Below are 143,424 nucleotides of genomic sequence, written 5' to 3'. Positions count from 1 at the left end.
TCAATTGTGGGAAATATATATAAAATTTACTGTCTTACCAGTTTTTTCCATGCAATTCGAAAGAAAAGTTTATTACTTTTTATTAGTGGTGTTTATGCCCATAGTAAAAGAACCTGCTTGCAGTGCCGGAGACCTGGGTTCGATCCCTGGGTTGGGAAGATCCCCTGGAGAAGGGAATGGCTACCCACTCCAGTATTCTTGCCTGGAGAATTTCATAGACTGAGAAGCCTGGCGAGCTACAGTCTATGGCGTGCTAAGAGTTGGACATGACTGAGCTACGAACACTAACACTTATGCCCACTTACTATAGCATAACATTTATTTTATTTATTTTGCCATGAAAAAAAATTTATACTGGAGTATAGTTGATTTACAATGTTCCGTTAGTTTCAAGTGTAAAGTGATTCAGTTATACATACACATATATCTATTCTTTTGGGAGATTCTATTTCCCATATGGGTTATTACAGAGTATTGAGCAGAGTTTCCTGTGCTATACAGGACACTGTGCTATAATCCTTGTTGATTATCTATTTTATATATAATAGTGTGTATATGTTAATCCCAACTTTTCATGTTTTCAGTTTAATAGAATTAAGAATGTTCACATGGTTATGCAACCAATCTCCAGAACTCTTTACATTTTTCAAAACGGCAGCTTTATACTCATTAAACATCAATGCCCATTCCTTCTCCTACAGCCCCTGGCACCACTGTTCTGCCTTCCTTCTCTATAAATTCAGTTACTCTGGGTACCTCATGTAAGTGGAATCATACAGTATTTTCTCTTTTGTGACTGGTTTATTTCACTTAGCATAATGGCTTAGCTTATTCATGTTGTATCATGGATCTTCCTCCTTTTAAAGGCTGAATAATATTCCATTGTATTTGTAGACCACATTTTGTTCATTTATTCAGCTGTTGATGAACATTTGGATTGCTTCCATCTTTTGTCTACTGTGAATAATGCTGCTATGAACATGAATGTACAAATATCCCCTTTAGACTGCTTTCAGTTCTTTTGGATGTATATTCAAAAGTGACATTTTTGGATCATGACATGCTTGACATGCTTTGTCACTCAGTTGTGACCAGCTTTGCAACCCCATGGACTATAGCCTACCAGGCTCCTCTGTCCATGGGATTCTCCCCAAAAGAGTCCTGGAGTGGGTAGCCCTTCCCTTCTCTGGAGGATCTTTCCAACCCAGGGATCAGACCCGGGTCTCTTGATTTTCAGGCAAAATCTTTTACTGTCTGAACCACCAGGGAAGCTCTTGGATTGTATTGTTATTCAATTTTAGTTCTTTTGAGGAGTTGCCATAGTGTTTCCTTAGTGGCTGCCCCAATTTGCGTTCTTTCCAACAATGCACGTAAGTTCCAATTTCTCCACATCCTGGCCAACACTTTTTCTTTTCTTCTTCTTTTTAAAAAACTAGTCACCCTAATGGTGTGAGGTGATGGCTCATGGTAGTTTTGATTTGTAATTCTCTAATGATTAATGACATTGAACATCTTTTCATGTACTTCTTGGCCGTTTATATATTCCAGGAAAAATGTCTACTTAGGTTCTTGATACACTATTAATTGGGTTGTATTTTTGTTGGGTTGTTTTTTGCTATTCCTGAGTTGTAAGAGTTTTTTATGTTTCTAAATATTTACTCCTGGTTAGATATGTGAATTGCATGTGTTTTCTTCCATTCTATAGGTTGCCTTCTCATTTTGTTAATTATGTCCTTTGATGCATAGATGTTTTTAATTTTGATGTATTACAATCAATCTATTTTAACTTTTGTTGCCTGTGTTTTTGGTTTCATATCCAAGAAATCATTGCTAAATCAATGCTTGAAACATTCTTCTATGCTTTCTTCCAAGTTTCATTTAGGTTTTTGATCTAATTTATATTTATTTTTTGTATATGATATAATGGAAGAGTCCAACTTATTGTTTTACATGTGGATATCCGGTTTTCCCAACACCATTTGTTGAAGACTGTCCTTCTTCCATTGAATAGTCTTAGAATCTTTGTCTCATATCATTTTACCATATATGTGAGGGTTTTTTTCTGGCTTCTCTATTCTATTTCAGTGGTCTGTATGTTTGTTTTTAAGCCAGCATCATACTATTTTGATTTCTGTAGCTGTGAGATTTCATTTCAGTTCAGTTCAGTTCAGTCGCTCAGTCATGTCTGACTCTTTGCGACCCCATGAATCGCAGCACACCAGGCCTCCCTGTCCATCACCAACTCCTGGAGTTCATTTAGACTCATGTCCATCAAGTCAGTGATGCCATCCAGCCATCTCATCCTCTGTCATCCCCTTCTCCTCCTTCCCCCAATCCCTCCCAGCATCAGAGTCTTTTCCAATGAGTCAACTCTTCACATGAGGTGGCCAAAGTACTGGAGTTTCAGCTTTAGCATCAGTCCTTCCAAAGAAATCCCAGGGCTGATCTCCTTCAGAAATATGAAATCCACAACTTGCGCTTCTCTTTCATGATTGCTTTGGATGTTTGGGTTCCTTGAGACTCTATGTGAACTTTAGGATGGATTTTTCTATTTCTACTAAGATGTCTGTGAGATTCCATTAGGGATTGAATAAATCTCTAGATTGGTATGGATGGTATTGACATTGTAACAATATTAAGTTTTCCAATCCATGAACATGAAATGTCTTTCAATTTATTTGTTCTTCTTTAATTTTTTCAGCAATGCTTTGTAGTTTTCAACGTACAAGTCTTTTGCCTCCTTGATGAAAATTTATTCCTAGGTATTTTATTCTTTTTGATGCTATTAAACATGGAATTGTTCTTAAAATTTCCTTTGGAAATTTAGTGTATGAAATGCAACTGGCTTTTGCCTGTTGATTTTGACTCCTGCAGCTTTGCTGAATGTATTTATTAGTTTTAACAGCTTTGTGTGTGAGTGGGTATGTAATCTTTAGAATTTCCAACATAGAAGATTGTGTTGTCTTTGAACAGGTATAGTTTTATTTCTTCTTTTCTAATTTGGGAGCCTTTTAATTCTTTTTCTTGCTCATACCAGGTACTCTATCCTGAGAGGTGCTTTGTCCCATTTTCACTGATGGTCATCGAGGCCTTATGAACAACCTGGAGGAGAGAGAGGACAGAGGCTTGTCTGAGGCAGAGACAGGCTTCACCACTCCTCACCCAGACCTGGGAGCAAAGCTCAGTTTGGTGAGAGCTGTCCTGGGACTCAAGGAAGTGCTCTCTCCAGAGCATTTTATTTTTATTTTTTTATTTATTATTATTATTATTTTTACTTTACAATATTGTATTGGTTTTTGCCACACATCAACATGAATCCACCACGGGTGTACACGTGTTCCCAATCCCGAACCCTCCTCCTTCCACCTCCCTCCCCACACCATCCCTCCGGGTCATCCCAGTGCAGCAGCCCCAAGCATCCTGCACCCTGCATCGAACCTAGATTCGTTTCTTATACGATATTATACATGTTTCAATGCCATTCTCCCAAATCATCCCAGAGCATTTTAAATAGAGAACCACAAGACTCACCACTGCATCACCATGGTGTACTGGAATGAACACAACTTTCCATCTCAAGGATCTGGGTTCGAATCCAGTTTTCCCTGCTAACTAACACTGTCACTTCAAGGAGGAGGCTATTCTTGAAACCTCAGTTTTCTAAACACAAAACTCAGCGCTATGGGATAGTATGACCCAGGCCACTATGGTGCTTCCTGTGAGGACGTTCACTCAGTGTAGCGCTTAACAAATGTGTGTACATGTCTGGGAGGTACGCACACGTGTGTGTGTGTGTGAATAAGGACATCAAAATTAAGATCTTCATCTGGCGATTATAAGACTCCATCAACAGGTCACACCTACTTATTCAACACCATCCCACACTCCTCTTCTGAACCCTTCTCTCTCCAGAGGACTGGTTCCCTTCTCCGTCCTTGAACACCACACTCATGCCTCTCTCATGATGTGTCCTGCCCTTCCCCATCCCTGCCTACCCCTCCCTGCAAAGGACGCACAAGGCATGCTCCCAAGGCCTCTGTCTGACCCACGAGGGCACCCGCCTCTTCCTCACCAGCCTCCTCAGTGTCCCAGGGAAGCAGCCCACCACCTTGGGAGAGAGAAGGTTTTCTTGCACTCTATCCCCTTGGCTCCTCTCTTATTTGTAGAACCAGGTTCTAAGCTCCTTGAGGACCAGGACATTGGTGGGGACTTTCACATGCCTAATCCCCACCCAGGCACTCTGTGCACAGTCGCTGAACTGCAGCTGTTTCCTTATGTGCTAAGTCACTTCAGTCATGTCTGACTCTTTGTGACCCTACAGACTGTAGCCCTCCAGGTTCCTCTGTCCATGGGATCTCGAGGTAAGGATACTGCAGTGGGTTGCCATGCCCTTCTCCAGGGGATCTTCCCAACCCAGGGATCAAGCCCACGTCTCTTACATCTACTGCACTGGCACGTGGGTTCTTTACCACTAGTGCCCCCTGGGAGCCCAGTTGCTGTTTCCTTGGGCACCTGTCTCAGTCAGTTCAGTTGCTCAGTCGTGTCTGACTCTTTGCAACCCCATGAATCCCAGCACACCAGACCTCCCTGTCCATCACCAACTTCCAGAGCCTACTCAAACTCATGTCCATTGTGTCCGTGATGCCATCCAACCATCTCATCCTCTGTTGTCCCTTTCTCCTCCGGCCCCCAATCCCTCCCAGCATCAGGGTCTTTTCCAATGAGTCAACTCTTTGCATGAGGTGGCCAAAGTATTGGAGTTTCAGCTTCAGCATCAGTCCTTCCAAAGAACACCCAGGCCTGATCTCCTTTCAGATGGACTGGTTGGATCTCCTTGCAGTCCAAGGGACTCTCAAGAGTCTTTTCCAACACCACAGTTCAAAAGCATCAATTATTCAGCTCTCAGCTTTCTTCATAGTCCAACTTTCACATCCCTACATGACCACAGGAAAAACCATAGCCTTGACTAGACGGGCCTTTGTTGGCAAAGTAATGTCTCTGCTTTTCAATATGCTATCTAGGTTGGTCATAACTTTCCTTCCAAGGAGTAAGCATCTCTTAATTTCATGGCTGCAATCACCATCTGTAGTGATTTTGGAACCCTCAAAAATAAAGTCTGCCATTGTTTCCACTGTTTCTCCATTTATTTCCCATGAAGTGCTGAGATCAGATGCCATGATCTTCATTTTCTGAATGTTGAGCTTTAAGCCAACTTTTTCACTCTCCTCTTTCACTTTCACCAAGAGGCTTTTTAGTTCCTCTTCACTTTCTGCCATAAGGGTGGTGTCATCTGCATATCTGAGGTTATTGACATTTCTCCTGGCAATCTTGATTCCAGCTTGTGCTTCTTCCAGCCCAGCATTTCTCATGATGTACTCTGCATAGAAGTTAAATAAGCAGGGTGACAACAGACAGCCTTGACATACTCCTTTTCCTATTTGAAACCAGTCTGTTGTTCCATGTCCAGTTCTAACTGTTGCTTCCTGACCTGCATATGGGTTTCTCAAGAGGCAGGTCAGGCAGACTGGTATTCCCTTCTCTTGAAGAATTTTCTTTCAGATCTCTTTTCAGAATCACAGTTTATTGTGATCCACACAGTCAAAGGCTTTGGCATACTCAATAAAGCAGAAATAGATGTTTTTTTCTGGAATTCTCTTGCTTCTTCCATGATCCAGCGGGTGTTGACAATTTGATCTCTGGTTCCTCTGCCTTTTCTAAAACCAACTTGAACATCAGGAAGTTCATGGTTCATGTATTGCTGAAGCCTGGCTTGGAGAATTTTGAGCATTACTTTACTAGCATGTGAGATGAGTGCAATTGTGCAGTAGTTTGAGCATTCTTTGGCATTGCCTTTCTTTGGGATTGGAATGAAAATGGACCTTTTCCAGTCTTGTGGCCACTGCTGAGTTTTTCAAATGTGCTGGCATATTGAGTGCAGCACTTTCACAGCATCATCTTTCAAGATTTGAAATAGCTCAACTGGAATTCCATCACCTCCACTAGCTTTGTTTGTAGTGATGCTTTCTATGGCCCACGTGACTTCACATTCCAGGATCACACCATTGTGATTATCTGGGTCGTGAAGCTCTTTTTTGTACAGTTCTTCTGTGTATTCTTGACACCTCTTCTTAATATCTTCTGCTTCTGTTAGGTCCATACCATTTCTGTCCTTCATCGAGCCCATCTTTGCATGAAATGTTCCCTTAGTATCTCTAATTTTCTTGAAGAGATCTCTAGTCTTTCCCATTCTGTTGTTTGCCTCTATTTCTTTGCATTGGTCGCTGAAGAAGGTTTCCTTATCTCTTCTTGCTATTCTTTGAACTCTGCATTCAGATGCTTATATCTTTCCTTTTCTCCTTTGCTTTTCACTTTTATTCTTTTCACAGCTATTTGTAAGGCCTCCTCAGACACCCATTTTGCTTTTTGCATTTCTTTTCCATGGGGGTGGCCTTGATCCCTGTCTCCTGTACAATGTCACGAACCTCCCTCCATAGTTCAGCGTTAGGTACCTTCTTAAGCTTTGAGCCTATGCCATTCAGGATATGTGTGTGAGTATCATCTTTGTTTCATAGGAAGACATCACAAAGGCTATCTGATGCTTGCTGGGGAGAAGATGATGTCATTGGACTGACAGGCCAGTTTATGGAACAGGTTGAAGGTGAATTTAGAGAAGTGGGGGACATTGTAAGTATTAGGACTCAATTGACACATGGTGCCAGGGACCCGACTGCACAGACCTGCCAGCAGGAAGAGGCCCCACGTGAAAGAGAATGCCTTTGTCCTTCAGGACAGACAAGGGTACCTTGCCTGGGTCAGACCATACAATTAGTCCCTTGGCCACTGACTGATGCCAGGTCAAAGAAACCATAGTTCATCGAGCATCTGTGTGCCAAGCACTCTCCTACATCAGCATCATTGAAAGACTCAGAACAATAGCAGAGACTATGGCAGTTGTGTGTTAGTCACTCAGTTGTGTCCCACTCTGCAGCCCCATGGACTATAGCCTGCCAGGTTCCCCTGTCCATGGAATTCTCCAGGCAAGAATACTGGAGTGGGTAGCCATTCCCTTCTCCAGGGGATCTTTCTCACCCAGAGATCGAACCCTGGTCTCTTAAATGGCAGGCAGATTCTTTACAGTCTGAGCCACCAGGGAAACCCTTACCACATGCCAAGTTCCATTCTAAGTCCTTCACTGTCTTATCTCACCATGCTCTGGGAACATCCTTATGTTGTAGGTCATGAGACAACCCTGGGCTTACAGATGAGAAGACGGGGCTTCTAGAGGTTAAGTCACTTGTCCAAGGTTCCAGATGAGTAGCAGGATCAGAATCACACCTCCAGGTCTTCTGGGTCCACACTCTTGATGACTCTGTTAACATCCACAATGACCCCGAAGTGTAAGTGCTACAGCCCCAGTTTTCAAAGAGGAAACTGGGGCTCAGGAAGTGGATGAATACTCAGGAAGCAGGCCAATCAGGCTCAAGGATGATTGGATCTGGAGCAGCCCTAGGAGGACTTCCACTGAACCCTGGTTTTTAATGGACAGGGAGGTTGCTTCTCAGAGTGGGAGGGATCTTGCCAAATGACACACAGCCAGAACACAGAGCAGTGGTGAGGAATCCGTCTTCCCTGATTCCAGCCCAGATTCTCCCAAACTCCACACACTTCCTCCATCTCCCATTTTTCTTGCAACTCTTACAGCCATCACTTTATAAGCCCCTAGAGTATGGAGCGGATGGTCCTCAGATTCTAAAATGTTCTAGGCCAGGAGAAGGCTGTTGAAATAGATCACATGAGAATCCTCAACCATGTGGCACTCACTGACATTAATTTTGTCTCAAGTTTTGTTATCTTCATTTTACAGGATGTGAAAAGTGAGGTTCAGAGACGGTCATTAATGTGCTCAGGGTTACACAGTTGGTCAAGAAGAGGTGAGACAGACAGATCTCTGTATTTCTGGTCTGGGGCTCTGTGTATAAGGGGCTGTTCATGTGATAACTGCCTCCTGAAGGGGGAGCTTGGCTGCTTCTAAGGGCTGGGGCCACAGGGAGTTAGGGGTCTCCAGCTCAGTACTAGTTATGAGTTGGAAAATTCTAGGCTGTGAAGCACTATCCTGTGCATTGTTTGGTGTTTAGCAGCATCCTGGATAAAACTAGATCCCAGTAACCCCTCCCCAGCCCCCAGGTGTGACAATCGAAAATCGTCCAGGCATTGCCCAGGGTCCCATGGGGTCAGAGTGCCCCTGCGGGGCTCCGCTGTGCAGGGAGGGAGGGCTTGGAGCACAAGACCCACTTGGAAGGCCTCCTTCATCCTGGTTGAAGAGACTTTTCTCATTTCAGAATGGGCTTGGGCCAAGCGATTCCCAACTGAATTTGCTCACTGGGGCCAAAGTGTTTAATGGACTCAGTTAGTTTGGGGTGTCTGATTCTTCTTCAGTTCAGTTCAGTTCAGTTGCTCAGTCATGTCCAACTGTTTGTGACCCCATGAACTGCAGCACACCAGGCCTCCCTGTCCATCACCAACTACCAGAGTTTACCCAAACCCATGTCCATTGAATCGGTGATGCTATCCAACCATCTTATCCTCTGTCGTCCCCTTCTCCTCCTGCCTTCAATCTTTTCCAGCATCAGGGTCTTTTCAAATGAGTCAGCTCTTTGCATCAGGTGGCCAAAGTACTGGAGTTTCAGCTTTAGCATCAGTCCTACCAATGAATATTCAGGACTGGTTTCCTTTAGGATGGACTGGTTGGATCTCCTTGCAGTCCAAGGGATTCTTAAGAGTCTTCTCCAATACCACAGTTCAAAAGGATCAATTCTTCAGCACTCAGCTTTCTTTATAGTCCAACTCTCACATCCATACATGACCACTGGTAAAACCATAACCTTGACTAGACGGACCTTTGTTGTCAAAGTAATGTCTCTGCTTTTCAATATGCTGTCTAGTTTGGTCATAACTTTCCTTCCAAGGAGTAAGCGTCTTTTAATTTCATGGCTGTAATCACGATTGGGGAACTTGTCAAGGGATCCCAGGTTTTGTTGCAACAGGTTTGAGAGACCATACAAAAATCTCTTTATCTGTCACCTTTGGAGCTCAGATGCCTCTGTGTTCCTTGGGCTTCCAGGAGCCTGATGATCACGACCTTTAAGACTTACTGACAACAGCCCCTGAGGGTCAAGGCTGCTCAAACTAAACACTCACATGCAACCACAGCCCCCAGAGAGAAGGCTTTCCTGAGCTTCCTGGGGGTAGGGGGTGGTGGGTTTTGCAAACTAAAGCTTTTAGGATCAACAAGAGGCAAGCAGATAGAAGACAGGCCCTTGAACCCAGATAAGAAAGGGGAGGAGGTGACAGAAAAGCTAGCAGGGTTATCTGAGGAGTTAATGAATACACCTCAGCCTTTCAGAGGAGGTGTTCCAAGAGTGAGATCAAGGCCAGGGTCCATGCAGCAGGAGGTGGGGACCGGGGAGCAGAGGGGGAGACCTTGGGCTGTCCTCTGAAAATCTGGGGGACAGGCTATCAAGGGGGAAAGGGGATGAAAGGGGATCGCCTTTCTCCAGTGAGATAGCTGGGTTAAAGGGGAGCGTGAAATCTACAAGGCGAAGTCCAGAACTCTGGCTCTGGCTGGAGTTTAAACGAACAAGGTAAGGAAGAAGGATCTTCTCAAAAAATAAAAAATAAAACACAAAGAAAAAGAAAATAATGTTATCTATCTCAGAACACAAATGAAAACAAACAAACAAACAAAGAAAAAAGGAAAATTTCCTGAGACAGAAAAGCATTTTAGAGAACTTGGCTTGGGAATTGGGGCCTCTCCAAGGGGCCTCGTGCCCGCCTTCTGCAGGGGAGACACGCCGGTGAAGACCACTGAGACTACGGGGTTCTGTCCAAGTCTGGGGCGTGCGGGAGAAGGAGAACTGTAACTCTGAAACAGTCCTCCCCATCAGCCTGGTTATTACAGGGGCCTCCTGTGTGCTGGGACCCTTTTTTATTTTTCAGTTAAATATTCAGCTATATTTTTAAGTTGTTTGTGGCTACATTTTTTGCCTTTAACCATTTTATTACATTTACTTCCTCTACCTCGACTTTATTGAGATATAAACGACTTACAATATTACAGAAGTTTAAAGTGTACAATGATATTTGGAATTAACGTATACACACTTATTGTTGCTCTCGTTCAGTCACTAAGTTGTGTCCGACTCTTTTGAGACCCCATGGACAGGAGCCTGCCAGGCTCTTCTATCCATGGGATTTCCCAGGCAAGAATACTGGAGTGGGTTGCCATTTCCTTCTCCATGGGATCTTCCCCACCCAGGGATTGAACCTGTGTCTCCTGCTTGGCAGGCAGATTCTTTACCAGTGAGCCACCTGGGAGGCCCAACACATATACACAACTATATATAAGAAACCGAGTTCCCTGGTGGCTCAGTGGTAAAGAATCTGCGTACCAATGCAGGAGACAAGACTCAGGTGCCACGGGTTCGACCCTGGGTCAGCAAGTTCCTTTGGAGAAGGAAAGGACAACCCACTCCAGTATCCTTGCCTGGAGAATCCCGTGGACAGAGGAGCCTGGTGGGCTACAGTCCCTAGGGTCACAAAGAGTCACATACAATCAAATTGACTTAACACAGCACACGTATATAAAATAGATAATCAACAAAACCCTACAGTATAGCACAGAGAACTCAGTTCAATATTCTGTAATAACCTACATAGGAAAAGACTCTGAAAACCATGTCAATCCATCCTCCCCACCGACCATGCTGGGCAGAACTGCAAAGCCTCGACTGCCTGCTTTCAAATGCTGACCCTGGCAAATCGAAGTCAAACCTGTCCGTGCCTCAGTTTTCTCCTCTGTCAAGGTGGCCCAGCTTCACTCACTGTGTCAGCTCAGGATGGGCTGATGGAGAGCTACTCACGCAGGAAATGGAAATCCTCTCTTTCTCTGGGAGGCTTGCTGAGCTGGACTCGCCCCATAGACTGTCCCATGCTGGCACATACCCTTGCCTACTAATAGGGCAGTCTCACTGACTTTTTAAAGAATATTTATTTATGTTTAATTGATTGATGATTGCTTTACAACATTGGTTTGATTTTTGTAATACATCAACATGAATTACCCATAGGTGCTTGCTCCTTGAAAGAAAAACTATGACCAACCTAGACAGCATATTAAAAAGCAGAGACATTGCCAACAAAGGTCCATGTACTCAAAGCTATGGTTTTCCCAGTAGTCGTGTATGGATGTGAGAGTTGGACTATAAAGAAAGCTGAGCACGGAAGAACTGATGCTTTTGAACTGCGGTGTTGGAGGAGACTCCTGAGAGTAACTTGGACTCAAGGAGATCAAACCAGTCAATCCTAAAGGATATCAGTCCTGAATATTCATTGGAAAGACTGATGCTGAAGCTAAAACTCCAGTCTTTGGCCACCTGATTTGAAGAACTGACTCCTTGGAAAAAACCTTGATGTTGGGAAAGATTGAAGGCAGGAGGAGAAGTGGATGGCAAAGGATGAGTTGGTTGGATGGCATCACCAACTTGAAGGACATGAGTTTGAGCAAACTTCGGGAGTTGGTGATGGACAGGGAAGCCTGGCGTGCTGCAGTTCATGGGGTCACAAAGAGTCAGACACAACTGAGTGACTGAACTGAACCGAACCATAGGTGTACACATGTTCCCTCCTTCTTAAATCTCCCTCCCACCTCCTGCCCATTCCCACCCTCTAGGTTATTACAGAGCCCCGGTGTGACTTTTTTTGTTTGAACTGGATCCCCAATCCCATTCCCCATCCCTGAGATTAGGGGTTGGTTTCCCATGGCCACAACCCCTATCCTTAGGTGACCTAGGGGGTTTTTCAAATGTCGCCTTATTAATATAACAAAAAACACCTTTCTGGCGCTTATCAGTTAGGAAAATCCAAGGGTTTTAGGATCTCTGTGCAGAACTGGCATGAAGATGAAATACACATATTTATTTGTATTAATCATAATGTCACAACCTCATTCATCACCCATTATCCACAGCCACAGACCAGCATGTTTTGAAGGTGAGATCTGGGTCTCCTCCTATCCCAGGGAGCACAGATATCCAGAAAAGATTTGCTTGCTCTTGTATAGCTCATGCCCACCCCATGGGCTTGTGGAGAGGATCAGGAGATCTCCTGGAATGGAACTCAACATGTAATCAGTATTCTCCATTTCTAGACTAGCACACATGTGTGAGAAGCCAGATGCGTCTTTTTCATCTTCACTTTATGAATGAGGCTCAGATGACCCCACCAGTGGTGGCAGAGCCGGCACTTAACCTTAAAGGCTCATGTATTTATGATGAAAATCTAATGGGTATATATACTTTATTTTCCCCTGCCACTGATGGGGAGGTGTCAGTGTTCCTTCCACTTGGCTCTGTCTGAGCCCATGCTTGTGTCTTTCCCTCCCATCCATCTCAGGGCAGAGCTGAGTCCCTGTCTAGAACCCCCAGCAGCTGTGTTTCAGCTGGTGCTAGGGCAGTGAGCTGGACCCCGCCTAGACTGGCAGGTTGGAATTCTTCCTAAGGTCTGAGATGCACTGGGGAATAGTCGGCATTAGGGCAGCCCCAGCTGAAGAGAGAGGGACCTGCCTTCAGGCCTGTGCTGGGCAGGTCTTCCAACCCGCTGGATTGCGTTTCCCCATGTATACCTTGGGGATAACAAGTCCCAGCTGCGTCCTTCAAGGACCAATTTTGAGGGTCAGACTAGGTGGTGATTACATCTAAAAACTCTAAAGAATAGGCAATGCTGAGGCGTACGACTATCCTGCTTGGCTTGTGGCACACTATTGTCCCCCTTGTGACAAGGTTGCCCTGACCTTTGGCCTTGTGGGGGTGCCCCTACCCCTGCCCCCAGGGAGTGGACCCTGTTGGTTCCCATATGCACCAGTGAAATCTGCTCTGGGGTTTTAAGCTAGTTTGAACTGGGTCTCTGTCAACCAGAGTCCAGACTTATGTAACGACGGGCCACTTTTTTGTGAAATGATTGTATCTTAGGTGAATTCCCTGGACTCTCAGGAACTCCAAGTGGCCTATACTCCCCCAGAATGTCAGTGTTGGGAAGCATGCCACATTGCTTGCTCAAGGCTGTGAGCTCTTTAACCTTGGGTGGGAGGAATTCCAACAGATCCCGGCGCTCTTTTCCTTGCAGAGGCATCCTACTCGAGTGCCGTGGGCCCCAGCACTCCTCAGGGCTTGAGGAGAAATTTAGCACAACATTCAGAAAACTAGGATCATGGCATCCGGTCCCATCACTTCATGGCAAATAGATGAGGAAACAGTAGAAACAGTGGCTGACTTTATTTTTCTGGGCTCCAAAATCACTGCAGATGGTGATTGCAGCCATGAAATTAAAAGATGCTTACTCCTTGGAAAGAAAGTTATAACCAACTTAGACAGTATATTAAAAAGCAGAGACATTACTTTGACAACAAAGGTCCGTCTAGTCAAGGCTACGGTTTTTCCAGTGGTCATGTATGGATGTGAGACTTGGACTATAAAGAAAGCTGAGTGCTGAAGAAGTGATGCTTTTGAACTGTGGTGTTGGAGAAGACCCTTGAGAGTCCCTTGGACAGCAAGGAGATCCAACCAGTCCATCCTAAAGGAGATCAGCCCTGGGTGTTCATTGGAGGACTGATGTTGAAGCTGAAACTCCAGTACTTTGGCCACCTGATGCAAAGAGCTGACTCATTGGAAAAGACCCTAATGCTGGGAGGAATTGGGGGCAGGAGGAGAAGGGGATGACAGAGGATGAGACGGTTGGATGGCATCACTGACACGATGGACATGAGTTTTAGCAAACTCTGGGAGATAGTGGAGGACAGGGAGGCCTGGTGTGCTGCAGTCCATGGGGTTGCAGAGTCAGGCAGGACTGAGTGACTGAACAAGTTGTGTGTAGTCCGTCTGGTGTGATGGGGTGGGGTTTGGAGGAATAAGGAGAGCCTCTAAAGCCAACTTTGCCACTTGCCATGACCTTGAAAGAGATGACGAGCCTCTGAGTCTCAGTTTCTTCATCTGCACAAAGTGCCACACAGAAGAGCAGAGCAACTCCACTCTCACCATCACAGGGCTGCCATGAGGATTCAACAAGGACATGTTTGCACGGCTCCTCCCAGGGAGCCGGGCTTAGAGAAGGAGTTCAGAGAGTCAGCAAACCTTGTCCCTTCTACCCGCGCCCTCCTCTGTTGCCTTTAAAAAGCTGTTTTAGCACTCTGATGTGAACCTCACAGCAACTCAAGATATGTTTTGAGGAGGATATTGCAGATCAGAGAGGTCTGATGACTTTGCTAAAATCACACAGTCGGGAAATGGCAGAGTCTAGATTTGATCCAAGTTCTTTAGACCCTCAGGTCTGGCCTCATTCTGGGTGCTGGGCAATAGTTGTGTCCTTAATGGAATCTGTAGAAGTTGGAAGTCTCTAGGCAGAGAAAACTCAAGAGATGTGAGGCTTATTTGGGAAATGGTCTGATCTTCATCCATTATCTTCAGTTCTATGAAACTGCACAGATGTGGCCCTTGAATGGTATACATTTGACTTGAATGGTATACATTTGATGTGACTCAAGCCTGTTCTTTAGCTGTGCACTCATCCCAGTGAGAAGCTAGACAGTGATCATGGATTTGTGTAGGATGGGGCCGTACTTCTCCGGGACAAGTGTATTCCCGTGAGAGTTTGGGGAGCTGGCTCCTTCAGGCTGGGGTCCAGCCAGGCCTTCTGACTGCAGCAGCCCTCCTGTAGGGCCTTGGAGGGTGGGAAGGAGCCATGTGGCCCTCAATGAAAGGGACATCCTTTAACTGTGGCCTGGGAGCTGTGGTTTCCAGCCAGAGACCACAGGAAGGGTCCTGGAGTAGGAACACAGGAGCCAGACAAGTGAAATATGGCCCCTGACACAGCTTAGCTAAGGGGGGGCTGGGGCAGGAGGGCTGGGGGTTGACAGTCTGCTGTACTTCCCCTCCTGTGACTTTGGAATCACTGTCAGGACTTTCCAGAGCCATCCAGGGCACCTCGGCCACGTGATTAGGGAATACAAGAAGGCATAGGGTAAGTGGTCTTGTGGGGAGGAGGCTGACATCCTGGGGGAGTTTGAACAAGTGATATAGACCGGGACCTTTTCTTCATGGGGAAGATGAGACCTGCCTCTAGGAATGGCATGTTTGAGGGTCCTGGCACAGAGACGGAGTGACAAGGACCAAAATATGTGTTCCCAGTCCAGCCTCATGGGAAAGGGCCCCTGCAAACACCAACCAGAGCCTTTGGCAGGAGAGACCTGTGAGCGGTCAGTGTCCAAGCCTGGCTCAGGGACAAGGAGAGGACCCAATTCCTATCTCTGCTGCTGGAGACACTGCAGCCCAGTGTCCCCGTGTGAGCTGAAGGCTCTGGAAGCAGTGGCAGCCTGCAGCTGAGGGGTTCTAAGTGGGGGCCACAGTGAGACCAGTGGGAATGGGGCTGAGCAGGAGGACCCGGTGGATGCTGGGTGGAGGTGGGGGCCACAGGCTGGATTCCGAGCCTGTGGGGTTTCCCCCTGGGGACCCCAGAGGAGACCAGAAAGCCTGGAGCTTTTCCGTAGTGACTGGGGAGAGGCAGGAAGCTGTGGGATTCAGCTGACCTTTCAGCCTGGCCGAGCACAGGGTTGAGCAGCGTAAACGCTAAGGCATCTTAATGCAGTGGACACATGAAGGAGGGCCATGGCCCGGATTCCACACACATCCTGGGGATGCAAAGATAGACTCAGATGCAAGAGGACAAAGGGTTGACACGCCACACGCAAGCTCGGGCTAGGTCAGTCATCCTTTAATGCCATGGAGGGAAGGAGGGGACCTGGCCTGGGAGGGGAAAGCTGAACCCCGAGAGGCAGTTAGGCTTGGGTGGGATTCACCACCTTTCCCACGAAGAGGGGAGACTTGGTGTTTCTGTCATAGAGGATGCAGAGGAAGGGTCTGTTGAACTCGACGTCTGGGGGAAGGGACATGGGGATAGCTTCCAGAAATGTGGACCCGGCAGCTTCTGTCCCTTTCTCGTCGATGGTCAGCACAGCCTTGTGGAGCGCCTGGAAGGGGGAAAGCAACGAGGCTGCGTGTGAGTGGAGACAGGCCCCCACCCAGGCCTGGGAGCCAGGCGGGGAGGAGCGCCTTGCCCAGGGTGGGGCACGTGCTGGCCTCTCTCTTGGCCTCCTGTCCTTCCCCATCGCTGTCTACCTGGCCCTGCAGGGGACACACAAGGGGTGCTTGCAAGGTCTCTGTCTGATCCATGAGGGTACCCCAGCCTCTTCCTCACCAGCCTTCCTGAGAAACAGCCCATCACCTCGGGGGAGAGAGGATTTTCCTGCCCTCTGTCTCCTTGGCTCCCTCTCATTTCTGGAACCAGATACGAAGCTCCTTGGGGAGCAGGACTTTGAGGGGTGCTTCCATGTACCTTGTCCCCACCCAAGTACTCCGTTCACAAACAGTCACTGAACCGCAGCTGTTTTCTTGGCCACCTGTAATTCCCCTGAATAAACGGCATCTTTGGTTGAAATCACTCAGACTCGGTGATTTGCCAGTAGTTCCCGGAGTCTCAGATGCAGGGGCCAAAGAGTCTTGGCAATCCCCGAGCCTAAGTCTCTCTCTGTAAGTAGGAGGTTATAGGGACCCAAAAAAGGGAAGTCCCCCGCCAAGGATGAGACAGAGAGTAAGTGACACAACCTCGAGCCGAGCACGTGAGGCCACCTCCTCCCCTCCGTCAGCTGACCACACTGCTGTCGTGGTGGAGCGATGGCATTCCTCAGGGGCCTCAGTCTGCAGGCATGCCTGCGTCTTTCTGCCCCTTCCTCAGCCTCGCCCCAGAGCTGCGTCCCCGCATGCATTCTGACCTACAGACGTCAGGGACACACTCACCTTGGACACCTTCAGAGGCTGTTCCTCGGTGATCCCTGAGAGGTCAGCCCTGTTGCTGAAGACCGTGTTGATGCCCAGTTCACCCAGGACAGTTTTCAGATTGTACGTTTCAGAAATGGACAGTTTGGGCAAATGTAAATTGGCAGAACTGTCATAAAAAAAAAAAAAAGTCACAGAGTCAAAAGTGCTTCCTTTTCTGGTTGTTCTTTCCAGTTGGCGGCCTCTCCGCCTGCTCTCACACTTTGGCTTATTCCACTTTTAGTTTCTCTACGCCCAGGGTCAGAGGATATTAGAATCAGAGTGATCCTCTTGTCCTGCAGAGCCTCTCAAGGGCCACCTCCTCTGAGAAGGCCTCCCGGACGATCCAGGGTGTCCTCTGGAAGGACTGTACTCTGCTTCCCTGTAGGGTTTGGTCGCGCCCCCTAGACTGGGACTCCTCCAGGGCCATGATCCCAGGGGACTGTGGGGTGTGGTGGCAGGTCCTGAGTGACATCTTTTGAGGGTGTGAGGAGTACTTCTCTGTATTTTCATCTTTGTTTTATGTTATACATGATAAAATTGCTCATCCGGGCCTGGGCATATTTACAAACACAGAGACAGGTACTGATATGGAGGGCATGATGGGGACCTGGTTGAACCACACTCATCTAATGACAGAGGAATCAGAACCAGCCTCAAACAGGTCCTGGAGTTTCTTGCTCTGGGCGTTGGTTTTTCAGCCTCTCCAAGCATTTCTTCCCCCTCCCCCACCCCCATCCTGCCGTGGACTTTTTAGCCTGTAATCCACACTCTATCCTGTAATCTACATTCAACTGCCACCTTTGCCAGGAAGCCCATCCTCTTCTTTCTGGGTTTGCCAACAACATGTGTTGACATTGTTCTCCCTGTGCACCAGGAAGGGGCAGTGTCCAGGCTGGGGAGGAAGTCCTCAAGGACAGAACTTTCACTCCTCACCCCTGGGCACCAGCCCTCTCCTAAAGTCTGCCTGGTACCATGTGCATGCATTCTGGTGAAGCAGACGCACAGCGGTCATGGCTGTGGTCGGTGGGTCTATCCCCCCACCCTCTGACCAGACCAGATGTGGCAGCTCCCGGGTCGGTCTGTTTGGGAGGTCACCTTGCATATTTCTTTTCCAGGAACTTGGCGAGGAGTTCATTGTTGAGCTTGTCTTCCAGCTGCTGCAGTTTCCCCAGGTCGGGCAGGATGAAGCAGGCAGTGACGTTGCCCACGTAGTCCAACAGCAGCACCCAGCTGGCGAGCTTGTCGCAATAGTGGAGGTCAAACATGCCCAGGCGGTTCATCATGGGCACCTTCACGGTGGTTTGCTCATTCACGTGGAAGTCCCTCTCCGTGGTGTGCTCCATCTCGAAGGGCTTCTCCCATTTTCCTGGAGAGAAGAGATAGCAGACGTCAGCCAAGGGTGGGAGAAGGTTTAATAACAGTGGGAGAATAAAGGAGCCTTGAGCCTCCTGGTGAGGTGCTTCTCTCTGAGCCTGATTTGCGTGTGTGCTCGTGTCCAACTCTATGCGACCCCATGGACTGTAGCCCACCAGGCTCTTCTGTCGATAGGATTCCCTAGGCAAGAATACTAGAGGGCTTTGCCATTTCCTACTTCAGGGGAGCTTCCTGACCCAGGGATCAAACCCACATCTCCTGGGCTCCTGTGCTCCTGCATTGGAAGGTGGATTCTTTACCGCTGAGCCACCTGGGAAGCCCCAAACCTCAGTTTTACCATCTGTAAAATGGGTCTAAAGTGAACCAGCAGTCTACAGAAAAGACTATGGGGGAGAATAATGCAAGGCTGGTATAGGATCCAGAATTTCAATTTCGTGGAGGCTCATGTGGTAGAGGAAGCATTTGAATCTTGGTCTTCCTGACTCCAAAAGTGTCACTACTTCCTCTGCGCTGCAGTTGTCGGAAGTGTGGTTCGGGGTTTGTTTTCCTGACTCTATTTTGGGAGGCACTGCATATCATACACCTCTTGCTGGTGGGAATTTGAAGTGCATGTTAGGTCATTTAGGGCTCTGAAAAGTCCTGCAGAGATGAAGGTACTTTGTTTAATCCATAATTCCCTAACCCTATTTGATCACAGGAAGTTTTAGTGGTCGTGTGTGGAAAATTGAATAACACATGCAGAGATGCACGGCTATATCCCATTCTGTGCTGCCAGGAAAGTTAAGAACTGAGTGTTTGAGAATATTTTGGGGGTGTTTCTGTGCAAAAAAGCTCAGACTGGTTATGCAACCTTACCTTTAAAGGATATGTAATTCACCAGAGCAAAAACTGTGTCTTGGTCAAGATCCTTTACCAAATCCACAATTTTTCCATGGCTTCCTTTCTCTACATAATCATTGATCTTCTTCTTGGCCTCCTCAGCATCCCTGAAGTTGATGGAGAAGGCTTCAGAGTGATACAGATTCTTGACATCCTCCAAAAATGTATCCACTAGTTTTGCACTCTCACTGATGAACAGACCATTGCCAGTGGTCAGTTGCAGCTGGTGGTTTGGCTGGTTGAGGGTGTGGAGAAGATGCTGAAAGCCTTTGTGGATCTCAGCCTCTGCTAGCTCAGTGAGGTTGAAACCCAGGCCCTCCAGGATCTCAGTGTGAGTGTCGCCCTTGGCTCCCAGGGAAAGCATCGCAAAGGCTGAAGCGATGCTCACTGGGGAGAAGAAGATGTTGCTGGTGTTGGACTGATGGGCCAACTGGTGGTATATGCTGAAGGCAAAGTTGGCCAGGTTGGGGGCAATCTTGTGGCAGGCTGCTTCCTGGTGGGATGTATCATCTGTCTCTTGGACAGCGTGTCCTTGGAGATCATCAGCCAGGGAGATGGGGGCCAGGCAGCACAGGGCTGCCAGCAGCAGAAGGCCCCGCATGATGGAGGGTGCCATTATCCTGCAAGAGAGAGAAGGGTACCATGCCTAGGTCAGACCATACAGTGAGTTCCTTGGCCACTGACTGATGCCAGCTCAAAGCAACCAGTTTATCGAGGATCTATATATATGCCAAACACTCTTCTATGTCGGCATCATTGAAAGACTCAGAACAATGGCAGGGATTTGATGGCACTTATTGCATGCCAAATTCCATCCTCAGCTCTTCATTGTCTTATCTCACCCTGTTCCGGTAACAGTCCTCTGACCTAGGTCATGCGACACTCCTGGGCTTACAGATGAGGCCAGTCTCCTGGAGGTTAAGTCACTTGTCCAGGGTTCCAGGACAGACAAGTAGCAGAATCAGAATCACACTCCCAGGTCGCCTGGGTCTGGAGTGGGCTCTGCTAATATCCACAATGACCCCAAGGTGTAAGTGCCGCTGGCCTTATTTTGGGAAGAGGAAACTGAGGGAGAGGAAGTGGTTAATGACCCAGGAGGTGGGCCGAATTGGACTCAGGGATGATTGGATCTGGAACGGCCCTAGGAGGACTTCCACTCAAATCTGTTACCTAATGGATAGAGGGGTGACAGCCCAGAGTGGGAGGGATCTTGCTTCAATGACACACAGCAGGAACACAGAGGAGCTGTGAGGAAACCCAGCTGGGGCGGGGGCCTGTACCCCAACACTCACAATGAACCTCAGCCCCTGGAGATGTTCCTGAGCTGGAGGGCTGCCCTCACAGTGAGTCTGTGGCCTCAGTCACAGGACTGTGCTGACGGTCAGCTTAGCTACCCACCCTGCTTGCCTCCTCTGTCCCAGCTCTGTGCTCAGCACGCTTGTGGGTGATGAAGGTCCTGGCTCCTCCAGCCAAGTGGAATTTGTCTTTGTGTGTCGGGGGTGGGGTGGGTGGGTAAGAGCTGGAAAAGCATCTTTTCCTTTTCAGACAGACTTGGCTTCTAATCTAGGTCTCTGTCACCACCTGCTGTGTGACCTTGGATGAGTTGCTTAGTTTCTCTGGTCCTCACTTTGTCACAGGCAGAAAGTCAGATTTGGGGGATCTTTGAAAGTAAGACCTTCACTAAGTCTAGCCTCCCCACCTTACGTTGAAAGCCCCTGAGAGAGCAGATGGCCTTGAAGGAGAGGCTGGTAGATGGGCAAGCAGAAGCCCTCAGAGGATGACTGGGAGGAAGACGAGCTCCATGGCTGGTCGGGGGGGGACAACAGGGAATGGCAAGGCCTGTGGCTGGCCCAGCAAGTCAGGCTCCATCTAGTGATCGTCAAAGTCAGTGTCTCCTGCAGCAACACAGGACCAGCTCTGCCCCCCAGAGCTCCCTCCGCTCCGCACAGACCCCTGCCTTGGGCCACCAGGCCGAGGTCTCCTGAGTACCACGTGCTCTCTTCCCAGATAAAGGAACTGAGGTTCAAGCAGAGGAGAGGGTGTGCCTGCAACCACAGAGCTGGCTATTGATACTAGTCACACAACTAAAGCCATCATTTTAATAAAATACAAAGACAAAGGAGCTCTTGAACTTGGCATATGAAGACCTGAGGTGAAAAAGTTGTAAACAAAGAATGCTGGGTTTTACTTACCTCCTTGGACTTAAAGTTTCTTTCCAATAAACAACAAGATGAAGCGCAAAACTGGTTTCTTTCCATTACCTTTTTTTTTTTTTTTTCTGGACTTCAGGCCTCTAAATAACCCAAATAGAGGAGACCACAGATTATGTAATACCTGTTTATATTTTTCATAAACTAGCCAGTGGTTTTAGAGCTGAAGATGGTGCTGAGATTAATTCTGTATATTTCCATCGCCCTTGGGTTTCTCGCTACCTCCCCGCTGGATTTTGGTGTGGTCCTTCATGGTTGATGGAAATTCCCCATCTTGGCGAGGCTCAGAGATGATGAGGGATTTGAACTCTGCACGGTGGGGACACTACATATGACAATTGGCCTCAGAGTCAGAGGCTGAGGCTTCTCGTCCGCACAGAGCTGCCTCTGTCCGCTTGGCCTTGGGTAAGCATTTACTTGTTTGGGGGCCTCACTCTGCCCAGCTGTATAAACTGAGGTTAAGGGAAACCTAAATGAGGTCCCTGTGTACCAATGCTGGGAATTTTAATTAGAGGGGTATCTGGGTTTGGTGGAACAAGATGGACTGAAGCTTCCCATGGGGTCACAGGGTGAGTGAGGTGCCGTCCTGCCAAGAGGGATGTTGGCCTTAAGAAGGTAACAAGGCTGGTGTGGGGCTGAGGGGAAGAGGGGCTACAGCTGGGGTGAGCACCTCCCTGCCCCCACCCCATCCTTCTGCCTTGGGGTTACATCACCTCCTCTGGCTTCCTCCTCTTACAGTAAACGGCCTGAGGCCAGGAAGGGGTCAGAGCCCTGGCAAGGCTACGCAGTGAGTCAGGGACAAAGCTGGCTGGAGCAGGGCTTGGTTTCCCCACCTCTCGAACTACAGATGGGACAGTGTGCCCCCAGATCAATTCAATGGGTGTCAGAGTTAGGTCACCAACACTCTGACATCAGTCTTGAGACTCTATTGGCTCCCTTTTGCCTCCCAGTCTGTTCCTTAGAACTTCGGGTGCCCAAGACCTCTCTCTCCTCTCCCTTCTAACAAAGGCAGTCCCTTCCCCCAAGCCCCCAATCCTAGTGCTGGGGAGCCAACCAGAGATGCGAGAGGAAACGGTGAAGCGCCCAGAGGTGCAGGGATCAAACTTCAAATCAGTAGAATGAAGATGTCACAGTGACACTTGCGGAGTCTGGGGTAGGTCGGGGCCAGTGAATGAGCTGTCCCTTTGCCTTATCTCATGCCCTTTCTTTCCCCCAGGATATAAGACGAGTGACCAAGAGAGACCCAGTGGGATCCAGGGAAGTGACTGTGACCTAAGGTCACAACCTACTGACACCTGGGTAAGCCCAGGGTGACTCAGCCCCACCACTTACAGGTAAGTGGCCTTGGGCAAGTGATTGCTCTTGGAGCCTCGCCTCCCTGTAAGTGGAGAAAAGAATCTCTTGCAAGGCAGGTGTGAGGGACGGATAAGGTGATGAGTGAGTGAGCCTCTAGCAGGTGTGGAAGCCCTACCTGTGCACAGAGAGGGTTCAAGGTAGAGAACTGGCAGATTTCTTCCGGGCCAGTCAGCCGCACTGCTCAGGGCCAGAGAGGGGAACCCTGCTCTGCAGAGAATGGCCTCTGAGTTTAGAAAATGTTCAGTTCAATTCTCCAGATCTTTATTCATTGACCATTAGCTGCCAAACCCTATTCTTAGCAAACGTCAGCATGAGCATCCTCCTCCTCTTCGTGAACCGCAGGCATCCACCCACTGTCTCATCTTCCCTCAGAGCTTACCCTGAGAGGTGGGAGTTATTATTGGCCCCATTTTGTAGATGGAGACAGCAAGGAGATCGAACCAGTCTGTCCTAAAGGAAATCAGTCCTGAATATTCATTGGAAGGACTGCTGCTGAAGCTGAAGTTCCAATACTTTGGTCACCTGATGCAAAGAGCTGACTCACTGGGAAAGACCCTGATGCTGAAAGATTGAGGCTAGGAGGAGACAGGGGCGACAGAGGCGGAAATGATTGGATGGCATCACCAACTCAATGGCCATGAGTTTGAGGAAGGTCCAGGAGATGGTGAAGGACAGGGAAGCCTGGGGTGCTGCAGCTTACAGAATCACAAAGAACTGGACATGCCTGAGCAACTGAACAACAACATAGATGGAGAAATCGAGGGCTGTAGAAGTTAGATAAATGACTGAAAATCACAGAACTGAACTGGTGGCTTACAGAGCTAGTGTTTTGTGTGTGCAGCATGTGGGATCTTAGTTCCCTGACCAAGAATCAAACTTGTGCTTCCTGCAGTGGAAGTGAGGAGTCTTAATCACTGAACCACAAGGGAAGTTTCTACAGAACCGAATTTAATCCTGGGTGTTTTGATCCCTGAATTTTGCATTTAGCCCTTCTCCGTGTACAAAGCTGAAGGCAGAGGCCTCAGAACAGAAAACCTCAGGGGTGACCTGGCTGAACAAAGAAGGACAGCGTCATTTTGTGGCTAAGATTGGAGGCTATGAGGCCAGAATGCCCACGCTCAATTTGCTATCAGTTCTGTGACCTTGGACTAATTACTCAACCTCTCTGAACCTCAGTTTCCCAGTGATGATATGGGTGTACTTCCCCTAAAAGACTATTATGCAAATGAAATAGGTGCAAAGTGCCAAGAAATGCCTGGCACACTGTCAGTTCTCAGAAGCATCAGTTGTTATCGACACTGTGGCTCTTTCAGGATCCTCTAAAAGAGTCTGGTTGCCTTGGCTTGGGTCATATTTGTATTCCATCTCCAAACACCAGTGATGGAAAAATCATATCCTTCCTAAAGTCCAGAGATCAAAGGCAGTGGGAGTGGGGTAGGGCAGGAGGGCCAAAGTTATCTATGCTTTGCCCAAAAGGGCAGAGAGGATGAGCGACTGTCCAAGGTCATCCAGCATCAGAGGTGACTCAAAGCCAACCCAGGCTTCCCATTCCTCAGCTGGTGCCTGAGACCAAAGGGATGATTTTGCAATGGGCATGAGGGGAGAAGCAGGGATTCTGGAGGGGATTCAGCCTAAGCTTGAATCCTAGATGGTGTAAGTGGGGGCAAAGGATGAACCTCCCTGTCCCAGAAGTCTTCATCTGTCAAATGGGAACGCCACGGTAACTACCTCAGAGGATTGCCATGAGGCTTAAATAGAGGCTGCCTGTGCAGAGTGGGGGCTCAGGAATATAGCTCAACGCTCACCCCCCAGGACAGTGCCCTCCCCAGCTCCCCATCTTCTGCGGCACACAAGGATGGCCAGGGGCCCACTGTGCACAGGGGGGCCTGCTTTGGTAACTCCAGGCTGAGACCTGGTGCGGTTCTGTTCTGGGCACTGCTGCAGACAATGGAAGCATGATGAACAGCTGAAACTCAGAGCTTCTGGTCCTACCTGGCTTCCCTACCAGGTTGCTCTGTGAGCCTGGGCTACTCACTGTCCCTCCCTGAGCCTTATTGTTCTCATCTGTAGAAGCGAGAAAAGATACACACCCGAGCAAATGCAGAGGCGGCGAGACCTACAGAAGACCACCGACGGGAAAGATACAGGAGCTGTGCCAGCAGAAACATACTCCCTCCTAGGTCGCTGGATGCCGAAGCCAGCCCCCACCCCCTCACTTTCACTTCAGCTCGCAGAGGGCCACTTTAGCCACTGGGAGGAATTGGGGAGGCTCTGGATAGGCTTGGGAAGCAGGAAAGGACCCCTAGGGCTGCTGTTACTATGACAACAGATGGCCCGGCCCCAGCCTGCTCCATCCTCCTTGCATCCCCAAGGCTTGCCTGGGGAGCGCAGGGTCCTGGAGGCCCCTGGCCAGTGGAAGGCATACTTACGATTCACTGTCCCAGATCAGGGCTGGTGACTGAGGCCGAGGAGACAGAGCCCTGTCCTTGCCCGTATTTAACCACTGGACCCAGAAGGGCGAAGGGGGAGGCTGCTGGTAAACATTAACCAAGGTCACCCCAGTTATCAGAGAAACAAACAAGGACTAAGTCCATCGGCCGGACACTGAACTGCCTGCTCACGTTGTCCAGCGGTGCTCCTTCTGGGCGGCATGCAGCCCTGTGCTCCATACCCCGAGAAAGTCTTTGTGCCCAGCTCATAAACCACAGCATCCTGCATCCAAGCTGGGGTGGCACTGATGCCGACATTCTGGAGATGGCATGATTTTGCTGGCCTGCAATCCACTGGGGAGCTCTCAGTTGCTGCTTAATCAATAGCAATAGCTACCATTGATGGAGCTTGAAATGCCCCATGCCCACTGCTGGGACTTCCCTGGTAGTCCAGTGGTTAAGAATTTGCCTGCCAGTGCAGGGGAAATAGGTTCGATCCCTGGTCAGGAGAGATTCCGTATGCTGTGGGGCAACTAAGCCCATACAGCGACTGCTGGAGCCTGTGCCCTAGAGACCGTGGCCCATAACCCCGAAGCCACTGAGATGGGAAGGCCGTGCACCGCAACGAGAGTCGCCCCTTTGCCACAGCTAGAGGAAGCAGAGACAAAGAGCCAGCGCAGCCAAAAAAAAAAATTAAAAAACAAACAAACAAAAAAAGGGCCCACTGCTGAAGATGCAAGGGGTAGAGAATGTTATGAGCTCAGCTGGCAGATAGAGAAGCTGGTCATCTACCTAAAGTCACCAAGCAGACACAAAACCACTCTCACCTTCCCTGGAAAGAAAATGGGTCCTGACTGCAGTTGACACAGCTACCTAAGGCTGATACGGGTGGCGTGGGCACAGGCCCGGGGTCAGAGAGGAAATCTACAGAGAGTTGTATGGCCTCAGGCAAGCTGGTCCATCTTTCTGAAACATGGGGTAGTTTCATTTGCATCCTAAGGCTTTGGAGGTCCCACTTCCAGCTCATTGTCAGGGATATGGAAATCACTTATGTAAAGCACCGGGCACACACTAGGCTCTTGATTTTGATCTGCACAGCCCTCTGCTCACACCTGCTCACCAAGCTTCTCCAGGTGGGAGGAGGTGCAATTCCTGGCCAGCCTCAGGCCTGTTTCTGTTTCCGCTGGATCTGGTTTCCGGCCAGCTAACTCGACCCACAGGCTGCCTGAATTTTCCTGGGACCTGTGGCTCCACCCAGGAGCTACGGCCGGCTTTTGGGGGCCCTGGTGGTGGCCAGGGTGGTAGTGTGGGATTGAGGCCAGTGGGGCCCTACTGGGGTGGTGCATGTGGTGTGATGCCAGCCGCCTTGGGCTTTTCAGTGGGTTAGAGTCCATTTAGAAGCCTGAGGCAGTTGGCATCACACTGTGTGCACCACCCTACACGCCCTTGGCATGCCATGTACACTCTGTATTTGTTGAGCCAGTGGACAAGTGTGTCTTTGTCCTCCGCTCATCCCCTGGCCCCAGCTATGGGACTGTGCCTGGCGAATAGCCTGTAGGTTCCTCTAGCACACAGATTTAGACCAGGGAACCCAGCATCCCCACTTACTGGCTGTGAGATCTCAGGTGAGTCATTTAATCGCTTCATGCCTCAGTTTCCCCATCTGTAAAATGGGGATGTGACAGTTCGTACCTCGCTGCGCTGCTGCGAGGATTAAATGCAGCAGTTTCAGAGCTCAGAGCCCAGTGTTGGGGGCACATGGTAAGCCCTGTGCCCGTGGGTCTCCCTGCTGTGATTCTAGGTGGGTGGTCTGGGGATGAGGGGAGCGTTCCAGGAGCTTCCCTCCAGGCTTCCCTTACTCAGTCCTCTCAGTGTCCCTGTGAGGGGAGTGTGTACCACCCCCCGCCCCATATAGGAGCAGAAACGAGTTCAGGGAGAGAAGGACTCTCCGCTCCCATCTCTCCGGACTCTCCGATTCCACAAGCTAGCTTCAGAACACTGACTTTCTCCTGAGCTGGCTGAAGGGGTTTCTTACCCAGGGCTCTGCATCTACCTGTAGCTTGAAGACCTAGGGTGTGATGAAACAAGGCTTGCCCTCCGTACCTCCTGGACATTTGTTCCCCTCCCCGTGCCTCAGTTTCCCCATCTGTAAAATGGCCTCCCTCCACGCCTGACTGCACCTCTCAGCTCTCGCACTGAGTGGGTGTAGGCAAGTGTCCAGGCTGTTGCCACGCTTAGTGCCTCTCAGCCTGGTGGTCTGGGGCAGGTAGGAAGGTGCCCCCCCAACCCCCTTACCTTCAATGCCAGGTTCTTGTGGCAGAAGGAACTCCTCCTCCACTGGAGCTCCTGGAGGCAGTGTGTGCCCTGAGCGCGGCGCCCAGGCTCTGCCAGCGCAGGAGGAAGGAGCTTCTGGGTGGTTCAGGCAGCAGGTCTGGGAGGGGTGGGGACCCTGGGCAGGAAGCCGCCTTGCACAAAGCTGCCAGGAGTCAGGCAGATGCCAGAAAGCCCTTCCCAGCCCAGGAGGTAGTCCTGTGTGTCACCTGTTGTCCCTGCTGTGTCTGGCTGTGTGACCCAGGATGAATCACCCCGTGCCTTTGAGCTTCTGTAAGCGGGCTGGTAGCACCTGGCAGAGCAGATTAAAGGGCATGACAGGTGTCTCCTTTTGGCCCAGAGCCGGGCACCAACGTTTTGGCAGGTTTTCAGGGCCACCTGTGGAGGGAGGCAGCCTAAGCCACCTCTGAAATGCACAAGGGGAGCCCCACAGAGACTGAGATGGGCTGTGTTTATTGGGGAGGGTGTGTTACAGAGGCTGGCTGCAGGAAGAAGGGATGTAAGACATCAGGGGGGACTGGGGCACTTGGAGGAGGAGTGAAGAAAGGGCATGAGGCAGGGCCTGGGAGAAAGTGAGGGGCTCTGGGTTGGGACCTGTTCCTTTTGAGTCCAGGGCTCCACGCTCAGCCCTTCCTCATCTCCCCATCCTCCCACTGCCCACTTCTGTAGTATTTCACGCTGCAGAGAGCTCCTCTGGATGTGCATCCTGGGAAGGAGGGGTGGGACGATCTGGGAAAATGGGCAAGCACAGAATGCCTGGGGTGGGTCCACCCAGGGGCCATTCTCCAATCACAAATCAGAAGCCAAGCTGAAGAAAGTTCTGTCCACTTGGTTACTTCTGGAACTGTTGATTGTTGTATCCAGACTCACTCTCTGGGAGTGAGTGTATCCTAGAAAGATGCTGTGGGCTGGCTGTGAATTGGCGGTGTCTGGGGAGACCCTGTCCCCCCATAATCCTGCCTAAATACGGGAGAGGGATGGAAATAAAGATGCCAGGGAAGTGTGCAGTCTGCAGCAGGAAGGGAGTGAGGGGAGGAGTATAGATCAAGTAGATGAAGGACCAGAGGCCCTGCTTGGTCCAGAGAGTGAGCGAGCACTTCAGGGTTGCTACATGTGTTGGCAGTTTCCCAGAGAGTGTGGGACCTAGCCTACACTGACTGCCCCAGGCACACACACAGACACGTCATTGTACCCCCAATACTCACTATGGGAGCCTCCTTCCAGGCACCAGCTCCCTTCTTCAGGGGGCATTGTGGCTTAGTGGCTCAGGGATGGGCTGGGGGGCTGAGCACCTGGATTTAAGCCTTCACTCCACCACTCTCTGATGAGATCTTAGCTAATTAACCTCTCTGCACCCCCATTTCCTCTTCTGTGAGTTGGGGAATAAGAATGACCACTTCTACCAGGACTGGGAAGAGCCAGTGTGATGGTAACACACAAGACCGAGGGCAGTCTCAGGCACAGATGGGCCCTAAGTCAATGCGAAACACATTTTATCTTTGATACTCTGAGCCCGGGAAAACTTTCAGATGAATCCCAGGATCTGAGCAGGAGAAAGATTTGGGGGGAGGGGCTAGGGTATTTGCCCAGGGACACCTCTTCAGATTCAAGCTTCTGACTAAAGGCCACCAATCCCCTCTCCTGGGGGCTGGGCTCATTTTGCTTCCTTAGGTCAGAGGGCCATGGGCAATTACATCTTTCTGAGCACCCGCGAGGGACCGAGGACCAAGTTGGGTGAGGGCTGGTTGGAGGCAGGGGAACCTGAACTTAGAGGAGGAACTCATTTCAGCTCTCTGAGCCTCAGTTTCCTCCTCTGTTAAATGGGCATACTTAGAATCTCTCTTGTTCACATGATTGTCATGAGGCTGAAATGTAGGGAAGCTGATAGGGTGTTTGACAGGCCTGCTCTATTAGCATGCCTGGCACCATGTCCGTCTTCTCATAGCTCATTTACATTAGTAGGGTTAGTTGTGTGGTCCAGGGTTTTGATTCCAGGAGATGGACCGAGTTTGCATCATCGGGATGAGTTCACTTCATCCTGGCATCTTGCCACTCTACCAGCTTGCAACACCCTTGCAGACCTTCTTTCCTTCTGTGCCCAACCTCCATGGGTACTTCCTGTGCGTGCGGTTCAATTCTTGCTTTTTCTGGAACTATCTGACTTATTCACAGCTTTTCATTTCACTCTCCATTCTTACCTGGAGAAAAAGAAGGCAACTCTTTGCATTGTAAGTGACAATACAGTTACTATTAATAGAAAGAATACAACACCCAGCTGTTGCTCCATCCCCTACTTGTTAAAATGAATAAAAGGAATGTTTTTATTGTCACTATTTTTTATACACTTTATTTTAACTTTATCCTTTTTGAATGTTTGGCCATTATGGACTTTCACCTTTTATGAGGCTCAACCCCTGTCCTGTTTAATAAGTATTTCCTTGTGGATGTTCACATTTTGGGAATAAGGAATCCCTTTCATTTATCTCTCTTCTCCTTTCTGCAACCCTGGCTGACATCTTGGAAAGCACATGCTTGTTTTTTGGCAGTGACAACATGCCCCAGGCCCATCTTCTTTCTCTTCTTCCCCAAGATGTGGTATCAGCAACCCTCTCTGGGTGAGGAAGAGAGTGGGGGTTGGCAAAGGTCCTCCTGGGCACCACAGGGAAGGCCGGATGTGCAGGAGGCTGAGAAGGACTTTGGGACTTGTTTTTCAGAAGTATAAGCCCCGCGTGGGTGTCTCAGATAACAGAGAGCAATAGGGCTCTTTCAGCTTGCCCAACACAGACCTTGGGTTGCGGTGGTTCGATTTACCTTGTTGCTTTCTATCCTGTTGACTTTAGACATTTCTGTTTGCTTGAGTCCCTTGCTGCCTTCATTTTACAATGCAACCTCCCAAACCAGCTCCAACGTGTGATCTTTCAACACTTGCATCACATCACAGCCGATCCTTCGTGAGCACGTACTACCCCCAGGCTCTGTGTCAGTCCCGTGCATTGGGTACCAGTGATGTCCTCTCAGTACAGATGAGGAAACCGAGGCACAGCTATGACGAAGCAGACGGTGGGGCCCCTCTGCCACCCCCTCTTCTATTCCTCCCTTCTTCCCTCTACTTACAGTCAGCTTCTGTGGTCCTCTTCCTTCATTTCCTCCCCGATTCATGCACTTGCTCATTTATTCATTCATTCTCTACATATTATCATCACCTTTTGGCTCAGAGTTGGCAACGGTGAAAAGATGTGGTCTCAGTTGCTCAGAAACTCACAGCCCAGTGGGAACCCAAACCTCAAGGGCCAAAGCCCTTTAAGTCGTCCCATTGAGGGAGAGATGGAGAGGGGATGGGTTTAAGAGATAAGCAGGACGCAGGAGCAATGCTGGACGCAGAGCTGACATCAGGTGTAAATACCAGGAGGCGCTGGGACAGACCCCAGGGTTCCCTGGAAGCCCTGTTGGAATCATATGTCCTGACTTTCTGTTCAGTTCTCTTTCTGCCAACCCTCCCCTCCCTCTACGGAGAGTCTTTCCCTTTCTCCATGAAAAGAAGGAGCAAAGAGTCCAAAGACAGACCCACTCCCTGCTGGCAGGGCCCTGCAGACAGGGGCATTTCACAGCCTGTCTCCTTTTCCTCTCTTTCTACCCCATCTCCACTCTGCGGCTCAGGCTCCCATCACCTCACCCATGCCTCTCCTCCTCCCGTGTCCTAGTCAGGTAGCTGAGACCCCTCCCCAGAGGCTTTCCTTCCCCAGAAGTCCTCTCCAGTAGGGGCAGTTTATTTTCATACACACCTGCCACATGAGAAGTCCAATTCTCCCGGCCCCAGCCCTGCCTCCAAACCTCTCTTCCCCCAACAATCATGTAGCCACCTCCCCGCACAGTCCTGCCTTCTCCCAGCTTCATCACTGACACCCACAGGCCCAGGGATCATATCCTACATCCTAGGGGAAGGGTGTCTGGGCCCAGCCTGGGCTCTTCTGCTGATCACCATCCTTGTGGATGGCTGTCTGAGCCTCCGGCCCCTTGCTTCCTGTCCTTCTCTGCTCCTGTGACCTCTTTAGCTTCTCTCCACCCACACATGACCCGCTTTGTTCGATGTCAAGTTGGAGGCCTCTTCGGTCAGCTCTTCATCTGCAGCCCCTTCTTGGTTGCCCCCTCGCCTCTGCCCCTCTGTCCCTGACCCTCATGGGACTACCAGTGTGGACATGTGGAGATGGTATGGTGTCATCTACTTAAACCTCATGGTCCATCTGGTCCATCTCTTTGGTCCATTTCTGTCCATACCTTTGTGAGCAAGAGAGGAATGTCCCCAGAGGCGCCCATGTCCTAATCTCCAGGACCTGTGAATGTGTCATTTTCCATGGCAAAAAGGGACATTGCAGACGTGATTAAGATTAAGGATCTTGGGATAGAAATTATCCTGGGTTATCCGGGTGAGCCTAATATAACTACAAATGTCCCTATAAAAGAGGGACAGGAGGGTTGGAGTCAGAGAAGGAGACGATAGAAACAGAGGTTAGATTGACACGAGGAAGGGGCTGCAGATCCAGAGATGCAGGCGCCCTCTAGAAGCTGGAGAAAGCAAGGGAAAGCACTTACATCCAGTCTCCAGAAGGAATTGAATTTCGCTCTGCTTCCACTTTGCTAGTGGTGACGAATCTGCCAGCCCATGCAGGAGATGCAAGAGATTCAGGTCTGATCCCTGGGTTGGAAAGTTTCCCTGGAAGAGGAAATGTCAACCCTTCGGAGTATTCTACTCTGTAAAATCCCTTGGACAGAGGAGTCTGGTGGGCTACAGTCCGTGGTGTTCCAGAATCAGACACGACTGACATGCACAGAGACCACCTTGATTTCAGATAAAATTTTTAAACAAATTCTATAGTTTTTAATATTTTGGCTGCACTGGATCTCCAACGCAGCGAGCAGGCTTCTCTTGTTGTGGAACACCAGTTCAGTTGCCCCATGGCACGTGGCATCTTAGTTCCCAGACCAGGTATCGGACCTCTGCATTGGAAGGTGATTCTTAACTGCTGGACAACCAGGGAAGTCCTTTGATTTTAGATTTCTCACCCCCAGGACTGTGAGATAATAAATTTGTGCTGTTTTGGGAAGTAAGTTACAGTAACTTTGTTACAGCAGCAACAGGAAACTCGTACAATCTTCAAATTCCTTTGTTTTCTTTTGTGCCGCCCAGCACCCTCCATCTATCTAGTCACCCTCTGTCCCTCGCACCATCCATAGTCCTGGGGTTCACTCCTGGAGCCCCAACACTGGCTTCTTGTTGCTGTAGTTCCTGCAGCCCGGCCCATCTCATTCCCTGGGGCTCATCCCAGCATCCCCTTCACAGGGGACAAACGATAGCCCACAGGCCCATCCAGCCTGCTCTCGCTTTTGTATGGCCAGTAAGCCAAGAGGGCTTCTGCATGTTTAAATGATTGAGAAGAAAATGAAAGAATTGTGTAACATTTTGTAACACACACAAAAATGATATGCAAGTCAGTCCTCAGCATCCACATACAATGTTCTGCGGGGACACAGCCACGCTTGTCTGTTCATTGTCCAACACAGCTTTCATGCTCCAGGTGCAGAGTTGAATGGCTGTGGCAGAGACCGGATGGCCTTCAAAGCCTGAGTATTTACTATCTGGCTTTCCCAAAACAAACGCGTTGACCCCTGACTGAGGGCCCAGTCACATCCACACCTCCATATCATCATCACTTTGTCCCTGGCCGGGCATTGCCTCCCAGGCTGCCAGCCTTTGTCAGGCTGCTCTCCATCCTGTGAGGGAAGCACCTTTGTCTTCCTCCTCATGTGTCTAACACAGCCTTCCGGAACAGACTCATCCATGAGCTTTCCTGATACCCCACCCCCATACCCCAGCATCCCTACTGGCTGCTGCTTCCACGGCACTTTGTCCACCTCCTTTACAACAGTTATCTTAGTAGCTGATGCTTCTTGAGCATATCATGCATGCCAGACAGGATCCTAAGTATTTCAGAGTGAGCTCTTCTTCTCCTCACGTTATGCCTATGAGGTGGGTATTTTGTTATCCCCATTCTCCCAATGAGGAAACTGAGGCTCATCGATGTCAAGCAACTGGCCCCAGGTCACAGAGCCAGGAGACAGCAGAGGAGGGATTTGACTCAAGCTGTGTGACCACAGGGCAAGGAACAACTCTCATACTCAGCTCTACCACCAGACTGCGGTTACCAGAGGCCAGGACCCTGTGCTTTCAGCCTCTCTGACTCTGAGTTGGACCCCAAACAGGTGCTCACAGGGTGCTTGATGAGCTGAGCTAAATGAAAGAGAGTCGAAATGGAGCCTTAAAAAAAAATCAGATGGTTAAGGTGCTTTGCCAGGGTCCAAGTGTGGAAACCTTTAGGATGCTAAACATTTGCATGGGGCATGCAACTTCATAGACTAAAGAACAAACAGTTGCTCTAGCTAATCAAGCCCAGCCAGAAGTCATCATCTGAACAATCTCCCACGGGCCCCCTCCATGGGAAGGCCAAGGGGAGAGGGCTGGCTTGTTGTTCCTTACAGCCTGGACCAAGAGCCTGGTGGCTCTGCTCGCTGTGCCTGGCCTCCCCCCACCACCCAGGGCTACTTCCCCATCTGCCTCTTCCTCTGTCCTGCAAGGAAAGGGGAACAGTTCATGAGAGCACAGCACAGCAGGGGCTGAGCTATAATGGTGAAATGCCACCGAGGGAAGGGGGTTGCATCATGCCCTCTGTCCCCTTCTTCTGCTCTCTCTGGGGCTCAGCCTGGTTAGTGTGAGGACCCTTCTCCTTGGCCCCACTGCCCAGGAGCTGACCCTGTTGTCCACCTCCAGGTATGTACCCTCACACACCCCCTCCCCTCCAGCTACATCCCCCTCCAACCTCCAGCTCCTCACAACATAAGCCCAGAGAAAAAAAACTCCCCATCCTCTGCTTGGCTGTTGGGAGCCAGCACTGTGAACAGATTCTCATCTTCCCAACAGCTCTGCAACAAAGATCGTGTCATATCTACCCCGCAGGTGAGGCTCAGAGAGAATAAACAGAATGAATCTATAAAAATCATTTTACAGAATTGAATGAATTATCGCTCTTGAATCCTCTTCTCGGTTGCTACCACCTTGATATCACTTCCTTTTCTTATTTTCATGAGTCTATTATTACCAAGATGTTATTTACACGTGGTAAAAAAGTAATCCTGAATGTACAGTTCAATACGTGTTCACATTTGTGCACGTCTATGTAACCTCCACTCTGACTGACATGTTAAAGAATAGATCCTTCAATCCAGGAAGTTTCTTTCCATCCATCACCCAATCCTCCCTGCCGGCAGCTTCTGTTTGGGCGTTGGTCTCCATCGACGAGTCTTGCCTCTTCCAGAAGGGCATGTACATGGGAGAATACATTCTGGACATTTGTTGTGTCTTTGGTTCAACAGCGTGTTTTTGAAATTCATCGAAGACACTGCTTCTTTCAGCAATTTTGCCCGTGTTTCTTGCAGAGTACAATTGGATCTTAAGGACGGACCACAATCAGTGTATCTATTGAGAATGTCTGGGCAGTTTCTAATGCTGACTATTAGGAATCAAGCTCCTATGTGCCTTCACAGGCAAGTCTTGTGTGACCGTGTTTTCATTTCACTTGGGTGGAATGCCTAGTGATAGGATCTCCTACATGGAACTTTATAAGGGGCTGCTCTCTCTCTGCTCCACCTTCCCCTTCCTGATGTCCTAAAGGCTTCTGGGATTGGAGCATAGAAGCAGTCTAAATTCCAGACCTGTCTTCAGGAGCTGAGAACCTGGATCCAGTGGCTTAGTCTTCTCTGGGGAGTAGGAATGAGTATGATCATTTTACCATCATGGGGTTCTAAGGGAGGATTGATTCCGTGAGATACTGATCATGAAAAGTCTGGCTCAAAAAATATGATTTCCCTGTTTTTGGTCATCCTTGGGGCTGTGTGGCGGTGATTTTAACAGTAGGCAACTACAAATGAAATAATTCAGTCAAATGAGCAAAACCCAATATTGCCCCTAGGAAGTAGGTGAAATCAATACTTTCCATTCTAGTTACACAGATTTTGAGGCCTTGTATTCAACCATCCACCTTACAGAGGGTTGAGCAAGTAAGGTAAACACAGCTAGGTCAACAGCTGCCTCCTGGAAAGAGGGTCTGTGCAGAGCAAACAGTGGGGACGTGTGTTTTCCTTCCTCTGTCCTTGTCCTCCACCTCTGGCCTCTCCGGGGTACAAGGGAAGCAGGTGGGGGAAGCTCTGTAAGTGACTGGGCTTCATGTATTAGAAGTTGAGTGGATGGGACTCAGGACGACGTGGCCTCCTCTTGTAGGTTGGAGCCTCAGGCTCACCAGGGAGGCTAGGGTGGTTCAAGTGGTCCAAGGCGAACATTTTGTGCACACACACACACACACACGCAGACATAGTATCCCCCCACATGACACTTGGGGCTCCCCTTTCTTGTATGCAGAGTTCTGGAAAAATGGTGGTCCCAACCCTGTCTGGATCAGTGTGGAGTTTGGCAAGAAGGTAGGATCTGGGACAGTCAGAGTTGGCTTCAGTTCACTGTGGACAAGTTACTTAACCCCTCAAGTCTTCACTGTCCTTATCTGTAAATGCAGATTTTGGTTCCAGGGTCCTAGGTGACTGTTAAGGTAAGTAAATCATTGAATATATGGAAAGGACTGGCATGTCATGGACTCAGTAGAAATTGATTCCCCTTCTCTACCCTCTTCCCTCTTGGTCTTTTGTTTCAGTTTGAACATGAAGAAGTAAGAGACCAACGTCATTCGAAATACAATGTAGAGGGTAAGAACCAATATATGTAGAAACTAAAGAATATGCATAGAGGGCTCCGGAAGGAAACAGACTTGGAATTATCTGGAATAATGCACTAACCAGCTGGGTGACTTTAACTTCCTTCTGCATATTTTTGTGTGTTGATATTTTCACAAGGAAGTGTTGCTCCTGTAGAAACATACATCTTCAATTCCTTTTAACTGATCAACCGAATAGAAGGACGCTGTACTCACATAGATGACAGTTTCTTGCAGTCTCTCTGACAGAGAAGATTGCCTTAGGATGTCTCTTTTAACCTCTTTGGATTTCCTCCAAACACCCTCCCTTTGGACATCTGCCTGATGGAGTGAAAAGGCTTCTATATGAAGCCAATTCTAGACAGCTGTTAGTAACTGTGAGACTTTATGAAAATTAATCTCTGTAAGCCCAGCAATGAAAGAGAGATTGTGCCTACTTTAGAGTATTTGAAGGCTTCCCTGGTGGCTCAGATGGTAAAGAATCTGCCAGCAATGCAGGCGACCCGTGTTCGATCCCTGGGTCAGGAAGATCCCCTGGAGAAGGAAATGGCAACCTTCTCCAACATTCTTGCCTGGAGAATTCCATGGATCAAGGAGCCTGGCAGGCTACAGTCCAAGGAGTTGCAAAGAGTCAGACATGACTGAACGGCTATCACTCACTCACTCACTAGAGCGTCTGGAGGAGGCCTGAACTCGATGATGGTGTACAGTCCAAGCGTCTAGAAGCTCCTAACGAGTGCAGTGGCAGTTTCCTCCCCTATGATGTGTAGATCAGTCTTCATGGATATTGCCTCTGGTAGCCTCACGACAGCCCTGTGAGATAGTCCCTGCCTGTTATCATCTCGCTCGACAGATGAGCAACCGAAACTCAGATAATTCAAGGGACTTGCCCAGTTCTGTCCCGGAACACCAGCAGCGTTCCTCCTTCTATGTATGTCATAACATGTATATTATGCACGCTATGACTGTGTCACATTTTGGCTTTGACCCTGGTGCCTGGAGAGGTTGTAAGGTCTGAGTTTGCCATTCACTTGTCCTCTTGCAGTTCACACCACATATGTTCCCTCTAATCAGAGACTAGAGACCTCCTTCGGCAGGACTCCCCATGGCTGGATTTCCAGATTATTCTGTTAACCTCATTAATAAGGAAAGACTCTGGGAAATCCAGTGTTTCTGCATGTAAAGAACATCTTCTAGATGCAAAATCAGCACCCATCAAGGGACCCTTGTTCAGGCTGTTTGTCATAATATTCAATTGTGTTGGTCATCTGGTCAGCTAGGCAGGTTAGACCTGTTCTCTTGAACAGCTGAGGGCAGCCATGACTCGTGACTACATATGTGACAAAGGTTTGAATACGTTTCACAGGCTGATGTGTTTTTATCAGTAAAATCAAAAAGTGGTACCTAAAACAGGCTTCTTCATATTTTTATAAATTTTATACATGTATGGCTGCTCTGATGCTTTCTTTGCCTTAATGAAACAAAAAGAGATGTTTTAAAGAGGAGGAGATAAAAATATTAATAAAATTTTACAATATTTTTTCTGTATCTTAATAGCTCCCCTGGATCCATTTAGGCACCCAGGGATTAGGCAAGGAAAGCAATGTAAGGCTGCAGAAGTCCAGAGCTGGGGCATCAAACAGTAGGTGACCATCGCTGGAAATCCACATGGAGAGTAACATGAGAATGCAAAATGTGAGTTTAATAAGCTCTATTTGCTCAAAAATGCTCAGACACAGCTTAAACTCAAATTATAACATTGGTCAAAATTATTGGGAATATAGATTTGAGAGTCTAAATTATTTTCCAGAAATGTGAGTTGGCCCACCTAAGCCTGACCATTAGTTTTCCTTGCAATTGGGACACTGCCATTTCCCATAGTAGGGCACAGAGCCCGAGCTGCCAGAATGGCTTTGTTACTTGCCCTTGTGGGCCAGTTTGCCTGGAATATTCTTCCCTTGAGTGTCCTCAATGGTTCTGCACTGCACTGAGATCTTGTCTTAAATGGGCCTTCACAGAGAGTGCTTTCTTTGGCCACCCATTGGAAACATAAGTCCTCCTGATTACAACACAATGTCCTTGACTTGCTTTGATGGTCTTTATGGCACTTATCACTGCCTGACACTATATAGTATATCTATATTTACATTATGCATCTTATTTGTCAATTGTAATAATCTGTTGATTGTTTATGTCTTTCTCTTACTGGGCTATAAGTCTTCTATGAACGTGATACATTGTTTCTCCCATTGCTGCATCCTCCAGAAGAATAACTAGTACATTGTAGGACTTCAAAAAATATTTATTGCATGATTGTATAAGTGGACTTAAACTCTAAAATGCTGATATAATCAGGCATAATAATTTCCATTACAGCGTAACCCCCATGAAAGCAAGAACCATGTCTGGTTTGTTCTATCCTGAGTCTTCAACCAGGATCACTAGCTGTTGTATCAACTTTCAAATCCCAGGGGCTTAGCACAACAGTATTAGAGACCCTTCTCCGTATCACTGTTGTTGTTCAGTCACTACATCATGTCCAACTCTTTGGGACCCCATGGAGTGCAGCATGCCAAGCTTCCCTGTCCTTCACTTCTCCTGGAGTTTGCTCAAACTCATGACCATTGAGTTGGTGATGCCATCCAACCATCTCTTTCTCTATCACCCTTTTCTTTTGCCCTTTCTCACCATCAGGATCTTTTCCAATGAATCAACTCTTTGCATCAGGTTGTTGAAGTATTGGAGCTTCAGCTTCAGCATCATATTTGTCCTTCCAGTGAATATCCAGGGTTCATTTCCTTTGGGATCAACTGGCTTGGTCTCCTTACTGTCCAAGGGACTCTCAAGAGTCTTCTTCAGACCCCAATTTGAAGGCATCATTTCTCCAGTACCACAATTCTTCAGCACTCAGCCTTCTTTATGGCCCATCTCTCACATCTGTACACAACTGCTGGAAAACCATAGATTTGACTATATGGACTTTTGTTTCCAAAGTGATGTCTCTGCTTTCTAATACATTGTCCAGTTTGGTCATAGCTTTTCTTCTAAGTATCAAGTACCTTTTAATTTTGTGGCTGCAGTCACCATCTACAGTGATTTTGGAGCCCCTCAATATAAAATCTGCCACTGTTCCCACTTTTTCCCCATCTATTTTCTATGAAGTGAAGGGACCAGAAGCCATGATCTTAGTTTTTTGAATGTTGACTTTTAAGCCAACTAGTCTTTTTCACCTTCATCAAGAGGCTCTTTAGTTTCTCCTCACTTTCTTCCATTAGAGTGGTATCATCTGCATGTCTGAAATTATTGATATTTCTCCCAGCAATCTTAATTCCAGTTTGTGAGTCATCCAGCTTGGCACTTTGCAAAATGTACTCTGCTGCTGCTGCTGCTGCTGCGTCGCTTCAGTCGTGTCTGACTCTGTGAGATCCCATAGACAGCAGCCCACTAGGCTCCTCTGTCCCTGGGATTCTCCAAGCAAGAATACTGGAGTGGGTTGCCATTTCCTTCTCCAATGTATGAAAGTGAAAAGTGAAAGTGAAGTCACTCAGTCATGCCCAACTCTTAGCAACCCCGTGGACTGCAGCCTACCAGGCTCCTCTGTCCATGGGATTTTCCAGGCAAGAGTACTGGAGTGGGTTGCCATTGTCTTCTCCAATGTACTCTGCATATAAGTTAAATAAGCAGGGTGACAATATACGACCTTGATGTACTCCTTTGTTCCATGTCTGATTCTAACTGTTGCTTCTTGTCCTACATACATGTTTCTCAGGAGACACGTAAGGTGGTCTGGTGTTCCTATCTCTAAGAAATCTCCACTGTTTGTTGTGATCCACACAGTCAAAGGCTTTTGCATATCACTGAAACAGAAGTAGATGTTTTTTTCTGGAATTCCCTTGTTTTTTCTATGATTCAATGGATATTGGCAATTTGAACCCTGGTTCTTCTGCCTTCTCTAAATCTAGCTTGTACGTCTGGAAGTTCTCAGTTCACATACTAGTGAAGCCTGTCTTGAAGGATTTTGAGCATTAACTTGATAGCATATGAAATGAGCTCAATTGTGTGGTAGTTTGAACATTCTTTGGCATTGCCTTTCTTTGGGATTGGAATGAAAACTGACTTTTTCCAGTCCTGTGGCCACTGTTGAGATTTCTAAATTTGCTGGCATATTGAGTGTAGCAATTTAGCAGCATCATCTTTTAGAATCTGAAATAGCTCAATTGGATTTCCATCACCTCCATTAGCTTTGTTGGCAGTAATGCTTCCTAAGGCCTACCTGACTTCACACTCTAGAATGTCTGGCTCTAGGTGAATGACTGCACCATCGTGGTTATCCAGGTCATTAAGACCTTTTTGTATGGTTCTTCTGTGTATTCTTGCCATCTCTTTTTAATCTCTTCTGCTTCTCCATATCATAGTTACACTTTCAGGAACATATGGCCTCCTAGGGGCAGGGAAAGAATGAGTAGGCACACTGGCTCTTGACTGCATTGAAGCCACATACTTCATTTTTCTTGCTACCACATATGGTGGTTGCATGACCCTCACCTTACTGCAAGGGAAGCTGGGAAATGAAGAGGAAGATGTAAGGACTTGGGAGTGCCTGGCCACATCCAGCCTCTAGTTCAGTGCCTGGCACACCTATCACAGCCTTTGGAGAAATAATGGCAACCCACTCCAGTATTCTTGCCTGGAGAATCCCAGGGACGGGGGAGCCTGGTGGGCTGCCGTCTCTGGGGTCGCACAGAGTCGGACACGACTGAAGCGACTTAGCAGCAGCAGCAGCATAATCTCTAAATTTCATGCATAAACTCTTCTGAAATTGTGGCTGGTTTTCTACCCAACACTTTGGTCATTCTTGAGGATTTGTGATTCTCCTGAGCTCAGGAGAGTTCTGTAAAAGGTCTCCAGGTATACTTTTCTAAGTCATGATTGCAGATTTCCTGTGAGTTCCTGCATGCCTGAACTCATGAACAAATCAATGGAAAGTGCTCTTGGTATTTTCCTCGGCAACTTTAAGTTCAGTGTATTAAACTATCACACTAGGACAGAACTATACACTTGGGAGTCATTAGGACTCTAATAGGTTGGATCTCTTAGAGCCCTGGAACAACAAAACCTTTAATCTGAGGATGTCACAGACCCGAACTGAGCAGCATTTACAAGACTGGGCCATTTTATGTGCAAAGAACCCGAAGAGACATTTTTCCAAAGAAGACATACAGATGGCCAACAGGTGCATGAAAAGATGCTCAGCATCACTAATCATCAGGGAATGCAAATCAAAACAACAATGAAATATCACCTCACACCTCTTAAATGGCTATCATCAAAAAGACAAACGATAATCTTGGTGAAGGTATGGAGAAAAGGGAACCCTTGGGCACCCTTGCTGGGAATGTAAATTGGTGCAGTCGTTATGGAAAACCATATGGAGATTCCTCCAAAAACTAAAAACACGATCCAGCAATTCCACTTTTGAGTGCATTTCCAAGGAAATGAAATCAGTATCTCAAAAAGGTATCTGAGTTCTTATGTTCATTGCAACATTACACACAACAGCCAAGATAATTTAACAACCTAAGTGGCTGTCAAGAGATAAATGATAAAGAAAATGGGATATATATGTTTACATAGACAAACCTGTAACCAACTTATACGAGAGAGAAATTTTGTCATTAAGTCACTGCAACTGTGGAGGTTGTCTGTTGCTGAAGCATAACCTGATTAATCCTGACTAGAATGGTACGGCATTGATATTTCGCGGGAGCCACCTCACGCTTTGCTGACAAAGGTCCGTCTCTTCAAAGCTATGGTTTTTCCAGTAGTCATGCTTGGATGTGAGAGCTGGACCATAAAGAAAGCTGAGCCCTGAAGAATTGATTCTTTTGAACTGTGGTGTTGGAGAAGACTCTTGAGAGTCCCTTGAGGTGCAAGGAGATCCAACCAGTCCATCCTAAAGGAAATCAGGCCTGAATATTCATTGGAAGGACTGATGCTGGAGCTGAAACTCCGATACGTTGGCCACCTGATGAGAAGAACTGACTCATTGGAAAAGTCCCTGATGCTGGGAAAGATTGAAGGCAGGAGGAGAAGGGGATGATAGAGGATGAGATGGTGGGATGGCAGCACCAATTCAATGGACATGAGTTTGAGCAAGCTCTGGCTGTTGGTGATGGACAAGGAAACCTGGCGTGCTGCAGTCCATGAGGTTGCAAAGAGTCAGATACTACTGAGCAACTGAACTGAACTGAACCTCATGCTGCAGCTTGGTTCTTCTTGTCACTATAGAACTCTTGTCAGAAAAAAATGTCATTTTAATTAAAATAATAAATTTCTTATTTACCTGGAAGTTGTCAGGTTTGTTGCTTTGTTTTCAGAAAACCAAAAATAAGAATAAGGATTCCTTATGTTAGATGTAAGACTAGACCCTAAGCCTTATTAGTCCGTTCATGGAAAATGAATTCAACTTTTACATTTTAAGATAAAACTTTTCACAAGTATTTACTCACAGGTGAGATGGTTCTACTTTCCTGTATGATGGCTTATTAGGTAATGAATTCTCTGCTATAGAATCTGGCATTGGGTGGCCTCTATAAAAGCTGTAAAGGATCTATTTTAATGATTCCCCAAGTGAATCATTGCATTGTGTGAACAAATATTTGGGAACATGTAGTGTTAGGTGATGAAACTGGCAACGTGAAGAGAGGGCTGGCTGAAATATCAAATGATTGATTCCTGATTTATGCTTACCTGTTGATCTTGCATCAGACTCCCTGACAACTCTTCTTTCTTTCTGTCTTCCCTATTTCTGTGAACAATGCCACTGACATTCATCAGCTCACCCCTATGAGGTTCTTACGTGTAAGTTATAGTTTATAATCATCTGCCCAAGTAAACTCTTACAAAACGCTCTAAGATATATAAATGCTATTTCTCCATCAAACTGACATCTTCAACAGGACATCTGCTTGTGAATGGCTCTCCGGCAGCCATGACACTCGGCTGAATCTGCCTGAAGGTATGAGCCTCCCAGTTGCAGCCTGGGCTGTGGCGGTGAAGTAACTCAGTTCTTTATGAGCACAGAAAACACATGGCTGGAACTGAGTTGCACTGACTGATAAACGCTATGTGCTCAGTTATGTCCGATTCTTTGCGACCCTGTAGACTGTCACCCCCAGGGGATTTCTCAGGCAAGAATACTACATCAGGTTGCCATCTCTGACTCCAGGGGATCTTCCTGATCTAGGGGTCGAACCCACATTTCCTTTGTCTCCTGCATTGGCAGACAGATTCTTTACCAGCGCGCCATGTGCTAACTAAATTAACTTGACTGATGAATAGCCAAGGCAGATTTCTTAAGGTCAGCCAGCAAAATCTGTATCTCAAACACAAAGAGAGGCTTGAAGGGTATTGAGGTGCTTAGATCCCAGCAGCCCGGGACCTTACTCAATGACTCTGGGCAACAATTGTCATGTAAGAAACAGCAAATTGTATTTGGCTCCAAGCCCTGCCCTGAGAAATGGCTGAAACTCCAAAGATCCCCTACTGTGGCTGACCTTCTCTCTTTCCCTTGGCAGTGAGATGGCCAACTGACGTGTTGTCCTGTAGGCTATTAACCCCCCAGTGGGAATCAAAGCCTTTCTTCTCTGCTATAATTCATAGTGATGCCTCTTTGTCGCCCTCTCACGCTCCACTCTAATGGGACCTCTTCTGCTTTTCCTCCTCTAGAAGAGGTCATGCCAGCTTCTGAAATCTGAGTAATTTCATTCCATGTTGTTTTATGTATAACCTGAGTTCAGGGATAAGATGTGCTACCAACTCCTTGGCAGATTACTGTCACTTGCCCCAACTTCTGCAGTGGCCTTGGATCTCTGTCCTATGTGTTTGCACCCAGAGTCCCTGAATGCCCACCCCTTCCCTATGGGATGATATTGGTCCCCTACTGAGCTGAGCAGGTTCACTCTATCTGCAAGGGGCCTCCAATTCCTAGGGGAACAATGGCCAGAAGAGATCAGGTCGAAATTGCTCAAAACTTTCCCCCTGTGCCTGGTGTGTGGATTGGGCCCCAACTCCACCTCCCACCACCCCACAGAGAGAACGGAGGTTCCCTATGTCTCATATCACAAGCCACATTATCAGTATATATGGGAAACGGTGACTTCTGGGACCTGCTTATTCACCTTTGTGCACCCCGGGGTGCCCACCACAGGGTTTGGCAAGACGATATTGTGCTTATTAGCCAAGGGGCATGATCATGTGAAGAGGAAAACATCAATGGTGCAGGGGTAAGAAGAGAGCATTGCTGGAGCACGGTCCTGGAGTTGGTGAAGGAGGTGGGTCTGGTACATAACCAGAGGCGTTGGCCTGGGCTGGGAGCATGGATGCTTCATCCATAGTATAACGAGAAGGAAGGGTTTAAGGGTGTATGTGCAAGAAAGTAGAAGAATGTTGAGCTGGAATCTCATAGATGTCCTCTTCTGAAGACAATTTTCTCAGTGCAGCAAGGAATAAAGTCATCCACTGAGAACCAGAATGGGAAGATGGTTTTAGAAGTCTTAGGAGAGAGGACAAAGTATGAAAGAGTCATGGGAAAATGGGTAATCTTGACTTAGAGATATATAGGACAATTTCTGAGTACTGTTAAGGGTCCCTTGTGCTTAGAGGAGGCTTTCCAGGTGGCACTAGTGATAAAAGAATCTGCCTCCAATGCAGAAGGGGACGACAGAGGATGAGATGGTTGGATGGCATCACTGACTCAATGGACGTGAGTTTGAACAAGCTCTGGGAGTGATGATGGAGAGGGAAGCCTGGCAGGCTGCAGTCCATGGGGTTACAAAGAGTCAGACATGACTGAGTGACTGAACTCACCGACCAAGGAGACCAGGAGACCAGGAGACCAGGTTCGATTCCTGGGTGGGGAAGATCCCCTTGAGGAGGGCATGGCAACCCACTCTAGTATTCTTGCCTGGAGAATCCCATGGACAGAGGAGCCTGGTGGGCTACAGTCCATAGCGTCTTAAAGAGTTGGGTGTGAATGAAGCAGCTTAGCAAGCACACACAAGCTTATAGTTAGTATAAAGTTGAAGTATGCCCAGTTACTACAGTCGTGTTTTTCTCCACCTCTTGCCATTGTACAGCTGCACACGTGGAACAGATGATGAGCAGGGTTTTATCAGGGTTTGGTTTTGCCAGTAGAATGACAGGAGAAAGGATGTGAGTTGAGTGATTATAACGACCATCACAGTCATTGGTAAATATGAGATCAAGGGTGTGACCATGGGAGAGAGTGTCTTAGAAGAGAGGAAACAGCACTGGAAGAGAGAAGGTCCAAGGATTGGAAAGTTCTGATGATGAAGATATTAAAAGTGTCAAGAATTTAAAAAGGAGGATTGTTGGAGTGGCAAAGAACTGGTAGCTAAAAATCTTTAGGAAAGATAAACAAGGGACTTCCCAGGTAGTCTAGTGGCTAAGACTTTGTGCTCCCAATGCAGGGGGCCAAGGTTCAATTCCTGGTCAGGGAATGGAGATCCCTTATGCCACATGGCATGGTGAAAAAATTAAAAAAAAAAAAAGATACAGAATTGTAAAGTAAAATAAAAAATAAATCAATAAATAAAATTTTAAAATAAATAAAAAATAAAGATGAAAAGAGAATAAAAAAGAGAAACAGAAAAGATAAACGTTATGTCATGAAGGACATTAACAAGGGGCTAAAATGGACAATGAGGTTATGTATAAGAACCCACTTTTGGTCAGGTGGTCAGGGAAATCAGTTATGAAGCAGTGAAGTCAAGTCAATGCTACTGGGATAAAGACTGAAGGGAAAACATGTGGGCAAATGGCACAGTAGCAAGTGTAAAGGCCCTGAGGCAGGAAAGAACTTATTCCAGGACCTCTTTATGTGGCTGGAACATATTCAACAATTGCAAATGGGTACATGGTGGGACATACTTGTTAGAGGACAAGCAGAGGATAACAGTACACATTACGAACTCCATACTTGAGTATGGATTTCTCTAAAACAAAAAGCTCACAAAGCACTGGGCCTTCTTTTTCATGGTAGGTGGTTCTTGTGCTCAGTTCAGTTCAGTCGCTCAGTCGTGTCTGACTCTTTGCGACCCCGTGGACTGTAGCCCGCCAGGCTCCTCTGTCCACGGGATTCCCCAGGCAAGAATACTGGAGTGGGTTGCCATTTCTTCCTCCAGGGAATCTTCCCAACCAGGGATTGAACCACCTCTCCCGCACTGCAGGCTGATTATCGCTTGAGCCACCTGGGAAGAATGGTAGGTGGTTCAGGATGCAGCGACTTGTCTTTTTCCCTGAAGATGATGTCTTGACATGGCCCAGACCACGGGATACTCAGAAGCTCCTGTGAGGTGGCTGGCCTCTAGTATGTGCATGGATTTACTAGGGCAGTTAAAATGCTTGTTATTTCCGGCTCATCAGATGCAATCAGCATAGTGTAAGCCGTGTTATAAATCAGAGTGATTATGTTTATAATAGTTCAGAGTCATTCTCTGGCATCCATTTGACTTTTGCATAGGCCAGACAGTGGAGAAAAGGGGTCTGGAATCAGAAAACAAGCATCCCAGTTGAGTTTTGACACTAGTTCTGTGGGTAACCTTAGCAGAGTGCTTTCCCAGACAGGACTCCGGGGCAGAATCGGTTGAGTCTATACAGGTTATTCCAGTTTTGCCTATGTGGAAGAGCATGCCCTGCTGGAGGGATGAGGGAAGCAGAGAGTAAATAATGCAGACTTGGCTGAGCAGGGCTCACCGGTGACTCAGCCAGTAAAGAACCTGACTGCTAATGCAGGAGACACAGGAGACATGGGTTTGATTCCTCGGTTGGGGGATGATCCCCTGGAGACAGAAATGGCAACCCGCTTCAGTATTCTTGCCTGGAACATTCCGTGGACAGAGGAGCCTGGCAGACTATAAAAGTCCACAGGGTCACAGAGTCAGACACGACCGAGCCTGCATGCACGTGTGGTTGGGCAGGGACCGAGGTGTCTGTGTAAGACAGGGCAGGGGTCTGGCAGCCACTCTGCACAAACCTGGTCACCATATTCTGAATCCTGTCCTTTATCAGGTGAGTCCCTTTATTCGGTCCCGTCCCTTTTCCCCAGCTCCCTGCAGACCTGCAGGGTTCCCTGCCCTCTCCTGCCACAGACCTGTTCTCTGGAGGAGTTCTGATCATGCAACACGTGGGAGAAAAAGCTGCTAAGGCTGCCTGTCCTGCTTCCCCAGTGGTGGTACCTCAGGCATCAGTGATAAGCTGGCAGGAAGATTTTGAACAAAAAATGGTTGACTTGCTCCCATGCATTCACTCACTCACTTGAGTATGGTAGTATGTGGTCAAGGACCCCTAAACAAAATCTGGTGCACTGTTTTGTCTCCTCTGCCCAGAGAAATACATGTACAGACGTGCACAGGAGGGTCCAGATGCCAGCCAGTTGCTGCTGTCCCCTGAGGGCTGGGAACGGCTGTCAATACAAAGGCTCTAATTTTGTGAGATGAGCACACACCCTAAGAGTAAAAGCAGCTTTTAGCTTGCTTATGCCTCTGGATTCTCAGTGTCTTATCTCTCTGTCTCAGTAATTAATTCTGCTTTTTCATCTCTTTGATGCTTTTAAGAATTCTATTTAAATGCAGGTTTTCTGATTATTATCAGCAACAGAGTTGATTTAATTAAACAAGCTAGCCATTACCTAGAAACGGGTCTTTATTTAGTTTTATTAGTTGTCTTTTCATCAGTAAATGCCTGTGTTTTTCCTTACTCACCAGCTGTGGGAAAGCAGAAATCTGTTCTTGTAGTTCTCAACCCTATTAAAGCACCCAGCAAAGGGTCCTTTTACTAAAGCTCTCTCTCTCTGGTGGCCCTAAAGCAAATAGAGCCCACGTGTGTGTATGTGTGTGTTTGTGTGTGTGTGTGTGTGTGTGTTTTGCTCTCTGCAGTTCTAAAATAAACTTTTAATTTTCAAATAATTTTAGATTTACAGAAAAGTTACAAAGATTGAGTTCCCAATTATTCAGTTTCTTCTATTGATAAATCTTTACATAGCGTACACTTGTCACACTAAGACACAGACATTGTTATGTTACTGTAAACTAAACTCTAGACTTGATTCAGATTTCCAGTTCTTTAAAAAAAATTAGTTGCTAGTATTCAAAATCAAGAGATTTTTTATTTTTGCTTAGAAAATTAGAAGATCTGGCAACAGGGATATATTCCTCCCTGGCAACATTCAGTTCAGTTCAGTTCAGTCGCTCAGTCGTGTCTGACTCTCTGCAAACGCATGAACTGCAGCACGCCAGGCCTCTCTATTCATCACCAACTGCCGGACTCTACCCAAACCCATGTCCATTGAGTCGGTGATGCCATCCAACCATCTCATCCTCTGTCATCCCCTTCTCCTCCTGCCCTCAATCTTGCCCAGCATCAGTCTTTTCAAATGAGTCAGCTCTTTGCATCAGGTGGCCAAAGTATTGGCGTTTCAGCTTCAACATCAGTCCTTCAATGAATACCCAGGACTGATCTCCTTTAGGATGAACTGGTTGGATCTCCTTGCAGTCCAACGGACTCTCAAGAGTCCTCTCCAACACCACAGTTCAAAAGCATCAGTTCTTCGGTGTTCAGCTTTCTTTATAGTCCAACTCTCACATCCATGCATGATTACTGGAAAAATTGTAGCCTTGACTAGACGGACCTTTGTTGGCCAAGTAATGTCTCTGCTTTTTAATATGCTATCTAGGTTGGCCATAATTTCCTTCCAAGGAGTAAGAGTCTTTTAATTTCATGGCTGCAGTCACCATCTGCACTGATTCTGGACCCCCCAAAAATAAAGTCAGCCACTGTTTCTACTGTTTCCCCATCTATTTGCCATGAAGTGATGGGACCAGATCAGATGACCATTATATCTACTACTGTGGGCAGGAATCCCTTAGAAGCAATGGAGTAGCCATCATGGTCAACAAAAGAGTCCAAAATGCAATACTTGGATGCAATCTCAAAAATGACAGAATGATCTCTGTTTCCAAGGCAAACCATTCAATATCACGGTAATCCAAGCCTATGCCCTAACCAGTAACACTGAAGAAGCTGAAATTGGACCATTCTGTGAAGACCTACAAGATCTTTTAGAACTAACACCTAAAAAGATGTCCTTTTCATTATAGGGGACTGGAATGCAAAAGTAGGAAATCAAGAAACACCTGGAGTAACAGGCAATATTGCCATGGAGTACAGAATGAAGCAGGGCAAAGGCTAAAAGAGTTTTGCCAAGAGAATGCACTGATCATAGCAAACACCTTCTTCCAACAACACAAGAGAAGACTCTACACATGGACATCACCAGATGGTTAACACCGAAGTCAGATTGATTATATTCTTTGCCCAAAGATGGAGAAGCTCTATACAGTCAGCAAAAATAAGACTGGGAACTGACTATGGCTCAGATCATGAACTCACTGTTGCCAAAATCAGAGTTAAATTGAAGAAAGTAGGGAAAACAACTAGACCATTCAGGTATGCCTAAATCAAATCCCTTATGATTATACAGTGGAAGTGAGAAATAGATTGATTTAAGGGACTAGATCTGATAGATAGAGTGCCTCATGAACTATGGATGGAGCTTCGTGACATTGTACAGGAGACAGGGATCAAGACCATCCCCATGGAAAAGAAATGCAAAAAAGCAAAATGGCTGTCTGAGGAGGCCTTACAAATAGCTGTGAAAAGAAGATAAGTGAAAAGCAAAAGAGAAAAGGAAAGATAGAAGCATCTGAATGCAGAGTTCAAAGAATAGCAAGAAGAGATAAGGAAGCCTTCCTCAGCGATCAATGCAAAGAAATAGAGGAAAAGAACAGAATGGGAAAGACTAGAGATCTCTTCAAGAAATTAGAGATACCAAGGGAACATTTCATGCAAAGATGGGCTCGATAAAGGACAGAAATGGTATGGACCTAACAGAAGCAGAAGATATTGAGAAGAAGTGGTAAGATACACAGGAGAACTGTACAAAAAAGAGCTTCATGACCCAGATAATCAGGATGGTGTGATCACTCACCTAGAGCCAGACATCCTGGAATGTGAAGTCAAGTGGGCCTTAGAAAGCATCACTACGAATAAAGCTAGTGGAGGTGATGGAATTCCAGTTGAGCTATTTCAAATCCTAAAAGATGATGCTGTGAAAGTGCTGCACTCAATATGTCAGCAAATTTGGAAAACTCGGCAGTGGCCATAGGACTGGAAAAGATCAGATTTCATTCCAGTCCCAAAGAAAGGGAATGCCAAAGAGTGGTCAAACTACCACACAATTGCACTCATCTCACATGCTAGTAAAGTAATGCTCAAAATTCTCCAAGCCAGGCTTCACCAATACATGAACCGTGAACTTCCAGATGTTCAAGCTGGTTTTAGAAAAGGCAGAGGAACTAGAGATCAAATTGCCAAAAAAGCAAGAGCATTCCAGAAAAACATCTATTTCTGCTTTATTGACTATGCCAAAGCCTTTGACTGTGTGGATCACAATAAACTGTGGAAAATTCTGAAAGAGGTGGGAATACGAGACCACATAACCTGCCTCTTGAGAAACCTATATGCAGGTCAGGAAGCAGCAGTTAGAACTGGACATGGAACAACAGACTTGTTCCAAATAGGGAAAGGAGTACGTCAAGGCTGTATATTGTCACCCTGCTTATTTAACTTATATGCAGAGTACATCACGAGAAACTCTGGGCTGGAAGAAGCACAAGCTAGAATCAAGATTGCTGGGAGAAATATCAATAAACTCAGATATGCAGATGACACCACCCTTATGGCAGAAAGTGAAAGAGGAGCTAAAAAGCCTCTTGATGAAAGGGAAAGAAGAGAGTGAAAAAGTTGACTTAAAGCTCAACATTCAGAAAACGAAGATCATGGCACCTGGTCCCATCATTTCATGGGAAATAGATGGGGAAACAATGGAAACAGTGGCTGACTTTATTTTTCTGGGTTCCAAAATCACTGCAGATGGTGATTCCAGCCATGAAAATGAAAGATGCTTACTCCTTGGAAGGAAAGTTATGACCAACCTAGATAACATATTAAAAAGCAGAGACATTACTTTGCCGACAAAGGTCTGTTTAGTCAAGGCTATGGTTTTTCCAGTGGTCAAGTATGGATGTGAGAGTTGGACTATAAAGAAAGCTGAGCACCAAAGAATTGATGCTTTTGAACTGTGGTGTTGGAGAAGACTCTTGAGAGTCCCTTGGACTGCAAGGAGATCCAACCAGTCCATTCTAAAGGAGATCAGTCCTTGGGTGTTCATTGGAAGGACTGATGCTAAAGCTGAAGCTCCAATACTAACCCTAACCCTGATGCTGGGAGGGATTGGGGGCAGAAGGAGAAGGGGATGATAGAGGATGGAGATGCTGGATGGCATCACTGACTTGATGGACATGAAAGTGAAAGTGAAGTCACTCAGTCGTGTCTGACTCTTTGCGACCCCATGGGCTGTAGCCTACCAGGTTCCTCTGTCCATGGGATTTTCCAGGCAATAGTACTGGAGTGGATTGCCATTTCCTTCTCCAGGGGATCTTCCCAACCCAGGGATCGAACCCGGGTCTCCTGCATTGTAGACAGACGCTTTACTGTCTGAGCCACCAGGGAGTTTGATAAACATATGGAGTTGGTGATGGACAGGGAGGTCTGGTGTGCTGCAGTTCATGGGGTCACAAAGAGTCAGACACGACTGTGCGACTGAACTGAACTGAACTGATGGGACCAGATGCCATGATCTTAGTTTTTTGAATGTTGAGCTTTAAGCCAACTTTTTCACTCTCCTCTTTCACTTTCATCAAGAGGCTTTTTAAAGCTCCTCCTCACTTTCTGCCATAAGGGTGGTGTCATCTGCATATCTGAGGTTATTGATATTTCTCCCGGCATTCTTGATTCCAGCTTGTGCTTCTTCCAGCCCAGCGTTTCTCATGATGTACTCTGCATAGAAGTTAAATGAGCAGGGTAACAATATACAGCCTTGATGTGCTCCTTTCCCTATCTGGAACTAGTCTGTTGTTCTATGTCCAGTTCTAACTGTTGCTTCCTGACCTGCATATAGGTTTCTCAAGAGGCAGGTCAGGTGGTCTGGTATTCCCATCTTTTTCAGAATTTCCACAGTTTATTGTGATCCACACAGCCAAAGGCTTTGGCATAGTCAATAAAGCAGAAATAGACTGGCTAAGGCCAATAACAGCAACAACAAACAACATAAAAATAATTAGAATTGATTATGCACATTCTGGAGAAGGAAATGGCAACCCACTCCAGTATTTTTGGCTGGAAAATCCCAAGGGCAGAGGAGCCTGGCGGGCTACAGTCCATGGGGTCCCAAAGAGTAGGACACGACTGAGCGACTTTACCACCACCACCAGCACCAAGCAGTTGTTACGTGCTAAGCACTGTTCTGCGTTACATGTAGTAACGCATTTCATCCTCATTACAAATCTGTCGGCGATTCCTGGCATCATCCCTGTTTTACAGAAGAAACCGAGGCAGTGAGAGGTCAGGAGGCATGTCACCCGGCTGGGCTGTGGGTGAGCAGGTCTCAGGGCCAGCTGCCTTGTGTTCCCAACCACCACAGGGACCGCCTCCTGTCCGTTTTGGGCTATTGTCCTCCATCTGACTTTTTTTTTTTTTTTACTCATTTACATTCTTTCCAGGTCTCAGTAGATTTCAAAACATGTGCTTTTTTGGCAATTGTCCCAGGCAGCCCTTCTCAGTTTATAAACCCAGACCTTCACAGTTCATAAAGCACACGGATGGCAGTGACCTCATCAGGTCTCTAGAAGTGAGGCTACTCTGCCCCTGAGGTAGGTGGCTCCCTCTTGGCCCAGGGGTAGGATGTGGAAAAGCAGAGATACTGAAACAGTTACTGCTGGAGCTTTGGAGGTGCTGCAAAAGTCATGCTCCCTCCACCTCGTCAGGGTCAGGATGCTGGGCATCTCCCTGATGCCGACTGGCCAGCCTCTCCTCTGAGAGAATCTTCAGTGGCCCCTACCAGAGGAGAACCAGGTGCACCCAGTCACAGGAAGTGTGCCTTCTCGCCAGATGACCTCCAGGCTGAACAAGGTGACCCCTGCCCACTAGATAGAAATCCATCTGACCCTATTGCTCCTCTATTCTTGGAACCACACAAGTCACCTGGTCAATGCCAGCAATAGCTCATGGAGGTTCACACCAGCTCACAGAGGTTCACACCAGCTCATGGAGGTTCACACCAGCTCATGGAGGTTCATACTGGCTCACTGAGGTTCACACCAGCTCATGGAGGTTCACACCAGCTCACGGAGGTTCACACTGGCTCACGGAGGTTCACACCGGCTCACGGAGGTTCACACCAGCTCACAGATGTTCACACCAGCCCAAGGTCGAGCTTCATCCCCTGATGTGCCCACTGGGTACATCATTTCAGACCTCTGGGCCCAGAACTGCTCTAGGAAAAAAGAGGATTTCAAACAGCTCCATGTGGATTCTTATTAATCTACTCTCAAATTGTGAGTGCAGAACAGAGGTAAGAGACATGTGAGAGAGCCAAGAAGACACTTTTTGGATGAACTTAAATTGTGTCTGGTTTTCCTGGTGGCTTGGCGGTAAAGAATCCGCCTGCCAGTACAGGAGAGGTGGGTTTGATCCCTGGGTCAGGAAGATCCCCTGGAGGAGGGCAAGAACAACCCACTTCAGTATTCTTGCTTGGAGAATCCCATGGACAGAGGAGCCTGGTGGGCTACAGTCCATGGGGTTGAAAAGAATCGGGCATGACTGCAGGGACTTAGCAGGCAAACTGTATCACATGCTACATATGAATCCTGGGTTTTCTGTCCTTGCTGTGTCCTTTTGTTGTAAAGACACTGGGAACTGACCATTTCTGGTAGCGTTTATTTATGGCTTTCCTACGAGGCAGATAGAAGTGGCTAGTAAATATTCTAATTTTTCTCAAGTGGACACTAAAGTTCCCTTTGTATGGTCACTCAGTCGTGGATTGGCTGAAAGGGATGCTTGGTGCTGAAACCACCAGACGCATCCTCCTGGTGTAGCTCTTTGCTTTTCCTGTGTCTCTGAGGCCTGTTTTTGGTCTCCTTCAAAGCAGCTATTATGAGTTCTTTCTGAAGGCCATCTGTTCTGCCTGTTCTGTTAGAAATGTGCTTGCTTGTGGTTATCCACCTATTTCTTCCTATCTAGGTTATATGGAAAAATTGGTACTAGAATTGGAAGAAGGAGATTGGAAAGTTCTGGAGCAAAAAATAGAAACTGTACCAAGAACTGGGAGGGCTGTTCAGGACAATCGGTCACACATAATTCTAGGGTGTGGCATGAGTCCAAGAGAGTGTGGTAAGAGGTTCAAAGGAAACGCTCAAGAGCATGGGCTCAGGCCTTCGTTACAAAGCTGGTGGTGCAACTGGAGGTCTCCTCTGGCTTGTGAGATAAAGTGGGCAGAAAACCACCATATAATGAAAACAACTATGAATAGAGGCACAGCAGAAGGGAATGTGGCAGGAGAAAAAGGAGACAGACAGAATGGTGTCTCTTGTGGTCTGACAGCCAATGATTTCCACCACGCTGATAATCTTGGCTATGGTTATCACTTCCCTTCCAGGTTCTAAATAAATGTTTAAAAGGCCTTGAATTCTTTAAGCACTTCCCTGGAAGCTCAGTTGGTAAAGAATCTGCCTGCAAGGCAGGAGACCCCGGTTCAATTCCTGGGTAGGGTAGATACCCTGGAGAAGGGATAGGCTACCTACTCCAATATTCTTGGGATTCCCTGGTGGCTCAGATGGTACAGAATCTGCCTGCAATGCATGAGATCTGGGTTGGATCCCTGGGTTGGGAAGACCCCATGGAGGAGAGCATGGCAACCTAATCCAGTATGCTTGCCAGGAGAACCTCCATGGACAGAAGGGCCTGGTGGGGTACAGTTTTAAATAAACGTTTAAAAGATCTTGAATTCTTCTCTGAGAATGCAGGATGACTAGGAATTGTATTTGCCAACCTGGTCAGATTTGGCATCTATAACTTTATGCCTTGAGGTGATGAGGTCTTTGGCAAGAAGACATCCATGGGGATCCAGTGAGGGGTTGGTATGGATTGCTCTAGCTCTAGAGGAAAGAAACAAAGAGGTAAATCTGACACCAGCCTTATCAAGACTAGCCCTGGTGCTCTGTATATGTGCTTAGTTGTGTCAGACTCTGACCCCACGGACTGTAGCCCACCAGGCACCTCGGTCCACAGGATTCTCCATGACGAGACTATTGGAGTGGGTAGCCATTCCATTCTCCAGGGGATCTTTCTGACCCAGGGATTGAACCTGGTCTCCTGCACTGCAGGCAGATTCTTCACTGTCTAAGCCACCAGGGAAGCTCAACCTCGATGCTTTATCAAGCACAGTTCAGGTCTTCTAGAAGAACCCCTTCTTCGCATTTGCATGGCTGGGCACCACTCAGAGCTATTAATACCTGGGTCAGAGATTCTCCAACTCTGTCATCAGACTCCCCCAAGCCGAAGAGAGTGGACGTAGTTCTCTGGGGTCTGAGCAGGTGGACTCCTTTGAAAACTTGGCAAACTTTACTTTTTGCTCCATAATACATGTGTTTGTTTTGACATGGAAACAATGCTTTAATCAGTCACTATTGAGTAAATGGAGGGGCTAGTTATCTCAAGAGTGGTTTTGGACTCGGTGCACACTGTGGCCACAAGCCAAGCTCACTGGTTTTTCTGTTAAGGTGCTCTCTCTCTCTCTCCACCCACCCCTCTTTCCAGAGAAGAGGTTACTCTCTTGGTTACTACCGCAGAGAACTGCTGGATAAAAGGGGGGTGCGGTAGCAGTTTTCCTGAATTCCTGGGTTTGAATTTTCTCCCAAAGATATTCTTAACTGTGAAACTGTCCTCATTAAAACCCTAGTACAACTTCTGTCTACTTGGTGCAAACAAGTGGGGTACAAATGCCCACCTCCAACCTCGGGGCTGTCATGTGGTCCCTCCTGCTGACCTTCCCCTCCTGTGCTCCGAAACAGCTTGTTGAAGCTCCAGCATCTCAGTGTGCTCTCACCCTGTCTGCTTGGTCTTAGTGGTCAAGGTCACCCACTACTTCCCTGAGACACCTGAGTTGATGAGATAGGCTCCATCTCATTTTCTGTTCTCTTTCTTCCTTTTATTAAAATTGAAGTATGGTGGCTCAGGGAGTAAGGAATCTGCCTGCAGTTCAGACCTGGGTTCGATCCCTGGGTCAGGAATATCCACTGGAGAAGCACATAGTGACCCACTTCAATATCCTTGCCTGGAAAATCCCATGGATAGAGAAGTCTGGTGGGCTACAGTTGCAAGGAGTTGAACGTGACTGGGCTACTAACACTTTACTTTCCATAGCCAATTTAAAATGTTTTGCTTATTTCTGCTATACAGTAAAGCAATTCAGTTGTGTGTGTGTGTATATATATATATATATACACACATTCTTTCTAATATTTTTCCATTATTGTTTATCACAGGATATTGAACACAGTTTATTCTTGTTCTTCCTGACTTCACTGTATTCTTCCTCCTCCTTCTCTCCAGTTATGCCCACTATTCCCTCTGGAACCTTGAATACCATCCCTCTGGGCCTTGTTCCTTCAGCTTTCCTATCTCTTGTTTGTTTCACTTTTGCATCTGTACTTGCCCATGTGTTTTGTTTCATTAAAGAAACATCTGTTTCAAGCTGCCATGTGAAGAATAAAAACTCTGATGCCGAGCCTAGTAGGAGGCCCCTTGCACAGCACAAGACCTTATCTCTGTCATCCACCTGAGTGACAACTTTATAAAGTACCACATGTTAATTCACTCATTTCATTTTTGAACACCTCCTGAGGGCCCACCATGTCTTACTTTCTGGAGCTACAGAAATCAGCAATACAGATGTCTTTCCTACCCAGGTGGAGCTTAGAGTCTACAGGGAGACAGATTAGAAAAAAACTGATCAATACATGATCATAAGCCACTGTGATAAGTGCAATGAAAGAAAATAATGTGGAATGTTCTAAGGGTTTAATAGGATGTAATTCAGATTTTGAGGGGCCCGCCAAAGACATTCTTTGTAATAAAACAGATTCTACCTGGGCCAGTTGGAAATCCCAACTCTAATGTAAACCATGATAATATAATGAACAAGGGCAAAATTATCTCACTAAAAGCGAATTTTATGATTATGAGCTATTTTAATACGATTTCTACTTATCCACCAGTTGTAGGAGTGTGTATCTGAAGAGTTGTTAAAGACTTTTTAAAAACTTAATTGGTTAGTTTTGGCTGTGCTGGATCTCCACTGCTGCTCAGGCTTGTTCTCTACTTGGGGTAAGCAGGGACTACTCTCTAGCTGCAGTGCACAGCCTTCTTGCTTTGGATTTGCTTGTGCAGAGCACGGGATCTAGGTACATGGGCTTCAGTAATTGTGGTCCATGGGCTCAGCGGTTGCGGTTTCCGGACTCTAGAGCACGAGGTCAGTAGTTTGTGGTACACGGGCCTAGTTGCTTTGAGGCATGTGGGATCTTCTTGCACCAGGGACCTAATCTGTGTCTCCTGCATTGGCAAACAGATTCTTTATCACTGAGCCGCCAGGGAAGCCCAACTGTTGCTAAAGATTTATAATCACTGTGGTCATAGTTCTTTAAATGATTAGTATATATTCAAAATTTGGAGAATGTATAGATACTATGATTGGAATGGTTATAAGTAGTTACATTAAATGTTGTAAGAATAACACTATTAACTATACCTCAATTCTTAGTTGTATGTCAACTGTATTTAACATGCGATTTGGGTGCATTTGTATCTTGGAATAAAATGAAGAGATATTAGACTTGCTGTAGGTATATTTCCCATACCCTGCCAGGACCAAAGTGAAAGTCGCTCAGTTGTGTCCGATTCTTTGTGACCCCATAGACTGTACAGCCCATGGAATTCTCCAGGCTAGAATACTGGAATGGGTAAGCCTTTCCCTTCTCCAGGGGATCTTCCCAACCCAGGGATTGAACCTTCTGGCAGAAGGCAGAAACCCAAAACTCATCGTAGACGCCTGACTATCCCCACTGTTAGCTTGTCAAGTCTTTGCAATTCTCAATGCTCTTTCTAGTTTATCTTCTCCTTTGCATTCTTGCTATTTTATTTTATTTTTTCCAGTGCTACTTTTATTTTCTGAAGGTAGACTGTTCAACCTAATGACAATCCAGGCTGAACCTTGCAATGTACAAGCAAGTCACAGTTCACTTCAAACCAAAACAAATGCTCGATCTTCTGTTTCTGCCAAAATCATATGAAAATATTTGTAAAAATTAACTCGGATTTATCTGTGGCCAGTGAAGGACCCACAGAACGTTGTCTTACAGCATTCTGTGCAAAGTCTTTGTTTGTTCCTTCTTTGCTTTCGGATTCCTCTTCTGAAACATCTACATCAGCCTCTTGTTCTTCCTCCACTTTTTTCAAAGGTTGGGAAGATTCTGGTAGTAATTTTCTGGAAGAGTATGGCTGAGGTCTGCGCCTTTTTGAAGGACACAGGCAATCTGCCACAAATATCATGAAAAGTCCTAATAACAGTCCTGAAAGCAGAGTTGCTACAGCAAACACTGTCTATGATCCCCAAATCGGTAATCCAAGGTCTTCAATAAAATAGTTATGGCAAGTTCTGATCCACATAGAGAGCTGCAAGAGTGCTGACATACTACTCATCAAAATAGAACCTGGACCAAACCATTATGAAACGGGTTCAATACTTTTCCACTCTTTGTCACTTATAAAGTTTATGAAGTCCTTCTTAGTTCTTGGACCCTGATATCGCCTAAATTCACCATCTTTACAGTGATAAATAGTAGGAAGAGCAGTTATGATAAATCGTCCACTTGGTCCCGGCTGCTCTATCACATCAACTTTTGCAACATTAACCTCAAGATCTTCTCCCCACTCAGCAAAACTTTCCCATTCTGGTTGAAGATTCTGACAAGCAGGACACCATGGAGCATAAAATTCTATCATCCACTCTCCTTCCAGCAACTCTCTCCAGTTCTCGTCCGTGATGATGCGCACATTGCTCCGCCTCCCGTGGGCCCAGGGAGCTCCCCAAAGCAACAGCAGCAGCACTGCCACCGGGATCCGGAGACTCCAGGAGGGCGCCAAGTCGGCCGTTTCGCCCACCCACAACAAGCAAGGCGGCCCCACCTCCGCGCAGCAGCTCCTCACTTCTGCCCGCGTCCGCTGATGAGCGCGGCAGGGCTCGCGCCGCGCGCGCCCTGAGGACGCGCAAGGCGCACAACGAAGCTGAGTCCTAGTGGGTTGGTTGAGGAAAGTATTCTTGCTGTTTTAATCTCTCACCAAGTTTCATGTGGATGGTGACAAAAGTTTTCCAATAGAGATCACAGATCAACACAGGAACTCCTCTCAGGCAGTCTGGAGTTCAAGTCTCAGCTCCAAACACTAACAAACTCAGTTATCTTGTTGACTTTTGAAATGTCTCCAGACCTCATTTTTCAACTTGGGACAATGAGATAACAATAATATAATATGTACCTCTTAGGGCTGTGTGAGGATTAACCAAGAGATCAGGCAGGTAAAATGTCTAGCAGGGACCAAGTTGTCAACTCTTAACCCATGGCATGCATTGTCAAAGCTATGGTTTTTCCAGTAGTCATGTACGCTTGTGAGAGTTGGACCATAAAGAAGGCTGAGCACCAAAAAATTGGTGCTTTCAAATTGTGGTGCTGGAGAAGACTCTTGAGAGTCCCTCGGACACCAAGGAGATCAAACCAGTCAATCCTAAAGGAAATAAACCCTGAATATTCATTGGAAGTACTGATGCTGGAGCTGAAACTCCAATATTTTGGCCACCTGATATGAAGAGCTGACTCATTGGAAAAGACCCAATTGGAAAAGATGATGGGAAACATTGAAGGCAAAAGGAGAAGGGAGTGGCACAGGATGAGATGGTTAGACACTGTCACTGACTCAGTGCATATGAATTTGAGCAAACTCTAGGAGGTAGTGAAGGACAGGGAAGCCTGGTATGCTGCAGTCCATGGGGTCACAAAGAGTCAGACATGGCTTAGCGACAATAAAAAAACACATGGTAACTATGGTGGTTGTAGTCTCCCTGCCTGCCACTTAGCCCTCCTTTCAATCCACCCCTCACCCTGAGGGCAGAGATCTTTCTAAAATGAGTATTGCTCGTTTGCCACCACTACCATCGCCTCCACCACTAGAAATCTCCAATAATTTCATTTCATCAAAAGAATCAAGTCCAAAATTCTCAGCGTCAGCAGCTTTGTTGGCAAGATTTCTGGTTCTGACCATGATGGTCGGAACTGGAATTCTGTTTACATTTCTGCCCATAACAAAAGCATGATAAACATTTATTTAGGGGGAAAAAAGCAACTAATCACTGCAGGGTTACAATCCTTATAACCCTAAGAGATGGGAGGCATATGATATGGGTCCACACTCCAGTTTTCTCCCCAAGGCTATTTTCTAAATTATTATGCAGCAAAATAGAGCCCAAGGAGAGAAGGTTTCACTCCGTGGGGAATACAGAAGTTTGGATTAAGGATTTTAAAGGTGACTGAGACTTTTGGCTCAGAGTTAATATGGTATGAATCCACACAAAAATGTAGAAATTTTGAACTTGAATAAATCCATTTCCCCTCATCTTCATTCAAATCACATTTATAGTCATTGTGATGTAGTCATTTTATGTCTTTCATTATATTCTACCTACATTTAACCCCCACAAGAAAATGTTAGAATTTTAGCTTTAAATAAGCAGAGCCATTTTGAAGAAATTAAAAGGAAAAAGTAAGTTTTTATGCTACCCATTGATTTACAAGTTCAGAAGATTTGTTCCTAAGGATCTGATTTCCCTCAGGTATCAGCCTGGAGAATTTCTTGTAGTTTCTGGTAAGACTTCCCTGGTGGCTCAGACGGTAATGAGTCTGTCTACAATGCAGGAGACCTGAGTCCTGCAGGATCCCCTGGAGAAGGAAATGGCAATCCACTCCAGGACTATTGCCTTTAAAATCCCGTGGACAGAGGAGCCTGGTAGGCTACAGTCCATGGGGTCACAAAGAGTCGGACACGACTGAGCGACTTCACTTCACTTCTGGTAGCAAAGAACTCTTTTAGTTTTTCTTTATCTGAAAATGTCATCACTTTGCCTTTATTCTTGAAGGATATTTTCTCTCTATAATTCGGAGTTGACAATCCTTTTCTTTTTTTTTAAGATTTTTTTTTTAATCCTTTTCTTTTAAAAGGCTGTTTTGAAATCCTTTCCCCTGTCATCTTGCCTCTGGTTCTGATGAGATGCCTGTGAACATTCATACCGTGATGATGTATCATTTCATCTCTGGCTGCTTTCAAGGGTTTCTAGTTTTGGTTTTCAGCAGTAGGGCTGTCATCTGCCCAGGCACGATTTGCTTATTTTTCATTCTTGCTTATTCCATTTGAACTTCACTGAGATTCTTGAATCTGTACTGTCATGACTTCCACCAAATTTTGAAAACTGGGCCATTACGTATTTTCTGTTCTATTCTCTCTGTTTCTCATGCTTCTGGTACTCCAGGTTTTGATATCTTAAATATTTTAACACTGTAATGAAAGTTCTTGAGATTCTGATATTTTTTTAAGTCTCTTTTCTTTCTCTTCATCAGATTGGATAATTTCTATTGATTTATTTTCATGTTATACATGGCTTATTCCTCTGTCATTTTCATTAGACTCTTAAGGTCATTTGGTGAATTTTTATTTTTATTTTAGATAGTGCATTTTTCAGTACTAAAATTTTCATTTGGTTATTTTTTAATGCTTTTTTCTTTCCTGAAATTTTTTATTTTTTCATTTGTTGTGAGAAAATTGTCATTTTCCTCAGGGAGCATCATTATACTAGCTACTTTAAAGTCATTGGCTCTTTGAATGTTGAGTAATTTTGGATTACATCAAGATTGTATCTTGAACCTTGTGTATATTATGTGTGTAAAGATGTTAGATTTTATCATATTTCACTGAGAAGTGTGATTTTTTTTCTTAGTAGGCAATTAACTTGGTCAGACCTATGACAACATAGGTGAACGGCACATATGTAGAAAGAAGCTTGATACAAAAGGTTATGCACTGTGTTATTTCATTTATGCAAAGTTCAAATACTAATATGTGCTAATGTGTGCTAATGTCTAATATGTGCTGTTAGAAGTCAGGGTGCCTGTTACCTTTGAGGGAGAATTAATTATTTGAATTCACAGTGGGGTGGGGTGGGAGTTTCTGGAGGGCTGGTCATTTTTTTTTTTTAATTTTAATTTTTACTTTATTTTGCTTTACAGTACTGTATTGGTTTTCCCATACATTGACATGAATCCACCACGGGTGTACATGAGTTCCCAATCCTGAACCCCCCTCCCACCTCCCACCCCATATCATCTCTCTGGATCATCCCTGTGCACCAGCCCCAAGCATCCTGTATCCTGTATTGAACATAGACTGGTGACTCGTTTCTTACTTGATAGTATACATGTTTCAATGCCATTCTTCCAATTCATCCCACCCTCTCCCTCTCCCACAGAGTCTAAAAGTCCATTCTATACATCTGTGTCTCTTTTGCTGTCTCACATAGAGGGTTATCATTACCATCTTTCTAAATTCCATATATATGCGTTAGTATACTGTATTGGTGTTTTTCTTTCTGGCTTACTTCACTCTGTATAATCAGCTCCAGTTTCATCCATCTCATTAGAACTGATTCAAATGTATTCTTTTTGATGGCTGAGTAATACTCCATTGTGTATATGTACCACAGCTTTCTTATCCATTCATCTGCTGATGGACATCTAGGTTGTTTCCATGTCCTGGCTATTATAAACAGTGTTGCGATGAACATTGGGGTACATGTGTCTCTTTCAATTCTGGTTTCCTTGGTGTGTATGCCCAGCAGTGGAATTGCTGGGTCATAAGGCAGTTCTATTTGCAATTTTTAAAGGGATCTCCACACTGTTCTCCATAGTGGCTGTACTAGTTTGCATTCCCACCAACAGTGTAAGAGGGTTCCCTTTTCTCCACACCCTCTCCAACATTTATTGCTTGTAGACTTTTGGATGGCTGCCATTCTGACTGGTTTGATATGGTACCTCATTATGGTTTTGATTTGCATTTCTCTGATAATGAGTGATTGATGTTGAGCATCTTTTCATGAGTTTCTGGAGGGCTGGTCATATTGTTTTTTTAAAAAACAATTTTATTGAGGTATAATGGACATATACCAGCTGTATATCTTGAGAGTGTACACTTTGGTAAGTTTTGATATATGTATACACTCATTAAATCATAACCACAGTCAATAATATGAATATGAACATAACACTCACCCCTCACATGTCCTGGTATAACCCACTTCCATCCCTGTCTTCTACATGCCCAGGAAATAACTGATCTGCTCTGTCACTACAGATTACTTTGCATCTTTTAGGATTTTTATAAGTGGAATTTGTACATGATATACTTTTTTGGTCTGATTTCTTTCGTTCAGCATCTGTGTATCTTCTTCAGTGAAATACCTGTTCAAATTCTTTTGCCCATATTTTTAATTGATATTTTTGTTTTGTTTTCTCATTATTTGATATTGAGAGTTCTTATATATTCAGGAGAAAAGTCCTTTATAGATAAATGGTTTGTGAATATTTTCTGCAAATAGTGTCTTATCTTTTCATTCTGTTAACAGTTTAGAGAAGTCCTTAATTTTGATGAACTTCCATTGACTTTATTCTCTTTTGGATTGTGCTTTTGTGTCATATCAAAGAAATTTTACTTAATTCAATGCTACAAAAATTTTCTATGTTTTCTCTTAGAATTTGGTGATTTAAAGTTTTAGATTTACTTTTATATATATTTTGAGTTGACTTTGTATGAAGTGTAGATCTAGAGCAAAGGTTGTTTTTTTTTCCCTGTCAAACTGTTTTGGCAGCATTCATTGAAAAAAATACTTGCCCATTGAATGGCCATTTGTGACTTTGTAAAAAATCAATTGAGCATTTATTTATGGGTCTATTTCTATACTTTCTATCCTGCTCCTTTGATCTATTTGTTTATATTTGTGCTCTGTGCTTATGCAACACAGACTTTATAATAAGTCTTGAAATCAGGTAATATAAGTGCTCCAACTTTGTTCTGTTTTTCAGAGTTGTTTTATCCAACTTCCTATGCTTTTCTGTACAAATTTTAGAATAAGCTTTTCAATTTATTCATTAAAGCACAATGACTTTTTTTTTTTTTTTTGCAACTGCATTGATTCTCTACACCAGTTTGGTGGAATTGACATCATAAGAATGTTGAGTCTTCTGATATATACAGTCTCTTGTGTGATAAAAGGAAGAGAATGACATGAAAAGACGTGAATCAGAGTATGGGTTCCCTGAATGGCCTCGAGCATGTCACTTCCCCATTCAGAGCCTGTTTCCTTTTCAGTAACTGAGGGAGAAGAATGCTCTGTGTGACCAAGGCAGATAATGATAGAACAGCTGGCAGTGTTTCAAGGATAACAAGGCACTTTTTACACACTGAGTGCTATTGTCATACACCTTGTGGGTTTGTCAAAGAAATGTCCAGCACAGTAGGCATGAGACTATTTGGGTATATTTTATCCTTTCCCATCGTTATAATCACAGCAGCTGTTGTCATCATGCAGTTCCAAGCCTTCTAGGTGGATTTCCGTGTACTCGCAAAGTCAGCCATCAGCCTTATTTTGTGATCGTCTTAGTTTGATGTCCATTAAAAGGCGTTCACAGCCTCTGCTCTCTCATTTGAAATGCTCACTGTATTTCCAGTCTAATTCACGAGTCAGTTTTCTTCTACATGCTGCCTACTTTTCTGGCTGCTTTTGTGGACTTTCATTTTTATTTTCTCCCTACTTTCCTGGTCATCTCTTACTAACCTGATGTTTCATGTTTACCTGCCATGTGAGCTGGTCTCAATGCTAGTTCTCTCTTTAACACCCTGGGTTATGTGCCCCCTAGAGGCTGTCGGGACCAGTGGTTCTTGGAATGGGGCTTCTGGGTACTACCTGTGACCAGGCGCTGAAGAGTCCTCACACTTATCTCCGGCGTCCGTGGATTTTCTCTTCTGTGCACCTCAGCCCTCACCAGCAGCAGCTGTGACACCCGCCTGCTGCAGGCACTGACTTAGGAAGGTCTGGTAGCATTTTCACTCCTCTCTCTACCACTCCTGAGCTTAGGACTCAGATTCCACATGGGCCAAGACTCATTCCTATTTATTCTACTTGCATCGAATGGAATTCTGTTATAATAGGATTTATATTTGCCATTGGTGATGGACAGGGAGACCTGGCGTGCTGCAGTTCATGGGGTTGCAAAGAGTCGGACACGACTGAGTGACTGAACTAAACTGAACTGAACTGATGGGCTTTCTATTTTTTTCTATTTGACAGCCCTTTTTCTCTCCTTTCTTGTCCCACATAGGATTGATATTTTTATTATTTCACTTTTCCCTGCTCGATGGGAAGATAACTTAGTGCTAACTTTATAAAGTACAGCAAAGAAGGCTTTGGTTTTATCCAAGTACAACGCTGACTGGTACTTTGACCCTCCTCCCTGGTATTAGATGAGGATATTAGAACATCTTCATTTCATAGACTTCTCTCCTGACACACAAGCTGTTGTTGTTGTTGCTGTACCCTTAAGATTTCTTATAAATATTGTACAATGACACTTCATATTTTCTAATTCCCTGTGACCTTTAAGAGGACTATTTTAATCTTCAGAAACATAGTTGGTTGATGGCTTTTGTTTAGTAATTCCAGACTTTTTTCCTTGTCTGTTATTTAATTCTGTTCATGTTGTACTATCTCTTCATATTTCAGATCAGTTATCTTGGATAGCGTGTGTACACTGCATTTGAAAATTATTTGCAGGAATAACCTAGGATAATGGTATCTTCCTCCAGATAGGATTTTGTTTTGTTTTGTTTTGACGAGGTGCCCAGAATTTGATCCAGATGTAATTTCAAGAGCTAAGTTGCATTAAGGTTGATCCCAGATCACTGGTACTTATGCTCCTGCTGAGGTGGTCAAAAATGCTGCTCAGAAAACTTTCAGGCCTCTCTTTGAAATCAGAAGCCTCATCTGTTTCAGCAAACGTTGTCTTGTTAATGGTGGCCCCAGCTTACCTTTCAGGATGATCCTCTTTTTTTCTGGAACTGGGCTCAATAAGCCTCATGATCCTGTTAGCTTTTTTGATATTTCAAGGGAAAATTTTGAAAAATCCTTAATCCAGATATTTTAATTGTCCTTAGCGAGAGGATTGGTTCAAAGTACTTCATTATTAGTGAAGAAAGAAGATCTACTTTGTTTACTTTTCACATGCCATTTTTTATTTATAAATATTTATTTATTTGGCTGCCCTAGGTCTTAGTTGTGGCACGTGGGATCCAGTTCCCTGACCAGGGATGGAACCCAAGCCTCCTGCATTGGGTGTGCAGAGTCTTAGCCACTGGACCACCAGGGAAGTCCCTGCTATTTTGTTTTTAACCAAATTGTTAACACTGATTGTTCCATGGACCATGGGACTCCAGGGGAGAGTTTTGCTTCTTATGTTGTATACCATTTGTGTATTTCTTTTCTAATTAAAAAATGTAATTCCAGAAAAGAAAGAGAAAATACATGCAAAAGGGCTAGTACAATACGGGTGTGTTATCCTTGCTCAGAGTGTGGTCTTTCCCTCTGCTGACTTCCTCTTCTTGTTCCCCCGCTACGCGCCCCCCCACCCCCAACCCCCACCAACAAGGCCAACCCTCTGCCTCTCCTCGGCTCGCTGTCCTGGAGCAGTGACTTCCTGCTCTGTCACAGGAGCCCCACTCCTGCTCCCCTGCCCCCAAGTCTGCAGGCGGGGCTCAGAGCTCTCCTCAGCAGAGACTGAAGGAATTCTTATGTCCCTGGAAAGACCGAGATGTCCTGGCAACGTCAAAAGGTGCTGCTCTAACCACCTCAGGGAGATGAGGCCCCATAGCTCTAAAGAGTCAACTCTTGGGCCCTCTGGTAACCCTGGAGCTGACTGGATCTGGAATTTGTTGCGCACATGCGTGCCTGGTGGTGTTCAGCTCTTTGGGACCCTGTGGATGGTAGCACCCTAGGCTCCTCTGTCCATGGGATTTCCCAGGCAAAAATACTGGGGTAGGTTGCCATTTCCTCCTCCAGGAGATCTTCCTGACCCGGGGGTTGAACCCAATTCTCTGGTGTCTGGTGCACTGCAGGTGGGTTCTTTTATTTCCTGAGCCACTGGGGCTTCTCCAAATCTGGAATAAATCACACCAAAGGCATGTTGATTTTACTGACTCTTGGCCGCGTGTTTCTAGAATAGGATTTAGCAAATACCACTCATTTGTAATCTTCCTGTAAGAGTGACAGTGGCAAGACTTGAAAAATCTGATGGTCTTTATTTCTGAAAGACTCATAGGATCAACCACTTAAGCACAAGTTCTTTGACTTTCCGTGGAAGGGATATCAGGGGTTGTCCTAGTCTGTCAAAATCCAACCTATTTCCAGTGCCTTTGTGAGAAAATGCCTGTCTTCCCCTTGGTGTCTAGTAGCATCTGCACTGATTTTCCATTCAATTTCAAGTTCTACCCTATTTGATACTTGTTTTCCTGTTGAAAATGGTCTCAAACCTAGTGTGAAAGCCAGGAGTGAAAAGGTCACAGATGACAGATAAGGGAACACAGGTGCTTCTGTGATTTCCTCCGCCAAGTAAGGGTGTGTTTCTGGCTTACTTCTTTGGAGAAGCAGCAACTTTCAAGTAATGTTTCTCACTCAACTGGAGCAGAGTTTACTTTTATTTAACTAACTTATGGAACTATCCTCAGTATTTTGTAACAATCTATAAAAGAAAAGAATCTGAAACATAATATATACATATATATATGTATACATATGGGCTTTCTAGGTGGCTTGGTGGTGAAGAATCTGCCTGCTAATGCAGGAGACACAGGAGACGTGGGTTCAATCTCTGGGTCAGGAAAATCCCCTGGAGGAGGAAATGGCAACCCACTCCAGTATTCTTCCCTGGGAAATCCCATGGACAGAAGAACCTGGCAGGTTACAGTCCATAGGGTCACAAAGAGTTGGATACAACATGAGTGACTGAACACACGCATGTATTATATGTAACTGAATCACTTTGCTGTACACCTGAAACTAACATAACACTGTAAATCAACTATACTCCAATTTAAAAAAAGCCAACAGTCTTAACACTTAGGTAGCACTGTGTGCCAGACACTTTTAAACTGCATTATTCCCTCACTGAGGGAGCAGTGATTTGTTGGTGAAGTTGAGACAAAAGACCAGGACACAATTGTCTCCTTTTGCTGAAAGCAAAATGGAGTAGATGACAGAAGTTTTGCAGGTCAAGGTGCTGACTCAGGAATCAAGGCCATGGAGAACAAATCACATGGCTGGTGCCTTTAGGGTGGTTGAAAGACTCTGAACTAAGAACTAACCTGATGTGGACAGGGAATGCTTGCAGAGCTGTGTCAACTTCGCACATCAAGATTTGGGCAGGATCCTAGGAATGGTTCTGTCAGAGCCTAGAAGAGCCTCCAGTCCAGCTCAGAGACCCGGTCATGCTGTCCAAGGCACCTAGGATCTAAGAAAGCAGAAGGAACTGGTGAGAGGTGAATAGCCTTCTGGAAAACCCAGTTTCAGCCTTAGATCAGCAGGACCAAAGCTATTTTGGAGTACACATATTAGCAACATTATTTCAGGACCTCTTTTCCCAAATTCTGTGAGTCAAAATAAGATCCCAGGACATTGTCTCTTATACTTTCCTGACACTAACTTAATATAAAACCCAGTATCTGGGAATAAAGCATAACATTCAAACAAAAGGAAAATACCTTAATTTATATGCAGTATCAAACTCTTTATAAATTATAAGTAATTAATTTTATCTGAGAGTCTGGAGTCAATGAGCAACTTTCCTTTACCCCTGGGTCTGATAAGGGGCCAGCCAACTACAGTGTGGAAAGAAGGATGGGAAATGCCCAGAGAAAAAGAAGCAGTGACTTCACTATCTATTAGTACATTGATGCAAGTAACTGACTGGTGAATCTACCAGCCATGTTCACCAGTGTTCCAGAAACAGCCTCAGTACTGCTGACCTTCTCTGACTGTCCAGCACACAGAAAGTCTGCTTTTTCCTCTTGTCTGTGAATCTTGTCTCAAGAAAGACAGACCAGCTGGGTTTTAGGCCTCATCAAATGTCATCTTAGATTATATTCTGAAAGCAAATAGACACTGCTGGTGGGTTCTCAGCAGACGGAGGGACAGTCATGAGTCCTTGGAAAGGGATGTTATTTTGGTTGGTTGGCAGATTTTTGCTTTAGGTTTGGTTTTAACAGTTGAGCCTGTCTATATGTTCTGCTTTGCTAGGGCTGCCATAAGAAAATATCACAGAATGGGGGGTTTAAACATGGAGACTTATTTTTCATGATTCTGGAGGCTGGGAGTCCAGGATCAAGGTGCCAGCAGGTTGGTTTTCTCTGAGGCCTGTGTCCTTGGCTTGCAGACGGCTGCTTTCTCCTCGCTTTCTCACCTGGCCTTTCCTCCAAGCACATGTATCTCTGGTATCTCTCCATGTGTTCAGATTTACTCTTCCTATAGGGACACCAGTCACATTGGATTAAGGTCCACCTTAAGGGCCTTATTTTAATTTAACTACCTCTTCCAAGGCCCTAAATACATTCAAGGGATTAGAGCCAAATAGATTCAAGGGATTAGATCTGATAGACAGACTGCCTGAAGAACCATGGATGGAGATTTGTGACATTGATTAGGAGGGAGTGATGAAGACCATCTCCAAGAAAAAGAAAGGCAAAAAGGCACAGCAGTTGTCTGATGAGGCCTTACAAATAGCTATGAAAAGAAGAGAAGCTAAAGGCAAAGGAGAAAAAGAAAGATATACCCATTTGAATGTAGAGTTCCAAAGAATAACAAGGAAAAATAAGAAAGCCTTCCTCAGCGATCAATGCAAAGAAATAGAGAAAACAACAGAATGGGAAAGACTAGAGATCTCTTCAAGAAAATTAGAGACACCAAGGGAACATTTCATGCAAAGATGGGCTCGATAAAGGACAGAAATGGTCTGGATCTAACAGAAGCAGAAGATATTAAGAAGAGGTGGCGAGGATACACAGAAGAACTATGCAAAAAAGTTCTTCACAACCCAGATAATCACAATGGTGTGATCACTTACCTAGAGCCAGACATCCTGGAATGAAGTCAAGTGGGCCTCAGGAAGCATCACTACTACGAACAAAGCTAGTGGAGGTGATGGAATTCCAGTTGAACTATTTCAAATCCTGAAAGATGATGCTGTGAAAGTGCTGCACTCAATATGCCAGCTAATCTGGAAAGCTCAGCAGTGGCCATAGGACTGGAAAAGGTCAGATCTCATTCCAATCCCAAAGAAAGACAATGCCAAAGAATGCTCAAACTACCACACAATTGCACTCATCTCCCACACTAGTAAACTAATGCTCAAAATTCTCCAAGCCAGGCTTCAGCAGTACATGATCTGTGAACTTCCAGATGTTCAAGCTGGATTTAGAAAAAGCAGAGGAACCAGAGATAAAATTGCTAACATCCGCTGGATCATGGAAAAAGCAAGAGAGTTCCAGAAAAACATCTATTTCTGCTTTATTGACTATGCCAAAGCCTTTGACTGTGGGGATCACAATAAACTGTGGAAAATTCTGAAAGAGATGGGAATACCAGGCCACCTGACCTGCCTCTTGAGAAACCTATATGCAGGTCAAGAAGCAACAGTTAGAACTGGACATGGAACAACAGACTGGTTCCAAATAGGAAAAGGAGTACATCAAGGCTGTATATTGTCACCCTGCTTATTTAGCTTCTATGCAGAGTACATCATGAGAAACACCAGGCTGGATGAAGCACAAGCTAGAATCAAGATTGCTGGGAGAAGTATCAATAACCTCAGATATGCAGATGACACCACTCTTATGGCAGAAAGCGAAAAAGAATCAAAGAGCCTCTTCATGAAAGTGAAAGAGGAAAGTGAAAAAGTTGTCTTACAACTCAACATTCAGAAAATTAAGATCATGGCATCCTGTTCTATCACTTCATGGCAGATAAATGGGAAAACAATGGAAACAGTGAGAGACTTTATTTTTGGGGGCTCCAAAGTCACTGCAGATGGTGACTGCAGCCATGAAATGAAGAGACACTTGGTCCTTGGAAGGAAAGTTATGACCAACCTAGACAGCATATTAAAAAGCAGAGACGTTACTTTGACAACAAAGGTCTGTCTAGTCAAGGCTATGGTTTTTACAGTGGTCATGTATGGATGTGAGAATTGGACTATAAAGAAAGCTGAGCACTGAAGAATTAATGCTTTTGAACTGTGGTGTTGGAGAAGACTCTTGAGAGTTCCTTGGACAGCAAGGAGATCCAACCAGTCCATCCTAAAGGAAATCAGTCCTGAGTATTCATTGGAAGGATTGATGCTCAAGCTGAAACTCCAATACTTTGGCCACCTGATGTGAAGAACTGACTTGTTTGAAAAGACCCTGATGCTGGGAAAGATTGAAGGCGGAAGGAGAAGGGACGACAGAGGATGAGATGGTTGGATGGCATCACCGACGTGACAGACATGAGTTTGAGTAGGCTCCTGGAGTTGGTGATGGATAGGGAAGCCTGGAGAGCTGCAGTCCATGGGGTCGCAAAGAGTTGGACACAACTGAGTGACTGAACTGAACTGAACTGAAGGCCCTATCCATGAGAACAGTCCTATTCTCAGGTACTGGGTGTTAAGATTTCATCAACACTTTCATTTCACAAAAGGGAGATGATCATTGCAACCATGTCAGAAATTTCTGTGGGGATAAATGAGAATGCATGCCAACTGTGACAAATTTCTTGACACAGGCCTAGCACTCAAAGGAACTCATTTTTTAAGATTGTTAATAACATGAACACATTATTATCCTCATTTAATACACAGGAAAACTGTGGTTCAGAAACTTTAAGTATTAAGTAACTTTCCAAAGTCACCTAGTAAAGAGTGGATGTGGGATTTCAGCCTATATATAGTTGTTTTCTGCTACCACTTTATGCCATTTCTTGTTCTTTGTAGCTAATGTATAAGCTCTGATAGAAGTTTAGATTAGAATAAAAAGTTTGTGAGGGAAGTTGGGAAGGGCAGGTAGAAGGTTGTCTTGGAGGCTTATGGAAAATGTGTGACCATCAGTTTCAAACAGGTAGAAAGAGGACTCAGGGAATAAAGTTGTGCAAAGACTTCTATGGAAAACGAATGAAAGAACAATAAAGCTCTGGAATTAACAAAAACACCATAAGCCATTGTTTGGGCTGCCATTTATAACGCAGAAAGGGAAAAATGGAAGCAATATACCTCCTAGAAATTTTAATGGTTTTCAGAGTTACTTTTAACTATTCGCCAAATTCTTAGAACTGGAGGAAAAAGCTATTAGATTTTTTGCTCTTTATACAGTTTGCACAATCCACAGGAGATTTTGCATTTCTTTTTTCCACTCTGGCCTGATGGAAATAATAATTCTCTTTGTAAAGGATTCTCCTAAGCACCTCTGGTTGAGAGTAAAAGAAACACAAAATGAAAAGCAAAATGAGTACAAAACCCTTTCTGCAGAGTTGGGAAACAGCAGGCAGACACACACTGAGAACATTAGTATGCCAGTCGTCGATGTCTACTCACAGGCATTATTGTCCCCAAGACACTTTCTGTGGGTTGAGATCTCACTGTTAGTTTGGGGCAGTGCAAGAGCCAAGACAGAGTCTGAAAGCCTCCTGTTCTTGGTCAGGGACCCTGCAGACCACTTAAAAACAACAACAACAACAACAAACTTTGCATCAATGCAGCATGTGGGTGGAAATGTCATTAGCTGGTCCAAGACACAGCCTAGGCACAGGAGAGGCTGGGCAGCAAAGTGGAGCACAGACGAGCTTCCTCCATCTAGAAGAGAAGGCAGTTCTCTTAGGTTGAGTATGGGGGCTTAGAGGTTACTAGAATTCCTGTGATAGAAAATAAAAAGAAACTTCTAACCAGGACTGTTTTGTGCCCCCAAATCACACTTGTCTATAGAAGCAGATGGATCAAGGTCTCTAGAGCCAAAGACTTGGAAGAGTAAAGATCCAAATTTAGAGGCCTTTCCACCCAAGTTCTCTTTTGGCTGAGGGTAAGTGCTAACTGTTGCCCCATCCTATTTGCAGATCCAAATTTCAAAATTCTCTCTTCTACATCTGTCCTGAGTAGCATAAACCACTTTGAGGAAACAAAATAATCATTCTGAGCAAATGACCTGTGTTACAGAGTTGGGAAAGCCAAGAGAAAAAAACACACAAAAATAATAAGACATGATTAATACATCCAAATATTCATTAAATTGGCCAGTTGAGTCAATAGTTCTCATATATAAAGTACAAAAGGCAGCCAGCAAATGGAAGGAAAGAGCTTATCTACAAGAACAACAAGACATGTAATACTCTTGTGAATGATATTAGCAAGAGAGGTAAAGGAACTTTAGGAAAAAAAGAAAAAGGGAGAGTTGGTTAGGGCCACAGACAGATGAGAATAAGAGAAGAGATTCACCTTGTTCTTTGACCAGAAGACTCTACATTTTATAACATGTACATTTTCTTGAAGTTAATTTATACATACTGTATAATTCCTATCAATATCTCAGCAGAATTTTTCTTGGACTCTAACAAAAGGATTCAAAAACTCACCTCAATGACTCATTTTATTGAAAAAGCCCTAGAAATATTTAAAAAATAAGAATAACATGGGGAATTTATTCCATACAATGAAACTACAGTATTACCACATGAAGTACCAGATACAAAAATATAGACAGTTCACTTCGGCCAAAAGAAGCAATAGATTCATGTGTATATAGAATTCGATTTACAAAAGATCACAATGCAAATCAACTCTGGCTACCCAGATACAACTTTTGGAAAAGAAAATCTGAAGAAAAACTTCAGTATCCCATCATCTATATCTCCTCTGAGTGGACAATTCTAATTCCATAGATATATCCAAAAGATGTGCATCTTGCTGTTTTTAAACTTAAAAAGCAACTTAAAAGCCTGTTAAAAGAGAATTTTAAACTAAAAATTTATGTATGCACATTTTAAAATAGAATATTTTATTCTATTTTATGGTATGCATGGTAAGATCTCACTTTGGTGTGTTTATGTTTATTTTAGCAATGTATGTATTATAAGAATATGAAAGTAAAAGTGAAAGTTGCTCAGTTGTGTCCAACTCTTTGTGACACCATGGACTAGTCCATGGAATTCTCCAGGCCAGAATACTGGAGTGGATAGCCTTTCCCTTCTCCAGGGGATCTTCCCAACCCAGGGACTGAACCCAGGTCCCCCGCATTGCAGGCAGATTCTTTACCAGCTAAGCCACAAGGGAAGCCCAAGAATACTGGAGTGCAGAGCCTATCCCGTCTCCAGCAGATCTTCCCAACCCAGGAATTGAACCGGGGTCTCCTACACTGCAGGCGGATTCTTTACCAACTAAGCTATCAGGGAATGTTATCAGAATATAACAAAGGCTAATAGGACTCATTCTGGATGGCAGGTGACTAAATTTTATTTTTCATATTGCTTCTATGGATCTTATGAAGTACACACAGTGATCATGTGTGGCTCAGGTAACTAACAATTAATAATAAAGGCAGCGTGCCCAGAGGGAGAGGGGAGACTGAAAAGCCCTCATTGATAGAGTAGGTCTGTCTAGTTTGCCAAATCAAAAAAATTAATGACAGCACTGTATGTCCTACTTACCCAGTCATAGGACATTTATCCTAAGGGGAAGCTCTCACAGGGAGCAGCAGTGTCTTGGCAGACAGGGAAAAATCTCAAACCCCAATTAGTTTCCTATCTGTCTCACCTGAAAGCTGAGCTCCAACTTCAAAGCCCAATTGTTCAGATTGTCTTCTGTAGCTCAGCCAGGGCGGACATCATGGCATCTTCTTGACCTTTCTTTTTGATTGCAGGCATCCGTCATCTGAATGATGCTTCTGTGCTTTTTCAAATCAGAGAAGGAAGAATTGTAGTAATATAAAGACCAACTGGAGCTGGGTTCCAGGAAGAAACAAAATAAGCATTTCCATGGTCTCTCTAGCCACTAAACGCTATGTAACTGATATATTTCCTTTTGCTTCAAAAGCCAAGAACTTATATCTGAATTCAGTGTACACATATGGGCAATATAAATGATAGACAACTTCTATTTCTGCATTTTTTCATACTTTTAAAATGGCTTTGAGTTTAAAATCTTCAGTTATGTTCTTTCATATTATTTAGTTCCATAAACAGCTTGATATCCTTTTGGAAGAAGGTTAGATTTGGAGACCTTCCCAAGGAGGCTGAGAACAGAAGCTGTGACCTTCAGAGATACATGCAGTCAGTCTGACTTCTTAGGAGGCACAACAGTGGTTACACAGCCAGTCTGTAGTGGAGAATTAGTCCTGCAGCAGTGGTGGTAACACTGCCAGGTCCAGTGGGGTCTGTCTGATTTTCTCTCACTCATGAGGGTGGAAGAGGGAGCACTCCCAGCCCTAGAGACTCAGGTCTCAGGCTCCAGGGGGTTTGAACCCAGAGTAGAGGGAGCCTGTGGTTGGCGGAGGTGTCTGAGCCAAGGATGGGTCTCCTCCAACATGTAGAAGGTTGGTGGAGGTGTCTGAACCAAGGATGGGTCTCCTCCAACATGTAGAAAGCTGTACACACATACACTGAGGCCCAGGGGTGGTGGCTAAAGTCATAATGGGGATATTCACTCAATTTCTCAGCTACAAAGAGCCTGTGACATCAGCCCCTCCTCTAGTGTTACCAAGTTCCTACTGCTCACTGCTCAGTGGGCCAATAATGTGAGAGACCAGTTGTTTGGGCAAGAAACAGTGACTTTATTCAGAAAGCCAGCTGACTGAGAAGACGGTGGACTAGTGTCCCAAAGAAATATCTTACTCAAGTTAGAATTCAGGCTTCTTTTATACTAAAACAAGGGCATGTGACTGGTTGTTGGAAACTTCTCTTACAGCTGTCAAGTGGGTCTATTCACAATGTTTCATTAAATCTCCAAGAAGGCAAATGTTATCCTCTGTTCTGCAACTTTTTGTCTCTATACGCATGGAAAAGTTGTATACTTTTAAAAGTCAGAGCCTTGAGAAGGGGATATCATGTATATTTCAGGCTATAGGCAATGTTCTTTTATAAAGGGGAAGAGTCAGCATGACTAAGCACAGGCAGCAGAGCACAGTGTTAGAGCTAAAGGAATAGACCCCATATGGAGTCACCTACTTTGTTCTATTGTTACATTCTCTGACTCCAGGGGCTCTCATCCTTCATCAGTGCCCTGGACACTCATGGCCCATCTGCCAATTCATTCAGCCTATTCTGACCCGAGAGCCCCCTGCCCCAGTGGATCAGCCTCTGCCTACCAGATTCAGAAAGTTACCCAGGGGTGTGGGCACAGGTGTCCAGGTGTAGAGATGAATAGCCAGGAACTTGTTGGCAAAATTCAGCCTCTGTTCTGGTTCCAAATAGAAAAGTAGACACAAAATTTTGGGTGAGGTAGAAAAGAGTAGCTTTTATTATTTTTCCAGGAAGACAGGGCTACAGTGGGCTAGTGCCCTCAAAACTGTGTGTCCTGTCCTGGAGTGGATAATGAGGAGTCATAAAGTGTTCAAGGAGCAGGGCATGATCAGCTTGTGGACATTCTTCTCATGGTTGGTGGTGAGGAAATGGGGAGACAGCATCATCAGCCTCCTGGTTCCAACCAGTCTGGAGTCTATGTTCTTAGAGTCAACAGTTTTCATCTGGAGGGGGTGTGCTTCCTGTAAAAGCAATTGAGGAATATGTGTCAGGCCTTTGTCTATATCTCTCAAGAACTGTGAGTTCCACCATGTGGCGGATTTGTAGTCTAAATTGTTACCAGTTCCCCAGCCAGACAACTCTTCTTTGTTTCTACATCTTCACATTTCCCAATCATTTACTCTTGAGTCAGCCTTTTATTACAAAAGACAAGGACACAGGGACTTGTACACGGTTTCAAGCTCTCCTCCCAGGAAGTCTCCCTTATTCTGGTCTTCTCCTTCAGTCCAGAGGGTTTATCTGTCATCTGCTTCTCAACCCCCAGGTCATCTCACACAGTGCCTGTCACTTAATGCTCCGCAGTGATAGCTGCTGCTGTTGTTGTTGGGTTTTTTTCTTGTGTAAATTGTATAAATAATGTTTCCTAATCTATGCCCAAAGGGCATCTTGATCTTAGTCCAACTTTGCCTGTTAAAAACTGGGTGATTGGGGGTAAGACAACAACCTCTTTAGGCTTCAGGCACTTCTTAAAAAAGGAAAATTAAAAGAAGATAGAGCAGTGGACAACATAATGCAGACCACAGAGCACTTTTTCTTAAAGTGGATCACACAGAACACAAAATCCATGGGATGTTAAGAAGTGTTATGAGACAATATTTCTGTGATCAAATGACTTTGATCAACACTGGATTAAATGAAGCAAGGAGGTCTGGCACTGAGAGAGGACCTGAGCAGGAGAGAAGGAAAGAGAAATTATCCTGCCTGATGGCTCTGCTTGAGGAAGGTTCTTTGAGATGGTCCTGCTGCTGCTGCTGCTGCTGCTGCTAAGTCGCTTCAGTCGCGTCCGACTCTGTGCGACCCCACAGACAGCAGCCCACCAGGCTCTCCCATCCCTGGGATTCTCCAGGCAAGAACACTGGAGTGGGTTGCCATTTCCTTCTCCATAAGATGGTCCTACATCCTTACAATGAATACCACACTTCTCATATGAGCCTGAGTGGTTCTCTGCTCCCTGGGCCCAGACCAAAGTGAAAGTGAAAGTCGCTCAGTCAAGTTTGACTCTTTGTGACCCCATGAACTCTACAGTTGGTGGAATTCTCCAGGCAGAATACTGGAGTAGGTAGCTGTTCCCTTCCCCAGGGGATCTCCCCAACCCAGGGATCAAACCCAGATCTCCTGCATTGCATGAGGGTTCAGTAGGCCCAGATGATCACCCAGCGACCCCTTTGCCAGCACGGAGAAGGAGACCAGCCTTTCTCTCATCCATCTCTCTCCCACTCTGTGTCTCCCTGTGTATCTGCTTCGTTTACTTCTAACCAACATCCTCTGCTTCTCCATTTCACTAGTGTCGTTTAATGACTGACCCATGACCTTTCAGCTCTGGCCCCTTTCCCGAGTGCTCTCATTAATTGCCAGGAAAGGCCTTGATAGGCCCAGCCCATCTTTTTGAGCCAGGCCGCAACTCATGGGTAGCCAACAAATGGATGGCTTACTCTTGAATCAAGTTGCATCCCTCACTCAGTTGGCCCTGTTCAAGGGCCTTTGGGGCTGGCAGAGCCCGTGAGTTGGGGGACATGATCAAGTACCTCAAAACCTGCTGATTCAGTCCTTAGGGAGAGGAGTAGGGGGACCTAGAGAACTTGGACACTCAAGCACCACAACTCATTATGTTGTCTTCTCAGTCTGGAATTCACAAGGCCCATTCCTCCGCCCTTCTCTCCTTCCTGTCAGTTACCTATGCTGTATAACAAACCACTCCAGGAGTCAGCTCATGAATATGCAGGTCGGCTGAGTAGTTCTGGCCTGGACTTGGCTGATTTTGGATCAGCTGGCTCAGCTTCTGCGGTCAGCTGGCAGGTCAGCCGGCCCCTGGTTTAGGATGGCCTCACTCAGTCTTGCAAGAGATTGGATGTCAACCATGGTGATGGAGACCCCTGAGTCATGCGTCTCTTATCTTTCAGCAGACTACCCTGAATTTGCCTACACTCAAGTGTCCCGAGCTGGCTCTGCCTCACACATCTCTCTTTTGAATCCTCTTTTAACCAAAGGACCCTGATTCTACCCTAATGCCCTCCAGCTTGGTGGACCTTTGTTTTCTTCTGACTCCCTCACATATATTGACCATTTATACCCCTCTCTGGGTTGTCAGATTTAGCAAGTAAAAATATAGAAAATATTAATTTGAACATTATGTAAGCAATAACATTTTTTTTTAGTACAAGTACTTTCCAAACATAGCATGGGATATACTTATACTAAAAGATTAATTATGGAAATTCAAGTTTAACTGTGTGCTCTTATTTTGTCAGGCAACCATCCCCTCCCACAAGTCCTCCTTGGCCCAGTCTCAAGGGAGAGGAGGGAACACTGAGCTGCTTCTAGGATGCACCGGTGACCATCTGTAACCAGCAGGGGCAGGGCTAGCCTTTGAAAACACCACAGTAGATACGGAAGCAACATCTTTTCTTCTCAGTGTCTCTCTCCTGGTATATAAATGATGAGTGATAAAACACAGGCTGAGAGTACTCCTTATTTGAGAGATCCCAATTCCTTTGAGAAACATTTCCCTCTCAGACATGAAGTTGATCAAGACATCACCATAGATACACACGATTCAGTGTTGCCTCTCTGGCAGTGGTTTAGCTGCTAAGTCAAATCCAACTCTTGCGACCCCATGGACTGTAGCCTGCCAGACTCCTCTGTCCATGGGATTCTCCAGGCAAGAATACTGGAGTGGGTTGCCATTTCCTTCTCCATTAATCTTACTCTATTTGGTGCTGAAGTCCTTGGATTTCTGGGCCTACGCTACCCTGATATTATTTAAACGTTTAGTAGCCTGAATGTGTTATAGGTATTTCCAACTGGTGTCCTCCAAGCTGAATTTGAGATCTGGATTTCAGCTCACAGGGGTAGACTGTGCTGTGCTGTGCTTAGTTGCTTAGTCATGTCCAACTCTTTGCAACCCCATGGACTGTAGCCTGCCAGGCTCCTCAGTCCATGGGGATTCTCCAGGCAAGAATACTGGAGTGGGTTTCAATGCCCTCCTCCAGCGGATCTTCCTGATCCAGGAATCGACCTGTGATCTCCTGCATTGCAAACAGATTCTTTACTAGCTGGGCTACCCAGGAAGCCCCAGTGCAAACTGCATGGGCTAAAATGTCAGTCGAGGAATCTGCTCTTATCTCTGGTTCCAGGAAAGAGCTCTGCTACAACATTCACTTTCTAACATCTCCGCATAACAATAGTAAGTCAGTCCAGGTCAGAGCCTTTCAGATAGGCTTTCAAGGGGGTCAGTCCTTTCCTTTAGCTTATGGGGAAGGCTTTCTCTCTTACACAAACCCCTCTGCCATCACACTTTCAACAGGAGGTATCAGGTCAAGCATATCCCCTTTCAGTCAGCTCTCTGAGTACATTCTCACCCCCACACTCCTTCACCCCTTCATCTACCACTGGCTTTCTGTCTTGAAGCATCTAAGATTCCAGATTTGGGTTTAGGTTTTGGAGGAAACAGTTCTTGTAGATCTGAGGCAGATGTCACTGGGTCCAGCTCGACTGACCAGAGTTTTGTGGATGATACTGGTGCAAAGCCATTGGTAACAGTGAAAATACACACACACACACACAAAACAACAAGAAAAACAACGACAACAAACCAACAAACAAATATTGGATTTCCATCTGTCTTGTGCATCTTGTTCAAAAATCACTGCCACTGCTTTCAGTTTTTCCCCATCCATTTGCCAAGAAGTGATGGTACTGGATGCCATGATCTTAGTTTGTTGAATGTTGAGCTTTAAGTCAGCTTTCTTCATTATTAGGAAACTCTTGGTGAACTGGGATGTGAATTGGAGTGGGTCAGGTGTTTCCTGACCCACTCCTTTATAATTTTAATAGCATACTGATTTCTAGCCCACCAGTGAACAAAATAAATAAGAATCTCCTCTATAATGTTCAGAGACTCAGAGAAGAGGTAACAAGATTGGCATCAGTCTTCTTACACAGTGGAGTTGCCATTGGAGATTGCAAATGAGTATGATGTTGTCAAGGTTCCCTAGAGTGACAAAGAACTAATAAAAAAGAGTATCTATCTATCATTATCTAGTTACCTATCATTATCTAACTACCTATCATCTGTCTATTATCTATCTCTTATCTATCTATGTTGTTGTTATTCACTCAGTCGTGTCCAACTCTTTGTGACCCCATGGACTGCAGCACGCCAGTCTTCCCTGTCCTTCACTGTCTCCCAGAGCTTGCTTAAACTCATGTCCATTGAGTCAATGAGGCCATCCCACCATTTCATCCTCTGTTGTCCCCTTCTCCTCCTGCACTCAATCTTTCCCAGCATCAGGGTCTTTTCCAGTGAGTCGGCTCTTCACATCAGATGGCCAAAGTATTGGAGGTTCAGCTTCAGCATCAGTCCTTCCAATGAATATTCAGAGTTGATTTCCTTTAGGATTGACTGCTTTGATCTCCTCGCAGTCCAAGGAAATCTCAAGAGTCTTCTCCAACACCACAATTCGAAAGCATCAGTTCTTCCGTGCTGAGCCTTCTTTATGATCCAACTCTTACATCTGTACATGGCCACTGGAGAAAACATGGCTTTTACTAAACAGACTTTTGTCAGAAAAGTGATGTCTCTGCTTTTAAAAACTCTGTCTAGGTTTGACATAGCTTTATCATCTACCTGTCATTATCTATCTACTATCTGTCTATTGATCTATCATCTATCTATGTATCCACCTGTATATCTCTCATTGTCTATCAACCTATCCATCTACCATCTATGTAGGTATCTATCTTTCTGTGTATCTACCATCTTTAACTGATTGGAATTGGCTCATGTAACTGTGTTGCCTGGCAAGTCCGAAATCTGTAGAGCTGATGTCCTAGTTTGAGGGCCATCAGACAAGTAAATTCTCCCTTCCTCAGGGGAGGGTCAGTTTTTTGTTCTATTCAGTTGTCATTCAGTCACTCAGTTGTGTCCGACTCTTTGTGACCCGTTGGACTGCAGCATGCCAGGCCTCCCTGCCCTTCACCATCTCCCGGAGCTGCTCAGACTCATGTCCACTGAGTCGGTGATGCCACCCAACCATCAAGTCCTCTGTTGTCCCCTTCTCCTCCTGACTGTTCTATTCAGGGTTTCGGTGAATTGAATGAGGCCCACTCACATTATGGAGCGCAATTTGCTTTAATTCATTTAAATGTTAATTTCATCCAAAACACACATGCAAACACTCAGAATAATGTCTGGGCACCAAATGACTGGGCACTCATTCCATGGACCAACCAAGTGGATATGTAATCTGAGGTTACCACCAAGCTTATGGGATCATAGCTCAGGCTTCTCTTTGTAAGAATTTGGCTTCTGACTATGAGAGAGAGGCTAAAATCACACTAATCCTTCCTCAAGGAAACTATAAATGTTGACTAAGATATAAACTATAGATGATTAAAGGTACTGGAGAACAATGTAGGAGCCTGAGGTAAGGACAGGGAGAAGATTCCAGAGAGAAAGGAAGTGTGTTGCAGTGAAGCAACATTTGCTGCTGGTTCTTCTCTCTAGGACTTTTGCTGATTTCCAGTCTAGGGCACAGAAGTGGGCAAACACAGTGGCTTAGAGCCTATAACACTGTCACTAGTCTGAAGAAACAAAAAGGAGAGTTCAGAAGCAACAAGAAGTTAGGATGCGAGGGACCAGTTATCTAGAAAATAGAGACCCATAAGGAAGTGAATTCAGTGTTCTGCACACAATTTCCCTTCAAGGAATTTTCTGCCTGTCCTCCATGAGTCACACAATTTCCCCTCTGTCCATGGGATTTTCCAGATAAAAATACTGAAGCAGTGAATGCATGGGATACTAAATAATCAGACAAAAGTTATCTGCTAAAATAACAGAGGTTTCAGCAGGCTTGTGGTATTCAGGGGACAAGAACTGGTATATGAGTTTGTGAAGGGGGCAGTGGAGACCTCCTTACTGCTACGTTAGGTAGGGGAAGGCCAAATAAACCAGACCTCAAAAGACACTGAAACCCAATCTTGACTCTTTGAGAGAATCTTTCTGTCCTCTCTCTGCCCAAAGGAAGAAAATAAAATATTCCCTTGAGAAAGAAAATAGTCACCACTACATAATTTTTGATATACATTGTTTGGCATCTAATAAGAACAACCAGGCATAACAAATAACAGAAAAAAAATAGCTGAAGATGAAGAGGAAAAATAGAGAATAAACATTCACAGGTATCTAGATATTGGAGCTATCAAGCAGACTTTCACCGTGATTATTCTGTATAATGAAATAGAAGAAAAGACAGACATGGAATCCACAAAAAGAATCTAATTAAAATTCTAGTATTAAAAATAAAACAACTTCAGTTAAGACTTCAGTAGAGGTATTCAAAAGCAGTCCAAACAGAGGAAAAGAGAGAAGGAGTGAGAGATGGGCAAATAGAAAATATTCATATTAAGCCTAGAGAGAGAAAAAAAGAACAGAAAATGCAGAAAAGCACGTTAAGAGACACATGAGATGGGATGAAAACATCTAATATGTGCATAATCGTGGCCCCAGAAAAAGAACAAAAAATTGGAATAAAAGCAATTTTAAAAAGATAATTTCTGAGAATTCTTCAAAACAAACATCAAACCGCAAACAGGTATAGTACAAGAAAAACTACACATAGAGACATCATTTTAAAACAGTTGAAAGACCAAAAAAAAAAAAAGAGAGAGAGAGAGAGAGAGAAATTTAAAGCAGCCAGAGGGGGAAAAATTCATTACCTTCAAAGGATTATAAAAATTATAGATAGCTTTTCAGCCAAAATATGAAAGTCAAATATAATGGAATGACATCTTTTCAGCACTGAAAAAAAAAATCTGCTTATTTAATATCCAGTGAAATTATCCTTCAAGAAAGAAGGCAAAATAAAGGTGCTTTCATGTGAATTAGTCTCGTTTCTTGATCAGGAAAAGAGGCACTGCACGTGTTTTTGTAATAAAGGGTTTAATATAGGAACTGGGGCTCTCAGGCGTCTGGGTGGATTGGATGAGGGGATGCAGTTCTGGAAGGCTGCAGTTGGGGAAACAGAGTCACCAACCTTTTCAGCCTAAAATACTGAAGTGGCCTGTGTGTTCAGTCGTGTCTGACTCCTTGTGATCCCATGGGCTGTAACCCACCTGGCTTCTCTGTCCATGGGATCATCCAGGCAAGAATCCTGGAGTGGGTTGCCCTTTCCTTCTCCAGGGGATATTTCCTGACCCAGGGACCGAACCTGTGTCTCCTGCATTGGCAGGCAGGGTGATAGACAGTGGCTTTTATGATATTTTCCCCACAGGGCCCTGTGTATTCCTGCAGGCTGCACATGGCCAGGGCCTTAGTTCCAGCACTCAAGGCCTATTTACCTACAAGCCAGGGCAAAATAAGTGTAGCTGGCACTCTAAGGGATGGCAGAGATGGTTCAAGACCTACCAAAAAGAAAATGATAAGATCTTTAAAAATATAAATTTTAGGTAGCTGTTGACTTACCTTGAAAATGATCAGGTTCTTCATCCACTTATGGTTACTGGGGTAAGGGGGAGGGGGAGGGAGAGAGAGCTCGGGAGTTTGGGATGGAAATGTGCACATTTCTATATTTAAAATAGATAACCAGCAGGGATCTACTACACAGCACAGGGAACTCTGCTCAATATTCTGTAATAATCTAAATGGGAAAAGAATCTGAAAAAGAACAGATACATGTATGTATATAACTGAATCACTTTGCTGTACACCTGAAATGAACACATCATTTTTAGCCAACCATATTCCCATATGACATAAGAATTTAAAAAAAGAAAATGATCATGCTCTTCTAGATGGTTCGAAGTCTGGTTCAGAGTCTAAATCCATCTGGAGCCTGCACCTGGGGAGAAACATACTCAATTCACAGGTGATTGAAAGTGACAGCTTAAGAAGGGAGTGAAGAAGCAGCCCAGTGAATGATCACCAACAATGATGTTTCTAGAGAAAACTCACAGGGCTCTCACCCACGCATGCCTCTGCAGTCTCAGCCCTCATTCCTGGGCCAGCGGCTCCCTCTGGGTGCCACAGCACTGTCACAGCCAATGTCCCCCAACAGCAAATGTCCCTGCAGCAAGAGCAGTCTCACCCTCCAGGCGGATTCCCTGGGCAAAGTCCCTGAAGACTCTCCATGCACACCTTTGGGTTCTGAGGCTGTTCAACCTACCTGGTTTCCCTGGGAGGGGTCACATCACACACCTGGACCAGTGGTCACCTGGGGGTTATGGGCATTCCCTACAGCTGACCTACGCTCTGTGGGAATGAAGGGCAACCTTGAGAGCTGGGGCGGCCAAGAGAATAGGGTGGGGATAAAACCACCATTCATTGAGCACCTACTGTATGCTGCTGCTGCTGCTGCTAAGTCACTTCAGTTGTGTCCAACTCTGTGCGACCCCATAGATGGCAGCCCACCAGGCTCCTCTGTCCACAGGATTCTCCAGGAATGCCTGAGTGGGCTGCCATTCCTTCTCCACCTACTGTATAACAGGGGCTTAATGCTTTGCACTCATGACCCCATTTGATGTTCACAATTCTGTGTGTGTGTTTTTTTTTAATGGATATAACAGTATTTGAGTTATCTATTTCTTTAAAAATTAGTATTTTATTTATAAACATTTATAATATATTTATAGCATTTCACTGCCTCAGCAGGGAAATAAATATGAATAAATACCTATTTATTTCTGACTGTGCTGGGTCTCCGCTGCCACATGAGCTTTTCTCCAGTTGCCCTGAGCCAGGGTTGCTCTTCATTGTGCCATGTGCGTTTCTCACTGTGGTGGCCTCTCCTGTTGTGGAGCCCAGGCTCTAGAGTGCATAGGCCTCAGTAGCTGAGGCACATGGGCTCAGTAGTTGCAGCTCCCGGAGTCTGGAGCACAGACTCAGTAGTTATGGCGAACGGGATTAGTTGCTCCATGGCAAGTGGGATCTTCCTGGAGCAGGGGTCAAACCCATGTCTCCTGCATTGGCAGGCAGATTCTCTACCAATGAGCCACCAGGGAAGCCCTGTACATTGGGCTTTGTGTTTTCCATTGTGCCGAAGAGGCTGAGGCACAGGCAGATCACGCATCTTGTCCACGGCTATCCAGCTAGTGGGAGGCAGCAAGAATTCACTCATGTCCAGAAGTCTGCCTCAACTGTTCTCCTCAGGAAAGGTGAAAAGAGAAGACAGGGCAGAGAGTGGGGTGTCTGCCCAGCTAGAAAGGGAGTGGGTTCCCTCCCACTAAACCCTCGCATGGGACTGTGTGTCCTTCATCAGGCTCTTTCCTTCTCATCTCTGAGGCTTTGCCTCAAAAATTCACCAGGTGGCATACCTCCTGCCTCACAGTGCTCCATTAATAAACGTGTTTCGCTGCTTCCTTTGTGTCAGTCCCAGACTCAGGTAATGGCTCTAAACAGATGTAAGGGCGCATCTCTGTCCTCCAGGCATGCTTCCGGGTCTTTCCCTGTAAGGTCTCCCCCAAAGGCTCCTGCTCACGGGGTTTCCCCCTCCTTCCCCTCTCCAGCCTAGGGGCTCAGGTCCTTGCAGTATTGGAGCCAAGGAGGTGTGTTTGGGTAACTTTTGAGTTATTCCCCTGGCAGGTGAAAGTGAAGTAAAGTCGCTCAGTCGTGTCAGACTCTTTGTGACCCCATGGACTGGGGCCCACCAGGCTTTTCCATCCCAGGGATTTTCCAGGCAAGAGTACTGGAGTGGGTTGCCATTTCCTTCTCCAGGGGATCTTCCTGACCCAGGGATCGAACCCAGGTCTCCCGCGTTGTAGGCAGATGCTTTACCATCTGAGCCACCAGGAAAGTCCAGGAGGTGTGCCCTAGAGGTGAAGCATATGGGCTCTGGAGCTGGACAGCCTGGTTCAGCTTCAGGTTCTGCCACGGGCTAGCAAACCATGCCTCAGTTTCCCCACCTGAAAGAGGGATGCAGAGCAGAACTACTCATGATTTCAGGGGGGCAACTAATAAATTTATTGATATCTGCCAATTGCCTATAATGCTGTTTAACCCATAGTATTGAATGCACAGTGGGCACTGGACACAGAGAGGGAGACTTGAAAGGCTGGTCAATGGTTCTGTGATCACCATGCCTAGGCTGGAGCAGAGAGTTAATAAATATCTCTAGACCCCTGGCTGCCTTGGTCTCAATTCAGAGCCTCTTCTCCAGTAGAGTGGATTGGATTCCACTTGTTGTAGTTTCCTGGGTAGGAAGGCTAAAAGGGAGCACACGACACACTGCTGAAATTCAGCCTCATCCCTGGGTGCTCCGTCAGTCACCATCAAGGGTCCTTCACGTGCATCAGACTTTCCTGGGTGCATTCTCACCCACAGAGAACTCATCCTCACTGCTGTCTCTCTCTAGGGCAGCGATCCCCAACCTTTTTGGTATCAGGGACCGGTTTCATGGAAGATAAAGTTTCGTGGTGCTGGGGATGGTCTCAAGCACATTACATTTATTGTGCACTTTGTTTCTAGGATAATTGCTGGTTCCACCTCAGATCAGCAGGCATTAGATCCTGGAGGTTGGACCCTCTGCTCTAGTGTTTATTTTATTTACCTGTTTCCTTTCCGCCACTGGAATGTAAGCCCCATGAGGTCAGGGCTTATTGTCTGCTTTTTTCACTGCCCTATTCCCAGTGCCTAATAGTGCCCGGCACTTAGCACATAGTAGGTGTTCAGTAAATCTGTGTTGAGGCAGAGCACGTGTTTGTCTCCATTCGGTGCATCTAGCCCATGTGAGGGCCACCTGCACACTTTAATTTTTTTAACTTAAAAGTTTCTTTCTTTATTTCTGCAAGAGCCAATTCCAGTGTTGAAAAGGATTTTGGCAGCTCTTCAAGCTTTTGAAGGTTAACTCTTATTCAGTTTTTAGTTCAAAGCAACAGAGAGGTTTTGTGCTTGGCAGGTTGCCAGGATATGAGGCGGGCCTCCTGGGATCCCCTCCTTTCTAATAAGAGAAGTATGGTCCACAGAGGCAGGCAGGGCAGGGTGGGGAGGGGTGCAGAGGGCCCAAGGAGGCTGGTTGGACATGGGGTCACGTGTGCTGGTGGCCTGGCAGAGGCAGGAGGGGGGATGGGCCAGGACAGGGGACGAGGTGGGAGTGGATTTGGTGCAATGCCTTTTCTGGCTGACCCCTCACCCTGGCTTCACCTGCCCTGGTCTCATCCACACCCACCTGTCAGGATTCTCCAATCACTGCTTCGTCCACACCCACATCTGCTTATGCACTGTACAGCTACTCCCCACTGTGGACAAAACAGAGTCCACACCTTTTACCCTGGGAACCAAAGCCTCCAACATTTAACTCTGTATCCCTCTCCAGCGTGACTTTCTCCTGTGATCCTATGCAAGCCTTCTATGGCTATGAAGTTGGTCTTTTCTTTTCTCGGAACATACATTTTCCTTTCTTTTCTCTGGTGATCTTTGCTCATAACATATCTCCTCCATCCTCTTCCAGACTGTCTTACCCTCTTTCTCTTTAGTTCAGGCTTCCCTGGCTTTCAAGATCCAATTCAAGTCTCACCTCCTTGGGATGAGGGTGGAGGAGTTCTACCACTTGCTCTTGTTGGTACAGCTTTTTCCTAGATATGTACCGTCCAGTCACCCTCTAGGCACTGACTTCACTGTCGGGATGTATTGTCACATGGATGGTACATACATGCAGCTGTGCTGGCATTTCTGAGTTTCCCTACTACTTCCAGACAGATGCCTTTTTAAGACTGGAGGGGCACACTTGTGGGGTGGGCCTGCTGACCCCCAAAAGGATGCATCATTGCTTAGATGCAAATTCACCCCACTGATGAAGACTGTACCATAAGCCCACTGTCTCACCAGGCCATATTGATTTTTCCACATTCTTTGATCTGGAGTTGTCCTTGGACACTTGACCTCTGTTTCTGGATTTTATCTAATTGGCCCATCCTCGCACCCCTTTCTTTTCATAGAACATGACTTACAGCACCTGCCCTGCTTCAATCTCCCCTCAAGGTGAACTAACTTCTGACATCCAGGCAATGATATTCCAGGTTGACATCACTTTGCTATATAGCCGAGATGGGTCACCAAGCAGCGAGAGATTCACTTACTCCTCCTGGTGCCTTTTCCTAGGACTTTTGCCCAAAGGACACTCAGGAGGGATCAGCAGCAGTAGCAGCATTGGTGGACGACTCCAGGGAGGCTATAACCCCAGGCTGTTCTCATCGCCAACTTTCTAGCCACAGCTGACTCCAGATTGGAGGAGACAGTAGAGTGAATGACGGACCCCTGCTCTGGGTGCTCAACCCCCTCTTGTAAGCATCACTCCTCACTGTTCACAAAACCCAGGGTCAACTTTATTAGCATCTTTGCACACTGTTTCACTGGTCCTCACAGCAGCCCTGAGATGCAGGTTGGTGCTGGCCCTCCTGTTTTTTAAAAAAGGGACAAGACACCTCCTGGCCTCTCATGATGGTCACCCAGCAGCTGGGTTGACAACTTTTCCCAGGAAGAGTGGGCTCTCGGTGGTCACCTCCCAAAGGAGCAGGAGGAAAGGCCGGTTGAAACGGGCGTGTGGGGCTGACGTCACGTTCAGAGACCGAGGCTGGGAGAGGAGGCCGGAGGCCACAGCTGCCTCGGTTCCCCGCTCACTCACATCCACTGTCGCCTTATGAGACACCTAGAAGGAGGGCAGAGGGGCAGAGACAGCATGGGGTCAGGGCGCTTCAAGGGGGCGAGGCCACCTACTGCGGCAGAGGGAGATGGAGGCGGAGTTACCCCACTCAGGCCCCGCCCTCCCTGGAAGCAACTCCTGCCTTTATTTCATTTCCTTCCTTCACAGGTTTCTCTGCCTCCATCATCTCCTGGGGTGTCACCCTGGCCATGCTCTTTGCTCTTTGAAGGAGAGACAGATAGGCCTGAACGGGGCTGAGGGCTGCACGAGCATGCGTATTTGCTCAGTCATGTCCAACCCCATGGACTGTAGCCTACCAGGATCTTCTGTCCATGGGATTCTCCAGGCAAGAATACTGGAGGGGGTTGCCATTGCCTTCTCCAGGGGATCTTCCTGATCCGGGGATGGATTCTGCATTGGCAGGTGGATTCTTTACCACTGCAACCACAGGGAAGCCTGCTCAAGCATGCACCCACCAGTCTGTAAAAACCCAAGAGCGACTTTTAGGAGCGTTTCCTAAGCACTCCGGTGTACGTGGCACAGGCTGGAGACTCATTTTCTGCTACGAGCGCTTGTTCTTGCTAAGTCTCAGTTTTCTCATCGTTAAAATGGCTTGCTCCGCCTAAGTCAATGGTTTCCAAAATGAGCTCAGCAAAACCAGGTTGTCTGATGTGCCAAGCACTCTACTGGGCTCCATGAAAAGAATTCTGCTCTTCACTGTTTACAATAGCTAGGACATGGAAGCAACCTAGATGTCCATCGGCAGATGAATGGATAAGGAAGTTGTGGTATGTGTACACAATGGAATACTACTCAGCTATAAAAAAGAACACATTGAGTCAGTTCTAATGAGGTGAATGAAACTGGAGCCTGTTATATAGAGTAAAGTAAGTCAGAAAGAAAAACATCAATACAGTATATTAACACATATATATGGAATTTAGAAAGATAGTAAAGATGTAAACAAAACTTTTGGACTATGTGGGAGAAGGTGAGGGTGGGATGATTTGAAAGAATAGCTTTGAAACATGTATATTACCATATGTAAAATAGATAACCAGTGCTGACCAGTGCAAGTTTGATGCATGAAGCAGGGCACTCAAAGTTGGTGCTCTGGGACAACCCAGAGGGATGAGATGGGGAGGGAGGTGGGAGGGGGTTTCAGGATGGGGGTACATATGTGCACCCATGGCTGAGTCATGTTGATGTGTGTTGAAAACCACCACAATGTTGTAAAATAATTAGCCTCCAATTAAAATAAACTAATTAATTTTTTAAAAAAAGAATTCTGCTCTTTTAAAACCTTGTACCTGCATGCTAAGTCACGTCAGACTCTTTGCAACCCTGTGGGCTGTAGCCCGCCAGGCTCCGCTGTCCATGGGATTGTTCAGGCAACAATACCGGAGTGGTTGCCATCTTCTCCTCCAGGAGATCTTCCCAACCCAGGAACTGAACTCGAATCTCTTAGGTCTCCTGCATTGGCGGGCAGGTTCTTTACCACTAGTGCCACCTGGGAAGCCCTTTGAAGCCTCATTTTCACACAATTCCTTAAGAAAGTTTCTGAGGCTTTAAATTTAATGAAATTGAAAATGTTGGCCTTGACAATCTCTTTCACTTCTAAAAAGATTTGTAAAGAGATAAATCTAACAACGAAAGTTACCGTAAAATAAATCCTTTAAAAGGTTAAATTATTTCTTTTTCCTCTTGTTTGCTCTCTCCATGATGGGCAGGTACACACACACACACACACACACACACTCAGAACCCTGTCCCTGTTCCCTAGTTTCATGTTCCAAATCTCAGTTGCTCTTTCTGAAACTGAAGACAGTATACTTTCTTTATGAAATTCCTAGCAAAGACTAAACTGATAATTAATGACCCTACCTTAGGAAGGTAATGGAAGAACAGAAGGGACTTTCTGGTCTTCCCACTTATGGAAAATTGCATTCTTCTTCTCAAATACGAATTCTCCCTTCCTGTAGGCTATCAGCCCAGGCCCGTGCCTGTGCTCTGCAGTGCTTCCTGCAAGAGAACATGAGCCCACCCCACTGACGGCTGTCTTAACTGTGGGATTCATCTTAGTCAATGAGTGGCCTAGACAGAGGCCATGAGTGAGGAGAAGTGCTAAGAGACATTGCATATTTTCTCTGTTTTTTTCCCTGCTGCAACAAGAATGGCATGTCCCACATAGAAGCCTCTCTTTTAACCTACATTCTAGAATGAAGAAGACATGCGAAGTAGATTTGTAGCGAGATGTAGTGATACACCTCTGATATGTCACATGAGTGACATAAACCTCTGTTACAAGAAGACACTGAGATTTGGGGATTGTTTGTGACTATAGCAAAGCTGATGGATACACTTCCTGTTCATGCCCACTACTCTCTACAGTTGTAACAAAGGTAGATAGAATCTCACTGGTTGCCTTTGGAAGTTTAAAGGATAAAAAGAAGGCTGGTCCCACCCCTGGGGAAATTCTGGCTCCATGGATGGGCGTCTACTCTATTCAAGATTCTGTTGCTTCTTTGAAACACATAGAAGTCTAGAAGAAAGGGGAGTAAAAGGGGAGCTGCCAGTGAAAAGAAGCCTTAAAGATTGTGATATTAAGGAATCAGAAAAGAAAAAAAAGAGCATTTGACTCTCAAATGAACCTTATGTCAAAGGAGAACATACCCTCCCCCTCCTGGCCAACACACACACCCACATACACCACCTTACCCTGGAGATGGTTCTGTTGAGCTGCCCAGTGATTCCTGAGTAGTCAGCTTCTGAGTTGAATAAGCTGGTGAGACCAATATGGGGAAGTATCTCCTCCAGGTTATATGTTCCAGAAATGGAAAACTTTGGCAGGTGCAAATCCAGCAGGCTGGGGAGAGAATCAGATGGAGAAGCTCTGCTGTCTCATTATACAGGCTGCTCTTGCCCTGTGTGTGGGCAGCCTGAGCTTTGGGAGGGAGACGTGCTCCCCAGGGTGGGGGAATCAGGCTTCTCATGATACCACCTACTATGCCAGAACATCCCACAATCCAGAACCCTCTTTTCTTCAGACCACACAGAGTATCTTGTCTGGATCTAAGAAGACTCCTGGCATAGCCATAGGTCTTCATCTTTGTCACATTTCTGGAGGACTTTCTCGGTGCTGGACATTGGGTTAGGTTTCCAAGGCTTTGCTGATTAAAGTCACAGAGTAACCATGGAAGGTAAATGCTGTTAACATTGCCCCACCTCCATATCCGATTCATGAGCAAGTTCTGTTGGCTCAGTTTCTGAACTATATCCTAAACCCATCTACTGGCAACCCCTTAATAAAGCTACACCATCTCTCACCTATCTGGACTTCAGGGGCTGTTGAAGATCTGCTGAGAGACACTGCATGTGAAGTGACGTCATGAATCCAGAGTAACTCTCTCTCCTGTTACTGCCATGCGTTTGCCAGCAGACTGTCTTATTCCTAGTGTTATATTCATAAGTTTCCTTTGACCCAGAGAATTCTGTCCCTTTCTTCCTGGGATTATTCATCTCTAAAATTATTGTTTGATAGTTGTCATGGCACCTGCAAGCTTGGTTTAATTACCAGCCAGCTCGGAAACTTGTCCCTCAAATAAATTCAAATTAGAGATGTTAATTCAAATTACTTTTTATTCGTTTAACTCCTGGGCCAATATGAGGGTACAGATGTCTAACTGAAGTGGGAGGTAGTGGGAAGTCAGTGAGTTGAACAGTGATAAAAAGGAAACAAATGTGGAGGACAGAAAGCAATAGAGTATGGCAGAAATTACACTGGCCAATTTTTGAGCCTACCAGACACAATTTTCACAGGCAGCATTTGGAAGGCAGGTCCCGCCATGGAGCGGGGTTTGAGTACAGCCTAGCTGAGGGGTGTCTTTTAGAGAGCCCAACATAAGAGTAGGTGTTCAATCAATGTAAATAAAGAAATGGAGTTATCAGAAAGCACAGTTCCCCTGGGCAGACCAGCCTTTCTCATAACTGAATAAAGGGAAACCTGCTGCTGGTGGTGCTAAGTGGCTTCAGTCGTGTCTGACTCTGTGCAACCCCAGAGACGGCAGCCCACTAGGCTCCCCCATCCCTGGGATTCTCCAGGCAAGAACACTGGAGTGGGTTGCCATTTCCTTCTCCTATGCATGAAAGTGAAAAGTGAAAGTGAAGTTGCTCAGTTGTGTCAGACTCCTAGCGACCCCATGGACTGCAGCCCACCAGGCTCCTCTGTCCATGGGATTTTCCAGGCAAGAGTACTGGAGTGGGGTGCCATTGCCTTCTGCAAGAGGGAAACCTGGCAGCTTGAATTTTCCATGTCTGGAAGCCCATTCAAATGCTACCATGATACTGTAACTCTCTGGCACAACACATGGTATCAGGAAACAACTGAGGTTTAGATAAAACCAACTAGGTTGGTTTTGATTTTTGAAGGTCAAAGTGGGAGGTCAAAACAGACCCTTCTTAAGAAAAAAAAAAATCTACTGGTTTAGAAGATTCTATGGTATTTCCTCCTGTGATGGGGGAAAGGGCAGGTTCATCCCAGGGAGCTTGAGAATATGGGGCTGGAATCAAACTGACCAGAGTTGTGTAGATTCACAGACAACAGGAATAATACTTTAAATCCCAGCCTCTGTCCTTGACCTGTATCATTTATTTGGTGCCTGAATCTCTACCCAAACACAAAACACTGTTTCTCTATTCTTGGTACCTGTGCCATTAGGGTGCTGAGAGAAGGCTCCCATGGGGATGAAGGTGACTGACACCTATCAAGTAGTGATGGTGGATTTAAGAGGTTTAGTCTATATCCTATCCCTTTGAAGCCAGTGAATGTTCTGACCAACAGAATATGGCAGAAATGACATTGGCTAACTTCCGAAACTAGGCCTTAAAAGAGCAGGAGCCTTCACTTCCTGCCTTTCAGAATGCTCCCTCTTGGATCCTTGAGCTGTCACATAGCAATATCAACTGTGCTGAGCTGCTGTGCAGAAGCCCAAGCTAGCCTCACGGAGATGCTACATGGAGAGAGAGAGATGCCTGCTAAGCTCTTAGCTCAGCCAACCAGTCAACCCAGGCTCTAGACATTCAAGTGGGGGGAACTTCAATGCTCTACTTCTGGCCACTATCTGACTCCGTCTATGAGAGATCCAAATGAGAACCACCCAGCTGAACCCAGTCCACCTGCAGAATCAAAAGAGATACTAGATGGGTGTTTCTGAAGCTATTCTTTTGGGTGTGGATTGTTATGCAGCAAGAGGTAATTAGAACTTGAGGCCAGATTTTATCCAGAGTACCCAATAAAGGAAGATACATCTCAAGAATGGGTTAGTTGGAGTATGTGGTCTAGGGAAACCAAAAAAGGCTAAAACCACTATGAGAAAAATCACAAACCAAAAAGCAAGTGAGAGAGAAGGGGATAGGTAGAGTTTCCCCAAACTGGCAATTGACATTTTTGTTTTTACAATGTTCTTCTTGGTATTTAGCTTCTTTAAGGAATGTTTTAACTAAAAAAGAGCCACTCTTAAGAAATACCCACTGTTCTTGTGAATCACAATTATTCTTAATATTGAATAATTGTCCTTGATCTGATTTGTTACATACACTTAGCTGTCTTCTGGTAGTAAATATTATCCAGAGAAAAAAACAAGAGGAAAAGCAGAAAGATGCCCAGGAAGGGGTAAACATGATTAATACCCAGTAAGCCCTTTTCCTGCAGCAGGTACCATTCTCATATTCTATAAGTATTAACTTGATTAATCCTCCAAGCAACCCAGTGTGGTGGTTATAATGGCCCCATTTTACATTTGAGAAAATTTGAGACCCACATCCTAGAGAAGTGCATGGCAACCCACTCCAGTATTCTTGCCTGGAGAATTCCATGGACAGAGGAGCCCGGTGGGCTATAGTCCGTGGGGTCACAAAGAGTTGGACATGACTGAGCAACTAAGAACTGAGACCCACATGGCAAGAATTGCCCAAGATCACATAGTTGGTTAACTGGCAGTGCAGAGAGCCAAGCTAGGGCTTAGGATCTTGCAACTGGAGTTGATCAAAACCTGCTGGTTTCTCATAGAAAGTTAGCCAGAGTCCTTCTGCTCTGGCACTTACCTGGGGAGGAGCAATTTATCCCATTTCTTCAGGGTCTCTGGCTGCAGAGCGGCCTCCACCTGCGCCATCTTCCCTGGGTCAGGGAGGATCAGCAGGGCCTGGGCATTTCCGCTGTATTCCAGCTGCAGGACAGTGCAGGCCACCTCCTGGTCATAGAGGAACCTGTGCATTTCCTTCTGGTGCATCATGGGGATGCGGAGAGAGGTCCTCCCATCCACAAAGAAGCTCTCTTGCTTCTGGGTTTGGTAACGACTGAAAGGATGCTTCCACTTGGCTTAGGACACAAAACCCACAAAACCATAAGAAGACATTCTAAAAGGGCAAGCCTGGGGAGACATACACTAAGCCACGCTGGTTAGAGATGCAAAGTCTCTCACAGTCCTGTCCATGCGTGCAGTACTTTCTTTCTACTTACCATCTCCACCCACAATCATCTCCTGACTTGACCTCCTGAAAACACTGGTCATGGTGATGGGGGAGGGGCTGGCTCATCCTGTCCCTCATGCCCACCCCCAATTGGGCATGATTCTGTCTCCAAAAAGTTACCACTTTATTTAAGGCCACTATCTGACTTTGAATCATTTCAGGAATCTCCTAAGTTGTCTTTGTTCTACCCTTATTCTCCTCCAAATCATTTTCCAGATTGTAGCCAGACTGAACTTGCACCAGTCTAATTAAATTTGTTTCTTTCTAGAAAATGCAATGGTAATTCTTTTCCTTGGACCTTTTCACATAGTGTATTTCAACTTGAACCCTCTTCCATTCATTTCTCCCATAGCCTCTTTGCCTGAGTATGTCTAACTCATCCTTGGGTGTCTTAGCTTAGATGACTTCTCTTCCAGGAAGCCTTCCCTCACTCTTTGAGTCTGGAAAATTGTATCTTCCAAGAACTCCAGTGCACCCGTATCTATCCAGAAGAGTATCAGGTTCCTACTGAGTAGTAGTTGTGCTGTTACTTCCTGACTACTAACACGGGACTGTGGCCTACACAAGGAGGAGACTGTCTTACTCATATTGTTGTGTAGTATTAGCCAAGTCATGTCCAACTTTTTATAACCCTATGGACTGTAACCCATCAGGCTCCTCTCTGAATGGGATTTCCCAGGCAAGAATATTGGAGTGGCTTACCATTTCCTTCTCCAAGGAATCTTCGCAACCCAGAGATTGAAACTTTGTCTCCAGCAGATTTCCCCAAAAGGTAATGAAAGTCCTTGTGATACAGTTTGTACTTAATGTATGCTTTTGAATGAATGAATAACATTCCTAGAGGCCTTAAACAGAAAGCCAAAGTTTACCTTGAAAATCATTCATTCAATGATTTTCCTTAATGTCCTTAACCTGAACACATCCTTAAACCTGTGTCAGACTCAGGAGAACCAATAATGATTTAGACTCAGACCCTAATGGTGTGAACCCAAGGATGTGAGGAATACACACCAATACACACCAACCCTAGGATACTGGTTGCCTTTAGGGAGGGATAGAAGGAGGAAAATGGAGCCAGGGAAGGATTAAGAAGAAATTGAATGTATCTGCAATATTACTTTAAAAAAAAACCTGAAGTGAATGGCAAAATGTTAGTAGGTGTTAATTCTAGGTACATAGTGGTTTTTATGTCATTTTCTGTAGGTTTGAAATAGGCAATAATATAAAACATAAAATATTTCCCTAATAGTGAATTACTAATAGAAAAGTAAGATTAACTCTAAATTGTATTAAAAAATCAGAGTAAAAGTAGAACAGAAAAAACACGGCAGAAGAAATCAAATATTGATAAATTAAGAAGTAGTGATATAAGACCAAGGCTTCTCTGGTGGCTCAGTGGTAAAGAGTCCACCTGCCAATGCAGTAGGCACAGGTTCAGTCCCTGGGTCGGGAAGATCCACTGGAGACAGAAATGGCAACCTACTCCAGTATTCTTGCCTAGGAAATCCCATGGACAGAGGCGCCTGGAAGGCTACAGCCCATGGTGTGGCAAGATTCAGACATGACTTAGTGACTAAACACCAATAAAAACAGATAAGACCAGTATTTAAATATAGGGAGGTAACTTTCAGAAGATACAGCTTTAGATTTTAGATAGGTGCCTTTTATGGGCAGGGTTGGAGATGGAGGCACTTGAGCCAGCCCTCACCTTTAAAGAACATATAATTCAAGAGAACCATGAGCGTGTCTTGGGTGAACTCCTCTAGGCAGTCCACGACCTGCCCGTACGTTTGCCTGCTCACGTAGCCATTAATCTGCTTCCTAGTTGCATCAAAGTTTGTGAAGTTGGCAGAAAAGGCAAAAACTCCATACAGCTCCCTGATGTTGTCCAAAATGTGCTGCTGAGGCTTCAGCTGCGTGTCCAGGAATAGAGAGTTGCCTAGTTTCAGTTCCAATTTGGGGCTGGGTAGGTCAAGGGTGTGGATGAGGCTCTGGAAGCCCCGGTGGATGTCGGCTTCTGGGGTCTCAGTGAGGTTGAAGCCGAGGCCCTCCAGGATCTGAGTCCGGGTATCAGCTTGCGCCCCCAAAGAGAGCAGGGCCAGGGTACTGGAGAGGCTGACTGGGGAGAAGAAGATGTTTCCTGGGGTTTCTGCTGCCAGCTGCTTGTACAGACGCAAAGCGAAGCTGGTAAGGGTGGGTGTGATTTTCTGGTAGGCCGGGAGGGACTCTGAGAGCTGACCATGAGAGGCTTCAGGCACCCTCAGGCTCTTATCTCCATGGGCAGGAAAAGGTTGACAGTGGACAGAGGCCAGGATCCCAGCTCCTAGCAGCCACAGCCACGCCGGCCCCATCCTCTGAAAACAAGATGGGGGAACACGTCATCCTTCTTCATAAACAGCCTCATGTTTACACAGTAAACCCACATCCAGGCTGGATCCCACAGAGATGTCAAGTGGGGCACTGCAGAGGGTGAGGAGGGGGGTGAGTAAGCTGGCTCCAGACACTTTTCCCCAGGGCTTCAGTCACAGCAGAAGCCCCTTCTCAGCTTTATGTATTGATTCGTAAGATTTTGTTGATTTTTCTGAATGATTAACCCCCCTCCCCCCACAAAATAAACTCCAACAACTTTCACGGTCTTTACCCCTTGCCTTCCTCCTCCCTGACTCCTTTCCTTCCTTCCTTCCTTCCCGTCTTTCCTTTTCCTTTCAACTTTCTAGTCATTCTTTCAATCATTTGTTAACTTTCAAAGACTGAGGTGACCCTCAATAGTGTAGGACAAAAGTCAGGACACTTTGACAGGAGTGATGTTGGCCTCCCCTGCACTTGGGTGTGGACTTTAATTAGCATCTTGCCTACCGGAGGGGGTAAGACGCTGCATGGACCTCTTGGCCAGGCTCTCCCAGAAGGAGGCATGCCCTCTACTTTTCTGATCTCCATGAGCTGGAGTGTGGATGTGACAATTGGCCTCAGAGACCTTATGGGCGAGGGCATCTCATGAGGCCGGGCAAAACCACGGGATGAATGAGGCCTAGGGGTGGGGGTGAGGAGAGAGATTTACTCCATCTCTGTTATCTCCAGTAGCTCTTGTCACTTGCAGAGGCTGAAACCTCTATCTTAACTGATGGAGAGATTTAGGAAAGACATCTGCTGAATTGAGTCTCCCACCCACAAATTCAAATGTTGAAGTCCTAATCCTCAGCATATCAGAATGTGGTCTTGTTGGGAAATAGAGTCATTGAGTTGTAATTAGTTAATATAAGATTGTATGCATTCAGGCTAAGCGGCTTCAGTCATGTCCGACTCTTTGCAACCCTACAGGCTGTAGCCCGCTAGGCTCCTCTGTCCATGGGATTCTCCAGGCAAGAATACTAGAGTGGGTTGCCATGTCCTCCTCCAGGGGAATCTTTTTGACCCAGGGATCGAACTTGTGTCTCTTATGTCTCTGAAGCTCTAATATGAGGTTGCATGGGCCATAATCTATATGACTGATGTCCTTATAAAAAGGGGAGCTGAACACAGGGACACGCACACAGGGAGAAGGAGATGTAAGGTTGAAGGCAGAGATCAATCAGGGTGATAATTCTACAAGCCAAGGAACGCCTAAGATTACAGGGGCAAAGAGAGCGGCCTGGAGCAGACTCCCACCTTGGAGCCTCAGGACCCAGCCTTGCTTGACACCTTGATCTTGGATTTCTTGTCCTCGGAACTGTGAGAATCCGTTTCTGTGCTGTAAGCCACCCAGTTTGTGGAAGGTTGTTAATGCAGCCTAGGAAACAAATACAATAGCTCCTGTGCTTTAAGGAGCTCATTAATATGACTCCATTAATATCATCCATAGTATCATTAATATCACTCTATTAATATGAAGTGGCCAGAAGAGCCTTCATGCCACCCCTAGGGGGTCAAAGTGCTTCGGGGTGAGGAGTGCAGCGTCAGCTCGGGGTGAAGGCTTATCACTCACCCGTGCCCACATCCACACAGAGCATGCACTCAGCCCCCCAATCCACACCTTGCTGTCCTCCATAAGGAGTTCCATCCCTTTGCTCCTTTCAAGACTGACCCTTCTGTTGTCCCATGCCACAGCGGCCATCCACAGCTCACCAACCCATCCTCGTTTGTCTATCCTGATATATTTTAAGTCTTAACACACTATTGACCAGGGGATTTTGCAGAAACCAAATCCTGTTGCTGGTGTTTTGTTATGTAAGTGAATATTGAAATGACTCTGGTCAATAAACGTTCCAGTAACAAAAGATGTATCTCTGGTCAGTAAGTTGTTAATCAGCACCTTTAATGCCTTTCACCCAAACCAATGATCTCTGGGCCATTTACATATTTTTGCAGATGGCTTATAGCACCTGGTGCTCTAAAAATCCCATTAAACCCCCAAGGCCAGTTGTTGGGAGGGAAGAATGTAGTCTCATTATCGATTATGTCGAAACACATTTGCTGGTCAAAGTACTTCAGGCAGATCCCCAAGGCCACGTCCTAACCTCTCCATTGCAGCTCAATACATGGCATCACTGACTCAACAGACATGAATTTGAGTAAGCTCCAGGAGTTAGTGATGGACAGGGAGGCCTGGCGTGTTGTGGTCCATGGGGTCACAAAGAGTTGGACACGACTGAGTGACTGAACTGAACTGAATTGAACAGGCCCACTTAGTAATGATTCTCATTTATACTGGGAAACAGAACAGCTTAAAAATTGGACTGCCCCTGGAGAAAATTAGAAATATAGCTGTAATAAAACTTTTTTCCAGTTTATTCTTTTTACCCCAGTGAACTCACCACCATTTTCTACTTATTGTGCCCCCAGGACACCCATACCTGCAGAGTATCTATTTCACAAAGGACTGAACTGTTAAGTCAGAGGGCCTCGGTTTGAATCAAGGCTCTGTAGTTAAATCACCAGGTGACACTGTGTTAAGGAAGCTTTCTGAGCTGCTGGTTAATATTTGCAAAATGCAAATGACCATGCCTACCTCCTGGGGGTGGCATTGCTTAGGGATCATAAGATGTAATATGATGTAAAAAGCACGTAGGAAGCATGCAGTGCTAATTTTCACCCTTTCTACTGAGGCTGGATGTAGTTACACCAAAGTTATTCCTTTATTCCTTTTCCCAAAAGATTTCAGAAGAAAATTAAGAATCCCATGAATTAGGTATAATATCCCTATTTATTGTTTCTTTTGTGGTGGAGATGGAGATATTAGCTGTATTGGATCACTAGTTCCCAGACTGTTCTCAGATGCTGTGGGAGGGATGTGTGCAAAAGCGGGGATGACATTTTGGATCATCTCAAAGTCTGGAAAAGGAGATGCAACTGCAGTGTAGTGGGAGAGAGAAAGCTCTGGAAATGCTAGAATAGACGCAAGCCAGGAAGCGTGGTCTGCCCCACATGCCAGCAGTGCCCCAGTGGAGGAAAACTGCTTCATGTCATTTCAGGGAATCCTTATGGGAACCTAAGACCTCAGTAATATTATCCCTGTTGTACGCGTGGGGAAACTGAGTCTCAAGGCCAGACAAACACAAGTGGCAGGAGCATGGGTCAAATTCCAGACCAGGCCCCTGAAGCATCCCTCTTTCATATAATAAAATGTCCCGTAAAGTTACTACAACCGTGCGATCATTTTGCTTTGGGTTGTATTGCTCTGTTTTCTTGTCTAACTGTGAGAAATACTGTTTCTCAAAAGAAATTCAAAGGCCAAGTTACTCATAAAAGGTTGTTTAAAACCTGAAGTTCCTGCTTCAAGACTTAGAAGCAGTACATCATCGCGTTTTTCCTTCAGGGAACTCAGTTCTGCCGTTTATTCTGCCAAAGTGAGAAGGAGGGACTGGTGGGGGGTGGTGCGCAGGGGGAGGGAGAGGAGAGGGAGGGAAAGAGAGAGTGCCGTCACCCCCACCTTCATTTCAGACACGAGTGTGGTACTCACAGCAAGGTCCCTGGGCTGGGGGTCCTGGGTCTTCAGCACTGCCTCGCTTCCCACCCGCAGAAAATAGTGCCTGACGATCACGGCAGCCTAGTTAATATTTGTCAGGTCAATTCCTAGAACTGGTATGAAGGCTGGAAGTGACCTTTTCTTTATAGTTTCCGTCCTGCTGGCTTGTCCTGCAGAGGGAATTGAGATCCTGGACCCGGCTTGGTGAGTGAAGACATTCATATATGGATGTGCCGTCAGGGGGTCGTGATGTGGCAGCTGCTGACTCATTACTGGTGTTTCTGTGTGTTCTGGGCCATGTCTTTTATGAATCACTCTGAATATGAGATGTTAACTAAAAGTACTGTGGTGATCATTCCACAACATGTGGAAATCAAACCATCATCCTGTACTGCCGGGAGCCAGCACAGGAGATCCCACCCATGACAAGGTCATGCAGGACTCGAGGGACTCCCTGGGCCATCCAACCCATGACAAGATCATGCGGAAGAGTCCTGATAAGCAAGGCCTCAGGACTCGATGGACCCCCTGGATCTGCTCGAGCATCTACCCCCAAACCAGAATCTGTCTGTCTTACTATTTTATGTCTTTCACCAGCTCTTCTGACATTAGCAGGGGGCTGCCCCGACCACATTTCTCTGGAAAGAGTTAACTTAGGGCTTTAGTTTATAAATCTCCTGGACAAGATAAGAGTGTTTCAACCCCCCTGTTAGCATTCTAGCTTACTTGGCAACTTTATCCAGACTCTTGCAACATTGTTGAGCCTATGCTTGCTGCCAAGTTCTCACATCCCTTATCCATTGTGTTCCTGGGAGTGCATATAGTTAAGATATAGAAATAACAAGCAGCAGCCTTAGCATTAGCAACATTAGACTTTGAGTTAATAAGTTCTTTCTTTGCTGTAACCCACTGAATCTTTGCTCCATAAAAATGTAACTCTGTACTTTAAGGGTGACACAGGCTAGGAATTTAAGAAAAAACACTTTAAGGGAAAATTATTGTTCTGGCTGACCAGCCTTTATCAAAAAGAGGTCATGGAATATCAACAGGCCTCCGGAACAGAAGATGATGTACAGAGAATAAGACTCTTACAAGAAGGAACCTGATATTGATAAAAGTTATTACTGATGGAATGTTGAGTTGACTCTGCATTTTTCACCTTGCTGTATGTATAACTGAGGGTATAAAAGCCCCGAGAAGAATAAAATAAATGGGCCTCGCTCACCGAAGAAGCCTGGTCACCCCGTGTCTCTTTCTTTATCTCTTTATCTATCTTTCTTCATTCGCTGACGTCGTCCATCCTGAGGATATCCCTGGACTCTGCTGAGGCTGGACCTCCGCACTGTACACCTTGAATAAATCCTTCATGGACACCCTCTACCTAATGTAACTGAGGCAGGCGGTAGATGCCTCCCACCCCCAGGGTAAGCAGATGGAGTTTATTCTCTGTGGAATATCCAAGCTCCAAAACTCCAAAATATCAATAGCAGGACCATCAGGAGAGGAAGCTAGGCCTTGCCCAGATAAGAGATAAGGGACCACATATTTCTCACTTTCAAAGTCAAGTAAATCTTCCCAGCTGGAAAGCTCCTTGGAGGTTAGAAAGGGAGGGGGCGCCACTCCATAGTAAGTGATGTCAGTTACCCACCGTCTTCTTCGATGGAACTCATCTTGACTGAGAGATGCACGCGTATGCATGGCAGGACCCATCTTCCCAACCCAGGAATGGAACTGGTGTCTCCTGCATTGCAGGTGGATTCTTTACCAACTGAGCTATCAGGGAAGCCCAACTATGGGTTCAGAACCAAGCAAACCCAGAAGAAATGACCCGTATAAGTGATTAAAACTGCCGCTCTCTCTCTCTCTCTCTGAGTCTACCCATGTCTGTCTACATGCCCTGTTCTCTTTTCCCCAAATAAACACTTTAATTATTTCAGTACTTTCTGTATTTATGGGAATTCTTTTCTGCGGAGCCAAGGGGCCAGGGCCTTGTCACTGACCACTAGTCTAGTGATTAGGAACTGGCTCTCTCCCTCCAGCAACCTGACCTCAGTCTTTGACAAGGAACTGAAAACCTGCTTCAAGCCACTGCAGGCTGGGGCCACTAAGTTCAGAACCAGGCCCTCAGCATCTTCTATGATCACCTTCCCTCTCTGCTTCTGCCTTGCATCTGCTTGGATATGATCCGAGCCCAAGCGTGGGTCTCCTGGCCTTCTTCCTTTGCTTATGCTTCTGACTCTGCTTCCTCCACATTTTCTAAAATGATCCACCTCATGGTTCTTCTCTCGAGTTAGCTCCTTTACTGAACTACTTTTCCAAAGTACTCTTGTGGCCCATCCCCAGGCCTCTCTTTTCTTGCAGCTTGGGTTTAAGTGATAATGCCAATGGCAAGGCCTTTTCTTGGGCATCTTTGTTAAAAGAATGAAAGTTCTAGCCCTGAAATGACTCCTCTGGTAGTGGATGGGGTTCCTTCAGGCTTACATCATCCCCAGAAGAGCACACTTGGGTTGTGTCCCAAATCCCACCACAGAGGGACTTTTCATGTTTTGAGGGGGCCCAGGTCTCTCTTGTCCAGTCCAAGGCTCCCGGTCTACTGGTGGCCCCAAGGAGGTTCTGTCTTGGTCATGTCATTACGTGGCTCAGGAGTCAGTGCCCCCTGCCCCATTTTTGTCCACCCATCTCACTCCTGGCCTTATGTTTTCAGCATTGAACCTGGAATTTCTACCAGAAGAGTTTCATTTCACCATCTGGCCTAGTCTTCTCTGGCTGCTATGCTGAGCTAACCCATCCAGGCAAGGTCCTGCTGTGTGGGCATCACTATTGGGTCAGCCTGTTTAGATGTCTTTGTGCCCTTGGCCTCTGGACCTGACTTGTCAAATGTCTGGTTGCCATCAGACTCCTTGATTCTATATGTCCAAGGAAGTTCATAGCCAGCTGGGTAATACCCAAGTCCCAGCCACACACACACACACACTCTCTACTCTGTGCATGATTGTCCTTTTTCCCCACATTGCTTTTACTTCCTGTGTGGTAGGGGGCAATAATAACTCTCTCATAGAAGGCTGTTTTAGATCAGTTGGTAAAGAACCTGCCTGTAATGCAGGAGACCCAGGTTCGATCCCTGGGTCGGGAAGATCCCCTGGAGAAGGAAATGGCAACCCACTCCAGTATTCTTGCCTGGAGGATCCCATGGACAGAGGAGCCTGGTGGGCTACAGTCTGTGGGGTTGCAAGAGTTGGACAGGACAGCAACTGAACTACAACTACTACTAGAAGCTTGCTGTAAAAATGGAAACAGACCAGGTGAGGGACAGAGAAGATGCTGTCAACATATTTGGGACTTTCAACCTCTCTGGTACCCCCATTTCTCCCTGGAGCTGGATGAACACACGGAAGCCCCCCCAGGGGTCTGTCCTCTTCCCAGCCTCCTCTCTGTAGTGGGACCTGCCTCTCCCTGGGGCTGCCGGGGGAAGGGGGCAGGGGACAGGGGGCAGAGGGAAAGTACAGATGAGGCGCCATGCTCTGACTGCCAGTTGGGCAGGAAGCAAGGCTGTGAGACAGCCCTCGACTGAAAGAGCCCTCCTGCACCTGCTCACCCACTTAGAATTGCTTCTCTGCCTATGTCAGCCTTGTTCCAGGAGGGAAGACATCCTGGCCAAAAGTCCCTGGCAGACCCCCTCAATCCCCTATGCCGGTCTGTTCCTGGACGGAAGACCAGTGGAGGCCCGTCCCCACTCCATTCCCAGATCACGCTTCTCAGTTCCAGTGGCTCTGATGCACGGCTGGTGAATTGTACTCTTTTTATTCATGGCCTGCTAAGTTCCTGTGCTGCACAGCATGGCCCCGCCTCTACTCAACTTGGGGGTTGAGGACTTGGCCCACAAAGAGGTCTGTTTGAGTCATCTCATCCTCCACAAACAGCAAGAAGGGTCTGTTGACCTTCACGATCACCGGGACCTCCTTTGCCTCCATGGGGACTTTCAACAGATTATCTGTGCGAATGGCTGTGTCCGTAGTAAAGGCATGCTCGCTCAGCTCTATCTCAACTTGATGCAGGGCCTGGAAGACACAGATTCTGGGTTAGCCCCAGACCAAGCTGGCTGGAGTGGGGGTAGGATGTGCCCAGCAATCTCCTATGGCAAGATCAAGGGGCAGCCTCCCCCGACAGCTGATGTCAGGTGAGGGAAGGCTGGTTTCCACTCCTGGAAAGCCACCAGCAGTTGGAGGAAGGCTAGCTTCCACTCCTGGAAAGCTGCCCTTGGCTCCCAGCAACTGAATTCGCTCTTCAACGTCAGATGTCCCCAAGAGGGGTCAATACTAGGGTTGGGGATTGTTGGGTTCAGACATCCTCAGGGTTGGGTGGATGACTCAAGGAGTCTGTGCATGTAAAAGGGAGGAAAGGGGAAGAAAACACAGAGGAAGTCTGGGTGGTCTGAAGGCTTAGAAAAAATCCCGCAAAATAACTGAGAGAGAGTCCTTTCCAACACTTCTATAAGAGGATGTGATGAAAACCACCAGGGAGCTAGGTTTTCTTGTCTCCATCCAACCAAGGACAATTTTCCCTCTGAGAAAAAGAGCTTGTGCCAGAACACACATGACCCCCGACCTGCAGGAGGCCCTGCTGGAGAACTCGGCCATGACACTGTTTGTACTGGATTGTGAAGAGCCCAGCATCTCTCAAACCCAGCACTCAGGGCACATCTGCTGGGTGGATTTTGTTAGTGGCTCAGGCAGCAAAGAAGCTGCCTGCAGTGCAGGAGACCTGGACATCTGGGTTGGGAGGATCCCCTGGAGAAGGGCATAGCAACCCACTCCAATATTCTTGCCTGGGAAAGCCCATGGATAGAGGATCCTGGCAGGCTACAGTCTACAGGACTGCAAAAGAGTCAGATACGACTGAGCCACTAACACTTACTTACTTATACCCACTGGGCCATGGAAAGCACAGCATGCCTGTGGGGTCCCAACCGTGGGAACTCCATCCGATGTCTCTGATCAGCAGGTCCCTCATCTCCCAATTAAAGAACAGAGTTCTTTGGGTTCATTGGGAGACTGAGTGAGATAAACCGTGAGAAAGTGTTTCGTCGTTTGTCAAGCGCTGTACCAGGATGAGACTGTGATGCTGTTTACGTTCTGGGCAAAGTGTTACAGGGCAGCCACAAGGCAGTCAGCTAGTTAGTGACCTTGGCGGAGTCATTGGAGGGCAACCCCTTTGTCCACCAGGGTGGGTAAAATTATCTCATGAGCAGATGCTTCCTGGCATCCAAATGTCTAACTGGTATCTCCAGTTTAGCGGAGCTAGTCTCTGCCTGCCCAAGACCCGCCCCTCCTTCGTCTTTCCTGCCTCAGACATTGGCTCCATTGCTTCTCATTCTTCTAGCTCACAACCCGATTCCCCTTCCCACTCCCCAGCTCTGTCTAAAAAGCCCACAGCACCTTCTCATCACTGTTAACTCTCCCTTGAATGCCCCGTCTAACCGCCAACATCTCTCACCCAGGTTACCCGCCAAACTTCCTACTGAGTTCCCTCTTCCTCCAGGGACACTGCCTGTTTTCCACATGGCAAAAAGTGATCTTTCATAAAATGCTCATGTCAGCCTTGGTGATCTCCCATGTTGATCAAATAAAACCCCAGTCCTATCCAGGGCCTGGGAGACCCAAGTGACCCGGCTCTGCCTGACTTCTGCCTTCACCTCCTACCAGACTCTGCCTCACTCATCACTCAAGCTGCCTGGGCTTTCTTGGGGTTCTTAAAAAATGTTGGGTTCACATCCCCTTGGATACACTGGTTGGTCTCTTTGCCTAGAACACGAGTCCTGAGGCATATACCCCCTTGCTTTCCCTTGGCCTTTATCCAACACTTGGCATAAAGGCCAACCCAGCCCTTCTAATGCCTGCCCACTGCACCCCAGCCCACTGTTCCTGGTTTCTCTGCTTTCTTTCCTTCAGATGATATATTGCGGGTGGACGCAGAGCATACAGGTCTGTGGGCATGCTCACTGTCTGCCCTGTCAGTAGAACATAACAGCTATGAGAGTAAGACGTTGTCTGGATGGCCCATGACTTTACCCCCCAGTGCCTCCAGGGCTTAAAGCAATAACCTTTGAGTGAGTGAATGACGAAAGGATCCCGAAAGCCCAGGGATCTGGGCAGATAAAAGCTATAACTGCTGTATTAAAAAACTGATTTTCAATCAGGGCTGTGGCGGATAATCAAAAAAGGCAATGGCACCCCACTCCACTCTTGCCTGGAAAATCCCATGGACGGAGGAGCCTGGTAGGCTGCAGTCCATGGGGTTGCTGAGGGTCAGACACGACTGAGTGACTTCACTTTCACTTTTCACTTTCCTGCATTGGAGAAGGAAATGGTAACCCACTCCAGTGTTCTTGCCTGGAGAATCCCAGGGACGGGGGAGCCTGGTGGGCTGCTGTCTATGGGGTCGCACAGAGTTGGACACGACTGAAGTGACTTAGCAGTGGTGGATAATAAAACAGAGACCCTAGAAATTGCCCCCACTCACCTCCAAATTAGGCAGGAGAGCCTTCAATGTGACGTCCTGTGAAATTGCTGTGGTAGGCAGCATATGTTTGGGGTCAGTCTTGGGAAGCAGATGCTTTAAGTTAATCTTGGGAAGCAGATGCTTCAAGTTTATCTTGGAGGAGATCTTGAACTTGGGAAAAATTAAGTGCACCAGTCTGTTGAGAATGAAAATGACAAGGAAGCTGAGCTATGTCTCTGTCCTGGCATCCACAGGCTGCACCTTGCTTAGGCTGAAAGATCTTTTCCTAGTGAAAAGGTAATGAAAGTGTTTGCTCTCAGGGCTTGCTTGGGGAGGAGATTAAAGACGCTGGGGTCTGAGCTGAATTTCCAAGCAAACCACTAACTCAGAATACACTTTACTATTCAAATGACTCCCTTCACAGGCTTTCTATACAAGAGAAGATGAAGGTCAGACCAAGGGCATCCAGCTCGGAGTCCCTCTAACCCTCCATCTGGAAGCAGCAGTTTGAACTACTGTGTGGTGACCCTAAACGTGCTGAGGGGTTGGGGGACATGGGGTCCTCTTGCCGCAGGCAGAGCATAGGGAGTTTTCACAGGAGAGGAAGTTCCGTCTCAGATGATAATCTTTGAAACAGAAAGGAGGACTCCTTCTACAGATCAGCAACTCTGTAACTAAGGGAGAGTATTAGAAAGCGATTGCAAAAAGTCAGATATGACTTAGCAACTGAACAAAGCATTAGAATGTGTAGTGCCAGCCCTCTCACCCAACATTTTTGGTTGCTCACAGGCCAATCCATCTTAGCCTGTGTCAATGTGTGTTGAGCTTCTGATTGGATAGCGACCCACTCAGCTGGGTTCCTCCACGGCTGAATCCCCTCTGCCCCAATTAGGAATACTGTGGGACGCACAGCTGTGGCAGAAAATGACAGATCCACTCTGTGGTGGCTCTCAACTGTAGGAGTAAATGCTATTCACAGATTTCTTCCCAATCTGCACATTTGTTGCCCGAAGACTGTTCCCCGACTCTCGCCACTAAGATCAGTGGACCATTGAAGATCACACTTTTGCTATGTAATTTATCCTCATTGATTGGAGCCCGATGGACACGGTACTTAAGCTGGATCGATTCAATTCTCTCTTCCATGAATACGTAATTGGAACTGAAAGATGCTCAGTGTAGAGTGGGTTGGAGCATCTGATTGAACGGAAGAGAGTCATGTCTATCCATAGTGGTCTTAGCTTGACATTTACTTCCTTAAGATCATTTCCTACTTAAGATCCCTGATGAACACTCCGCCACTGAATTATGTTATATACCTTGCTCATTCTCTCCTAGCTTTTCTACAATTTGAAGCTGCATATTTGTTAGTTGACTTTCTACCTTTCCCACCAGACTGAAAATTTCATGAGAACAGAGATGTGTTTGGCTAATCATTGTATTTCCAGCACCAAGCAGTTTCTGGCATAGAATAGATGCTCCGAAAATATTTTGAGGGTGAGTGGATTGCGTACTAATGTGTGTGGGAAAGCTGGTTTGCTGAGCTGGAGAGGTAGAAACAAGGACTTGTGACAAGAGAGACGGAGTTCCGGGTGACTTTGCTGCCCCTTGTTCCAAGCCCTCTTGAGACCTGGCTGTGTTTACTCCCTGAAATTCCATTTCATGTATTTTGTAAGTTTCGTGAAATTCCCATGTATCTTTCCAATAATTCCTCTCTGTATCCAACTTGATCTTTTACGAAGTGGGTTTCTGATATTGTACATGTCACCATAAGAACCATAATTAACAGTTTAAGGGGCTTCCGACTTGGTAATGGGATTCAGGCCACCATTCTTCCTGTTTGCTTCGTTTCACTTTCTACAACTATCCTAAGAAATAACCAGACGCCAAACTCACCCACCCCTGCCGCCCAAATAAAGCTTTTACATAGAGGAAGTGAGGGCAGAGCAAAAGTCTAATTCGAATCTAAAGTATTTCTTCAGAATAGCATACCTGAAGTCACTGGTTTTCTGAAGTTTAGCTCGCTTAGCAGTCATCTTTTTAAGAGCATTGTCAAAGTGTCCTGCATCTGGGAGCATGAGAATTAGGGACACATTTTCTTTGAAAGGCATCTTAACCATCGTAGCAAATAGCTCCTCTGACCGGCTGTAAAGCATCTGTTCTGTCTTTCTCATCATGTCCACCTGCACTTTGGTTTGGTCATTCAAAAAGAAGTCCTCCTTCTGGGTGAGACTGGGCTGAAAAGCTCTTTTAAAGATGCCTGGGAAAGTCAGGAAGGAAAAGTCAAAGAGTGATCTGGTGGAAAAGTCATCACCACCTTCATGTTTGGGGCCCCCAGAGGTGATCTGCTTGAGAAGGAAGCAGTCCGTTTAAGGCGACACCTTGACTCTAGTGAGCAGAATAGTTAAAATTCTAGACTGGTGCAAAGGAAATAAAGGCAAACACATGATTTTCAAAAATAATCACCCTACAGTTTCTTTAACTCTGTTATTTCTCAAAAGATGTTTACCAAAATAACTGCCTTTGGAACTATAACACCAAGAAAAGATTTTGTCATCAAATAATTTAGGAAACATTGATCACAGCATCCCTTCTTTGAAAATTTCTATTGCATTTGAGTGTTTTAAGGGTTCAAAGAATGGTAAAGAAATCTATTTAAAATTTATTAGGCTTGTTGTTCAGTAGAAGCTAACACAATATTGTAAAGCAATTATACTCCAAAAAATTAATTATTTAAAATAAAGTATATTAATTTTATTCAAGGAGGTAAGCTTTTTATCAGAAAGGCATACACACCTCAGTACACATGCACATCCCTGTGTGAAATTCTATTTTAAATAATGGAATTCCCTTTGGATCAAGAAAAATTCAAAGTACACACCAGTTAAAAAAGGCATCCATCGCCCAGAGTAATGGCCATCTGGTCTGGTCTGGAAAATCTCTACAAGTGTTAGTCTTGCTTCTGATTCTAGAGGCAGACTTGTGGTCCTCTCTGTTCTGTTGTTACTGCTTGCTTTCTAGAGAGTGGTATGGATAAAGCTTTTGGAAAACTGTCGGAAGCTGGAGGGCTACAGTCCATGAGGTTGCAAAGAGTTGGACATGACTTAGCAACTAAACCACCACTGCCAAGGGGGAATCATGCTGGAGAGTTCCCTGAAATATCCAGAGGAATGATCCCTCCAAGATCATTCATGTTGGGACTTCCAGGGCAGTCCAGTGGTTAAGACTCCCTGCTCCCAAAGCAGGGGGCACAAGTTCAATCCCTGGTTGGGGAAATAAGATTCCTTAGGCCACACAGTGCAGTAAAAAAAAAAAAAAAAAAAGATAATTTGGGGAACACTTTTTATGTCCCAGGTACGTAGTTTGGAACTGTGGGCCTAAATGTAAATAACAGATGGTCCCAGTGGCTTCAGCAAACATCCTATCCTGGGAAGCACTGTTTTGTGAGCGGTTCCCTCACTTATCATACACAGGACAAATATTATTCATGTCCTGGTAGGAACCCTGTTTAATCAGTAATAGAATATCCATGAGTTGAATCATTTAAATCTAAACTTTCTTGAACTCAAAATATGTTCCAGGTACCATACTACGGGTTCCAGGTACAATACTACATACTGAGGTTAGAGCAATGAATGAAACAGAGAGCTGATTTATGTTTTAAGAAAACTGTTCTGGCCTTGTAATGGAGAAGAGGTTGGAGGCAGGCATGAATGGCAACAGCGTAATCAACTTTGGAAAGTCATCTAGGCAAGAGTTACTGTTGGCCTGGGCTAGAAACCTCTGGGCTAGGCTTCTCAGATGGCAAGAAGTCAACACATTCCAGGTCGACTCTGGAGGCAGAACCCATATGACTTGTGTTCTTGGATCTGGAGGTTTTGTCTGGAGCAGCTGGGTAGATGGCACTGTGATTCTCTGAGATGAGGAGACACAGGGTATTGGGGGTGGCGCCAGGTTGGGGGATTGTGTTTGAGGGTCTGTGAAACATCCCCCAAAAGGTTTTAGAATCTGGACCTCAGGGGAGGTGGTCTGGGCCTCATCTAGAGACTAGGGAATAGCGTACAGACAGTGTTTGAGGTTGTGGACCCAGGTGAGCTGAGAGACACTTCGAATTCAGGAGAAGAGAAAACAGCAAAGGAGTCAAGAAAGGACAGGCTCTAGGGGAAGAGCAAGGTGAAGGAGTCCTTGGGCAGGGAAGACAGAAAGGGAGCCACCTTGAGGATGACGAGGGCACAGCTATTTCTTCACTGTGATGGAAGGGGAGAGTGAGAGGGGAGGTGTGTGTGCCTCCGACAGCACGTGGAGGACATCTTGCCTGACCTGCTTTCTTGTCCCCATTCGGGCAGTAGGAGACGTCACAGCTGAGAGTCAGTGGAAGAAGGAGACAGGAGATGCTGAGTGGAGGAAGAGGACGTGAATAGACACCAGCGAGGGGTAACTCTGAGGCCACCTGAAGAAACACTGATGATGTCAAGATCTGTGACCAGGAATTCACACTGATATTTTAGAAACCTGGTGTGTGACCCTGAATTCAACACTCGACACAGCTGCAGAAAGCATCTCATCTCGCACTAACCTGACCATACAAGACAAACGAATTAGCCTATGTTCATGGCTCTGCAAAAAAAAAAGATTTCTTTGTTTTCCCCTTTTTTATCAGCGAGAGTGATCACATTTTATTCCAAAATATCTTAAGCACCACAAACAAGATGACTGAGAGGATTAAGAGAAGAAACACTGAAAAATGCTAGACAATGCAGTGATAGCAAAGTCAATTAAAAGTTGGATCTACTGGTTTCTGAGAAAATGAGATATACTGACAAAAATTATGGCTTTTTCTCTTTTTTTCTGACTTAAACCTGTTAGGAAACACAAGGGCAAAGATTACCCAAAACAGGAATTCATGCACTTAATAAGCCTCACCTTTGAAGAAAATGTGGTTGAAAAGATATAGGATGGTCTTAGGGTTCAGGTAGGTGATTAAGTCTGTGATTTTCATATGTGTTTTTTCAGCCACGTGGTGGCTGATGGCCTTCTTGGCTTTTTCTGTATCTGTAAAGTCAATCATCTGGACGTCCATTTCCTGCAGCTTTCTTATCTGCTGCAGAAGCATCTGGTTGACCACCATTTTGCTGTTGAGAAAGAGAATGTCCTGGTGCATCAGTTGCTTGTGCTTCACTAGCTCATGCCCCATGTGGACAAGATGCTGTAAGCTCTTGTGTGCATCCAACAGTTTGAGCTCAAGTTCCAGGTCCTCAAGGTAGTTGGTGCTCATTGTGGATTTGATCCCCAGGGAGAGGGTGGCCAGGGTGATGGTCATGGCCACAGGGGAGAAGATGATATTCTTTTGGGGATCCTCAGTTATCAAAGCCTTGAAAAATTCTTGGGCAAAAGCCTTAGGGTGAGCTTCCATCTTCTGGGAGAAAGCTGAAATTTTCTTTAATAAGACTAGGTTCTCGCGCTGTTGAGAGTGATGTTGCTTTTCACAGAAGATGCTATTAAACAGGCCACAAAGGATGAAGACCAGAGACAGGGCCAGATGCATTCTCCTGTGGGACATTTCTGTGGCAACCCAGAGCTGTTAGTGGAAGGAAGAGGTATATGGGTGAATATTCTATGGAACGTGTTCTCAATGCTGTAGGGGTTGAAAAAGGCTCATTTTATCTATATGGAGCTTACCTGGGTGGGGTTGCTATTAGTCCTGGATTGGAGAATGCTAGCTAAGTCCAACAGAGAAGGCAATGGCACCCCACTCCAATACTCTTGCCTGGCAAATCCCATGGATGGAGAAGCCTGGTGGACTGCAGACCATGGGGTTGCTAAGAGTCAGCGACTGAGCAACTTCACTTTCACTTTTCACTTTCATGCACTGGAGAAGGAAATGGCAGCCCACTCCAGTATTCTTGCCTGGAGAATCCCAGGGACAGGGGAGCCTTGTGAGCTGCTGTCTATGGGGTTGTACAGAGTCGGACACGACTGAAGTGACTTAGCAGCAGCAGCAGCAGCAAGCAGCTAAGTCCAATGAGGAAGGTCTAATGAGGATTTTGGAACCTGACTTACGACAAATTAAAGTGACCTGGTTAAGAGAGATTTAGTTCTGCCTCTAGCTGACCCTGCAAGTGGGTCTTCTCCATCCACACATTTTCTTCTTTTTTTTAAAATACAGATTCATGACACAATCCTGAAAAGTGTGGAAAGGAAAGAAACAAGAGGAGAGAGAGCAAAGATTGCAGATTCCAGCACCCACAGAGGTCTGGCCAGAAATACCCACATGGAAAGACAGCAAATGTAGTTAAATAAGGCACTCTGGGGCCTGTGGAAAATGGGCCAATGTGCCCAGGTTGAAGGGGCTGGCATTACTTGGCTCCAGCTGTGACTAGGATCAGTTCAGGGGCAGTGGTGCCAGGTGTCTTTCTTTGTTGTTGTTGATTTGTTTCTGAAGCATCTAAAAATCCAGATTTTAACATGAAAATTCAACCTTTCCAAAAGCAACTTGCTAGCAGCCCAAAGTCCAGATGCAGGCCTGCCAAATCCGACTTTAGAGATGCTGGTGTGATTTCTAAAGTGAACCCCGTGTGGTGCTCAGACAACTTGAACATCGGCTTAACCAAGGGCCTGGTGAAGGTCATCTCAGGAAATCCTGGTTGCCTCACTTAAGCCCTGTCCGTGCCATCAGCTACTGCTCATCACCCACTGTCAGGCAAAAACCCCTCTCTGTCCCCATATTGGGCTTCCCAGGAGGTGCTAGTGGTAAAGAATCTGCCTGTCATTGCCGGCGACATAAGAGACACAAGTTTGATCCCTGGGTCAGGAAAATCCACTGGAGTATAAAATGGCACCCTTCTTCAGTATTCTTGCCTGGAAAACTCCATGGGCAGGGGAGTCTGGAGGGCTACAGTCTATGGGGCTACAGGGAGCTGGACACAACTGAGTGAGCAATCATAAATGAAGGAACGAATGTCCCCAAGTGTGACCCCACGATTGAGACCAGAAGCCAGGCCTTGCACCTAAAGGAGCGCAGATGGCAGGATTTCTGGCCGCACTGATGGAAAGGAAAAAGATGAGAACCATGGCCTGATTTTGTGCTGTTTTACCTCCTTAAGGCAGGGCCTGTCCTCACTTCCTTAGTTCCCTATGGCACCCAGCTCAGTTCCAGGTACAGGGTCCACTTCCCTGCATTATCCCTGCCACCCCTGGTGTCCCTTATCATGCTACTTAAATAGCACCTACTGTGAACTGAAAGTTTATGCCCCTCTAAATTCCTATGTCAAAATCCCTAGCTCTGAATGGAACAGTATTTGGAAGGAAGGCCTTTGGGAAGTAATTTGGGTCAGATGAGGTCATGAGTGTCCCTTGTGTGCAGGCATATATTAGTTGCCCGTACAAGAAGAGACACCAGAGTATGGGCTTTCCCCACTCTGTCCCTGAGCGTGCACCACAAAGATGCGGTCCAGTGAAGACACAACGAGAGGACAGCCATCTACAAGCCAGAACTCGATCCAGAATCCAGCCATGTTGGCACCCTAACCTTGCACTTCCAGCCTCAGAGCTGTGAGAGAGTACATCTCTATTGCTTAAGCCATGTGGGTTATGGTATTTTGTTATGCAGCCCAAGTTGCCATGACAGCATCACCCGCCTGTCAATCTTCCCCCCACCAACATTTCCGGACACCCTGCAGCCAGAGTGGGCTCCTCAGAGTGTCAATCACTTCTGTTTCTTGGTTCCCCATGAGTTTCAAGGGGATGGAGTCCAAGGTGTCAGAGAAGTCCTGCCATACCCTGTTTCCTGCCAACCCGACTCAGCAATCCGATCCTAAGCAGTCTACATCAGTCCTGCACTGTCTCCTCCAATTAGCCCCTACCTCTCACTGCCAACCACTGTTCTCCCAGCCTTGCCCCCTTCATCTCCTCCTCCGTCTACCTCATCTGAGTGGGAGAAGGGTTGGTGAGAATGGAGGACATTGTGGTTGAGAGAGCCAGTGAGTGGAAGAGAGCTACGGGGTGGGGAGAGCAGTGGATGCAGGAGATTCTAGAAAATATACACATCCTTGTTATCCTGGATCTTTCATTGTCTTGCCCAAGGCAGAGGCTACTTGAACCATAGCAAAAGAGCAATAAAACACTTACCCGTGTAGAACCTCACTGTCCCCAAGAGAAGAAAGCTGACTTACCCTTCAGGGGAGCCTGCTGTTATCTACTGATGTTGCTCTTTGCCTCTGTCAATGACTTATTTATACTGCCACTGGTGTAGTGAAATGGATAAACCTGGATTAATACTAACTTGGCCAAATAACTGTGTTCAAATACTGTACAGACAAAACAAGAAGTGAATCATTGCAGTTCCAGTGAAGCAGTGAACAAATCAATGGATTGTGGTACTGTTGGAACTACCATTCACTCAATTACTCATGTGTTATTTCAACAAACACTTACTTAGCTTCTAGTAAGATCCATGCTCTGGGCTAGGTACAGGGGTGGGGGGTGGCGAGGGGAGGGGCATGATGCTTAGGGCCTGATTTTCACCCTTGAGGAGAACCCCCAGCTTCAAGGATATCTTGGTGTTGAGGAAGAAACAATCATGTAAAAGGACCGTGGGCCACCTTTTGGCTGGCTCTTGAAGAGCACACACTGCACTGAGGAGCTGCGTATGGAAAGAGAAGAGCACAGTTAATAATCAGGACAACTCACGGAGGTGGAGTAACTATTCCTGGAAGTCTTAAAAACAGGCAGGAGTCAACATATTGTCAAGGAAGCCTGAAGAGGGGCTTCTGGATGCTGGGATTGGCTGGGGTTCCCTGGGAGAGTGGTGGTCAAGGCTTTACCTGCAAGGTTTTCCCAAGTCTAGGCAAAATTCAGTTCTGACATGGTGGGGTGCTGCTGCTGCTACTGCTGCTAAGTCACTTCAGTCATGTCCAACTCTGTGAAACCCCATAGACGGCAGCCCACCAGGCTCCCCCGTCCCTGGGATTCTCCAGGCAAGAACACCGGAGTGGGTTGCCATTTCCTTCTCCAATGCATGAAAGTGAAAAGTGAAAGTGAAGTTGCTCAGTCATGTCCAACTCTTCATGACCCCATAGACTGCAGCCTACCAGGCTCCTCCATCCATGGGATTTTCCAGGCAAGAGTACTGCAGTGGGGTGCCATTGCCTATGGTGGGGTGCAGTGACTGCCAAATGTTCTCTTCGATAGCAACTAAAGAAGTGGACAAAATCGACAAAAAAACAACCATTTCAGTGCTATAGAAATTCACCACAGGCCCACAACAAAGATGAAGGGTGATGAAAATAAAGGTTCATTAATGAACATACTGAACTCTGTGTAAGGACAGAGGGAGTCTCTGACATGCTTGTCTGGGGTTCTGCTGGTGGGTGGTCTATCCAGAGTCCGACAGCTGCTGCCAGGGCAGACTCACCAGACTTGGAACATTGTCAGTTAAAGAGATAATACTGGTGACAAGCAAAGCATGTGTGAGCATGGGTTGGGGGTGGGGGCAGTGGTTCTGTTAGCCTGGAGCTGTATTTGGATCAATCAATGGATTAACCAGTGGATTAACATGGGATTAAACAAGGAGTTCCAAGAGGTGTGACAGCTGTAGGGGGCTTGATGAGCTCTCTGCATGTCCCAAGTTGAAAGGTGCTTCTGCACACGGGCACCAGAGACTGGAGTAGATCCAAGCTACCCACACCTCCCTGGCCCTCAGGGAAGTAAGAGAGAAAGATGGAAAGTAAAATATGGTGGTACATGAGGTTTGAATGGACTCATTGGCCTGCACACAGATCCATCATCAGAAAGTAGAACTTTTATTGGCTTGAGGTGTTTGAAAACAATTTCTTTCAAAATATGGTTGAACAATAAGCAATACAGCTCTGTGATGACCTAGAGGGGTGGGATGGGGTGTGGGAGGGAGGTTCGAGAGGGAGGGGATATATGTATATATATAGCTGATTCACTTTGTTGTACAGCAAAAATATATATCACGTTGTAAAGCAATTATTGTTGTTTAGTCGCTAAGTCATATTCAACTCTTTGCAACCCCATGGATTGCAGCACATCAGGCTTCCTTGTCCTTCACCATCTCCCAGAGTGTGTCAAACTCATATCAGTTGAATTGATGATGTCATCCAACCAACCATCTCATTCCCTGTTGCCTCCTTCTCCTCCCGCCTTCGATCTTTCCCAGCATCAGGGTCTTTTCCAGTGAGTCAGCTCTTTGCATCACGTGGTCAAAGGACGGGAGTTTCAGCTTCAGCATCAGTCCTTCCAATGATTACTCAGGGTTGATTTCCTTTAGGATTGATGGATTGGATCTCCTTGCTGTCCAAGGGACTCTCGGGAGTCTTCTCCAGCACCACACTTCAAAAGTATCAGTTCTTCAGTGCTCAGCCTTCTTTATGGTCCAACTCTTCCATCTATACATGAATACTGGAAGAACCATAGTTTTGACTATACAGACCTTTGTCATCAAAGTAATGTCTCCACTTTTAATATGCTGTCTAGGTTGGTCATAGCTTTTCTTCCAAGGAGCAAGTGTCTTTTAATCTCATAGCTGCAGTCATTGTCCCCAGTGATACTGGAGCCCAAGAAAATAAAATCTGCCACTGTTTCCACTTTTTCCCTATTTGCCATGCAGTGTGGGACTGGATGCCACTATCTTAGTTTTTTGAATGTTGAGTTTTAAGTCAGCTTTTTCACTTTCCTCTTTCACCTTCATTAAGAGGTTCTTTAGTCCCTCCTTGCTTTCTTCCATTAGGGTGTTATTATCTGCATATCTGAGATTGTTGATCCCAGAAATTTTTATTCCAGCTTGTAACTGATCCAGCCTGGCATTTTGCATGATGTACTCTGCATATAAGTTAAATAGGCAGGGTGATAATATACAGCTTTGATGTACTCCTTTCTCAATTTTGAACCAGTCTGTTGTTCCACGTCCAGTGCTAAATGTTGTTTCTTGCCCTGCATACACGTTTCTCAGGAGGTAGGTAAGGTGGTCTGGTATTCCCATCTCTAAGAATTTCCCACCATTTGTTGTGATCCACACAGTCAAATGCTTTAATATAGTCAATGAAGCTGAAGAAGATACTTTCTGGAATTCCCTTGCTTTCTCTGTGAGCCAAGAATGTTGGCAACTTGATCTCTGGTTCCTCTGCCTTTTCTAAATCCAGTTTGTACATCTGGAAGTTCTCAGTTCATGTACTATTGAAGCATAGCTTGAAGGATTTTGAGCATTGCCTTGTTAGCATGTGAAATGAACCCATGCCAAGAGGACAGAGTAGAAGGATTCATCTTCTCCTGTGAAAGCACCAAATTTGCAATTAGCTGCTGAACAACCCTCAACAGGAGGATATTGGAACCCAACAAAAAATGATACCTGACATCCAAAGACCAAGAAGTAACGACAAGATGGCAGGAGGGGCTCAGTCATGTTAAAATCAAACCCTATACTTGCCAGAGACTCTTGGAGGGCACAAACAAAACCTTGTGCACACCAGGACCCAGGGTAGAGGAGCAGTGACCCCTGCAAGAAACTGAACCAGACCTGCCTGTGAGTGTTGGAGGTCTCCTGTGGAGGCATGAGTCAGCAGTGGCCTGCCGTGGAGACAGAGGCACTGGCAGAAGCAGTTCTGGGAGACATGGCATGTTGGCATAAGTCTTCTTGGAGGAGATTGCTATTATCCCTACCATAGAGCCAGCAGGCAGGTGACCCATAAACTGAAGAACAATTATACCAAAGAAGGGGTCAACTTGTACCAAAGTAGATGTCCAACATGCTACTGTGGAAAGGCAAAGAAATAGCTCCAGAAAGAATGAAGAGCCTGGGCCAATCGGAAATGACACCCAGTTGTGGATGTGTCTGGTGGTGAAAGTAAAGTCTGATGATGGAAAGAACAATATTGCATAGGAACCTGGAATGTTCATAGATCCATGAATCAAGGTAAATTGGATGTGGTCAATCAGGAGGTGGCAAGAACATTGGCATTTTAGGAATCAATGACATAAAATGGATGGAATGGGTGAATTTAATTCAGATGACCATTTTATCTACTATTGTGGGCAAGAATCCCTTAGAAAAAAATGGAGTAACATTCATAGTCAACAAAAGTCTGAAATGCAGTACTTGAGTGCAATCTCAAAAATGACAGAATGATCTTGGTTCATTTCCAAGGCAAACCATACAATATCACAGTAATCAAATTAATTATGCCAAAGAACTACCCCTAAGAGTGGTAGTTAGTGCAAACACTAATGCCAAGGAAGCTGAAGTTGAACAGTTCTATGAAGACCTCCAAGACCTGGTAGAACTAACACCAAAAGATGTCCTTTTCATCATAGGGGACTGGAATGCAAAAGTGGGAAGTCAAGGAATACCCAGAGTAACAGGCAGGTAATACAAAATAAAGCAGAACAAAGGCTAACAGAGTTTTGCCAAGAGAACATACTGGTCAAAGCAAATTCCCTCCTCCAGCAACACAAGAGACAACTCTACACATGGACATCACTAAATGGTCAATACTGAAATCAGATTGATTATTCTTTGCAGCCAAAGATGGAGAAATTGTACAGTCAGCAAAAACAAGATTGGAAGCTGACTGCGGATCAGATCATGAGCTCCTTTTTTCAAAATTCAGAGCTAAATTGAAATAAGTAGGGAAAACCACTGAAGAGAAATAGGCCACCGAAGTGAAGTGAAGTGAAAGTTGCTAAGCTGTGTCTGACTCTTTGCAACCCCATGAACTATACAGTCCATAGAAGTCTCCAGGCCAGAATACTGTAGTGGGTAGCCTTTCCCTTCTCCAGGGAAGGGAACCCAACTCAAGGACAGAACCCAGGTCTCCCTCATTGCAGAGAAATTCTTTACCAGCTGAGCCACAAGGGAAGCCCAAGAATACTGGAGTGGCTAGCCTATCCTTTCTCCAGCAGATCTTCCCGACCCAGGAATTGAACTGGGATCTCCTGCATTGCAGGTGGATTCTTTACCAACTGAGCTATCAGGGAAGCCCCATAAGGCCATTGAGGAATGACCTAAATCAAATCCTTTATGATCATACAGTAGAAGTGAAGCAGCAAGAGGAAAAATAACTTATCACATGCAAATGAATAACACAACAATTAATGGTTGACTTCTAGTTAGGAAGAATGGAGGGGGAATGCATTTGGATGACATAGTTAAAGTGTTGAAGGAAAGAAAAACCTGTCAACAAAGAATTCCAGCAAAGCTTCCCTTTGAAAATGAAGGTGAAATAACATTTACAGATAAATAAATATTCAGAGAATAGTTGCTAGAGAAACTTTTTTTACAATAAATACTAGAGAAAGTCCTTCAGATTGGAAGGAAATGATACCGGATGGTGACTTCAATCTAGAGGAAGAAATAAACAATGGTAAAAAAAAAAAATTGCTCTTGTGGCTCAATTGGTAAAGAATCTGCCTGCAATGCAGGAGACCTGGGTTCTATTCCTGGGTCTGGAAGATCCCCTATAGAAAGAAATGGCAACCCACTCCAGTATTCTTGCCTGGAGAATCCCAAGGACAGAGGAGCCTGGTAGGTTCCCACTCCATGGGATCGCCAAGAGTCGGACATGACTTAGTGACTAAACTGCCAGCACCACCAAAAATAGTAAATATGTAGGTAAATATAAAAAACTCTAAATATATATTCTCATTATTATTTTCTCTAAATTGCATAAGATTGTATAAAGCAATAAATAGAACAATGTGTTGTTGCATTTATACGTATATAAGATCCCTTTGAGGTGGGCATGGCAGTCCACTCCAGTATTCTTGCCTGGAGAATCCCGTGGACAGAGGAGCCTGGCGGGCTACAGTCCATAGGTTTGCAAAGGGTCGGACACAGCTCGAGTGACTTTGCATGCATGCACGTACATACTATATATATATATACACAATAATAGCACAACCTGGAGGAGGAAACAGCAGCTCACTCCAGTATTTTTGCCTGGAGAATCCTATGGACAGAGGAACCTGGTGGGCTATAGTCCATGAGGTCACAAAGTGTTGGACATGATTGAGCATGTGATGGAATAGCACAAAGGAGGGGAAGGATGTGAAACTATATTGGGCTCAATGTCGTATATTTTACTGAAATTAAGTTAATACTACTTTGAAGCAGATTATGATAATTTAAGACTATATTGCAATCCCTAGAGCAAAAAGAAAAAAATTCAAAGAGAAATTAAAGTGATTCACTAAAAATGTTTACTTACCCCCAAAGAAGGCAATAAATAAGGAACAGAAAAGCAAAATGGGTATGAGGTTGGCAAAATGTGAGATATAATTCAAATATATCAATAAATGTATTAATACAAATGCATTAAACTTTGCATTTAATTGAAACAGACTCTCAGGCTGAATAAAAACCCAAGACCCAACTATATGCTATCTACAATGGATACAGCTTAGATTCAAAGATACAAATAGGCTAAAATGATGGGAAATGCCATTAAGGATAGTATATAGTCTTCTCAACAAAACAGGTCTAACAATAAATTGAGAAGAGAAATAAGAAGTATGTTGCCTGGGTGGGCTTCCCAGGTAGCTCAGTGCTGAAGAATCCTCCTGTCAAGCAGAAGACACGGGTTCAGTCCCTGGTCCGGGAAGATCCTTTGGAGAAGGAAATGGCAACCCACTCCAGTCTTGTTGCTTTGGAAATTCCATGGACAGAGGAGCCTGGCGGGTTACAGTTTATGGAGTCACAATAGAGTCAGATACAACTTAGTGATCAAACAACCACAACTTGTTGTCTCACTACAACACTTTTATAACAGAAAGAAATCTGAAAGAAAACCATAAATATTTGGAAAATAAACAAAGCGCTTCTGCATAATTCAAAGAAGATATCGTGGAGAAAGTAAAAATATTTTAAACTAACTGAAACAAAAATATCAGCATATCATAATTTATGGGATGCAGCTAAAGCAGCTGAGAGAGGGAAATTTATAACTTTAAAGACCTGTATCAGAAAAGGAAGTGCCAAGATAATTAAGTGGGGAGTGTGCTCAGTTGCTAAGTCATGTCTGACTCTTTGTGACCCCATGGACTATAGTCCAGGCCAGAATACTGGAGTGAGTAACCTTTCTCTTCTCCAGGGAATCTTCCCAACCCAGGGATTGAACCCAGGTCTCCTGCATTGCAGGCAGATTCTTTACCAGCTGAGCCACAAGGGAAGCCCAAGAATATTGGAGTGGCTAGCCTATCCCTTCTCCAGGGGATCTTCCCAAGCCAGGAGTTGAACCAGAGTCTCCTGCATTGCAGGCGGATTCTTTACCAACTGAGTTATGAGGGAAGCCCATTCATATGCAAAGGTAAAACAAACAAACAAAAACCCCTATATCCTTAGCTTTCAGTTCAGTTCAGTTCAGTTCAGTTCAATTCAGTCGCTCAGTCGTGTCTGACTCTTTGTGACCCCATGAATCGCAGCTTGCCAGGCCTCCCTATTCATCACCAACTCCCAGAGTTTACCCAAACTCATGTCCATTGAGTTGGTGATGCCATCCAGCCATCTCATCCTCTGTCGTCCCCTTCTCCTCCTGCCCCCAATCCCTCCCAGCATTAGGGTCTTTTCCAATGAGTCAACTCTTCACATGAGGTGGCCAAAGTATTGGAGTTTCAGCTTCAGCATCAGTCCTTCCAATGAACACCCAGGACTTATCTTTAGAATGGACTGGTTGGCTCTCCTTGCAGTCCAAGGGACTCAAGTTTTCTCCAATACCACAGTTCAAAAGCATCAATTCTTCGGTGCTCAGCTTTCTTCACAGTCCAACTCTCACATCCATACATGACCACTGGAAAAACCATAGCCTTGACTAGATGGACCTTTGTTGGCAAAGTAATGTCTCTGCTTTTGAATATGCTATCTAGGTTGGTCATAACTTTCCTTCCAAGGAGTAAGCGTCTTTTAATTTTATGGCTGCAATCACCATCTGCAGTGATTTTGGAGCCCCCCAAAATAAAATCTGACACTGTTTCCACTGTTTCCCCATCTATTTGCCATGAAGTGATGGGACCACTCAGCATATACCAAATTCAACTTAAACGGGCCTTAGTTTTATGTTTGTGTTAAAATCCTAACATTTTTGTAAGAAAATGGAGGAAATTATTTTTGTGACCTTGATTTAAGCAAAGTTTTCTTAGATCTAACACCGAAAGCATGAATCAGACAAGAATAAAAAAAAATTGATAAATTAGATTTCATTAAAATTTTGGTGTTTTGGACATAATGAAAATGAAACATCTAAGCACAGACTTGGGGAAAATTTTTGTGAAATGTAGATCTACTTAGGGACTTCCGTCTTAAATATGCACATAACTCTTATAACACTCTTATACACTATTGAGACTGTGTTTAAAATAGACAATTAATGAGAACCTACTTTATAGCACAGGGAACTCTACTCAGTGCTCTGCAGTGACCTAAGTGGAAAGGAAATCTAAAAAAAGAGGGGGCATATATAAACATATAGCTGATTCACTTTGCTGTGCAGTAGAAAGTAACACAACATTGTAAAGCAACTATACCCCAATAAAAGTTAATAACAAATAATAATAAAGAGAAAAGCTATCTAATTTAAAAATGGGCAAAAGACTATAGACATTTTACCAAAGAGGACATGTGAATAGCTAATAAGAACATGAAAATGTGCTCAGCATCATTAGTCATTAAGGAAGTGCAGAAGAGGCCAGACTCAAAAGATTACATACCATATCATTAATGTAATAAATCCAGGAAAGGTAAAGTTTTAGGAAGAGCGGATTAGTGGTGACCTGGAGCTGAGGACGAAACAGCAGGATCTTATGATCCTTGCCTCCCCAACCCTCTCGCCCCAAGTCCTCTGCCTGCCTTTGTCTGGGGAAAACTTGCCTGGCAGAATGAGTTTAATCAAAGAAATGGGAAAAGCAGAAAGAAAGGAAAACAGCCAAGGGGACCAAATAATAATAATGCAGTCATTAAGCACAGTCGAGGCCCTTTAGATCCTTCTCAAGGACTAAAAATAATATTCTGAGCCATATCCTGTGAGCTGTCTTACAGATACTAAAACACCAGGTGGAAGACGTTAACTACACGATGCCCAGGCTGCAGCCATGACATAAGCTGCTACAGTTCCAAGAACTGGCCTCAACAAAATAGGAACAAACAGACCCTGGAACTGATGGTTAACTGTACCTAAAACACCCAGGACGACGCTGGTCAGACCACTGATGACCGATTTCAAAATGACTGTCAGAGATGATGGTGTTGTTTCTGCTATAGCTCCCCCCATCCCCACACCTCACCCCTCCAAGTATAAAATCTCTTGCCCCATGGTTACCAAAAGGTGGGGAGTCAGCCTTTGGACAGACATCTGCCACCCTCCATACTCCATCCCCCGCCTCCCAGTTGCTGGCATCTGAAATGAAGCAAACTTTCCTTTCCACCAACTTGGCCTGTTTATTGTCTTTTGAGCAGCGAGCAGCCAGACCCACCACACACACTCTTTTGGGAACAAGAACACCTACTAGACTAGGCTAAAATGGGCTTGAGGACATTTCTGGTAATTGAAAAAAAGTTCTATAACTGGATAGAGATGATGCTGCAGAATGTTATGAACGAACAAAAAAAATCATTGAATTAGACATGTACAATGGATGAATTTTTCATACGCAAATTATGGGCTCAGTAAAGCTATTGTTGTAAAAACAAAGATGAGCAGAGGCCGTAGGCTACATAGGAAATATGATGCTGGGGTTCCAAGGACCTGAATGTGAATACCAGAGTCCTGGCTGGCATCTGTGGGGCCCCTTGAGCGAGTTACTCATCTTTCTGAGCCTTAGATCCCTCCTTTGCAGTGGAGAAATAGTATTCATTTTGCAGCTTGTTCTGAGAGGTTGTCCCTGTAGAAATGGCAACCCACTCCAGTATTTCTTGCCTGGCAAATCCCATGGGCAGAAGAGCCGGGCAGGCTACAGTTCATGGGATTGTAAAAGAGTCAGACATGACTGAGTAACTGAGCATGCTGACAGCTTGATGATTTAATGTAAGTACCTAGTAGGTACCCAATACATGATATTCTCCTGGCTTACATCTGACATTTTACGGGGTTCAGAGTCCCATGGGAGCCAGCCGCTTCTTCCCACTGCCTGGAACCCTGTCTCCACTCCTCCTCCTTCTCAGGCTAACTCAGCTCCTTCTTCAGGACTCAGTTCAGATCTCTCCTTGAGAAAGCCTTTCCTGACAGCCACCCTCTCTCCTTCCATCTGGATGGGGCTAGGCTCTGTGAGCTCCTACAATGCCCGTGCTCACCTCTCACGACCGCGTCTCACTAAATACTTGGGTTCATTTCCTCCCAGCCTGAAATCTTGGAATCATCCGCATGTGATTCGTGATCCTCTCCTTTGTGCTGGCACACAGCAGGTGTACAAATACTCAGTAAATGAACAAATGAGCACATTAGATTCCTTTGAGGGACCCTGTCTTTACAGAGAAGCCCCCACTTCCTCCCAAGGGCCATGCCTCTGCCCGTATGTGGTGGGTCCCTTGGGGGCACTTCTTATTTTGATTGGGGAGCAGGGGTTGAGCTAGAGGAAGAAGGGCTGCAGTATCCAGCCCTCCCTCTGCCCAGACCCCTGTGAACATTGAATAGCAACAGTGGCAGCCTCTATGCCGAATGATACTGAGTATCACACCTGATCTTCGGTGTCTCATTCAACCCTCACAACAATCTCACCGAGGCAGGTAGCACTGTTCCTGTTTTAGAGCTATGGACCCAGGCTCAGAGAGGTTCAGTAGCCCATCCACAGTCACACAGCTAGGGGGAACAGAGCTGGGATTCACACTGGTGTCCACCTGACACCCGAGCCATGCTCCTAACTCAGAGTCCCCTGGCCAGTCAGCTCCTCTTTATGGTAATAGATCCTGGACTATTATGTGTTGAAAACTCTTGGAGAAAAGGGCTTTTAAAAATTCTTTAACTACATCCTCTCATCTTCAATAATGATAATATTTTTTTGAAGATTTTTTTTTTTGACGTGGACCATTTTTTAAAAGTCTTTACTGAGTTTGTAACAATATTGCTTCTGTTTTATATTTTGTTTTTTTGGCTTGAGGCATGGAACCTGCACCTTCTGCAATGGATGGTGAAGTCTTAACCACTGGACAACCAGGGAAGTCCCTGCAATGACATTGTTACAGAGAGCAGCAACATCAGCCTCCTTTCTTAAGTAACTTTTGTTCTTTGGTACAGACAGATTTTAATTTTCGGCTTCAGTCTCTGTGTGTGTGTGCTAAGTCTCTTCAGTCGTGTCCAACTCTGTGCTATCCTATGGACTGTAGCCCACCAGGCTCCTCTGTCCATGGGATTCTCCAGGCAAGAATCCTGGAGTGGGTTGCCATGCCCTCCTCCAGGGAACGTTCCTAACCCAGGGATGGAAGCCGGATCTCTTACATCTCCTGCATTGCACGCAGATTCTTTCCCATTAGTGCCACGTGGTAAGCCCGAATAAGTTCCATAGCATTTCATTTTAAACCGCGGCCTCTGAACACAATTCCTGTGAATCTGCTGAGCTGGGGACGGTAGAGGGTGTATTAGTACCAGAGATCAGCCCCACATTGCAGAATGCAAAGGGTCCCCTGGGTTGTGCATGGTCCTGAGCTGGAGTGGGTTGGAGGATGCTGGGCAGACAGTGAGGGATATTGTGGAGGACAACACTCTGCACAAACAGGTGTCTTTTCTCCTCAACTCCCAGCTGGGAAAGGAGCTAGAAAGAAACATCTTTGTTGTTTTAAAATGTTCCTGGTATAGAAACAGTCAGAACAATGACATTAATGGGTAGACTTCAAGGGGTGCCAACAGTTGGCAAGGTATTTTCCTGAGGACTGTTTATGTTGACTCATATGATCACCCTGTGATGCAGGAGCCCTGGCTGTCCGACCGTGACTGGCAGCTGGAACGGGGGCCTTCTGAAATTCTCCTTCCCGACCTTCGTCATCCCTGTGCTGAGTTATCTGTCCAGCACAGGGGTGGGGGCGGGTAGGGACATGGGTGCCACAGCCCCAGTCCCAGCTCCTGCCTGCCTTGGCGCACGGTGGCCGTCATTCCCCAAGGGGCAGAGATGCCACTTGGGGTGACTGCACTGCCCTCAGGGGGCTTTCTCAGTGCTTGTGCCCAGGAGGATGTTTTTGAGTCACATCGCTAGCTCCAATTTCTTGTCCTGAAGTCTCGAGAAAGGCTGTATTGAGCCATCACTTACAGCATCTCCCCCTCCCAGGATTATAAGCACTATGAGGCAGGATTAGTTCCTTGTTGTAGGCCCAGTCTCAGTGCTCTGTCTGGCCCATAGCGTGTGCCCAGTTCATCTCAATGGCTGCATATGGACTCACTGGGCAGGGCACTGGGCAGGTGGAAAAGTAACACCCACCTAGAAAAGCCAGATGTTCCGATGTTTTGAGTGGTCAAGTGTTTATGATGCCTTTAAAACACTCAGCACAGACATGAGGGAGGTGGCAATTTTTTTTTTTTTTTGTACATCCTAGGGATAGTGAATTAACAACTGAGGAATCCCATTAGTAATAGACACTTCAGGGGGATCTAGCATTGACAGAGGTGGCTGGCTTGCTCTGGCTAACTAGCATCAACGTTAGGTTGATCTGGGATGTTGGATCCAAAACCCACATTAATAAGCCTAATGGATGGTTTTTCAAAAAGTGATTTTCCAATAAAGAAATGATTGGTGTGGGAGATGTACTGATTGGCTAGAACAACTGTTTCTGTGTTTCTTTGGCTGCAACACACTGGCATGCAGGATCTTAGTTCCCCCACCAGGGATCAAACCCAGGGTCCCCTGCAATGGAAGCACAGAGTCTTAACCACTGGACCAGCAGGGAAGCCTCTGCTCCTTTCTTTCTTTAAAAAAAAATTGTCACTGTATACTTATTTTTTATTGGAACATAATTGCTTTACAATGTTGGATTAGTTCCTGCTGCACAGCAACGTGAATCAGCTGTAAGTGGGTACACATATGGCCTCCCTCTGGAGCCTCCCTCCTGCCCCGCCACCCCTCTAGGTCATCACAGAACACAGAGCTGAGCTCCCTGTGCTGTGCAGCAGCTCCCTGCTAGCTGTCTACCTTACACATGGGGTGTCTGTGTGTCTGTGCCAGCCTCCCAGTCCATCCCACCCTCCCCTCCCCTCACCCCAGGGTCCACATGTTTGTTTTCTGTGTCTGTGTCTCTGTTATTGCCCTGCAAATAGGCTCAGTTCAGTTCAGTTCAGTCCAGTCACTCAGTCGTGTCCGACTCTTTGCAACCCCATGAATCGCAGCACGCCGGGCCTCCCTGACCATCACCAACTCCCGGAGTTCACTCAGACTCACGTCCATCGAGTCCGTGATGCCCTCCAGCTATCTCATCCTCTGTCGTCCCCTTCTCCTCCTGCCCCCAATGCCTCCCAGCATCAGGGTCTTTTCCAATGAGTCAACTCTTCGCATGAGGTGGCCAAAGTACCGGAGCTTCAGCTTTAGCATCATTCCTTCCAAAGAAATCCCAGGGCTGATCTCCTTCAGAATGGACTGGTTGGATCCCCTTGCAGTCCAAGGGACTCTCAAGAGTCTTCTCCGACACCACAGTTCAAAGGCATCAATTCTTCGGCGCTCAGCTTTCTTCACAGTCCAACTCTCATCAGAACCTTTTTTCTAGATTCCTTATGTATGGGTTAACACACGCTATTTGCTTTTCTCCCTATTTCTTTTTGTGAAAAGAACTTGGAAAAGACAACATAAGGCTCCCTAGCACATTTGACATCTATGGGGTCACACAGAGTCGGACATGACTGAAGTGACTTAGCAGCAGCAGCAACAGCACAGCTGAGGTGGTATGGGATACTGGCACCCCCAGAATCTAGAAAAGAGGGAGCCAGAATACCCTGTCTGGCAGAGGTGGGTGGGGGAAGGAGGGGAGGAGGGTGGAGCAGTCTCTGCACCCCCTGCAGCTCTGGTTCTGAAGAATCAGAGGACAGGATCCAGACCACTCTTGCTGTCATTTGGAAGCTGCTGAGTGCCGCAGTCAGATGCTGAGGATCATGGAGATGGGGGGCAGGGACCAGACTGCAGGTATTTCTTAAAGTGGGGCTACTGGGATCCCCTGGTGGACTGGATGAGGGGCTGGAGAAGAGAGAGTGATCAGGGAGGATCCCAGGGTTTTTAGCTTGAGTGCCTGAAAGGATCGGGGCGGGGGGGGGGGGCGGCGCACTGAATGTGATCAGAAGCTTGGACTTCCCTGGTGGTCCAGTGGTTAGGAATCTGCCTGCAATGCAGAGGACAAGGGTTCAATTCCTGGTCTGGGAGGATTTTATGTGCTATGGCGCAACTAAGCCCGTGTGCACAACTACTGAGGCCCATGCTCTCTAGAGCCCATGCTCCACAGCAAGAGAAGCCACCACAATGAGAAGCCCGCACACCGCAGCTAGAGAGTGGCCACCAGGAGAAGCTGAGCACCAGTGACCCAGCACAGTCAAAATAAAAAGTAAGTACATAAATAAACACGCTATGGCTTAATGCTTCCCTGGTGGCTCAGCAGTAAAGTATCTGTCTGCAATGCAGGAGACCCGGGTTCGATCCCTTAGACAGGAAGATCCCCTGGAGAAGGGAATGGCAACCCGCTCCAGTATTCTTGCCTGGAGGATTCCATGGACAGAGGAGCCTGGTGGGCTACAGTCCATGGAGTCAAAAAGAGTTGACTGAGCGACTAACACCTCATGGTTTAATAACCTTTCATAAATAGATGTAACTAATTTTAATAATGGACAGATTACTACTTAATACTCAAATAATACTTAATAACTTTTGCATAACTATATATGAAAATTCTGTCTGACGGGACAAATGATAAATTCAGTTCAGTTCAGTCCTCAGTCGTGTCCAGCTCTTTGCGACCCCATGAACTGCAGCACGCCAGGCCTTCCTGTCCATCACCAACTCCGGGAGTCCACCCAAACTCATGTCCATTGAGTCGGTGATGCCATCCAACTATCTCATCCTCTGTCGTCCCCTTCTTCTCTTGCCCTCAATCTTGCCCAGCATCAGAGTCTTTTCAAATGAGTCAGCTTCGCATCAGGTGGCCAAAGTATCGGAGTTTCAGCTTCAGCATCAATCCTTCCAATGAACACCCTGGACTGATCTCCTTTAGGATGGACTGGTTGGATCTCCTTGCAGTCCAAGGGACTCTCAAGAGTCTTCTCCATCACCCAGTTCAAAAGCATCAATTCTTCAGTGCTCAGCCTTCTTTATAGTCCAACTCTCACATCCATACATGACCACTGGAAAAACCATAGACTTGACTAGACGGACCTTTGTTGGCAAAGTAATATCTAGGCCTTTCAATATGCTATCTGGGTTGGTCATAACTTTTCTTCCAAGGAGTAAGTGTCTTTTAATTTCATGGCTGCAGTCACCATCTGCAGTGACTTTGGAGCCCAGAAAAATAAAGTCTGACACTGTTTCCACTGTTTCCCCATCTATCTGCAAATTTCTGAAAACTGCAAGTTTCTCTCCATTTCCACTTATCTGATTCAGCATTTTTTTGTTTCGCAGTTTTGTGTCTGTTTGATGAGGAGCCTTACAGCCTCCTCTTCTGAATTTAAATACTACTTCTCAACTGGGTCCTTGCCATAGGCTTTTCAAAAATTTTTTAATTTATTTTCTTTTACTGAAGTGTATTTGATTTACAATGTTGTGCTAGTTTCAAGGGCTCAGCAGAGTGATTCAGTTATGCATACATGTATATCTATTTTTTTCCAAATTCTTTTCCTTTATAGGTTATTTTAAGATAATGAGTATAGGTCAGTGTGCTATACAATAGGTCCTTGTTGGTTACCTATTTTATTTATGGTAGTGTGTATATTAATCCCAAACTCTTAATTTATCCCTACCTCCCTCTTTTGGTAACCATTGTTTTTGTTCAGTCGCTCAGTTGTGTCTGACTCTTTGTGACTCCATGGACTGCAGCATGCCAGGCTTCCCTGTCCTTCACTGTCTCCTGGAGTTTGCTCAAATGCATGTCCATTAAGTCGGTGATGCTGCCCAACCACCTCATCCGCTGCTGCCCCCTTCTCCTTTTGCCTTCAGTCTTTTCCAGATTGAAGGGTCTTTTCCAGTGAGTCAGCTCTTCACATCAGGTGGCCAAAATATTGGAGCTTCAGCTTCAGCATTAGTCCTTCCAATGAATATTCAGGTTGAGTGGTAACGATAAGTTTGTTTTAAAAAATATGCTCAAGTCTTGTCCAGTAAGACAAACCACTGTGACCAACAACACATTCCCTTCCGGCCAGTGCCCTGTCTCCATCCTCCGCATCATGGCCCAAATCCACAGGAGCTGTGTATACATGGGCTCACCCCTCACTCACTCCTTGGTCCACTCCAGCCTGGCTTCTGGGTCCAGAGACCCAGGACCAGTCCATGAGCATACCTGATTTCTCATCTTACCTGACTTCCCAGGAGCCTCTGACACTGAAGACCACACTCGGCCCTTAAGTAGCCCCTGCCCTTGGCTCTGGGACACCACCTTCTCTTGGGTCTCTCTCTCTGCTCCTCTTCCTGGTCCCCTCTGCTAGTCCCTCTTCTCCACCACATCCTCATGTGTTGGCAAGCCTTTCAGCTTCTGTACTTGGTTGTGGTGCCCTCCTCACTTTAATATCTCTGTTTTACCCAGCTGATCTCATCACACCCATGGGTTCACTACTAAGATTCAAATCACTCATTACTTTCAATCTCCATTTCATCTAAACTTCCTGTATCTAACCACCTACTTGATATTTCCTCCTGATGTCACAGTGAACTTTAAGCTCAACATGACCCGAATGGAACTGACACTCTTTCCCAAACACCCTCTCCCAAGGAAAGTTACAACTGAAACTTCCTTCCACATCTCCATCCATGCCACCACCACTCAACTAGCTATTCAAATTCAGGATTTGTCCTCGAATATCCTTCTTCCTCATTCTCCTTGTCAACACTTACCTGGTTTAAATGTACCCATTCTGAAGGGTGACACTGACTGGAAATGAGCAAAAGAGATTTTTTTAGGGTCTTAATTAGGGCAATCATTCCAGTTTTGAAGGTAATTTTCACTGTCAAAATCAGTGTTACACATCGTAGAGGAAGACAAACTCTAGATTAAAAATTGCAATGCCACAATGTCCAGCATCCAGCCGAAAATGCTAAATATTCTAAGAAATGGGAAAATGTTATCCATGTCCAGAAGAAAAAAATTAGTCAATAGAAACAGATGCAGACCTGACTGAAATTATGGAATTAACAGACAGCGACTTTAAAACAGCTGTTTGTGTGTGTTAGTCGCTCACGAGTGTCTGACTCTTTGCAACTCCATGGACTATAGCCCGCCAGGCTCCTCTCTCCATGGGATTCTCCAGGCAAGAATACTGGAGTGGGTAACCATTCCTTTCCCCAAAGGATCTTCCCAACCCAGGGATCGAACCCCGGTCTCCTACATCGCAGGCAGAATCTTTACCTTCTGAGCTACTTGGAAAGCTTTTAGAATAAAGCATGATATAACATGAGAAAAAGCAAATGTATAAAAAGAATCAAACTGACCTTTTAGAGATGAAAAATTCAGTATCCAAAATGAAAAATTGGCTGGCTAGCCTTATGAAAAAATTTAAATTATAGAGGAGATCAACAAGCTTGAAAATAGAGCAGTAAGAGAAATCCAAACTGATGAGAGCAAACTGGTGGAAAAAAACAAGAGTCCCAGGGACCCATGGGACAAAATGAAGTGGCCTAACATACTTGTAATTATAATCTAGGCAAAAACTGGGCATGGGAAGACAGAAGAAGCTTTGAAGAAATAATTGCCAGAAATACTGTGTAATTTGCCCTGTATACACGATACCTAAGTAAAAAAGGCTAAATGCAATAAAATGAAATGAAGGCAGCCTTGCCAGTTTTTCCCTTATGCAGTTCGGGATCATGCACGACTGTCCATCTGTCTAGACTGCCCTGGTCATTCTCCCCACCTGACAAGCTCCTTTTCATCCTTCCAGCTCCAGTTCCAAATCACCCAGTCACCAAGTATTCCTGGATCCCAAGAATGTTTGCCCCTCCTTTTACAAGCCCCTGCAACAAACCATAGTGATCTACTGTCCTGTGTGTCTGTCTCCCTGGTTAGAAAGTCTGGACCTTTTGTGGCTTCCTCTGGGGCAGGAAATATGGTCAGGGAGTAATGGGGAGAAGACTAAAGGGGAATATAAAGATGGTGGAGGCTGTGGATGGGAAGATGGGGGCCCCGAGGGCCAGGTTCTGCTGACTCACTCATACCCAGGGACTTCTGAACCATAAAGAAGGCTGAGTACTGAAGAATCAATGCTTTTGAACTGTGGTGCTGGAGAAGACTCTTGAGAGTCCATTGGACAGCAAGATCAAACCAGTCAATCCTAAAGGAAATCAATCCCAAATACTCATTGGAAGGACTGATGCTGAAGCTGAAGCTCCAATCCTTTGGCCACCTGGTGCAAGAAGAGCCAGCTCATTGGAGAAGACCCTGATGCTGGGAAAGACAGAGGGCAGGAAGAGAAGGGGATGACAGAGGATGAGATGGTTAGATGGCATCACCGACTCATTGGACATGAGTCTGAGCAAACTCTGGGAGATGGTGAAGGACAGGGAAGCCTGGCATGCTGCAGTCCATGGGAGTCTCAAAGAGCCATACAGGACTTAGTGCCTGAACAAGAAGAGACTGGGTCTTTGCTGCTGTGAAGGGGCTTTCTCTAGTTGCAGTGAGCAGGGACTGCCTTCTGGGGGCAGTGTGTGGGCTTCCCTCTGTGGCGGCTTCTCTCTACAGTATGGGCTCTAGGGTATGGGGGCTTCAGTAACTGCAGCTTGCGGGCTCCACAGCGCACGCTCAGTAGCTGTGTCACATGGGCCTTGTTGCCCCGCAGCATGTGGGATCTTCCTGGATCTTGGATGGAACCCATGCCCTCTGCATTGGCAGGCAGATGCTTAACCACTGGACCCCCCAGAGAAGTCCTATTTAATGTACTCTTGCTCTTAACTGTAGAGCAGATTGGGTGCCTCAAGGCTGACCCTGCAGCACCATCTTAACCAGAAGTGACCCTTCAGAGCATCTCAACAAGGACCCAACGTAACCCACTGTGGACCTGTGCACCTGCCTCAAGGGGAAGGGCTCCTCAGAGCTGCTGGCAACCTCTTTTGCTACAGCACTGCTCATTTCTTAGCTTGCCTGGATGGTCGCCTGACTTTCAGGAATCTGAGCCAAGCTGAGGGTGGAGATGGGGAAGGGAGGCAGGTCTAGATGGATGCCCAAGCTGCGAGGAGGTTTTTTTTTCTGTTTGTTTCTAGTTGGTTTTTCCTAGTCCAGGAATCTGTGAATCATCTGTTCACAGCATGCCAAGAAAAACAACAGCCAAAATGTGACTCGTGCTGGGAGGGCAAGCAGCTTTCATGGGAGCACATACAGTACACTGCCCTACAGATCTGGTGCCTTTAACAGGCATCTCAGATATGGATGGGTGTCCACCAGGTGCAAAGTAGATTCACACGCATTTCATCACCTAATCCCCCTCAAATGCCTTGTGAGATGGATATGATGATTCTCCAGGCAAGAGTATACTGGAGTGAATTACCATTCCCTTCTCCAGATCCCCACTTCACAGAGAGGAAAAACTAAGGGTCGGGCCCAATTAAGTGCTTTGCCTAATATCACAAACCAAATGCAAGGCAGAGCTTTGAACATGAACTTCAGCCTGTCTGACACCAGGGCCTCCTGCCCCAATCTCCAGCCCTTTGAAGCCCCTGCCAAAGTCCTTAAAGTGAAAGGTCATTAATGTACAACACAATACCCTGGGTTTTAGTCTGGAACAGACAAGAAACTTTAGTGAAAAAACCTGTTGAAATCCAATAAAGTTCAGTTAATAGTACTGTACCAGCTTTAGTTCTTGGTGTCAAAATTCTCCTGATCATATGAGGGCTTCCCTGATAGCTCAGTTGGTAAAGAATCTTCCTGCAATGCAGGAGACCCCAGTTTGATTCCTGGGTGGGGAAGATCCCCTGGAGAAGGGACAAGCTACCCACCCCAGTATTCCTGGGCTTCCCTTGTGGCTCATCTGGTAAGGAATCCGCCTTCAATGTAGGAGATCTGGGTTTGATCCCTGGGTTGGGAAGATCCCCTGGAGAGGAGAAAGGCTACCCACTCCAGTTTCCTGGTCTAGAGAATGCCATGGACTGTGTAGTCCATGGGGTTGCAAAGAGCTGGACCCAGCTTAGCGACTTTCACTTTACAGGTTATATAAGATATTAGTACTGAGGATATTGGGGCCAGAGAATGCAGAAACTCTATACTATGTTCACACCATTTTTGTAAGTCTAAAATTATTCAAAAATTTAAAATTTATCTTAAAGAGAATGGCCAATCAAGTATGTAAGTCATGAACAAATTCCAACATTGATCTGAGACTCTGGGTGGTGGGGCATGGGGTGGGGAAGGTAACTTCCTTGCATTCACACATTAAACGTCTTTGCTTTTTGCCCCTGACATGGACCCATGAAGTGACTGTATCCTTCCCTTACCAGCTCTGCTTCCTGATCTCCTCAAGGAGACAGTCTCTCCTTGGTTCCAGCACATCTTTACAGCCATTGGATGGCTGTTGACTTTCCTTTTCAACAAAGTAGACCAGGCTTCATGTTCAGAGGCTTTAGGAAACAATAGTCTCAGTGGAATTTAATCACTGGCTTGGTTTTGCTGTATATTTTTATAATTAATTTTTATTTATGTCAAGTTTTGGGGGGTTTTCTATATACAACTGTGATATTAATTTTCCTGTTGAAACATATTTTTTATTGATTTAAAGGCCAATAACCGAAGGAAAGAGATGAGGACTCAGCCACAATTAGAAAAGGGCTTCAGGAATGGATGTAAGTTGGGAAATTAAGTGGAAATGGAAGCAACATTTCACAAAGAGAGAGGATGTGTTGGCCTTGACAGCTTAAGATTACACCTGATCACTGACCTGGTGACCCAGGCAGGGTGGGAAACGCTCTCCTGGCTGGGCCTGAGCCAGGAAGTCAGTCATGGGACCCTAAACTCTCACCTGGCTTTTCCACACTGGTACCCTTCCTGCGTGGGCGCATGTTAAGTCGCTTCAGTCATGTCCGATTCTTTGCAACCCTGTGGACTGCAGCCCTCCAGGCTCCTCTGTTCACGGGATTCTCTAGGCAAGAATACTGGAGTGGGTTGCTATGCTCTCCTCCAGGGCATCTTCCCTACCCAGGGATCAAACCCGCATCTCTTACGTCTCTTGCATTGGCAGGCAGGTTCTTTACCACTAGGGTCACCTGGGAAGCCCGGCACCCTGCCTGGCACAGACTCAAATGCTCAAAAACTATTTGTTGACCAAAGGCGTGGAAGAATGAAAATGCAGATAAAGCTCTGGAGTTAGTTCTGTGGATTTCTAGTACGAGTGTCAAAGTATTGTCCAAGATAGCAGGGCCTTGGGGGACCATCCAGGGACACTCCATCATGGCACAAATGGGAAACACAGGTCTGGGAAGAAGGAGGTGTTTGCTCGAACCACACAGTGCGGGGAAGAGCAAGGCTGGGAAGGAGCTTCTCACCTGTGATTATCCTCGCCAGCACGCCAGCCTGTCACTTCCAGTGTGTGACCACAGGAATGACCTCCCCCCGGGGAGACAGGAAGCCAGCCTCCTGGCACCTGCCAGGCACTTGAAAAGCCATCTGCTCGGAAGTTGCCCGAAGGTGTTCTGCATTACTTGGGAGGTCAGGTTGGATCACGTCCCAGGGTCCTTCCTACTCTGGGATTGTGATGTCGGGCACTTCCATCCTGGGTGGAGGATGGAGACTAACCCCTCTCCTCTCGAGGAGTGCACCCATCCATCTCCTGGCTCAGAAGGCTCCAGGCACTGCCTCACAGACTGAGGAAAGGAGCATCTCAGTGGTGCCACCTTCTCAAAGAGGGCAAACTGACCACCGCTGTCCCTCTAATCACCATGACCTGCTCTACACAATGTTCTTATTTATTTATTGCTCATACTGTTTATGATCTGCCTCTGCCTCCAAGCCTGGAACTCCTGCAAGGGCAAGGAGTTTGGCACATTTTGTTTATTGATATGTCCCAGCCCCTAGAACAGTCCCTGGCACCCTATAGACACGGCAAATATTTGTTGGATGGATGGCTGGCTGCACAAATGTTCCAGAGTCCCAACTCTGTGGCTTTCTAGCTGTGGAGATTTGGGCAAATTAAGTGATTTTGAGCCTCAGTTTTCTCATCTGTAAAAAGGAATGGCCATACTAACTTGAAGAGTTGGGCTGACAGGGGCTTGGGGGCAGGTCCTATTCAATGCCAGGCTCCAAAGAGGCATTTAAACGTATTCATTTGCTCATGAGGTCTGTCAGTCCACAAACACGTGGCCTGGTGAGGCCTGCGTCTGATTCCTACATCTTTCTTAGAAGACGTAGGAGTCAGTCTTTTCTAGAAAGATGAGTAACATGCTGAGAGGAACTGCGGGAGGTGGAGAGTATGGGAAACATGGGGAGTATCTGGGAGGGGTGGGATGGCAGGAACAGAGGCTGGAGGAGGTGACGCAGAGGGCGTGTTCCGCAGATTCATGCGAAGAAGAGGCATGGATGAGCCCCATGACGGGCCTGCCAGGTGGGCTAAGGCACGTGGCCTTCCCTCCCTGAGCAGGGGAGAGCTCGGGCAGGGGCTGGCCATGCCTGGAACATGGGCGATGACTGGGGCATTCTTTCTTTTCAGCAAACATGTGCTGGGCATCTTCTCCATTTCATGCATTGACAGCTGGGCCCCAGGTGACTCAGAGATGCCCAGTCTGCAGCCTTAGGGACACTTACAACACAGAGTCTGTCTGGGTTACCCTCTAACTAAACGCCTGCTGAAGTTCCCCATAGTCCTTCAGTTCAAGGCCAGCATTCTCCCTGTGGCCCAGGAGGACCCAGTCTACCTCTCCAGCCTCACTGCCCACTTCTTCCTGCTTTATTTTGTTACTCTAGTATATTCATCTCATTTCAGTTTTTTGTCCACATCACCTTCTGACCTCAGGACCTTTGCACACACCATCCTCTCTGCTTGGGACAGTTTCCCTCTGCTCCCCACCACAGCCTTCCCTCTCTTGGTTACCCAGATAGAATTTATTTCTGTAGTGAAGAATGAAAATATGGCTGCACTCATTTCACATGCTAGCAAAACAATGTTCAAAATCCTTCAAGCCAGGCTTCAACAGTATGTGAACCGAGAGCTTCCAGGTACAAGCCTTCAGAAAAGGCAGAGGAACCAGAGATTAAATTGCCAACATCTGTTGGATCATAGAAAAAGCAAAGGAATTCCAGAAAAGCATCTACTGCTTCATTGACTACACTAAAGCCTTTGACTGTGTGGATCACAACAAACTGGAAAATTCTTAAAGAGATGGGAATACCAGATCACTTTACCTGCCTCCTAAGAAACCTATATGCAGGTAGAGAAGCAACAGTTAGAACCAGACATGGGATAGCAGATGGGTTCTAAATTGGGAAAGGAGTATGTCAAATCTGTATTTCCTCACCCTGCTTATTTAACTTATATGCAGAGTATGTCATGTGAAATGCTGGGCTGGAAGAGCATAAGCTGGAATCAAGATTGCTAAGAGAAATATCAGTTACCTCAGATATGCAGATGATACCACTCTAATGGCAGAAAGCAAAGAAGTGCTAAAGAGACTCTTGATGAAGGTGAAAGAGGAGAGTGAAAAAGCTGGCTTAAAACTCAACATTCAAAAAACTAAGATCATGGCCTCCAATCCCATCACTTCATGGCAAAAAGATGGGGGGAAAAAATGGAAACAGTGAGAGACTTTATTATCTTGGGCTCCAAAATCACTGCAGACTGTGACTATAGCCATGAAATTAAAAGACACTTGCTCCTTGGACAGAAAGCTATGATAAATCTAGAGAGTGTATTAAAAAGCAGAGACATCACTTTGCTGACAAGGTTGGCATAGTTAAAACCATGATTTTTCCAGTAGTCATGTATGGATGGGAGAGTTGGACCATAAAGAAGGCTGGGCAATGAAGAATTGATGCTTTGAACTGTGGTGTTGGGAAGACTCTTGAGAGTCCCTTGGACTGAAAGGAGATCAAACCAGTCAATCCTAAAGGAAATCAACCCTGAATATTCATTGGAAGGACTGATGCTGAAGCTGAAGCTCCAATACTTTGGCCACCTGATGCAAAAAGCCAACTCACTGGAAAAGACCCTGATCCTGGAAAAGATTGAAGGCAGGAGGAGCAGGGGATGACAGAGAATGAGATGGTTTCATGGCATCACTGACTCGATGGACATGAGTTTGAGCGAACTCTGGGAGATAGCGAAGGACAGAGAAGCCTGGTGTGCTGTTGTTCATGGGGTTGCAAAGAGTCAGGTATGACTGAATGGTTGAACAACAAATAAGTAGGAAATCTTACAGAAAAACTGGGACTGCAGCCACGAAATTAAGAGACACTTGCTCCTTGGAAGAAAAGCTAAGACAAACCTAGACAGTATATCAAAAAGCAGAGACATCACTTTGCCAACAAGGGTCCATCTTGTCAAAGCTTTTGTTTTTCCAGTAGTCATGTACAGTTGTGTGACTTGGGCCATAAAGAAGGCTGAGTGCTGAAGAAGTGATGCTTTTGAACTGTGGTGTTGGAGAAGACTCTTGAGAGTCCCTTGGACTGCAAGGAGATCAAACCCTTCAGTCCTAAAGGAAATCAACCCTGATTGTTCATTGGAAGCACTGGTGGTGAAGTTAAAGCTCTAATACTTTGGCCACCTGATGCAAAGAGCCGACTCATTGGAAAAGACCTTGATGCTGGGAAAGGTTGAGGGCAAGAGGAAAAGGCAGAGGATGAGATGGTTGGGTAGCATCACTGACTCAATGGACATGAGTTTGAACAAGCTCTGGGAGACAGTGAAAGAGGCCTTGGTGTGCTGCAGTCCATGGGGTCACAGAGTCAGACACAACTTAGTGACTGAACAACAGCACCAGTCCTATTTAGAATAAAGCTGGTTAAAATAAAGATGAATGGGGCACGAGACATTAACCTTCGTTTCTATTAATATTTGAAAGACCAATCAGGGTTTTACATATTATTAACTATATGAGGAAAAGCACACCCTTATGCAGTTTTAATTAATAGCTATGATTCAAAACAGACATGCTCTCCACATTCAGAACTTTTCCCAATTGTCATGTTCTCAGTATCTGAGTCCCCAGGCAGGGTCAGACCGACCTGTTACAAACTCTCAAAGCACCCGTGACCAGCTTTCATCATGTTCACTAGAGCTCATGGTCATGTCATTATTTGATTCATGCTTGTTTCTTTCATTGGATATTAGCTCCATGAAGGCAGAGGCCAGGTCTGTTTGTATCAACAACTAGCCCAGGGGTTGCTGTCCCATGAGTCATCATTTCATGCAGGATTGATTGTAACCCATGTGGGAGTGGTGGGGAAATTCAGATCCAGGAGCCATCACAATGCATGGGAGGTGAGTACTTTATCGGACAACTGCTTGGTAGACAGAATTCCATAAAGAGATTATTACGGATTGGGCATTGGAGGATGAGTAGGAGCTCATTAGGCAGGAGGTGAACATGACCGGTAGAGGAGATAGCAGCTTTCAACACATGAGGAGGTACTCAGGCTCAGAGGCTTTAAATGACATACCCAAGTCACCCAGCTACTAAATGGCTTACCCTCTTGTCCCCTGTCCCCAGTGGCACATGTCATGGACCTGAGTGAGTTCCTGGGGATTCTGGTGTTCCCCTGGTGTCCTCCCACCCCCCAGCCCCCAGGCTAGTGCCTGGGAAATGGTGATCGTCAGCCACGTGCTCCAGGGAGTGCTTTTGCCCCCCCACATCTGTGCCCTGGGTGCAGAATGTCAACCTTCTCACCCTTCCCACCTTCTCAGACAGAGGCTGCTTACTCTGGTGCTGCCTGATCTTAGCACTTAGCATCCTAAACTAGTCCTCTCCCTCTCTAGGCTACATTCCCTACCAGCTCGTGTGGCAGTTGGGTCTCCAGGGCCCTGCAAGGGCCCGGAACAGAGGAGGAGGTGCTTACTGAACACACACGCGTGCACACACACACACACACACACACACACACATGTGCGTGCACGCACACGCCAAATGGGACAGGCAGCTCTCTCACCTGGGACTGGATGTGAGAAATGCAATGACTAGCTGGGCCCGCAGGTCTATGTGGAACCCCTCCCTTCCCACCCCAGACCAGATGACACGGCTGTTTGCTGCCTGTCACTAACCACAAAGACACAGGGAAGTCCCTTTGCCTCTCTGAGCCTCACTTGCCACGTCTCTCATATGAATGTCCATTCTGGCTGCGGACAGGGTAGCTGTAACCAGGACAGAGAGGCATGGTGAGCTGTGAATTGCCAGAGGACGGCAATTGGTGCCAGCTCAGACTTCTTAGTGCCAAGCCAGTGAGGATCCTTCCTC

At 45.9% G+C, this 143,424-nt stretch overlaps 3 protein-coding genes and 1 pseudogene across 5 annotated transcripts; all 4 read right to left on the bottom strand.

The window, feature by feature from the left end:
• Positions 1 to 15,798: 15,798 nt before the first annotated feature.
• Positions 15,799 to 27,739, bottom strand: SERPINA1 (serpin family A member 1). Of its 2 annotated transcripts, none has more exons than XM_040257199.1 (5): positions 27,466 to 27,739; positions 19,152 to 19,795; positions 18,018 to 18,288; positions 16,902 to 17,049; positions 15,799 to 16,075 (listed from the first exon to the last, which is right to left on the bottom strand). In XM_040257199.1, the coding sequence occupies exons 2-5, from the start codon at positions 19,789 to 19,791 to the stop codon at positions 15,884 to 15,886; spliced, it is 1,251 nt and encodes a 416-aa protein (XP_040113133.1). In that variant the 5' UTR covers positions 19,792 to 19,795; positions 27,466 to 27,739; the 3' UTR covers positions 15,799 to 15,883. The 2 variants fall into 2 exon arrangements, with proteins under 2 accessions (XP_040113133.1, XP_040113132.1); XM_040257198.1 differs by lacking the exon at positions 27,466 to 27,739 and adding an exon at positions 25,171 to 25,234.
• A 30,753-nt stretch (positions 27,740 to 58,492) lies between these two features.
• Positions 58,493 to 60,662, bottom strand: LOC120875694 (annotated as a pseudogene).
• A 28,929-nt stretch (positions 60,663 to 89,591) lies between these two features.
• Positions 89,592 to 102,462, bottom strand: SERPINA11 (serpin family A member 11). Its single transcript, XM_040256578.1, has 5 exons — positions 102,394 to 102,462; positions 98,167 to 98,812; positions 96,033 to 96,306; positions 92,649 to 92,796; positions 89,592 to 89,936 (listed from the first exon to the last, which is right to left on the bottom strand). Exons 2-5 carry the CDS (start codon positions 98,807 to 98,809, stop codon positions 89,733 to 89,735), a joined length of 1,269 nt encoding a protein of 422 aa, XP_040112512.1. The 5' UTR covers positions 98,810 to 98,812; positions 102,394 to 102,462; the 3' UTR covers positions 89,592 to 89,732.
• Positions 102,463 to 106,181: 3,719 nt separating this feature from the next.
• On the bottom strand, positions 106,182 to 125,632 carry LOC120874963 (uterine milk protein). 2 transcript variants are annotated; one of them, XM_040256579.1, is made up of 5 exons: positions 125,614 to 125,632; positions 113,821 to 114,475; positions 110,890 to 111,157; positions 108,919 to 109,093; positions 106,182 to 106,457 (listed from the first exon to the last, which is right to left on the bottom strand). In XM_040256579.1, exons 1-5 carry the CDS (start codon positions 125,614 to 125,616, stop codon positions 106,248 to 106,250), a joined length of 1,311 nt encoding a protein of 436 aa, XP_040112513.1. In that variant the 5' UTR covers positions 125,617 to 125,632; the 3' UTR covers positions 106,182 to 106,247. The 2 variants fall into 2 exon arrangements, with proteins under 2 accessions (XP_040112513.1, XP_040112514.1); XM_040256580.1 differs by lacking the exon at positions 125,614 to 125,632 and adding an exon at positions 117,069 to 117,132 and having other exon boundaries at positions 106,191 to 106,457.
• Between the last annotated feature and the right edge of the window lie 17,792 nt (positions 125,633 to 143,424).

Source organism: Oryx dammah, unplaced genomic scaffold (assembly GCF_014754425.2).
Source record: "Oryx dammah isolate SB20612 unplaced genomic scaffold, SCBI_Odam_1.1 HiC_scaffold_16, whole genome shotgun sequence".
NCBI classification, from domain to species: Eukaryota; Metazoa; Chordata; class Mammalia; order Artiodactyla; family Bovidae; genus Oryx; species Oryx dammah.
Note: the sequence above shows the minus strand (reverse complement) of the source record. Positions and strands in the feature narration are given on the sequence as shown.

Bases quoted from the DNA above. Each gene is read 5' to 3' on its own strand.
- SERPINA1 (XM_040257199.1), bottom strand. From the start codon at position 19,791: ATGGCACCCTCCATCATGCGGGGCCTTCTGCTGCTGGCAGCCCTGTGC. The intron at 18,289-19,151 runs GTAAGGTTGCAT...TCTTCTCTCCAG, and splicing joins GAATTACATATCCTTTAAAG to GAAAATGGGAGAAGCCCTTC. The intron at 17,050-18,017 runs GTGACCTCCCAA...TTTTTATGACAG, and splicing joins CTGGAAAAGAAATATGCAAG to TTCTGCCAATTTACATTTGC.
- SERPINA11 (XM_040256578.1), bottom strand. From the start codon at position 98,809: ATGGGGCCGGCGTGGCTGTGGCTGCTAGGAGCTGGGATCCTGGCCTCT. The intron at 96,307-98,166 runs GTGAGGGCTGGC...TTGTGTCCTAAG, and splicing joins GAATTATATGTTCTTTAAAG to CCAAGTGGAAGCATCCTTTC. The intron at 92,797-96,032 runs GTAAGTGCCAGA...TTCTCTCCCCAG, and splicing joins GATAAATTGCTCCTCCCCAG to CCTGCTGGATTTGCACCTGC.
- LOC120874963 (XM_040256579.1), bottom strand. The intron at 111,158-113,820 runs GTGAGGCTTATT...TGACTTTCCCAG, and splicing joins CAACCACATTTTCTTCAAAG to GCATCTTTAAAAGAGCTTTT. The intron at 106,458-108,918 runs GTGAGTGGGGGC...TGTGTCTTCCAG, and splicing joins CTCTCCTGCCTAATTTGGAG to GCCCTGCATCAAGTTGAGAT.